Raw genomic sequence first — 118,502 nt, 5'->3', positions numbered from 1 at the left:
CTATGCCCTTCTCCAGGGGATCTTCCCAACCCAGGGATCAAACCCAGGTTTGCATTGCAGGCAAATTCTTTACCATCTGAACCACCAGGGAAGCCCAAGAATACTGGAGTGGGTAGCCTATCCCTTCTTCAGGGGCTCTTCGTGATCCAGGAATCCTACCAGGGTCTCCTGCAATGCAGACAGATTCTTTACCATCTGAGCCACCAAGGGTGACCAAGAGGATTAAGTTCAATTGTGTCCTTAAATGCCTGGCATATAATGAGGATTTAAGAAAACTCAGCATTAGCAAGATGTGAGGAAGCTCCCTCAGCTGTGAGGGAGTTCAGTATTGGCCTGATTCTGGTTTGAGAGGTGATAGAAGGTCAGACTGGAGTGAGTTTATGACCAGATTCCTTCCCACTGGGGAACGTGACCATCTCACCTTCTTCAGTGGAGCCTTCTAGGCAGTTATTTCTTCAGGTAAAAGTACTCCTTTCTATTCCCAAACCCCAAACCATCCTCTTCCAAACAGCACTACTGTTGACTGGAGATGATGTTTTGTATGTCTGTTTTCTTGAGTAGTTCTTAAAATTTATGCTTATAAATCTATGTTCTTTAACCACAGAACATCAGAGGTGCAGAAATCTGCTGGGAACATTACCAGGGGAAAAGAATATTTCTTCTAATGCTGTCAATTTCCTGCTAAAGAGAATACCAGAGAGCTCAGAATATTTAGGTTGTTTGAGATAGTAGGAAAAAGCGAACTATTAAATACTAAAAATAAAGAAAAACCATTGAATCTACTCAAACTGATCACTGCAGCTGGCAGCAGTTCATTGCAAGTCAGTTTCAAAATGTGATAGCTTTCAAAGAACCTTTTCATATATTTTCTGAGCTTTCCTTGAAAGGATTCCTTTCTCTGTGAGCATTGCTATTTAGGAAGGTTTCTATAAACAAAAATGAATTTGAAGGTAAGCAAGGTTTTTAAAGGAATAGAAGCCTGATTCAGAAATAAATGTTGATTGAACTGGAGAAATTCAGCTGACTTTCCCATCCAGGCATACTGATTTTTCTCATTTTCAAAGTAGATTCCATGTTTTAAAGTCCCATTTAGGAAATCTGCCAACAGTTCCTTGGGCACAGGCTCATGGCTACCTGTCTATAGTTTTCTGTGAGATTGGGCTGCTACCCAGTGGGCTGTTATGTTTTAGGCTGCACACAAAACCTCTGTCCTTTCAGATTCCAAAGTCACTTCTGATGGCTGGAGTGGTTTCTCTACCTTTGTTGTTTTTGTTTAATTCTTTGCTACCCCGTGGACTGTAGCCCACCAAGCTCCTCTGTCCAGGGGATTTCCCAGGCGAAAATACTGGAGTGGGTTGCCATTTCCTACTCCAGGGGATATTCCCCACCTGGGGATCACACCTAGGTCTCCTGCATTGGCAAGCAGATTTTTCACCACTGAGCCACCAGGGAAGCTCTTTTCTTCTTGGTTAAGCATTTGCCTTTCAGGCTAAAATGCTTTTTTTTTTTTTTGTTCCCTGTTTATTATCTTCACTGACTCTAGCTACTTGGAACTTTTACAGACGGTGAGAATCTGTTACTACAAAAGCAGTAACTCTTCCAGTAAGCCCTGGAAGATGAGACTGGATGTACAGAAGTGATGACTTTCAGTATTCCCAAATGCTTGGGAAGAGATGCTAGTTGCATATGTGCCTCGGGGATCAGGCACTTTAATGCTAAATATGGAGATTAAGTAAGGCCCCAGGGAAGTGCCTGGCTCAGAGACGGGCCACAGATGTTCTGCTTTTCCCCTCCAATTCCATTCACCCTGCAGCACCCTTTCTAAGATAGAAGCAGCTATTATGTGTGCCTGAAAACTCTTTTCTCTCAGGGCAAACACCTGGAATTTTCTTCTCAATTGCTTCTATAGATGTGAGTCGCTGTACCCTGGTAGCTCAGCTGGTAAAGAATCTGCCTGCAAAGCAGGAGACCCTGGTTGGATTCCTGGGTCAGGAAGTTCCCCTGGAGAAGGGATAGGCTATGCACTCCAGTATTTTGGGGCTTTTCTGGTGCCTCAGACAATAAAGAATCCGCCTGAAATGCAGGAAACATGGGTTAGATCCCTGGCTTTGGAAGATCCCCTGGAGGAGGGCATGGTTAAAGAATACAGTTTTGTTTTTTATGAGGGTGGGGATTTTTCTTTTTTTCATTCAAAAGACATTGAGTGCCCAGACCATGGTAAACACTCAGTAAGTGACTTTAGAATGAATGAATGAATGAATTTCTACTTCGTGAATTATTTTGGCTTCTGTTACTCCTTCAGACTGATTTTTAACATATATGTTTTCAAGTCAAACTTATGGAATTTACTTATGCAATTTACTCCCAGGTGGCATAGTGGTAAAGAATTTGCCTGCCAGTGCAGGAGACACGGGTTCAATTCCTGGATTGGGAAGATCCCCTAGAGAAGGAAATGGCAACCCACACCAGTATTCTTGCCTGGAGAATCCCGTGGACAGAGGAACCTGGCAGGCTATAGTCCAAGGGGTCACAAATTCAGACACAACAGAGCAACTGAGCATTCAGGCAACTAAAGCAGCTCTACTGTCCTCTTCTATCTCTCAGAAAATATATTTCAACTTGCTTCTCAAACATAATTGGAAGTGGCTCAGAAATCTTAAAAGCAGTTTCCCTGGAGAAACTTTATTTTGGGGATAAACTGGCTCAGAGCACCATTCCTTTTTGTCTCACAATCTCACATGTCTTAGGCGTCTGTGTCTTCTCACTATTCTACAACTTGGTCTGAAGTTCATTCTTTCAAAAAAAAGCCAAAAAACAAAATCAAACAAATTTTTGTTCCTGCTATCTCTCTCTAATTCGTTACCATTTCACTATGTGCCTTGAGAAATGGGCGTGTTTTCTCCAGTTTCTTTAACTTTGAATACTATTCATGAGACAATTATATTTTCCTTAGGTGTCTATGGTTTAAGAAACCCTGTGTGTATTTCTGCTGTTGTTACCTAGGTTGGGATGGAAAAAACTTTCCTCTACCCTTCCAGTTTCTTCTGGCTGTTCTAAGAATTAAATTGATATGAGACAGATTAACAGGAGAAAATCAAACAAAAGTTTAATAACATGCATATTGGGAGAGATCACCCCAGGGGAAAAAAAAAAAAAACCTACCAAATTTGTTTGCCAGAATGGTAAAGCCCTATAATAAATGTGTGTGTGTTAGTCACTCAGTTGTGTCCAACTCTTTGTGACCCCATGGACTGCAGCCCATCAGGCCCCTCTGTCCATAGAATTCTCCAGGTAAGAATACTGGAGTGGGTTGCCACTTCCTTCTCCAAGGGATCTTCCCGACCCAGGGATTGAACCCAGGTCTTCTGCATTATAGGTAGTTTCTTTACCATCTGAGCCACCAGGAAAGCCTTCAGCTAAGGACAAAAGAGAATACTGGGATAGTACTTGGGGGCCTTAAAGGGGAAGAAGGAAATTCCCTTGGAGATAGAGAAGTAAATGTTTGGTAAACAAATGTTTGCTGGGCCTGAAGAGACAGTGAGCCACAGAGAGAGGTTTAACAAAGAGGCTTTGCTACATCTGCCCTGTCTACCATACCTGCTTCAGACTATAGTATGTGTGGTGACAGCCCCCTTCCCGGAATAGGTCCTCTAGCTTCATTAGGCAGTTGGGGGAAAGTCGGAGTTTTTTCCTAAGTCTTTTGGGCCTTGATTGTTTTCAGCTAGAAATCATTTGCATTCCAAAGAGACATTTCGTGTACCTTCCACTAAGTGAACTGCTGAAATTTTCATAGAGAAACACAGAAGAATTTACACTATTGATGAGCTTTGTGTTTTGAGTGGTACCTACAGTGCCAAAATAAGCAAGTATTTTAAGTATTCAAAATATCTATGACTTGTAGAACATTGTTTGAAAAACAAATACAGCATTAAGTCTTTCATTTATTTTTTATCTCGAACAAAAATATTGTAATCAGTCATTCAGTCAGTCAGTCAGTTCAGTCATTCAGTTGTGTCCGACTCTTTGTAACCCCATGAACTGCAGCACGCCAGGCCTCCCTGTCCATCACCAACTCCCAGAGTTTACTCAAACTCATGTCCATCGAGTCGGTGATGCCATCTAACCATCTCATCCTCTGGCATCCCCTTCTCCTCCTGCCTTCAATCTTTCCCAGCATCAGGGTCTTTTCCAATGAGTCAGCTCTTCACATCAGGTGGCAAAAGTATTGGAGTTTCAGCTTCAACATCAGTCCTTCCAGTGAATATTCAGGGCTGTTCATTTAGGATGGACTGGTTGGATCTGCTTGCAGTCCAAGGGACTGTCAAGAGTCTTCTCCAACACCACAGTTCAAAAGTATCAATTCTTCGGTGCTCTGCTTTCTTTATAGGCCAACTCTCACAACCATACATGACTACTGGAAAAACCATAGCTTTGACTAGACGGACCTTTGTTGGCAAAGTAATGTCTCTGCTTTTTAATGTACTGTCTAGGTTGGTCATAAATTTTCTCCCAAGGAGCAAGTGTCTTTTAATTTCATGGCTGCAGTCACCATCTACGGTGATTTTGAAGCCCCCAAAAATAAAGTCTGTCACTGTTTCCCCATCTATTTGCCATGAAGTGATTTGACCAGATGCCATGATCTTAGTTTTCTGAATGTTGAGTTTTAAGCCAACTTTTTCACTCTCCTCTTTCAAGAGGCTCTCTAGTTCTTCTTCACTTTCTGCCATAAGGGTGGTATCATCTGCATATCTGAGGTTATCGATATTTTTCCCAACATTCTTGATTCCAGCTTGTGCTTCATCCATCTCAGTGTCCTCATGATGTACTCTGATAATAAGTTAAATAAGCAGGGTGACAATATACAGCCTTGACATACTCCTTTCCCTATTTGGAACCTGTTGTCTGTTGTTCAACAGACTTCTGAACAGTCTGTTTTTCCATGTCCAGTTCTAACTGTTGCTTACTGACCTGCATACAGATTTCTCAAAAGGCAGGTCAGGTGGTCTGGAATTCTCATCTCTTTAAGAATTTTCCACAGTTTGTTGTGATCCACACAGTCAAAGGCTTTGGCATAGTCAATAAAGCAGAAATATATTTTTTTTCTGGAATTCTCTTGCTTTTTAGATGGTCCAACAGATATTGGCAGTTTGATCTCTGGTTCCTCTGCCTTTTCTAAATCCATCTTAAATATCTGGGTCATTACTACACTTGTAAAACCCATGCCACACTGAGTGCTTCATGCATAATTTTTATATTGACACAATTTTTACATTATTATAGTAAGAGGAACTGAAACTTCAGAGTAAGTAGTAACTCATCTAACCAGGAAATGCAGTCAGCATTAGAACTCAGATTTGCTTCCTCAGTGCCTCCACTCTTCAACTACATGACCCTGCCTACTGACCTCCATTTATCTATTTGAAAAATATATATTGAATGTGGGTACCAGATGCCAGCACAGTTCTAAATGCTTAGGATATGCGTACTCAGTCAGTAGCATTCAACTCTTTGTGACCCTATGGACTGTAGCCCGCCAGGCTCCTCCATCCATGGGATTCTCTAGGCAAGAATACTGGAGTGAGTTGCCATGCCCTCCTGCAGGGGATCTTCCTGACCCAGGATCGAACCCATGTCTCTCCAGCTTTTGCATTGGAAGGTTCTTTACCACTGAGCTACCTGGGAAGCCCCACTCAGGATGTATCAGTGAATAAAGATAAAACTTCCTTCCCTTTTGAGTTTTAGATTCCAATGGGAGAGAGAGAGAAAAGAAACAGTATAATTTCAAATAGAACTATATACGTGTTAACAAGTGCTAAGTTCTGGGACAAAAAAAAGGAAGCAGAGTCAGAGGAATCAGGAATTCCAGGCAGTGTGGGCCAGGGCAGGTTGCCATGTAAAATAGAGAGTGAATAGAGAGTGAATCTCACTGGAAAGGTGGTATTTGAGCCAAGACTGGAAGGTGAGGGATGAGGGAGCCATGCAGCTCTCCCAGGAGAGGATTTCCAGGCAGGGGGAGCGGTGAGAGAAGAGGCACGTGTCTGGCCATCTGAGGACTGGTGAGGGGGTCAGGATGGTCAAGTGCAGGGCGTGAGGAGCAGAGCTGCAGGAGGGTAGGGCAGAGGAAGACACGGGTCCATGTAGGGTCTGAATTTAATGGGTGAGGAGGAGGCACTGGAATGTTTTAAGCAGAAGCAGGTTACATTCTGCCTTAACTTAGATCAGGCTCATTACATCATCCATATTGAGAATAGACTGTTTATGGGGAAAATGTATCAGGCAGACCATTTAGGAGATATTGCTGGATTTACTCTCACTTGTATTCTGACAGTCCGGATGTCAGCGGGATCAGTTGAGGGAATAAATGGCTGGATTCTGCATGTATTAATATTCTGAAAATAGAGGCACAGATCTGCTAAAGGGTTAGATACAAGGACTAAAGTAGAAAGAAAAGTCAAGATGATGCCAAAGTATTTGTCCCAAGCAAATGAAAGGGTAAAGTTGACATTAACTAAAACAGAAAAGGTTAGAGAGAAGACAAGGAGCCTAGTTTTGACCTTGAGTTTCAGCTGTTGATCAGACAGCTAAATGCAGTAGTCGAGTAACCCACTGGGTACTTCTCAGTCTTTATACAATCATAGCACAGTTCATTAATAAAAGTTATTTACCATATAAATGATTTGAATTGTTGGTGAACTCTGGATATCTTTTCCTTACAATCTTTATGTGTTTTTACTTATGCCATTGGTGTGATTAATTGATAATTAATTGATTAATTTCATTAGACTCTAAACTCCAGAAGGGCAGGGATCACCTCTGTTGGCGCTCATTTAGTCATGCTATTTCCATAGCTTAGCCTAGTACTTGGCAGGTGATATGTTTTGAGGCAAATTTCAACCACCCAGTAAGTATTTGTTGAATGAATTGATATTTGTTAAAAGAATGAATTTAGGAGAGGGATTTTGATCTGCAAATATTTGGAAATAAGAGAAAAAACATTTTTTAAATTTTTCAAATCTTACTACTGTGCTATTTTACAGCTGTATCCACAACTTTCATCCAAGGTTAAAAAAATAATCTTATCAGAAAATGTACATGTCCTAAATGTGAGATTGCAAACAGTTTGAGGCATTAGGCTATGTGACTATTAGTATAGCTTATAAAATAATGCATGTATATTAAATGCTTACATATCTAAGTATATAATTTAAAAAACACATGTATATGATCAAGTTGTTCTCTTCAAGTGAGATGACATGTCTGAAATGACAGAGCATTCCAAGGAAAAACATTAATAAGATTCACAGAAATTGCAAATAAGTAGTCAGAACTATTCTAGAATGTAAAAGCTTGTAAAGATTCACTTTATGTAAATATGATGGATTCAAGTAGTTGGCAATGAACTAGGAGAATAGGGAAACAGTGGGGGAGAAGTAGGTGGAGAATCCTTATGCAAAAACCATGGGAGTTTGGATACTTGGCACTCTGCGTGTTTCTGAGGGACCAGCCTGAGGAGAGTAAACAATGTGTCCTTGGATTCACCAGTGTCCTCAGGGGAGCTTTTTCTGGAGCCTCAGAGCCACTCTTCTCTCTGTTGAGGTTGCAGAAAGGAATTTCTCCTAGTTGTTCCATCTCTTGGAGACCTTTCTGGATTTCTCACTCTGAGACGAGGAAGATGCAGTTAAATCCCAGGGGAGTAGGGTTGCGTGAGCTCGAGCAGGACAACGGGGTACCTGGGAGTATCCCAGTTCATTTAGTTTATTTCCATGATTTTTCCTGGAGCACACCATTCTGACATTCTTGGTTGAAACTGGACTCAGATATGGAAAAAATGAGATAGCCTGTCTCTATTTTTACAAGGGTTTCAGGCCAATCAGTGGGGCTGTAAAATCTGAACAGGCCAAGATTTTCTACACTGTTCCTGACCTACACCCAGCTCTTAAAGGAGTATATCCCTCATCCATCAGAGATATCTATCAGGGAATAAACTAGATTATATGTCACAGATAGATCTAATGACACTAGTCTACATATTGCTTCCTAAGATTTGAGTATATTTTACTAGTTCTCCATACTTTCCTCTGCAGAGTGAGTGAAAATGTGTGCCTTTGGCAGTGACACATAGCAATACAGTGAAACTTTCTTAAACTTTTTAAGCATCCATTTTTTCATCTATAAAATAGCATAATACTAGATTATATCAGAAATTTTTAATGGAGTAATACATATAAGGAATATATACTTGTCACAGCATCTCGTAAAGAATAAGCATTCTAAATAGTTGCTTTTAATACAGAGAAATTGTATAAAATATAATTGTGATGTGATTCAGACACTGGGGACACCTAGCAGAGGATGTGAGCCAACTTCTAGAATTCATCATTGCCTCTTCCATATTCTGTGGGTCATTATCTCACCTCAGAATTCTTAGTGACGTGGCTGAAAAATGCCTCCGCCTCTGATTGTGAGCCCTCCAGTATACTTCCTCTGATCTTGAATTAATTGACTAAAAACTCCACAGCAAACAAATCCCTACCAACTTCTGCAGCCGTGCTGCTTCCTGCAACAATCATCCTCAAGTATTCTTCCTGTCCTCCTCCAAGTCTTCACTGAATCGTCACCGTCTCTGTGAGGAACTTCCTGGCCACTACGGTTAAAACTGCAGCCACATCTCTCTCCTTGCTCATCTTTATCTATAGTTCTGACCACTTACTAATATACTAGATATTGTGTATCTGCTGCCTGCCTCCCCCGTGAAACTGTAAGTGACAGGAAGGCAGGGATCTGTCTCACTTTCAGTCACTGCGACATCCCCAGTGCCAGCCATGTGGCAGGCCCCCAACATCTCTTTGTCTGATACATGGATCGGTGTCCATAAAAAAGGGTCTTGATGGTGGTGGTGATGGTAAAGTAGAGATTCGAAGAGATTCAAATAGGTAGCAAAGTAGGAAGATTGGCCATGAGGTGGGAAGCATAAGAGACTGAGATGATCTGATGGGCCTGGTGAGATTAAACACATTTCTGACCTCCGAATTCCACATTAGAAGTAGATTAGATGTCCAGTGACAACTCCTGGGCCACCTTGTCACTGATGTTAAGTAAGAGGACAGGTTTTTGAAAACAGAACCCTGAAAGCAATCCAGGAACCCAAGGGTCATGGGGTTGGAGGATGTGACGGGCTGTCAGAGTGTGGACGTGGCAACCTAGGATGGTAGGAGCGCAGAGAGGACATTAAAATGCAGCAGAGACCAGGGCAACCTGCACACTCTGGCTAAGCCAAGGCTGTGTGTGTTCTTCGAGCTTCCCCATGTGTGCACTCCCTAACACCTCCTCCAGATACGCCCGGCTACTTACATTGGAGTCTTTTGTTCCTGTTGACCAAGGGATGTTCGAAATTGCTCCACTTGCCTCATCAGATGCAGGAATTTGGTTTATCTAACTCACTAGTTTCTTCCTTTTTTTTTTAAGCCAGAGAATATCTGGATATCTAGGATAACGCTATCCTGAAGGGAGAATGCTGGCAGGGATAAGTTCAATAGAATGAGGCTTGGAAATAAATATACAGACTGATTTCAGGGTCCACAGCGCCCTCTGCGTGCACCCTCATTTGCCACAGTCATTGCGGATGCTCAGGGCCCTCATCTTCTTTTGCTTCCTTTTCTATCAGAACCAGTTCCTGAAGTGTCATAGATCTGTCTCCATTAAGATAAAACATATTCTGTTATCCTTCTCAATCATATTTTCATTTTGATAAACGAAGTATAGATACAGGTAAAGAAGGACTTCCCCGGTAGCTCAGAGTAAAGAATCCGCCTGGAATGCAGGAGACACAGGAGGTGCAAGTTCGATCCCTGGGTCAGCAAGATCCCCTGGAGGAGGGCATGGCAACACACTCCAGTATTCTTGCTTGGAAAATTCCATGGACAGAGGAGCCTCACAGGCTACCATTCATAGGGCCGCAAAGAGTTGGATATGACTTAAGCAACTATGCATGCATGCATGCACACACGTAGGTAAATAAAAGCCAGTCACAGGCATTCCTAACACAATATGTAATTTCAGCATTTCTGGTTGGTAGTGGATACTGGCACCTGGGGGCTTTGGTTTCTGAAACCAGAGTCTTGTCAGTGAACACAAAGATGAGATGCAGTCAGCCTTGCTTACACCTCTGGATCTTTGCTTCCTAAGGCTCAGGACCTGAGGGTCCTGGAAAGATTGATCCATGTACAGTAAGTATTTCCCTTTTAATTAGAGAATATAGAGACCATACAATCTTGAGATTTCACTCTTCTGGAATCACCAATGATCAAAAAGAAATGTAAATATTCAATAAATCTTAGGTATAGAAAGCTAGGCAATTCATCATTTTGGGGGCCAATTCCCATTGGTTACTCTGTGTGGTAAACTGACTTTCATCTTTATTTCTCCATAAGAAAAGGTCAAAAAAGAAAAGAAAAAATCAGCATCACAACTTGTATATGTTAACATTTCTTGATTGTTCCAGCACATGTGATTTCAACTTTGCTCATTGGTTTTCTGAGAATTACTAGTGCACTCTCCCCAGCAGAGCTGTATTCCAAGAGTTGGAGACTAACAAGCATTAATCATGAAAAATACTTTCCAGTTGTAGTAATGAAGTCTGGTTTCTTTGGTTACTTAGCGAAAAGCAATAAGCAAGCTTATACTGATAAATGTGGGCCAGGTTTCCCCTTCTCCTCCTACACCCTACTTCTCTCCAAAGAGATCGGTGTGGAGAAAATTGCTCTTCCTGGGATAACAACCTTCCCTGTCTTCAAACTCTCACCCGGAGCTCCATCAGCTCACTCTCCAGGCATACGACTCAAGCTTCATGTGTGATCCCTGGATATTGGGTTTACAGTTTCTACAGGAATGCTGACTGAGGAAGGGGAGGCTGGGAACAGACACAGGCATTTGTGCCTTGGGCTAGGGCAGTGGTGGAGGATGGATTTCTCTTTTTTGCCCTCTGGGAAGCTAGTGGTCTTGACACCTACTGTCAGTACAAATCTTAGCTCTGGCATGAGAGGCAGGCAAATTTTCACAAAGAGCAGAAAAGAGGAAAAAGTCTGGACAGCGTTCCAACATTTTAAAATTTGTGTCCCCCTTGAAAAACAAACGAACAAAGTTGTTGTTTAGTCGCTAAGTGGTCTGACTCTTTTGTGACCCCCATGGACTGTAGCCTGCCAGGCTTCTCTATACATGGGATTTCCCAGTCAAGAATACTGGGGTGCGTTGCCATTTCCTACTCCAGGGATCGAACCTGCGTCTCTTGCATTTAGTGGCAGGCAGATTCTTTAACACTGAGACACCAGGGAAACCCCTAAGTAAACAATTCTTATTGTTGTTCAGTCACTCAGTCGTGTCTGACTCTTTCAGACCCCATGGACTACAGCACACCAGGCCTCCATGTCCATCACCATCTCCTGGAGTTTGCTCAAATTCATGTCCATCGAGTCAGTGATGCCATCCAACCAACTCATCTTCTGTCATCCCTTTCTCCCCCCACCTTCAATCTTTCCCAGCATCAGGGTCTTTTCCAATGAGTCTGTTCATGTCAGGTGGCCAAACTACTGGAGCTTCAGCTTCAGCATCAGTCCTTCCAATGAATAAAATGAACAAAACATAACTTGAAATTTCAGAATAATCATTTTTATTTGATTTTCGAAGTGTAAAATTATATCTAAGTAGTCATATATAATCCAAGGAAGATTTCTGGTCTAAAGTATGGGTGATCTTGGCAGGGGTTAACCTGAGGCTTGGAGGTGGGGACTGGTGGGTAGAGACTTACTGGAATTGTCCACTTTCCTGCTTTACAGAGGGTTCAACTTTATAAAACCTCCTGACATTTTGATTCTATTAGGAGTGTGTGGGATCCATCCAAGGGAATGAATTTGGCAGTTATCCCAATGACTTGATTAAGGGGAACAGTCAACTGGAATAATTCCATTTGATAAGCATATTTTCTTTCTTCCATTCTAGTTTGCCTGCTATTTATGGAATAAAGTGGGTGGTTTCCAAGTTTGAAGCTTGTGCATAGATCGGTTCTAATACTGGTGGAAAATTTAGAAACAAGAACACTTTGCAAGCCAGGTGATTATTTTTTAATGTGCTTTATTATTTCCCGTTGTAAGCTGATTATACATGTAGGAGAATCATTTCAAAATGCTGTTTCTTTAACAGGATGATAGCTTTCAGAGACTTCTTTCTACTACTTCTTTCAGCCAAAGAATAACTGAAAGTCAGCAAAATCTTTAGGTATTCATGATAATAATATCTTTGTATTATTATGTCTAATTATATATATATATCATAAAATAATAAAATATCCTTGGAAAGAAGGCAATGGGGGATTAAGTTAGGGGAAAGAGGATTGGGGAATATCCACAGTCTTCCTTATGAAAGGATATCTGCATGTTCCTTATTACCTGAACTGCTGTCATCTTGGAATCACAGATTCAAGGGAGTAAGAATAGTCCACGATGGGTCAAAGAGAAGTAATACTAAGCAGCAAACAAGTCTTATGTGATTTCTTTAGAAGTGAAGTTCTTTATAGTTGGGGGAGAGCAGAGGAAAGGCAGGTCTATTTATCTCACCACAGACCTTATTTTTTTTTCAAAAATCACAGTGACTTTTACATTTAAACTCAAATTTTACTTTGAAATAAAAGGACATTTTTCTTGCACAGAGTTCTATATATTGAGAAATTTACTTTGGATCCTCAAACATGTCTACAAATTTACACTTTATCACCTTGGGATAGAATGTCCTTTGAAACAATTAAGAAAAACCAGTTTGCCTTCTCTGGGGTTACAACCTATAGATACGTTTTCAGAGTAAAAAAACCTGTTTTCAAACAGTCATGGTATGAAATTAGAAATGAACGTTAATCTAAAACATACAATATTTACAAGCTGTGTTTCCCAATACTAATTTAGTTTGAAACTAAAAAAGTAAAATCCTAGGAATTTTAGAGGATACAAACTGCCAACCCCAAAAAGACAAATTCACCCTTTAGGGATAAATAGTTCACCTTTGGTTTGTAACTACACCATAGTAATTACAATAGGAACAGTATCGCCAGCCCTAGAGGCCCCTTAAAATTTACAAAGTGTTTCAGGTTCAGAATCTTAATATTTCAAACAGCATTTTTTGAGATTATCAGATAGTATTATTACCCTCATTCTTAAAATGTGGAAGCCAGAACAGATAGAAGTTAAACAACTTCGCTCAGGTCATCCAGTCATTAACTGAAGAAATGAGGACTTCAACAAAGGTATTCTGATTCCAAAGCCTTTTCTCACCACGAAATGATGTTAACAACCTTTAAAAACAGCTGCAGACCCTTCAAAACTACCATATTTGAGAGCAGTCTGCTTGGGATCCATGGATATTGGGCACAACATAATCATACATGTCCCCTTCCCTCTCTCCAGACAAAAATCTTCTAATAAAATATCTGCAACTAATAGAGGAAGTTGTATGAATAAATATATTTAGGAAGCAGATTTTCCAAACAGGTTAAATCCTGAGAAACAACTAGTTTTAATAACTTTTGTGACTATTCTGGGCTCCACATAAACAGATGGACACCTAAGTACTTAGCATGTCTTTAGCACATTGTAGAAATGGTATCATGAAAAAGTATGTGAAATACTGAAGCAATAATACAGGCATGGGCTTTCCTGGGGACTCAGTGGTAAAGAATTTGCCTCCTAAAGAATGCAGGAGACCCGTGTTCAATCTCTGGGTCAGGAAGATCCCCTGGAGAAGGAAATGGCAACCCACTCTAGTATTCTTGCCTGGAAAATTCCATGGACAGAGGAGCCTGGTGGGCTGTCCATGGGTTTGCAAAATAGTTAGACAACAGCTAAGGAGACTTACCGATTAGACAACAGTACAAGCATCCTGACTCAAAAATGACTTTTCCTTCTGTCTCTTCAAAATATGATAAGTGTAGCTTCATGCTCTTCCCAGAGATGATCAGAATGATTAAATAACAATTTTTGGACATGCTATGTCTACATTCTGCTTTGGGTCCATGCCTGGCACTCCAAAAGAATTTATCTTTCTACCTTTCAAAACTACCTGTTCTCTGATGGAAAAAAAGGACTAAAGAATGATCTCACTCTTCCTTTTTTTTTTTTGCAAACCTTGGACTTTTTATTTTGCATTGGGATACAGCCAGTTAACAAAGTTGTTATAGTTTCAGGTGAATAGGGAAGGGACTCAGCCATACATATACATGAATCCATTCTCCCCCAAACCTTACGTCCATCCAGGCCGGCACAAAACATTGAGTAGAGTTCCATGTGCTATCCAGTAGGTCCTCGTTAGTTATCCATTTTAAATATAGCAGTGTGCACATGACCTTCCCAAACTCCCTATCACTTTCGCCTTACTCTTCCTTTTTAAAGGCTAGTACTCCCACCTTGAGGATGATGCTGAGGCCGGGAGAGAAAACACAAGTCCACCCCAGGAAGTCACTTCCTCTGCTATCTGCCTGCCAGATCAATAACTAGTCATGACTTGGGGACATGATATCCAGCTGGGGAGGTGCTGGACCTGCTAGGGAAGGACAGGGACTGAACAGATGAGATATAGAATCTAGTCAATGCATGCAGGCAGTCTCTAGGAGAGAACTGTTGGGAGTGTGCCAGATCAAGTGGAATGGAATATAATGCATGATATTTGATATAATAAAATATAAGTTTATCAATACAGGGATCCCCCTCTCTTGACACAGGGTTTAACGCTGGCAGGGTCCACTGAGGATGATGCTAATATATCGCTGGACAGACTTCAGAAACTTTGGGGAAATAACGGCTCACTCTTATTGAAGTAGAAACTCCATAACTCCCTGGTAAGTGGTTGAGCAGGGGGTCAAGAGGCTCACAGAAGAGGGCATGCCAGAATGGATATGCTACATAAGGCCAGAAAGCCTACCAGCTGCGGGAGAACCCAGAAGAATGCAGTTTACCAAGCCCACAATAGGTGCACTGATGAGGGGGTACCAGTGTTATTGGGGGGCTCAGTGACGTTGTCTTCTGGAGGCCAGGGCTGGAGGTTAGGAGTAGCTCTAGAGAACTAGGCTCCCTGAAAGTCATGCATGAGACAAGTGCTCGGGCCTGGTGCACTGGGAAGACCCAGAGGGATCGGGTGGAGAGGGAGGTGGGAGGGGGGACCGGGATGGGGAATACATGTAAATCCATGGCTAATTCATTTCAATGTATGACAAAAACCACTGCAATGTTGTAAAGTAATTAGCCTCCAACTAATAAAAATAAATGGAAAAAAAATAAATTAAAAAAAAAAGTCATGGAGATAACAGAAGCCAGGTGATGGAATTTAACCTTCCGAAGCGAAGGAGATGTGATTATCATAATAAAGAGCATGTAGGAGTAGCAAGTAGAAGAGCCTGAACCACCAAGAGCTGTGCAGAAGGTTAATGGAGCATGATGTTCCTAGGGCAAGATAGCTGGGCAGACAACAAGGGCATTGTCCGGTGTAACCTACAAAAAAATCAGGATAGATAATTAGGAGGGTGAGGGCCAACAGCCCGGTAAAACGTCACAATCTTTAGCCTCGTTTCCAGAACTGAGCCAGTTTTCAGACCTGCACCATACTGAGTCAAGGGCAGGCTGTGTCCCCATGAGGATGGACCACTGCCATACCACAGCAGGTGGAGGCACTGATGACTGTTTCCAGTTCTTTTCCAAAAGGCGTCTATGGCCATTTACTAGGTGATTATACTCGGGAAAAAAGGATACACCCAGACTTTCTGAGAACTGTGGAATCTAATACCTGACTTGATACTGAAGTCAAAGACCTGTGGCCTCATGCTGATCTCTCTAGTTAGATTAGGGGCGCGTGTTGGCCCGGCAGTAAACAGAGTTCTGGCTCATGTCTGGCTCGTGTGGGGCCTATGGATTGACAAAGCGCTTAGTTCCTCAGGCCCTGAAAATATAACTGGAGTGGACAGATTTGGCATTTGTCCGAATGCCCCTTTGGATTCCTTGGCCGGTTGGTAAGAGCTATCACATAGTGGGAAGGCCAAGTCCAAGCCTCTAAAAGTGCCTTTGCTGGCCAAAACAGTGAACCTAAAACAATTTCACATCGCTAGAGAAATGGCAGAAATTTGTGTGACCCTTAAAGATGTAAAGGATTCCTAGGTAGTGGTGTCTATCGTGCCTACATTTAATTTACTGACCAATTAAAAGGATGGCTCCTACATAAGCCAGAAAGAGCCTGGCAGATGACATTGGGCAACTGCAAACATAAACAAGTCATAACTATGTAACCGCAATTGCAGCTGCTGTTTATATGTGGTAGTGAGCAGTGGGGGCTGCTTTAGGAGGTCGGCAGGGAGTTGATACCCCAGAGATGTCTTCAAGTACATTGACTGATGCTAAGGATCCAGCTAAAGTTGAAGGTGGTGAACGAATGATTGTTATCTATTCTCTGATATTGTGAGCTTTAATGCTCAGAAACCTAGATATAGGGTCTAAACGGCTGTGTTTGTTTCCTGGGCTACTGTAAGAAAGTTCCACACACTAGATGGCTTGGGAGACTTCCCAGGCGGCACTGGTGGTAAAGAACACCACCTGCCAATGCAGGAGACATAAGAGATGTGGGTTCCATCCCTGGGTTGGAAGATCTGGAGAAGGGAATGGCAACCCACTCCAGTATTCTTTGCCTGGAGAATCCAATGGACAGAGGAGCCAGACAGGTTATAGTCCACGGGGTTTCAAAGAGTCGGACATGACTACTGAAGCTACTTAGCATGTAAAACAATAAGAATGTGCTCCCTTGCGGTTCTGGGAGGCTAGAAGTCTGCGATCAATGTCCATAGATCTATGCGCTCTTTGAAAGCTCTAGAGGAGGATGCTCCTTGCCTCTTCCAAGCTTCTGGTGGCTCCTGGCAATCGTTGGTGTTTTCTGGCTTCCAGGTGTGTAACCCCAACCTCCATCTTTACATGATGGTCTCCCCTCTCTGCCTTCTTCTCTGTTGTACGTTCATGTAGGAAAGCCTACACTCATCCTCCTCGGTTTTTCCTCTACACTCACACTACTCCTGCACTCACAAGACTTATGACACCAGTTGTGTATGGGGTTTTCTTGTATCATACAATTCTGTGACACCAGCTGGGTCTCCTACAATTTAACTCACTTTTGACATTATCTATTTGGAGACCATGTCAGCTCCCATAGGTTAAGGATTCAGTCCCACAAGACTCAATCCACCCCACTTTTGATGTCAATTGTAAGTGATAGGTCCCCAGGTTATCCACAAACTCTGTCTGACTTAGCTACAGACTGGAGATTCCATGATCCCCTCCTTGGGTTAGATTAATTTGCTACATCAGTTCACAGAACTTGGGAAAACATTTATTTAGGTTTTCCAGTTAATCAACAATAGGATAAAAGATACAGATAGCTAACCAGATGAAGCAATACGTAAGGTGAGGTCTGAGAGGATCCTGAGCGCTTCTGTCCCCATAGAGGTGGGGTGCCATCTGAAAAATGATGAGTTCGCTAACCTAGAAGCTCCCTAAACTTTGTACTATTGGGATTTTTATGGCAGCTTCCTCACATTAGGCATGATCAATTATTAACTTCATTTCTAGCTCTTCTCCCTTCTGAAGAAGTGAGGAGGGCAGGGCTGAAAATTTCAAGCTTCTAATCACTGTTTGGTCCTTCTGATGATAAGCTCCCATCCAGGAGCCCACTCAGAGTTAACTGTTTAGAACAAAAGATGCTCCTAGTATTCTTATCTCTTTGGAATTTACTAGGGTTTTAGGAACCGTGTCTCTGGCCCAGGGTCAAAGACCAAATATTAGAACAAGAGATACTCTTAGTGTTCTTGTCACTAGGAACTGGGAGCAGATGTGTGTGTGTGTGTGTGTGTGTGTGTGTGTGTGTGTGTGTGTGTAATGTGATTTTGACACCTTACTTCTGAGGTGGAGTCTGTGTTTCTGTTCCTTGAAACTATTTTTTTAAAATTATTATCCATTAGATTTCATTCATTCTGCTTTTGAACACTGACAGTCTTACAAAGGTCTGTTTTTGCCACTCCCGGTTTCATTTGGGGGTTATTTCCTCTAGGAATACACCTTTTGCATTAGACAGAGGGGCAAGTTTGTGTTGACTTCTTAGGCAGTACATGGAGTAGCGTTTGTGACTAACGTGGAAGTGACAGTACATGATTTAGAAGCCAGGTCATAAAATTCAGTAACTGCCGCCTGGCTTTTCCGGCAAGTTTGTTCTCAGAATTCAGCCACAAAATTCTGAAGAAGCCCAGGTCCCCAAGTGGAGAGAGTACAAACAGGCATTTTGGCCAGTAGCTCAGCTGATGTCCCAGCTAATAGCCAGCTAATAACTGATATGTGAAAGTACTTTCAGATGATTCCAGGCCCCAGCTGTCGAGTCTTTCCAGCTGAGGCCCCAAACATTATGGAGCAAAGATTAGTCTTTCTTGCTCTGACATTTCTGAATTCCTAACTTAAAGAACCTGTGAGCACAATATAGCAGCTTTTTAGTTACACTACTAATTTGGGAATGGTTTATTAAGCAGCAATGGTACCTAGAATAGGCAGGGGGGAAATGGAGTATTCAATAAATGGTTCTGGAAAAAAAGTAGGTAGACATTTGAAAAATAGAATCCATATATCATACCAAAATAAATTTCAGATGGGTCAAAAAGTGAAATGCAAAAACTTAAATGAAAACATTACTAGGATACCACTGGAGAATTTAAAAAAGAAAGGTTAGAAGGAAGATTTGTCGAAGTGTGATATAAAATTCTGAAAGATCAATAAATATAACTACACAAAATTACACATTGCTTGGGAAAAAAAATAATAATCAAGAGTCATAAGTAAAGTCAAAAGATCTTGACTATATGATGGGTCAGTAAAGAAAAGACCAACAACCCAGTAAAGAAGGGGACTAACGAACAGAACAGTCAATTCTCAGAAAAAAAGAACTGCAAACTCTTATGTAAAGAATGTCAATCTTATTCATTATCTGAGAAATGCAAACAAACAGTACAATGAGGTACCCTTTTTCACTCAACAGACAGGCATAAGTAAACCTGAATCATGAAATGTGGGAATTAAAAGTGTGGGTCCTGGAAATCAAAGCTGACTGACTGAACTTGGGCATATTTGTTAATTTTTGCCTGCCTCAGTTTCCTTATCTGTAAAGTGCTGATGATAACAATCATATTTATCACTTATGGTTTGTGAGGATTCAGTGACTTAATGTATGTAAGCCATTTATAACAGTGTCCAGAATTACAGTAGGCTATTATTACTGTTAAATTGAGAGGTCAGGGTTGGGAACTGGAACACTTATGCACTGCTTAATTCAGAGCAAATTCATTTACTCCAGGTAAAGGGCCGTTTGCCAGGATCTTTAGAAACTAAAGAGCTTCCCTGGTGTCTCAGATGGTAAAGAATCTGCCTGCAATGCAGGAGACCTGGGTTTGATCCCTGGATTGGGAAGATTCCCGGGAGAAGGGAATGGCTACCCCCTCTGGTATTCTTGCCTGGAGAATTCCGTGGACAGAGGAACCTAATGGGCTACAGTCCAGGAGATCCCAAAGAGTCAGACACAACCGAACAAATAACACTGAACTTGTATCAATGTCTATTAGAGATATCAGTGGCTTGAAGCTTTTGCTCAAAAAAAGCATCTCTTGACTGTTTGCCAGACAGGTCTGTTACCAGCAGCTGTTTCCCATCCAGTCCCAGTCATGGCTCACTGCCAGGGAGTGGGAGAGCATGCTTGAGTGAATCCTTAAAGTTCTTTTCATCTCTGCTTGCGAGTACCATCCCGTGTTTCCAGGACAGCACCTGCTAGAGGGCAGGGCCACCCATTCTGCTCACATGGCAGCCTTTGCTCCAAGCTTCCCTGTGGACAGACAGACCAAGGCTAACCTTGTGACCCACAGAGTCCCCGTACCTCGTCTTGAAAGACATAACATTTATGGACATAAAATTATGATACATTTTCTAATTTGTGACCTAAAAGGTTCAAATATCTCTACTCTGAAGAAAGTGTAAAAATAACCAGGATGAATTTTGTATGCAGTATTTTTTCATTTTGTCAACTTGCATTCTGACGAAACGTCTTTGAAGTGTAACTGTATATGACTGAGGAGAAAAGACGTGACATTCATAACCTATTATAGATCACTTGCTATTTACAGTGTCTCAGAAGTTAAAGCAAAAAATATCTTTACTGATTTCCTTCCTCAGCATCATTCTGTGATTTGCTTTCTTCTTGGCTCTCCTTTCAGATGTATTCCTTCATATATACTGGGATGTCCCTTAATTTCAAAAAATACATTTGAATCTATTTCCTAATTTACCATTTCCTATGTTCAAAATGTACATACCTGAATTACATTTCAAATGTATATTATTGTTGTTATCCCTTTTAAGCTTTTTTTTTAATATCTTGTCAATTCCAGTGCTTCCCAAAAGGTTTCTGGCAATATTGGGGGATCTTGGCTTATTCTCCTGTATAGAAGGGAATTCACAAAACTGGATGTCCAAATAGTTTCCAATTTATGACTCATAGTCAATCTATCTCATTTTTTCCTATGCACAGATCTTACACAACCAACAAAAGCCATGTTTCAAAGTCATCTGGATCTGTGGTCTCCTTTCTATTAATACCTCTTCCTTATCTTTCAAACCTTGGTGCAAGCATTTTTTCCCCAGGGAATCCTTTGCTGACCACATGCTACTACAGATTGATCCACTCCTACTACAGACTGAGTCAGACATTCCAGTTATATATTCTGCCCTCTTATACTATTTTTTTTTTTTACTGTAGTATTTATTATCACTTTTTTCTTCCAGTTCTCAGCACTAACTTGATTAATATCTATCTCCCTACTCTAGACTCAAATTCTTTGAGAAGACTGATAGTCTCTTCCCCATATACTCTGAGCCCAGAATAACTCTTGGCTCATAGAGATTCAACAAATATTCTGTGAGCAAATAAATAAATAAAGAGGTAAAAAAGTGAATGAATGACTAAAGTCCCCAGAACTGTGACCAGTATATGACAGTATTTAATAAAATGATAGTTAACATTATTACTGCTGGTTTCCATTCCAGAAAGATCTATTTGCTGATTATTTCCAGTTTGTTGCAAACTTGATTGTGACTTCAGAAACTAAAAGTTATGTGCTCCTTCAAATATGTTCCTTCTTATAGTTGAATTCTTGCCTATTGTGGTGCAATATACAAATATGTAGAGATATAAAGATACATGTATGTATGCATACATGTGAATGTGTATAAAGAAAGAATAAATCAACAAATTTTTAGATGCAAAAATATGTGAATAATCTTTCTAGTTAGTAATCATGCATATTAAACATATATTCACTTTGATTTCATTTCATTTCATTAATAAAATTTTAGTATAAATTTTACAAATTCTTATCAGGATTCCCAAAATCAAGAATATATGACTAGAAGTAAGCAAAGTTAATTATTTATACATTTTTTGGGAAAAGTTTGACTTTGTTCTTTTTAATTTGAACACTTTAGTAGAAATTACAAGTTCAAGGTTTTCATTTTTCTTTAGAATAAAGTATGATAATCTCAATAATATGGGGATCTCTGGATAATTAATTATTTTTCTGCTAGAGTAAAGTTGACTTCCATTTTGATTCTCAATTTGGTAACAGCAAGGACTCAGAATTACTTGATATTAGATTCACATAGAAAGTTTGAGATTTGTGATTGAATACCATTCCATTGTTACATTTAATTTCTTAAAATGAATTTAGACAATGAAGATTTTGAAAGCACCCTTTCCCCATTGAAATAATTTTCTAAACAGAATACTTACACACAGCAATACTTTTATAAATTTTTCTATTGGAACCATAATGTCACAGCTCATTCTGTCTTTTAATTGGCTTGTTAAACTTTTCAGTAAACTTATTTAGCTTTCTTTGAGTTGCAGAAATAAGACTTGAAGGTATGGCTGGACTCTTATTTCACCCCACCACTTTGTTTATTCAGCTCCTGGAAGCCAGCTGTACATCGCTAGTCTCTCGCTCTTTCGCTGCCTTGGGCTTCAGTGCATACTCCGGAGCGTGCATTGCAAGCACACTGTCTTGTGCCTGTGGGTTTCATGTGGACGGCCCCTTAATCCTGAAATATCATCCTTCTCATTCTTTGTCTGACTAACTCTTTCCTTGGATGTTACAGACTAATAAAAGAAGTTTCCATGATCCCTGTTCTAGTCTTTACGTACGAAAGTAGAGGAACCCACTAAAATCAGATTATATCCCAAATGAGGGGCATTCTTGAGAACAGAGCCACAGGGAAGATCCAAAGACAGCATGTAAAGTAAAGCTGGGTCACAGAGGTTGTGGGAGGGGGTGCTGAAAGTAAGGAAGTCACTTCACGGTTTTTCCTGACTCTGCTTCTTTCCAAGTGTGCACTCAATGCTTCCCTTTCTGTCTTTACCACAGGTCTCTGCTGACTCACCTTGCACAGTGTTCAGTGTGGTCGCTGTCAGCATCATGACTTTTCAGCTCTGATTGCAAAATTCTGAAGTGATAACAAACCTCAGCGCTCAAGACAGAGAAAGCCCCAGTCACAGCCATGGACAGGCTGGATTTCTGTGAGGCATCTGATCCAATCAGTTGTGACCACAAGAGCAGGGCCATGTTCCAGAATGTGTGGGGCTGTACTTTCTAGTGGCTTTCAAGTGAACAGGTTTTCTAGAGTGGATTCCAAGAGGTATAAGTGATAAGAATCATTAGGACTATAACCTTCCAGTTTGGGATTGGCACCTTTCTATGGGCTCCCAACACATTGTGCCAGCCTTTGGTAGCTCTCAACATACTATATTACAGTTACAGTTAGTGAATATTTCTGGCTTCCACACTTGGCTAGGAGCTTCTCATGAGGATGGACCATTCTTGTTTTTCTTGTTTTTCTTTTTATCCAATGCTTCTAGTACACTCCTCAGTATACATAAGTAATCAATAAATGTGTGTTCCAGGGGGTTGATGGATTAGCATTCAGTATGCACAGCTACTCCAGTACTTTGGCCACCTGATGGGAACAGCTGACTTATTGGAAAAGACCCTGATGCTGGGAAAGATCGAGAACAGAAGGACACGACAGAGGATGAGATGGTTGGATGGCACCAACTGACTCAATGAAAATGAGTTAGAGCAAACTCCGGGAGATGGTGAAGGATAGGGAGGCCTGGGATGCTGCATTCCTTGGGGTGATCAAGAGTTGGACACAACCGAGCAAGTGAACAGCAACAGCGATGCACAGTGGCGGTCTATCTTTCATACTAAATATATTTTTTGTGATTAGTAATTAACCAAATATGTTAATATGGTAATTTCAGGCCTTTTTGCTCTGGAGTCCTAGAGTCCAAAGGCTGTGTTTTATTTTCTCCACAGAATAAACCTCCGGGTTTCTGCTGACAAAGTAGAAAGAGATAGTCACCATTGCCTGAACTGGGGAGAGGATCTGGCCCTCTAACTACTCCTCAGACTTTGAACCAGTTCTTCCGTTTTTTAGTCCTACCTTCACATTCTCTAACAGAAGTACCTGGTGTAGCCCATTTTACGTATAAATCTGGTTATGCCTTGCTTTTCTTTACTTCTGGTTTAAATTTTCTTTCGTCTGTTAAAGCATTTATCAAGTGTCCATCTGTTTTTCCATCCAATTATCGTGTAATTATAGTCATGTCTTGCCAATTTTCTTTGACCCTGAGGATTTATACCTTAAAAACAAACAAACAAACAAAAAATGCCCTTTTGGCTTAGTGTGGTTTTAGGAGAAAAGTGGAAGTAAAGGTATATGTTTGACCCGTCATCTTTTTCCAGATGTCCCTGTTTGCATTATTTCTTTTTTTAAAAAAATTTTAAACATCAGCTTTATTGAGGTACACTTCATACAGTAGAACTCTTTGATTTTAGGTCTGTTACTCCAAGAGTTTTGATAGATATTTGCAGTCATGTAGCCACAAAAATCACGATGCAGAGCACTTCTATCACTCCAGAGGGTCCCTGTGTGCCTGCTTGTAGTCAGCTTCCTCCTCCCATCCTGGCAGACACAGGCCTGCTTTCTGTCACTACAGTTTAGCCCTTCTAGAATTTCCATAAAACTGTTTATAATATTCTGTCATCATTTTGATGCTTGTAGAATCTGCAGTATTCGTGTCATCTGCTTCACAATATTGGGAATTTGTGACTTTTCTCTTTTTCTTTCTGATAAGTCTAACTAGAAGTTTGTCAATTTTATTAAGCTTTTCAAAGAGACATCTTCTGGTATCATTGAGATTCTTCATTTATTTCTGTTTTTGATTTCATTAATTTCTATTCTTCACTTTGTTTCTCTTACATATAACAGTTCTTAGCTGCCTGTTATTAATATGATGAAGAAACACTTTTAATATGTTTTGTCTAATATTATTATAATGATAATATAAGATTCCTTTGATTGCCAATTCTCCTATTATTAGTCAGGGCATTGCTTTGAATGTTTCTTGGTCATATGCTTTTCCATTTCTGGTAAGTAGTTGGTAATTTTTTTTTTTAATAGAATTGAGTTGTCATTTTTTTAACTGTCTGCTGTTTCAAAATACCATTAACTTTAAATGATTATAAAGTTTCTTACAAATTAAGAAAGATCATACTTATCTCTCATTTATTCAATTTTCTAAAAAATGTTTGTTTGAGAGAACAGGAGCTATGAGGTAATTTTTTACCATCACCTTTATTTTTTCATATGCATTTATGAGGGTTTTTATACATGTGTGTATATTTACATTTTAATCTTTTAGAAGTTTATATTGGAATAAAATTAATGCCTCCTTTTTATACAGTCTTTCCAATATTTTGGTTTCAGGTATCTTAAGGTGTAAAGAGGAAAAGCTTTTCCCTCTCACTATTCTCCATACTATGAGAGTTAACAGATCTTTCCTACATCGGGCTAGACCTAAGCATCTGACAAATTGGTTGATGTCACCAGCACAGTGAGGATGAGGACATTCTTATTCTTTTGGGCCCACAGTACAACATTCCTCCTGTCTCCCAGATTTTAGCCTATCCTGCAATGGTAATATCTTTGTAGCAAATGTTCTCTCAGATGAAAGAGAAGGAAGGCCGTGTATTTGTCTCAGACTTGGTCCTCTGTTTTCCACGATCACACTTAAATAAGCAGCTTTGCTGACCACATCAACAGAAAAAATGAGATGCCCTATATTAATGAATCCAAAAAAAAAAAAGTCAGGATCTTTCCTATATACATGTTATATGTGATTACATGACTTGTAGGGGTTAAAATGGATAATAACTTTGAAAAGAATGATGAATTAAATGATCTATTTTTCCTCTGTGAAGGATCGAATACCTGGCCACTAAGATTCTCCATCTGCCTCAGAGATGGCAGAGGAAGATACGGCATGCAGCCTTGGCTTTATTATGCCTAATATACAAATATATACATATTTTATACAAGTAATATACAAATATAAAGGATTTTTTTTATCAGTTTTCAACTGCAAAAATATAGTTATAATACCTACTTCAAAGATATATATTGTAAAACCTATTTTAAAGACAGATACTCTGAAGAAAGAAAACAATTTCTAAATTTCTTAAGCTCCCACAAACAAATTAAGAATGAGGCCTGAAAGAATTGAAAGTTCAGTGTACTGTAAACCAGGGGAATATAGAACTCAGGAGATGATGCATAAGAAGTCCCTGCCACACTGCAATGAGAGAAAGTTGACTCAGATTCTGTGAAGTGTGGAAACAGAAGGAGGAGACTGAAGTGGGCAGGGAAACACCTTCATGACATTTTGACCTTTTGTGAGCTGAAATCCTGGGTGGGAAGGTAAGCATTAGGTAGGCTGAGTAGAATGCCTGAAGCAGAAATGCTTCCATCCTACTTTCTGACTGGGCGTCTGCTGGCAGAATGTTCCCTTCATCCACACGGAAAGGGCTTCTTCCAAATGAAAACCAGTTACACATTGTGGCCAGTCAGAATCTGAGGTAGCACTGAGCCGTCACTGGCTCTCCTGTGGGAAAGGAGCAATACTGAACTTCCCACATGCCTTTTGGGGACGCTGAAGTTACCTCAGCGGAGAGCCAGTAGAGTTACCCAGCGGGCGTTATAGTCAAAGATTACTTACTAGTCACTTGTGATCAGGCGTTCAGCTGTATCTGACTCTTTGCAACCCCATGGACTTTAGTCCACCAGGCTCCTCTGTTCATGAGATTTTTCAGGCAAGAATACTCCAGTGGGTTGCCATTTTCTTTTCTAGGGGATCTTCCTGACCCAGGGATTGAACCCGTGTCCTCTGTGTTGGCAGGTGGATTCGTTACCACTGAACCACCTGGGAAGCCCTAGTCAGAGATAAGAGGACCCTAACTCAGAGGGCCAACTGTTTAGACCACGTTTGGATGGAAGATGTGGCTGTACTCAGAAGTGGTTGCAGCCCTCCCATGAGCTGGGGTAGAATTTAATCAACTCTGAAGGGTTCCTGAGCCTTGTTGGAGCAAGAAGACGGGTCAGGCATTTACCAACCACACTCTGAAGCAGCGCTCTATTGTAACCACTGGAGCAACTGCGCATGCCTGCCTGCTCAGCCGCTTCAGCAGTCGTGTCCGACTCTGTGCGACCCCATGGACTGTAGGCCCCCCAGGCCCCTCTGTCCACGGGCTTCCCCAGGCAAGAAGACTGGAGTGGGTTGCCATGCCCTCCTCCAGGGGATCTTCCCCACCCAGGGATCGAACCTGCGTCTCCTGCATTGCAGGCAGATTTTTAACCCACTGAGCCACCTGGGAAGCCCCCCTAGAACAACTACCAAGAAAATAACTTTAGAAAAGCCAGAGTTCAACAGAAGAATTACCATGATATAATAAAGCACATTTAAAACAGAAGTTTAAAGAAGTGAAGAAGAAACAGACAAAAAACGATACGGGGCATAGAGAAAACAAGTAGCAGAGCGGCAGGCGTAAATTCAGATGATTTGGCAACCCCAGGTTTTGTTCAAAATGAGGTACGAAAGAGACAGTGGGGTGGGGGACAGGGGTAGCAGACAACCAGAAAGTGAAGACTGTACTGCCGTTCCCTTTAGGTGGGGCCTGCACTGGCCATTTTCCCACAGCTTCTACGACTTAATTGCATTCACTTTCAGATTTTGTTACCTGACTGACGAGGTGTTTTTCCTCCATCCCAGAGGAGTCAGTATCTCTTCCTGATACCCTAGGTTCTCCCTTCATAGATGCAAATCCAAATATCCAGTGGAGGCTCTCAAATCTCCCCAGAAATTATGCTTAGATTATATTTAAATCATTTGTACTTAAGTAGTATTTAAATATTTTAACCATGCATAATTTATGTAAAAATTAAAGCATTTAATTCTCTTACAGGGGTAGGGATTGGGTGATTTACATATGGAAAGGATCCATTTAAATTTTTGTGTAAAGTTAGAGAAATGTAAAAAATTTTATTGACATTTAGAGATAGTCTAATTTTATGTATTATTTGTAGCTCCAGTTTATAAATGAGGAAACCAAGGCACAGAGAGTTCTTATACTCTGTACAAGGTCATGTTGTCATCCAAGCTTCTTCCAGGGGGAATATTTTCACGTTTACAAAAAAAGGAAGAGAAACCAGGATGTCATACAAAGCTTTAAAAATGAATTAATGTCATGGAAAAAATTTTTTTCTACATCTCATAAAGATGAAAGAGACTTGTGGTTTTTTTTTTTCATTTTCGACTGGCCTAGATGTCTTCCGTGTTTCACTGGGGAACTGGAGGGATTTCAGCTGGAGAAGCTTTGGAGCAGCTGCTAAAATAATTACTCTATTGTATATTTCATTTTTAAAAAACTGAGAAAAGTTGTTTCTCAACTTCGAGAAGCCTTAGTTCCAAACATAGCAAGTTGGTTGCGCTTGGTGTTCTGGTCTTACTCACATCCCAGAGTTCCAGGCACCCAGGGGAGTGTTCACATATTTTTGTACAATACAACCCAAGGAATCATCAGATCTTACCCTCTCATCCTTACTGCCATCCTAGATTACAGTCTTCATTCGAGGCAGAACGGTTTAGGACTAAGGATGACATATCACTTGTTCACTTTTACACTAACTGGAGACATTCTGTTGCAGTTTTATGTCTCTTGACCTTATTACACTTTGGTGTGTGAGGCTATCCCTCAGATCATGTTGAATATAAACAAGATGGAGGCTAGACTTGCCTATTGCTCAGTTTGTGGCTAAACAACACAAGTGGCCTGCTCAATCCAGTTTTATTCTGATTTTAGAGCTTCAATTGGATTTTTTATAGTTACCCATAAAAGTCCCAGTTAGCATGAGGCAAGGCCTGAGCATAAGGCAAAGGCCACATCCTGGTGGCCTGTGTGCCAGGCCCACCCTGCAGATGTGTTACGTTTTGTTTGGCCTTGAAAGTGGTTTAAAGAAATTGTTTTTCTGAATTTCATAGACAAAATTTTGCAATCTGGAGAATTCACATAAACATCTAAATTTCCTGTTTCTCCTGAAAAATCTGACTATCTGGCCACAGTGGGCACACCAGCCTGCTGAGTAAATGCCACCACCTTTGACAGGGCACAAACTCACATTCACTCTCTGCCTCACTCTTTTATGTTTCTGCTGGTCCTGGATGTTTGAGTCCATGACCATGCAGTCCCCTCCACCAATGGGCCGAGTCTTTAAAATGATTTGTTGACTTGGGATGCAGACAATACACCTACTTCATTTGCTGTCCCGAGTTCAAAGCCATTAGGAATGTTTCTGTTGTGGTGCTGTTAGAAGATCTGACACTCATTTGACCAGTCTCCATGGCGTAAATCTTTGTCCTTGAATCTGACTTTTGGGAACACTCAAAGGAAAATTTAGAGCCAAGTTTGGGGTGAAAAATGTGTGTGACCATGTAATAGTGAAACCTGTTTCTCTTGGGTGGTTTGGTTTGTAAGCTGACTCAAAGGTAATTAAGGGGAAAAAAGGGCTCAATCATGCTCTGAGGCCTTTACTTCTTCCAGATGCCCATTACCCTTTCCACTGAGCTGTCATAATATCCTGTGTGTGTTTCTACTATGCATCTATGATTAGGGCTTTCGTTTTTTGTTTACTGCCCTCTCTCATCTTTGATCAGACTGGGAGCCACTTGGGAAAGATATACTTTTGTTCATCTTTGATCTTGTTGGAGGCCATCAGCACTGTTGAAAGCCAAGAGACTGAACTGAAGGATTCATTATTGAATGAGTGAATGAATCAAAGGACCTAAATGGAAAACGTCCCAAGATAATTATTTTAAAGGGGACAACAAACACTTTATATCGTAGGCATCCATTCTTATTAAAAAATATATTTGTATATATTCCTGAAATCAAAATGAATTGAAAAATTAATTGATATTGGATTGTATAACTTTCCTTGTTCACTCACGTCAGCTCCGGTATTGAAAGTCACTCGTGACTGCACACGTGTGGTTTTCCTAACTGATGAGCAAGGAAGTATAAAAGCTGTAGAATCAAGGTGAATAAAAATCCACCAAGAATTACAGCCTACAGCTCGTGTCCTAGTTTGAAACAAAGTATCAAAGTATTTCAGATGTTAAATTTTTTGGTAGCAGCAGCAACCTCAGGATAGCGCAGCGCCGACACTTCGAAGCTTTCGATGTAGAACGTCACTAATAAATATTTCACAAGAGCAGCAGCCCCACCCCCAACACCGAAAATCGCAGAAAATTAAACCTCATATATGTTGTTGCATTTGTAAAATCAGGTGTTTTAGGGTTGGATAGTCCCGAGCAGCGTGAAGTATTCAGGGAATTCTTGTCTGTTTCTACGTAGGAGAAAAAGAAGGGTCGCTTCCCACCCCCGCGCTGTGCCCTATCGCCTCTCTGCTTGTCCATCCCGAAACGGAGAGGTCCGTCCCGACTCCACTCTCCCGCCTTTGAGAAGCCGCACAGGCGGGCCGCATCCTCCCCGTCCACCCGCTCTATTTTGGGGCCCCATGATCTCATGCCCTCTGCAGACCACACGCTGCAGTTCCAGACCAGCCCGCGCCGCGAGGCCACGCAAGTGTCCGGACGGTGCCCGAGGCGCGAGGTAGGCAAGGCTTGGAGGGGGAGGTTAAAGACACGCCCACGTGGAGGACCCAAAATAACCGACACGCTGAGTGCCCGAAATCAGACAGGAAGCCAAATAATCCGGGGCGTTGAGTTGCTTTCCCCTCACTCGCAGCGCCGGGCGGCGGGCGCCCAGCCAAGGGTCTGGCGGCGAGGGGCGGGCGCGGCGGCGGGCGGGACGGGGCGGGGCCGGCGCGGAGCCTATTAAAGGCGCGGCGGGGCGGCGGGGCCCGAGCGCCCGGGGCCACGATGGAGCGGGACGGCTGCGCGGGGGGCGGGAGCCGCGGCGGCGAGGGCGGGCGCGGCCCCCGGGAGGGCCTGGCGGGGAACGGCCGCGACCCGGGCTCGGGCCGCGCCGCCGAAGCGTCCGGGGAGCCGCAGGCGGCCGCGTCGCTGCTGGCCCCCATGGACCTGGGGGAGGAGCCGCTGGAGAAGGCGGCGCGCGCCCGGCCGGCCAAGGACCCCAACACCTATAAAGTGCTCTCGCTGGTAGGTCCCCGTGGCCCAGCGCGCGGGAGGGCGGGGAGGGCGGCGCCCGCTCCTGCGCTGCGAGCGTGCGGTCAGCACCCGGGGCCCGGAGAGAGACAGCTGTGTGCCGCTCTTCGTCGCCTTTGACTCTCCTCTGCGGGTTTTTATCCGTGCTCATCACCACCGAGCCTTCTCTTCCTTTCGGGGAAATAGCTCACTGTCGCTGGTATTACTGATGCTTCGAAGGAACCTGTTTATGAAACCAGGCTCTTAAAAATCGTGATCTTTAGAAATCCCACCGCTTTCCCCCAGAGAGTACAAGGTCGTTCGTGGGGAAAAATGACCAACCTGAAAGTTCTCGGTTTTAGGATGATCGACAAGGTTTTTCTTTTTTTTTTTTTAATTTAAAATTTTAATGTAATTTTTTACCTCTTTGGGGATATCCTTTCTTTGTATTAACCGATTCCACTTGAAAGATGTAATAGAGTTCTTTAAGTTGTATCAGGAACTTTAGAAATTACTTTTTCTATTGGCTCTGCATAGGCATTTCCTTGCAGCTATTCAGAAACGCCGTCAATGTTCATGTTACGTGAATGTGAAGAAGTGTTTATGATTCGTCGTCCATTCTTCCAAAAGTACCCACTTGTCCTCTGCCATTTCGTTGGTACAGTCGCAGGATCCACAATCAATTTCAGGAAATGTGGGGGTGGTTTTCCCTTCCACTTCTATGGCAGGAAGAACTGGACCCAGAATCCTGGGTTCTTACTTTCATGGCCTTTATTAATTGCTGGGCCCTCCTATAACTTTCCCCAAACCTCAGTTTCTTCAATGTTAAAATGAGGACATCATCTCCATGTGCATCACATAGGGTTATTGTGAGGGTCTGGTGGAATAATGTATGTGGGGAAGTAAATTTGAAAACCACAAGGAGATGTAATCATTTTATTGTATTATATGGAAGTGACATTTCCATGTAAAGTCCACCTTAAACTATATTGTCACTTAAGGTTTTATGATTGGACAATGCAGTGTGGAGGACATCTTTTCTGATATTTGAAATCTTTCCTTTCATAAACTTTCCTTTTTCACTGTGTTTTGGGTGTCATGGAAATGATACAGTGCTTTGAGGAACCAACTTTCCTAAAGAGATGGTGTCATATAATTAGTACTTAAAAATAAGCCTAAGATTCAAAGAGTAAGTGTCCCAAACCACATAAATGTTTGTATCTCAAGATATATTTTGCATCATATCTCACTGTTTAAGAACACCTGATACTTAGGAGAACTTAGTCTTTTGAGTCACCATTTTTGTTTTTGTCAGAGGGAAACCTTAGCTTTTGCAACACTGTTACTTAATATTTTTCAGTTTGGCTCAGGCATTCAATAATTGTACATTGAATCTGTATGTAACTCCCATGTGAAATCACTTCTACCTGCAGTCTTAAAAGTTTGCTAAATTTGCCAATTGCTAAATTCAGTTTTAAAATCTTTCCTATTCATTTACGTATAAATCCACAGTAGGTATCAGCAGAGATCTACCTTTGGAGCATGAATTTCAGTCTTTGACACCTGCCATCAGCTGGTCAAACAGTATTTTGTTTTACTCTGTTGATACAACCCTGGGTTTTGACATGGAAATTTCTTTAATATTGCTACAAGTAGGACAATCATGAGAATGTTTAACACCATTAGGTGGGGTCTTTTGCTGTGACACATGTTGACTTGAAAAGAATTCTTAATTCATGTCTTTTGAGGAAATACAGTGGGCCATTAATATATACCCAAACTCTCTGCTGTGTTTTTGAAACTCTTAATTAATGGTTTCAGGTGAAAATGAAACCCCAGTGACTCAGGGTAAAGAATCCCTCTGCCAGTGCAGGAGACGGGTGTTTGATTGCTGGGTCGGGAAGATCCCCTGGAGGAGGGCATATGGCAACCCACTCCAGTATTCTTGCCTGGGAAATCCCACAGACAGGAGAGCCTGGAGGGCTACAGTTCTTAGAGTCGCAAAGAGTCAGACACGACTGAAGTTAATTGGCAGACACGCATGCATGCATCCATTCTTTCCCTTCCCTACTTCTGTATCCTTCGTCCTCTAGACTTTCCCAAGTGATGCACTTCTAATGGGAAAAGTCTCCAAAAGGAGCTTGACAGTTGTCACCCAAGAGCTCTGGGGCATGTCTTCTAGAGAGAAGCTACAATTATAGCAAGTGGAACGTCTGCATTGTTTTCATAAAGCTGAAGAAATAGGTTGACTAATTGCATCCGAAGTTGGGATTACGAGAGCCCAACCACTGAGGGTGTCTTTGGTTTTCATCTAGCAGGATTAACACAAGAGTTACCTTCCGGAGAGATAAGCAGGGGCCATGGGACTGTCTCATTTTTTCTGAAAGTGCTTCAGATACACTTGAATGCTGGAGGGAAGGGAGAGTGGACGCAGAAGGCACAGTCCTGCCCTGGCTTCTCCACATATGACCCCTAAGCAGACCACAGGTTCTGCTCTGGAGACGTTGGCCCTGGTCTGTGGATGTACTCATGCCTAGGCACTGAGCCAGGCTGGGGGAAACTCCAGGAGGTCAAACAAATATATGCTTCAGTAGATACATTAGATCGGAATGCTTTACCAGGTTCCGCATTAAGTTCTGAACTGAAATGTCCGCTTCCACTAAGGTTGTTCCTGGACATTAATTTGAAATAGCTTTCCTGTTCCCTGGCAGGGTTTTCAACCACATTGCAAACACTTTTCCATTCTTCAGTTCGCTCTTCCACAGCATCATGCTGTGTTTGTGACCTCTTGGTGTCCTTATGAATACATATACCTGTGTGCGCGCGTAGGTGGCCTTGTGTGTGGGTGGTGGTGAGTGAAGACAACTTTCACCTTTTGATGAAAGAGTTCTTTGTAAGTGGCAGAAGTTGCCCTTGTTGATCAGAAATTTTAGTGTGAAAGTTATTAATTCTGTTAGCTTCTCTCTCCCTTCTTGTAACACATCATCTTATTTCCAGACTACCACCTGGAGAATACTCAAGATAGAGCTCTGCTGTTAATCCAACTTGAAATTGACATTGCTTTTTGGTTTGTAAAATTTTATATCTGCCCAGCCATAGCTGAGCATTTTATTTCAAAAATGACCAGCACATCTTAGGGTCTCGAAATGTGTCCTGTTTTCCCTTTATGGTGTTTTGTTTCATATGTTCTAATAAAATGTACTCAAGGTTTCTAGGAACTCAGCAAGACTGTTGTGTTTACTGCTGGGCCTACGGTACCTCACTGTCAGTGTCAGCTTTTGGTTGAATGAATGCAGTACGTTTTTACTTAGACTGAGTAACACTTTGACTTGGAAGAGGTAAGCTAGGAAGACTGAATACACAACTATGTACTCATATAGTCGATTGAAAGTCAGGAATCCAAATATAAATGCACTGATTGGGCTTCCCTGGTGCTTCAGATGGTGAACGGTCTACCTGCAATCCAGGAGACCTGGGTTTGATCTCTGGGTTGGAAACATCCCCTGGAGAAGGAAATAACTACCCACTCCAGTGTTCTTGCCTAGAGAATCTCATGGACAGAGGAACCTGGCTGGCTGCAGTCTGTGGGGTTACAAAGAGTCGGACATGACTGACTGACTGCTGCTGCTGCTAAGTCGCTTCAGTCGTGTCTGACTCTGTGCGACCCCATAGATGACAGCCCGCCAGGCTCCCCCGTCCCTGGGATTCTCCAGCAAGAACACTGGAGTGGGCTACCATTTCCTTCTCCAGTGCGTGAAAGTGAAACGTGAAAGTGAAGTCGCTCAGTCATTGTCCGACTCTTAGCGACCCCATGGACTGCAGCCCACCAGGCTCCTCCGTCCATGGGATTTTCCAGGCAAGAGGACTGGAGTGGGGTGCGTTGCCTTCTCCAGACTGAGTGACTAAGTACGCTATAGAGATGACACTTGTATCAATTCAGGGATAGGATCAAAATGGGAATGTCATGTATTTAGTGCATAGCGAGATAAAAGAGGCAGTGAATGAACGACAAACAAAAGTTCCCAACTAAGGTCAGCATACCTAAGAGGCCAGAGGGCCTTCATGATAACTTGGATTCAGAATCAAGATCTAGCCACTGGCCATGCTGTTAGAAAGAAACAGCCCAGGTACGGTGCTCCCGCGGGCGCAAGTAAGGTCATCCCTCAGGTACAAATGAATCTCCTTTGCTTATGCCAAGGCCTCTTCTGTGACTTTGCTGTCACATCCCAGCTTCCATTTGTATCTGGTTCTTTTAGGGATCTATTATCTTCAGCATTGCTTTCTATGACTTCCTTTCCTTCTGGTTTGATCAGATTCTAGTCTTCTTCTCTCTCACCATTGATACTTCAGCTGTTGCTACTTCATGTGGCCTCTTAGGGACACACAGGTGCCCTTTAAGCCTGTCTGTGTTTTTCCAATCTATTCCCTCCACGTTTTCGCTACTTCTAGGCTCTCAGTTTTGCCATCTCCTGCCACATCACATCCTAATCATGACTCTGAAGAGACTCTCTGGAACCATATTGAGAGATCTCATGCATTTTCTATAATAAAGAACTGGGGACCAATAACCTTTTTGTAATATTTATGGATTTTTAAAATCAGCTTCTTATCTTCCTCCAGGTAATTCTTTTTCCTTCCTTCTCAGATTTAAGTATTAAAGGCAAAGGAAAGTAGTTTTAAATTAGGTTTTGTTTTTGAGTCTGGTAAATTTCATTGCCAACTATCTGTGTCACTGTTAAGACATAGAAAATGTATTTCATCTATATAATGGACATTTTAGAGAAGCCAAAGAACTTAATCATGATTCACGGCTTTTTGGAGTGGAGGGAAGGGGGAAAGCCACTTCAATTTTCAAACAACTTAGGGACAAAAACCTTTTGAAATACAACTTGTAATTAGAGATCTGCTTGTGGTTAACATAAACATGCCTCCATCAACCATGAAATATACCCCAAGCAACAAAAAATAAACAAGAAACCTTTTAGCAAATGACACCAAGCCTTGTTAGTCTAAGCTCTGAGCAACAAGAACTGATATTCAGAAGGCTGACCCAGTATGAAAACCCTTTGACATCAAACAAGAGGTAAGTTATGTCTTTACCAAGGAAAGAAAATATCAGTTCAGTTCATTTGCTCAGTCAGGTCTGACTCTTTGCAACCCGATGGACTGCAGCACCCCATCCCTCCCTGTCCATCACCAACTCCCGGGGTTTACTCAAACTCATGTCCATTGAGTCGGTGATGCCATTCAACTATCTCATCCTCTGTCATCCCCTTCTCCTCCTGCCCCTAATCCCTCCCAGCATCAGGGTCTTTTCCAGTGAGTCAGTTCTTTGCATCAGGTGGCCGAAGTATTGAAGTTTCAGCTTCAACATCAGTCCTTCCAATGAATATTCAGGACTGATCTCCTTTAGGATGGACTGGTTGGATTGTCCTGGAGTACAAGGAGCTCTCAAGAGTCTTCTCCAACACCACAGTTCAAAATCATCCATTCTTTGGCGCTCAGCTTTCTTTATAGTCCAACTCTTACATCCATACATGACTACTGGAAAAACCATAGCTTTGACTAGATGGATCTTTGTTGGCAAAGTAATATCTTTCCTTTTTAATATGCTGTCAAAGTTGGTCATAACTTTTCTTCCAAAGAGTAAGCATCTTTTAATTTCATGGCTGCAGTCACCATCTGCAGTGATTTTGGAGTCCAAAAAAATAAAGTCAGCCACTGTTTCCACTGTTTGCCCATCTGTTTGCCATGAAGTGATGGGACTGGATGCCATGATCTTAGTTTTCTGAATGTTGAGCTTTAAGACAACTTTTTCACTCTCCTCTTTCACTTTCATCAAGAACCTATTTAGTTCTTTTCTTTCTGCCATAAGAGTGGTGTCATCTGCTTATCTGAGGTTATTGATATTTCTCCCAGCAATCTTGATTCCAGCTTGTGCTTCATCCAGCCCAATGTTTCTCATGATGTACTCTGCCTATAAGTTAAATAAGCAGGGTGACAATATACAGCCTTGACGTACTCCTTTTCCTATTTGGAACCAGTCTGTTGTTCCATGTCCATTTACAACCTGCTTCCTGACCTGCATCCAGATTTCTCAAGAGGCAGGTCAGGTGATCTGGTATTCCCATCTCTTTCAGAATTTTCCACACTTTATTGTGATCCCCACAGTCAAAGACTTTGGCATAGTCAATAAAGCAGAAATAGATGTTTTTCTGGAACTCTCTTGCTTTTTAGATGATCCAGTGGATGTTGGCAATTTGATCTCTGGTTCCTCTGCCTTTTCTAAATCTAGCTTTAACATCAGGATGTTCACGGTTCATGTACTGTTGAAGCCTGGCTTGGAGAATTTTGAGCATTACTTTACTAGCATGTAAGATGAGTGCAATTGTGTGGTATTTAGCATTCTTTAGCCTTCCTTTGGGACTGGAATGAAAACTGACCTTTTCCAATTCTGTGGCCACTGCTGAGTTTTCCAATTTGCTGGCATGTTGAGTGCAGCACTTTCACAGCATCGTCTTTCAGGATTTGAAATAGCTCAACTGGAATTCCATCACCTCCACTAGCTTTGTTCGTAGTGATGCTTTCTAAGGCCCACTTGACTTCGCATTCCAGGATATCTGGCTCTAGGTGAGTGATCATACCATCATGATTGTCTGGGTCGTGAAGGTCTTTTTTGTATAGTTCTTCTGTGTATTCTTGCCATCTCTTCTTAATATCTTCTGCTTCTGTTAGGTCCATACCATTTCTGTCCTTTATTGAGCCCATCTTTGCAGGAAATGTTCCCTTGGTATCTCTAATTTTCTTGAAGATCTCTAGTCTTTCCCATTCTGTTGTTTTCCTCTATTTCTTTGCACTGATCACTGTGGAAGGCTTTCTTATCTCTCCTTGCTATTCTTTGTAACTCTGCATTCAAATGGGTATATCTTCCCTTTTCTCCTTTGTCTTTCACTTCTCTTCTTCTCACAGTTATTTGTAAGGCCTCCTCAGACAACCATTTTGCTTTTTTTGCTTTTTTTCCCTTGGGCATGGTCTTGATCCCTGCCTCCTGTACAATGTCATGAACCTCCATCCATAGTTCTTCAGGCACTCTATCAGATCTACCTCTTGATTCTATTTGTCACTTCCACTGTATAGTCATAAGGAATTTGATTTAGGTCATACCTGAATGGTCTAATGGTTTTCCCTAGTTTCTTCAATTTCAGTCTGAATTTGGCAATAAGGAGTTCATGATCTCAGCCACAGTCAGCTCCCGGTCTTGTTTTTGCTGACTGTATAAATCTTCTCCATATTTTATAATACTATATTTAAAAGAGCTTTTCAAAAGAATGACCAGAATGTTCTGATAAGTTTTAACTAGAACATTCTGTTTCCTGGGTATTTTAGTTATTTCAGATTTGATGACAAGAATTAAGATAGCATCAATAGTACTTTTCATTTTATCTTCCTGCTTTGGGAATAATGTTTGGTGGAAGAGTAGGTGGTAAAAGTTCAGATGATTATGTTCATATAGCACCTTGCACTTTGAGAAGCATTTTCTCATTTCTTTTTAATTGACCCTTGTCATGTCAGCCCCTCTGAAATAGGAAAGTATGGTTACAGATAAGGGAAACTGAGGCTTGCAGAAGTGAATGAGTTCTTCATTAGGGTGCATAGGTTCCAGCCGGGAGTTGTTAGGACCATAGACTCCTGGGCTCCAATCGCAGACATTGTGATTTAGAAGATATGAGATTGTTGTGGAGTGAAGGCTTTTGTCTCATCCAAATTCATATGTTGAAGCGCCCACCCAGCCACGTGTGTTTATGGAAGTGGGGCCTTTCAGAGGGAATTAGATTTACATGAGGTCATGAGGATGAATCTCTGATGATGGGATTAGTGTCCTTGTTAAAAGAGGGAGAGAAAGAGGAGATCTGAGCAAACATGCCCATCTGTAGAGGAAAGACAGTGTAAAGACAGTGAGAAGGCAGCCATCTGCAAGCCAGGAAAGTAGCCCCCACCAGGAAACACATCTGTCAGTTCCTTAATCGTGGACTTCTGAGCCTGTGCAGCTGCGAGAAGTACGTTTCTGTTACTTAAGGCACCCAATCGGTGGCACTTTGTTTTAGCAGTTTGAGCAGATTAAGATAGGAAGGGACCCAAGAAATCTTTTATACAAGTACCTCAATTTATTTAGATATAGTTGGTTCATTTACTCCACTTATAGAAACAGTGGGTTAAATTTATAGTCAAAAGTCACATCATTTGTGAGTAGAGGACTGTGATAACTCAAAGGACGTTTAACTACAGATTTTTATGCTGGACTAATGTCACACCCCTTCTCCCCCATTCATTTTCCTCTTATCAGTGGAAAATCAATAATCATGTGAGCTTCCAGTGTATACCAATTTTGGGGAAAGTGACTTTCCTCTTCTTAATTTGAATTTCCTTCTTGGTACATCTTTAGATGCACTAGAACAGGAAAGTAGAGGCATGGTAGTCATTTTGGGGTGAGTGAATTTTCGCTAGCTTATCTCATTTGTGGGTCAGTCATTTCTCACCATTTCTTAAGACTTGACATAGATTTAGGTGCAAATATCCTACCGCTGTGGTTTGAGTCCTTTAAAGATCTTTCTGTCTTGGTTTTCAGGAAGTAGTCCTCAGAAAGTAGCTTGTTCTCAAAGCCGGTATCTTCCTTTGATACACTTTTTGGCATTAACAAGCATCTGGAGCCTTTTGTCTCTCTGAAGAGAGAGGGAAAACTGAAAAAACTCAACAGTTTTTTAAATGATGCTGTGATACAATAAAATAAATTTAACCATCATTATGAGATTTTTTTCCCCCAAATAGTTTCATATTATTCCAGGTAAACTGTAAGTGATTTTGGATAAATGTATTTTGAGGCAAAAGGCAACAAAGGCAGAAGAGTTTCAGCCAAAATATTTCAAGCAACAGTTCTCAAAGTGTGGTCTGTAGGTCTCTGAGGGGTTCCTGAGAGCCTTTCAGAGGGACTTTGTGTCTAAACCATTGGAACAATGATAGACATTACTTGGATTTTCCTAGTGGCTCAAATGGTAAAAAATCTGCTTGGGATGTGGGAGACCTGGGTTTGATCCCTGGGTCGGGAAGATCCTCTGGAGGAGGGCTTGGCAACCCAAGTACTATTGCCCGGAGAATTCCCATGGACAGAGGAGCCTGGCAGGCTACAGTCCACGGGGTTGCAGAGAGTCGGACGCAACTGAGCGACCAAGCATGAAAGCTGCTTGCGCCTCAGTGGGGATGGGGGCGGTGGCGCCAACTGTACATGTCCTTCTGCGTTTGCAATCGAAACCTGAAAAGCCAGTTTCATGTACTGAAGCAGTAAAAATGTCCTCGATAGAGCAGATTTCATTATATCAACCTAAATTACCTGCCTTGTTAGTGTTCTGTGTGACACAATTGGAAGTCTGCTATTAGCACGTCTGTTGCAGACTGAAGTATCGTTGTTTCTGGAGGAAAAGCAGTCATGTTGTTATTTGAGTTGTGAGCTGAACCAGCTGCCTTTTTTTGGCAAGAGGGAAATATCATTTTTATTTGAAAGAGCAGCTGACAAACTGGTTATTCAGACTTGGTTATTTGGCCCACATTTTCTCAAAAACGAATAGTGTCAGCTTGTCACTTCCAGGGAAACTAAGGTACCTGCTACGTGAAATAAAATCCAATCTTTTAGGTAAAAATTGAAATTTTGGAGAATTTGATTCTGCCATTGTAAGTTTGACAGCATCCCAATCCTTAAAGATTTTTCTGATGAACTCAATGGAGATAATAAGGGATATGACTTTTTTCATAGGCTGTAATGATATGTGTCAACGTTTGGAAGAATACGTAGCTCAGTGGACCAATATTTTCCAAAGGACCAATGAACAGATTTACAAAAATATGTATGGGTATAAGTTCTAATCAACGTACAAGAAAGAATAATGGGTTTTAATGTAACAGTTAATACTATTGTTTCAAGTTTGATGTTGCACTTTTCCTTTAATAAATTACAGCCCATCAATAGATGAAAGGATACAGAAATTGTGGTATGTATATAAAACGGAATATTACTCAGCTATAGAAAAGAACACATTTGAGTCAGTCCTAATGAGGTGGATGAACCTAGAGCCTATTATACCGAGCGTAGTAAGTCAGAAAGAGAAAGACAAATATTGTATATTAATACATGCATATGGAATCTAGAATCTAGAACGATGGTACTGGTGAACCTGTTTGTAGGGCAGTAGTGGAGACGCAAACATGTAAGAGAGACTGTGGACACGGTGGGGGTAGGAGGGGTGAGACGAGCTGAGAGAATAGCATGGAAATGTGCATTACCACGTGTAAGATAGACAGGAGGTGGGGGTTTGTTGTGTGGCCCGGGGAGCTCAGCTCAGCACTCTGTGACAGCCTCGATGGGAAAGGGGCTCAGGAGGGAGGGGGCATATGTGTGCCTGTGGCTGATTCATGCTGATGTTTGGCAGCAACAAACACTGTATTGTAAAGCAGTTATCCTCCAATAAAAAGTACATTCAGAAACGAGAAATTACAGCCCATAAAATTTTGGTGTCATTTTAAAGAAGGATGTGTGCAATTATCTGAGAAGGCTTTTTAGGGTCCTCAGTAATTTTTACGAGTATAAAGTAATTCTGAGATCAAAAGTTTTGAGAATATGTACTTTAAGGAAGGTGTACGTTCAGTACTATTTTAAGAACTAGGGAAAGAGGGAAAGGAAATTAAGACATATAAAAAGGATCAGCTATTTACAACAATTTTATCTTTATTTAGGTAAGGTCCTTTATTGATTTCAAAATATTGATACTTTTCATCTACTACCTGGTTTGGTCCAAACCACAGCTCTGTCATTATCTTCATGTTAGAGATGAAAAAGAGCATACTTAGAGAAAGTTGGGGAGCTTTCCAAGATCACAAAACTAATAATTCTGTTAATCTCATTGCTGTAGCTTATTGACAAATGAAGTTAGACAAAATTGGATTTAAAGTATTGTTATCAGCTGTTTGAAGGTAGGGAAATAAATTTCCTGAGTATCAGCTTCAGTAATTAGGTAGACTTCATAAAACTCTGTTAGGTGTTAGGAGAATTAAGTTAGATACAGTTTACAAAGTGGCACATAGTGTGACTTGAATAAATAGTCATTTTTCTTATTATTGAAAGCTGCAGTATTACTGAATTTTTTATTTTATTTTTTCTTACTCAGAAGATACTTACATCTTTGCAACCCAAAGTGTGGTCTGCAGACTAGCATATCAGAGTCATCTCCTTGGAACTTGTACAAAATGCAGAATCTTGGGCCCCACGCTAGACCTACCATACCAGAATCTGCATTTTCACAACCCCCAGGGGTCTCTCTGCAGCCTGAAGTCTGAGGGGCTGCACTCCATAGGTATACCAACCTGAATTTCTTTTGCTGGGGGTTCCAATCAACCCTTGTCCTGCCACTGACTTCACACATAATGTTCTGATTAAAAAACAACGAAATGTTCCTTAGTGGCCTAAACTGTGTTGGCGTTGGGTGGAGGGGTGCCGCTGCTGGTCACATTTGTCGCTCTCCTTTTTGAAGTTAAGAGGCACATTGGTTAGCGCTGCCCCAGCGCCTGTCATGCGTGCAAACGTTGCACGCACAGCCTGTCACTCCTTCCTGCGTGTTTTCCCTCTCCTAGGAGTCTGCCTTTGCTCCGACGGCTTTCTTCAATTGCCTTGCCTCACTGTACCCTGGGCTTGCCCTTTAATTGTTCCTTTTTTTTCCTCCATTTATTTTTATTAGTTGGAGGCTAATGACTTTACAATATTGTAGTGGTTTTTGCCATACAGCTTCCAGTCTTCTGTCTTTGCTATGATCTGATAACATGCCCATGTTCTTTCCAGTTCAGCCATTCCATCTATCAATATCAAGTGGATTTCACTTTACATTGCTCCATCAGTAGAACTTTTCAATTCAAAGTTTCCACTGCAGTGCCTTCTCAACAATCCACCATGTACTTGACACAATACCCAAACAAAGGAATCTTAGATCAGGGCTTTTTCAGGTGGTGTTGAGTCAGGTTCAACATCCTTGGCACAGAGTTTATTCCATAATACTTCATCTTTCAAACATATATGCTTTTTATAAACTGCCACCCAACACCATTTAGATTAGAATCTTTTGGAGACCAGGAGAAACAGGTGAATGAAGCGTATTCAGGTGGAAAGGGTGTGGTTTAGGAGCATTGTAAGTAGACTATGTTGGTCTTATCTGTTTTTGGATTAACTAGAGAAATAAGTACAGAACAACTCTGCTTGTACGCTATGTATTTAAATACCTTCCTGATCGGCTCACAGGAAGTAAATGTGAAGAATGTTGAGAGAGGAAAGTGTAATTATGCCTGTGTTTCTAACTTTCAAAGAAAAAGAGAACATTGATTTTTGTGAGAAGACAGTCAAAGATCTTGAGAGACAGGGGTTACGTAAAGAGTTCTAGACTTGGAGTCACAAGAATAATTTGCTGTGTGACCTTTGAGCAGTTTTTTTTGCTTTCTCTGACCATAGCCTGAGTGTTTTGGATTAGGTAGGTTTCTTCTAGGTCTAAAAATCTTTGTATGGACAGCTTATAATATTTTCCCTTTGTTATAAGTATACTACATATTGCAGAAAGTTCAGAAAGTACAAAAAAGTATAAAGGAGAAAATAAGAATTGTGTGTGTGCTATTATCTGGTGTTAATATTTTGTTTTTTTCCCTCGGAACTTTTCTGTGTATGTATTACTTTTTTTAAAGAAAAATGGGATCATGCTGCTGCATATACTGTTCTGTATGCTATTTAAGCTTGTATTTCCCTTGTGAGATTTTCCCATTGCTAGACAGCTTTTTACTGCACCTTTCATGAACGGAATTTTGAGAATTTTATCAACTTTAGTTCATGGGGTAATCTTTGAAAGCACCTCTGCTCATACCTCAGACATAATCATTCCACAAGAATTTAAATATTTTTTAGGACAGTTTTTTCTTTTTTAATTGGAGGCTAATTACTTTACAATATTGTGGTGGTTTTTGCCATACATTGACATGAATCAGCCACGGGTGTACATGTGTTCCCCATCCTGAACCCCCTCCCACCTCCCTCTCCATCCCATCCCTCTGGGTTGTCCCAGTGCACCAGCTTTGAGTGCGCTGTTTCGTGCATCGAACTTGGACTGGTCATCTGTTTCACATATGGTAATATACATGTTTCAATGCCATTCTCTCAAATCATCCCACCTTTGCTTTCTCCCACAGAGTCCAAAAGTCTGTTCTTTATATCTGTGTCTTTTTTGCTGTCTCGCATATAGGGTCATTATAACCATCTTTCTAAATTCCATATATATGCCTTAATATACTCTATTGGTGTTTTTCTTTCTGACTTACTTCACTCTCTATAATAGGCTGCAGTTTCATCCACCTCATTAGAACTGATTCAAATGCATTCTTTTTAATAGCTGAGTAATATTCCGTTGTGTATATGTACCACAGCGTTCTTATCCATTCCTCTGCCAGTGTACATCTAGGTTGCTTCCATGTCCCGGCTATCATAAACAGTGCTGCAGTGAGCATTGGAGTACATGAGGACACAGTTTTTGTTTAATTCATCCCTCAACTCCATCTCCATTGTCTTTGTTTCTTCTTATGGTTTGATTATTAGTTTGCTGAAAATAATGACTTCCTTGAACTGTGTTTCCACTCTGAATTTCCCAGGTACTGCCACAGCACATGTGGGAAAATGTGTGCTCCTAAATGTAGTGGCCTTTTTAGCCTTATTTTTTATTATTCCAGTAACACTGTTACCACTCGAGGGTTTAGCACTTATACCTTCATGCATTCAGAGCAGTCCTACAGACCTGGGGCAAATGTAGGTAGCCATTTATCAGTCAGTATTTGTCAAGCATGCAGATCAGACTCAGCATATGGTAAGTGGTATGTGCTTGTTGGGTTTAGCACTTATACCTTCATGCATTCAGAGCAGTCCTACAGACCTGGGGCAAATGTAGGTAGCCATTTATCAGTCAGTATTTGTCAAGCATGCAGATCAGACTCAGCATATGGTAAGTGGTATGTGCTTGTTGGGTTTAGCACTTATACCTTCATGCATTCAGAGCAGTCCTACAGACCTGGGGCAAATGTAGGTAGCCATTTATCAGTCAGTATTTGTCAAGCATGCAGATCAGACTCAGCGCATGGTAAGTGGTATGTGCTTGTTGGGTTTAGCACTTATACCTTCATGCATTCAGAGCAGTCCTACAGACCTGGGACAAATGTAGGTAGCCATTTATCAGTCAGTATTTGTCAAGCATGCAGATCAGACTCAGCACATGGTAAGTGGTATGTGCTTGTTGGGTTTAGCACTTATACCTTCATGCATTCAGAGCAGTCCTACAGACCTGGGACAAATGTATGTAGCCATTTATCAGTCAGTATTTGTCAAGCATGCAGATCAGATCAGACTCAGCACATGGTAGGTGACATGTGCTTGTTGAATTCCTGCATGACTTTCCTGAGTTTACTCTTTGTCCGACCCTAGGTTCAGCCCTTTATTTCCTTACTTGGCGTAGTTATGTAAGGCAGGAGGGAGCCCACGTCTCAAGGGAGACTCTGTGTCCCGTATGTTTTAGGGGACTTGCACATCTTATATGCATAACTTGGATTTAGAGGTTCACAGGGTTCAGGTTATTTTTCAGCTTTTGCTCTGGTGGTATTTTACCAATTTTAAAGAATCATAAAGGGCCTCAAGATGCCTATCTCATAAATGTCCAGCTCTGTTGAAAAAAACCAACAAAACAAAACCCAGAAACCTACATTACAGCTCAGACTTGTCCTGTTCTCCAGATACACTTTGTAGAGATCATTTCTGTTTTGCACCCCAGGAGTGGCCTTTCACCTGCTTTTTTCTCATCCAACACCAGGCACCCCCTGGAATCCAACTCAGCTCACCTTCCCAGAGGAAACACTCCTTGGCTGCTCTTGGCCCGTGTCCCTTGTCCTTGAATGACTCAGTTTCCACTTGGTCGTTCAGAGGGCGGAGAGCTTGGTGGTTCGGATTGTTTCTCTGTCCATAACTGCTGTTTCCTTGGGCAGAGGGCTTCCCAGGTGGCGCTAGTGGTAAAGAACCTGCCTGACAGTGCAGGAGACCTAAGCAGCACGGGTTCAGTCTCTGGGTTGGGAAGGTGCCCTGGAGGAGGAAATGGCAACCCACTGCACTGTTCTTGCCTGGAGAATCCCATGGTTAGAGGATGCTGGCGGGCTACAGTCCATAGGGTCGCAAAGAGTCGGACGTGATTGAAATGACTTAGCACAGACACACGCATCCTTGGGCACAGTCCCTTAACTTCTCTGTGCTTAAGTCACCTCACCTGTACATTGGAGATACTAGAAGGAAATGGCAACCCACTCCAGTGTTCTTGCCTGGAGAATCCCAGGGACGGGGGAGCCTGGTGGGCTGCCGTCTATGGGGTCTCACAGAGTCAGACACGACTGAAGCGACTTAGCAGCAGCAGCAATGGTAGTTAACTTGCAGATTTGTCTTGAGGATGAAATGAATTAACCTATGTAAACTAGTTAGAAAATTGCCTGAAAGATAGTAGATGCTAGATTAGGGGTTATTATTATTATGGTGGTAGCTAGTAACTTATTCAACAAATATTTAGAGTTCCTGTTGTGTGAGCAGTAATGGTTAAGAGGTGAGGAGCTAATTGGTAGTGAGGGGAGAGGAGAGACTTGTTCTCATGGTCCATCCCCATAGGGCTGGATGTTTACTGAAGAATCCCCCAGGACTGTTTCTCACCACACCTGTGACTGGTGCTGCCTAGAATATAAAGGCCTGTGAGAAGAGATAGTGAGAGGGGGTCAGTTTAGTTGGAGAGATGTAAGAAGGTGTCCAGGAGGAAGTGATGGGCAAACGGCAAAGGATTCTGAGGGGCAGCGGCAGCATGTACAGAGGGCCTGGGGTAGCAAGGATGTGGTGTGACCCAGAATCGGGAGCTGACCAGGTTGCTGGTGGGCAGAAAGATACGTGGTGGGTAGAGACAGGAAGGGTAGTCAGGGGCCAGGTCCAGGCAGGGCCTTGCAAACCATCTCAGGGCTTTGGAATTTTGCTTTTAAGAGCAATTGGGAATCACCAAAATGTTTTTTTCTGTTTCGTTTTGTTTCTATTTTTGCTCATAGTAACAAAGTTTCACTTACCTTTTGGAAAGGTCATTTTAGCTTTAGTGGCAGGAACAAATCAAAGAGAGAGGGTTGCATGTAGAAAGCACTATCTTTTTTTACTTGGCTATTTCATAACTATTTACTTTCTCTTTCCTACTGGATTTTTAAGTTTTACTTGTGGCTATGCAAGTTAAAATTTGCACAAATTAAAGTTAAATAGCATAAAAAAATAATTCAGTTCCTCATCACACTGGCCACTTTTCAAGTGCTGGCAGTGATGTGCAGGCGCCACCCTGAAGGTCAGCACAGACAAAGGGAACATTTTATCATCTTAAAAAACTGTGCATAATGCTGACGATTGTAATATCATAAGAGGGTTTTTTTTTTTTTTCACTTTTATGGTCTTTTCCCAGGAAGTAATAATGAAAATGTACATAGAACAAATGTTCTTTGCTGAAGAAATGGTTGTTAGAACAAAATTAATTGCTTAAGAGGGGTAAGTTGTGAATGTTCTTACAAGTATAATTTTAAGACTCCTTATCCAATGAATGTGTGTAATTGAGTTGACTTAAGCCAGGATATACATATTAAAAGGTGACCTTTCTGAAATTATGGTTGCCTCCTAAATTATAAACCTATGTATACATTATCATATTTTAAGTTCTGTCTTTAATTTGTCACTGTCATTGTGATTGAGTGTAATTGTGATAGAGTGTTATTGTGATTTTATTGGGTCTTTATAGAAAGTAAGGGGTCATTTTTAAGCTCCCTGTTAATCCCATTCTCTGTCTTCAGGAGGAATGACCAAAAATCTTCTGGAAGTTATCTTTTTGTTGTCTGTTTCCACTGCTCATTTTTCAAGAATAAATGCAGGAATGCTAGTCATTATGTTCCAAAAAATAGTTCTGAAAAAAAAAAAAAACTAGAAATAAATCACATAAACTGAACATGATGTTCTGTCTGCTTTTTTTTTGGTTTGTCTCTGACCCACCACCTGAATAGGCAGGTACCTGCCGAGGCAAGAAAAGCAGTGTCATTTGTGTAAAGCCCACAGCACTTCACCTTGGCCCGTCTGTTCCATCCTCTGCCTGAGGGCGGGAGGGGCTGTCCTGTAGCATTAATAAGCGAGTTTGCTCTCTTTCCTGTCTCATGAACTTAACAACACTAAAATCACTTAATACTACTTTTATTTAGTGACTCATGTCTTTCTTGATTGTAGGTTCTAAAGAAACAAATCATTTTCAGGATTATTTTGACAATGCTTTCCCCCACCTCCTTGAATCCAGCTGAAGCAAGATCTAATTAAAATATGTTCTGCATCTAGGAGACTGAGAATTAAAAACAAGTGAACTCTCAAAATGGAAAGTTCTTTGCCTGTATTAACTGTAACTTCATTTATGCCTTGGGGTGTGTGTATGTGTGTAACTGATGTCTAATTATTTGCTATGCAGCCAGGGTCCAATTAGAAAAATAAAATCCATTCCTGGTAATTGAATCTAGAGAATTTAGTATAAGAAACCAGTTACAGAGGTGTTGGAAGAGCTGAAAGTCAAATGTTGGAAAAACTGAACGCTGAGTGGGATGGTGTGGCAATGAGGCGACCCATGGAAGAGTAACAGAAGGAAGCTTATACTACCTTGAAGTCAGGAAAGACAAAGGGAAAATCTGAAGAAACGTGGAGCTGGCAGCCAGGAGAGAAGCTGGAACCCTGGAGAGATGAAGCCTCTGCCGAGGGGTCCTGTCTGAGGCAAGGAGAACAGGGAAGATGTATGCTGACTGTATTTCCAGCCATCCCCTCTCCCCCCACCCCACATCTTCTGCGGGGTTTCCCTGGGGTGATGCTGGCGTCAGGGAGCCCCGCTAATGTAATTAGTTAAGAGGTCCTTTCTCTGGGGTAGAAGCACAGGAAAAAGGCAGCGTCGGAGTTTGGGTCTCTCAGAAACAGACTCAGAGATGGAGGCTGGCACGCCAGGGGTTTCATCGGCTTCGCTCTTGAGATCAGCTCCTGGGGAAGGGAAGGGACTGTGGGAAGGTGAGGTGAGCTGGGATGCGGTCTCTCCACGGAGGCCGTTCTTCCTGGCCTGAACCCTTAGAGCTTTTGAAGAGGGCGCAGTCTTTCCTGGGCCAGGGGTGTGGCCTTGGGTAAATGCTCTCTTTAGCTGGGACAGTTCTTGTCCGGTGGCGCCCCCAGCACCCGGAGGAGTAATTCCTTCTTTTTTGAAGGGGAATCCAGGCAGCTTATTGCAGTGCCCGCTACTGTTGGGGCAGATACGAAACCATGTCTGCACATGGTTTATTTTTGTTAATCATATGGTACTGAAATCACATGAAGTGTAAGTCCAGCTTTCTCATTTAACAATATCATTTATTGTTTAAATATTTCCATGTCCCAACCTATCACTCTGTTAAAAATATATATACTTTAAAGATTTATTGATAAAATAAGAAGTGCTTGTCAAATAGTATTACATGTGAAAAGAAACAAAATTGTATATAAAGTAATTTTTTAATTGAAAAAAATATATATAGAATAATTTCTCAAGTATGTAAATATATACATTTGTGTGTGTGTGTATATATAACATATGCATATATATACATGCATGTGTAAAAATGAATGTATATATATGTGCATTTTTTTAAGAAGTAAAGGAAAATAAACCAACGTTTTTAAGTAGTGGAAATTTTGTAGTGGAATAATATAGATTCTTGCCTATTTCTTTTTTCAATAAACTTTTTATTTTTAGAATACTTTTGGATTTACTGAAAAGTTGCAAAGCTAGTACAGAGTTTTCATATGTCACACACCAGTTTCCCTGTCTTTAACATCTTATATTAGTATAGTACATTTGTCACAATTACTGAACTAATGTGGATACGGTCCTGTTAACTAAAGTACAAACTTTGTTCATATGTCCTTAGTTTTTTTGTGATGTCCTTGTTTGTCGTTTCGGTGTCCTATCCAGGAATACCAGGTTATGTTTTGATGTTATGTCTAGTTGGGTTCCTTTTGGCTAGGCTTCTCAGACTTTCTTTGTTTTTGATGACCTGGACAGTTTCAAGGAGAACTAGTTGTGTATTTTGTGGAATGTCTGATGTTTATCTCATGATGAGACTGGGATTATGTGCTTTGGGGAGGCAGACCACAGGGGTGAAGTGTCATTCTCAACACATCATATCAAGATTCTGTGCTATTAATATGACCTCATCGTTGATGATGTTAACTTTGATTACCTGGCTGAGGTAGTGTCTATGAGGTTCCCACCTCAAAAATACTCTCTTGTGCCTTTCCATTTTGTACCCTTTGGAAGGAAGTCACTGTGTCCAGCCCACACTTACAGAGTAGAGTTAGATTTCACTCTCAGGGTGGAGTATTTGCATAAATTGTTTGGAATTCTTCTGTACTGGAGATTTGCTTTTTCTTCACCACATATTTATCTATTCAATCATTTATTTGCATCAGTATGAACTCCTTAGTGTTTAGTTTATACTTTGTATCGTAACCTAATAATACAGTGTTTATATTTTTGCTCAAATTGTTCCAGCTTTGGCCTTTGAGAGCTGGCTTCTGTGTCGCTTTGACACACCCACATGGTTGTGTGTGTGTGTCTTTAATACTGCCTTACTTTCTGGTGCTAAAAATGAGTCTAGAGAAGGCGAGGGTGGGATGTTTCGAAAGAACAGCATCAAAACATGTGTATTATCTAGGGTGAAACAGATCACCAGCCCGGGTTGGATGCATGAGACAAGTGCTCGGGCCTGGTGCACTGGGAAGACCCAGAGGGATCGGGTGGAGAGGGAGGTGGAAGAGGGGATCTGGATGGTGAATACATGTAAATCCATGGCTAATTCATTTCAATGTATAACAAAAACTACTGTAATGATGTAAAGTAATTAGCCTCCCAACTAATAAAAATAAATGAAAAAAAAATAAACCCTTATGTATTCATATAAAAAAAATAAATAAAATTAAAAAAAAAATAAAAATGAGTCTAAAAGTCTGTAACTTCATCACACATAGTTACAGTTCTTTTTCTTGTGATGAGAATTTTCAGGATTGACTCTCTTAGCAACTTTCAAATATACATTTTAGTATTATCAGTTATGGTCATGATACTGTACTTTTCCAGCACTTATTACTTATTTTAGAAATGGAAGTTTATACCTTTTGTCACAGCCAGTGATTGTGTGTTTGTGTGTATGTATTATGGAGCCTTCCCTTACTTTCTGGTACAAGATTCTCAGAGTTTTAGGCTCCTCTCGTCCTATTTTTTCCCCCTAAGTGTTTACTAGTCTCTTGATACTCTAAAACTAGTGAATATAACCAATGAGTCCACTTCTTCACCTGAAACTTAGAAGTGGACTTGTGTAAATGTGTATACCTGAGCTCTGTGTGCATTTACCGAAGGAAGAAAAGTATACGTCACACTACTCACATCTTATCACTCTGTGGAGTAGTTTTTAGACATTTCTCTTCCTCTGTGAAGTGATGAAGACCCAGGTCATTGCTTCTGAATGAAGCTGGCCAGTTGTGTACTTTTGGCAGAGTCAGCTCTTAGATTCCTTCACTGACCATTTTATTGTGGGAATTTAGGCATAAAATCTGGGAGGAAGAAAAGCAAGCATGTTCCTTCATATGGTCAGGAAACCATATTGGTTAGTACTACCAACTTTGATAAATTTGTCTCTGTTCAGCATCTGGTCATCAGCTCTAATAGACTCAAAAGCACCTCATGGTTTTTGATGGGTCAAGGATTCAGGAAAGGCTTGGCTTGGCTGGTGTGGCTCATAGGCATGCATTTGCTGTCAGTTGCAACAGTAAGGAATGGAGCTCCTTGATGTTGGCCAGGCATCTGTCTCCCACTTCAGGTAGTTTCAGAACCTCCCAACTGGTCTCTGTTGAGATAGTCTGGGTTTACCGCATGATAATCTCAGAGTAGAATGCTTGCATTGGGGCTGATGGCTTTAAGAGTAAGTATTTCAGAAATAAATTTACATAATTTTAAAGTAATTGGATAGGGTTTTATACTGTTTGGATTTCAGTTCAGTTCAGTTTCTCAGTTGTGTCCGACTCTTCTGACCCCATGGACTGCAGCACATCAGGCTTCCCTGTCCATCACCAACTCCTGGAGCTTGCTCAAACTCCTGTCCATCAAGTCGGTGATGCCATCCAACCGTCTCATCCTCTGTCGTCCCCTTCTCCTCCTGCCTTCAATCTTACCCAGCATCAGGGTCTTTTCAAATGAGTCAGTTCTTCACATGAGGTGGCCAAAGTATTGAAGTTTCAGCTAATGTACTTATATTAACTCAATTGTTTATTAACAGAAATTTATGTTATTTGCATATCTTTGCTATTACAAATAATGCTACAGTAAATAAATATCTATGCATATCCGTATCTGCTAATGTGAAACTTTCTATCAGATAAATTAAGAGATTTGGAATTGCAGGAGTCAGTCAGTCAGTCAGTTCAGTCGTTTAGTGGCGTCTGACTCTTTGCGACCCCATGGAATGTATAGTCCATGGAATTCTCCAGGCCAGAATACTGGAGTGGGTAGCCTTTCCCTTCTCCAGGGATCTTCCCAACCCAGGGATCAAACCCAGGACTCCTGCATAGCAGGTGGATTCTTTACTAGTTGAACCACAAGGGAAGCCCAAGAATACTGGATGGGTAGCCTGTCCCTTCTCCAGCAGATCGTCCTGACCCAAGAATCGAACTGGGGTCTCCTGCATTGCAAGCGGATTCTTTACCAGCTGAGCTATCAGGGAAGCCACTACTTAAGAAGCTACAGTAATTTTGAAGATTAAAGAGAGGCCACAAAAGTGTATTTTTCAATATTGAAAGCAGAAGACAGTTAAATAAGCCATAGACCAAAATCAGTGTTGATATTTAATAATTTTGTGATTCCATGTGGGCATTGCCCACTTTTATGTGTAAATAGAAACTCTGGTTACCTGCCAGGTTTTTAAGAGGATCCTGCCTTGTGTTGAGGTGTTTCCTGTTACTCATCTTCTTGATTAGGTGTGTCTCAGGATTCAGTGAGGGTGTAGCAGTCATGGAGAGAAGCTGGCCATCAAAGCTGAATCTCTGCTGAGAGTTACTTTATACACCAAATGGACATTTTACGCTTTGACCTTTAACTTCAGAGGGAAATAGTCTGTGAAAACTATCCCTGAAATCTGGGAGAAGTGATTTGCTCACTCAGGCAGAAGTTTAAAAATTAAGGGATGTTATTTTCCTTTGAAAGTGTTTGGTACTTTTGGAAACAAAAATAAATGATCATGTTTTTCTTTTTATTGTATCTTTATGAAAGAATGGATGTTAGCTGAGCCTATTGTGGTAATCATTTCATTGTGTATGTCAATCAAACCATCATACTGTATGGCTGAAACATATATAGTGATATATGTCAATTATTTGTTAATAAAACTGGGGAAAGAAATCAGTGAACATGATAGGAAAGGAGAATTACCAGCCTAGATAAATCAGTTCTCTGGAGACCTTTCAGGGTCCCAGGAAAAATTTCCAATATGAAGAATATGGCTCAGGTGTGTCTGGCTCGTCTTCTGCTTCACCTGGGAAAGTAAGCCTTCAGGGCTGCTGTTTCAGGTACTTCTCATGACAGGCCTAGGAGTTTATCCCAATGGTCTGCATTCAGGAAGAAATCTTAATATATGTATGGATTTGGAGTAGCAGTCCATAAGAGAGGAGGGTACGGGATGGGGTTGGGGTGATCCAAGTAAAGATAAGATCAAATGTCAGGGGAAAGTAGACTCATAGATACTATATATTTATTAGGGAGCATAGAAAATATCCAATCCAAACCAATAAAGGGACTGTCGATGATGTGATTTTCTCAATGTCACAAAACTCCCAAAGTAATACACAGCTTCATTTGGATATAAAGGCATGAGAGTTATTGATCTCTTTGAGATTAGGGCTGCAGCTTCGTTATAGTTATATGTTTAATTGAAAATGGATAGAGTTTTAAAAATAATTTCCCTACAGTTTACGGTATGGTAACATTCTAACCTTGTTTCTGTTTTCTTAAGCTAGGATTCTCATTTGATAGTTCATCTTAACATGTTCTCCTAAAAAAATTTTTTTTCAATTATCATGACTAGCTCTTGTGGGCTACTGATTTGAACTTTCCTTGAAACATTTCTTCAAATGCTTATTTTACAGGCATAATTTGTTAAAAATTAGGAAAATGATTAAATTTGCTTAAATATCAAAGGTGTAAAACCCCTTTTTAGACTATTATAGTTTAGACAAGACTGTCACATTTTTATCTGCCCAAGAGACGAGTGAAACCAAGTGTGTGCTGTGCTCATTCAAAAATAATTGTTTTGAAGTGTGCTTTCTATTATCAGTAACTCCTAACAGATTGTGGGTATCATCTTCTCTTTCTAGTATATAGTGTCATATCTGAATGTTAAAACATATCTGTCTGCTATTATCTTTCTTTCTAACTTAGGAAAACAGTTAAAAGCTCAGAGTAAACATGGATGGGGGAGCCATTAAGAGTCAGTATTTCATAATAATATAAATATTACATAAATATTTAAATATTAATTTAATATTTAATTAAATATCTATACCTTCTGACTTTATTTTTTCTTTATTCTTTTTTAAAGGGGTATGAGAAAAAAGAATCCCAAAGAAGAGTGTGTAGTTTTTTAATGTGAATATTATTTCTTTTTACTCGTGACTGGAATTCACTTTGGTAAAATCTGTTATACTCAGAATGCTACTGATTTCCCTTATTCACTAAATATGAAAAGTAGTTGGTATTTTAAGAAATGTACCAGATTTCATGGTAATATTTCTGAATAAATTAGAAGTGAGTGCTGTTGGGAATCATGGTATACATCCAGCAATTCTATTAATCATTATTGTAAAAAAAAAAAAAAGTGCGTTGATGGTAGATTCTTGGAAAGTCAACCAAAAGTCTCTGTGATATGTCATTGAAGCTTGTTTTTGTGAACTCCTATCTTAGCGTCTCTCATTTTAAAGGCAATATTTTCCCTTCTGTGTTTGTGGAAACTGCTGATATCCACAGAGCAGAGATTCTTTCTGTCCATAAAAGTAAGAATCTCTCTGAGGGGAGTGCTATGGCTGGTGATCTTAGATTGCTTGTAACTCAAACAGAGGTCTTATTGTGCTTCAGCAGCTGAGTTTGAGAAGGTAATGACATATCCTATCCACGTTCTGGGCTTGAGCAGGTGGTTACCGCACCTGTAAGGATGTGTGCAGAGTCAAAGGAGCCTACCATGGTGTTCTTTTCTGTTATACTCTCATTAGCCTTCTGATTTGTCCTGGTTATTCTTAGAAGCAGTGGTTTGGTCGCCTTGATCACCAAGATATATTTGGGGTTTTGCTGTCATTTGTGTGTGTGTGTGTATTATAGTTTACAAAATTACATGTTATTGCTTGAAACGTCATAAAATGAGTCTCCGTTATACTTTTATTTTACCACCTCTTCTCTGTCATTGTAATCTTCAGCCTATGCTAGTCATAAGCTGATAGATATTGTGATAATGACTTCCGTGACTTCTGATTGAGACTTGTCAATGAGAGAATAAATACTGTCATTGTTTCCATAATTGCCAAAGCTGGCATAATGGTGAGGGTAAAGGACATTCAGTTTAATACAGGTATCATATGAGATGTTCCCTTGTATAGTACTGGCAGACACTAATATTTCTTAAATTGATTTTGATTAGGTTGAACATGGGTCAGAGAGAGATAAAAAAGATATGTTTTTGGAAGCTATCAGAAATTGAAATACAAATTTGAAGTCATAAACTTAATTTTATAAAGAAATTCTGAAAGAACATTACAGCATACTAACACATATATATGGAATTTAGAAAGATGGTAATGATAACCCTATATGCAAAACAGAAAAAGAGACACAGATGTACAGAACAGACTTTTGGACTCTGTGGGAGAAGGCGAGGGTGGGATGTTTCGAAAGAACAGCATGTATATTATCTATAGTGAAACAGATCACCAGCCTAGGTGGGATACATGAGACAAGCGCTCGGGCCTGGTGCACTGGGAAGACCCAGAGGAATTGGGTGGAGAGGAGGTGGGAGGGGGTACCGGGATGGGGAATACATGTAACTCCATGGCTGATTCATGTCAATGTATGACAAAACCCACTGAAATGTTGTGAAGTAATTAGCCTCCAACTAATAAAAATAAATGAAAAAAAAAAAACAAAAAAAAACTTCACAATATTAAAAAAAAAGAAATTCTGACTGCTTATATATCTTTTATGCTGTGTATTATATTATAAATATATTATGTTGTATTAAAGTTAGAATATCCTCTGAAGGACCATAGCTATTGTGTAATTTGTGGTATATTTCCCATATGTAAAGATACATACAAGTAATCTCACTTGGGCTTCCCTGGTGGTTCAGCTGGTGAAGAATGTGCCTGCATTGAGGGCGACCCGGGTTTGATCCCTGGGTTGGGAAGATCCCCTTGAGAAGGGAACAGCTACCCACTCCAGTATTCTGGCCTGGAGAATTCCACGGACTGTATAGTCCGTGGGGTCACAAAGAGTTGAACATGACTGAGCGACTTTCACTTCACTTAATCTCACTTTATCCACCTTAAGTTGTGAAGATGATCTCAAACTTGATGATTCTCCGATGTTTTTGGCAGAAGCAAACATAAATGCTTTCTTGAGGGAAACACCTTCATCCTAGGCTTCAAAGAATCCTGGAAATTTTTAGCCTAAGTGAACAGAATACATTTAGAAATGATCAAGCGCACACAGGGAGCAAAAACCAGCAGAAACGTCACACAGCAGAAGACGACGAGCAACAACTTCAGATGATGATGTTATCAAACGCGGATTATAAAATTCTTGACCATTTGTTAGAGAAAATATGGGAGAAATAATAGGGAATTGAATTAGGAGAAGAATTTCTTGTGATCTCTCTTTGTGATACATACTAGTTAATGTCTTCTGAACTACCTTTCAGCTCACAAATTCTGTCTTCCACCACTCTTTCTCTCTTCTAATGTGAAGCCTAATCCCTTAATTTTGTTCATTTTATTTTTCATTTTAGTCCTAGAAATTTTATTTGGTTGTTTAAAAAACTTTGTAGGTTTATTGATTTCTGATAGTATTATCCATTTTCCTTTCATTTTGGACACTATTTGAAGAAATGATAATTTTCTCAAACTAATGAAAGACCTAATCCTTAAAAGAGCTATATACAAAAAATAAAAAATAAAAAGAATAACATGGCAGAATATAATGGTAAAAATTAAAATCACTGAAGGTATAGAAGAAAATTATCGCATTTTTTCCAGTGTGACAGGCAACTGAACTCTCAATAGCAATGATTAAAAGCATGAAATAGTACAAAGAGATGAGATCTTCACTGTACAAAAAGAAAACAGTTGCCAGGCTAGAATTGTATACCCGTCCAGAAATATCTTTTAAGAATCAGAACAAAATAAAGACATGTTTATGCAAAAATTACTGAGAGGCTCTGCCATCAGGAAAATTTTAAAAGATTTTTTTAAGCAGAAGGTAACTGATTTCCCAGATAAAAGGTGTAAAGGAAAAAAATGTATTAAAATGCATAAAGTTGTAAATATTTGGGTATGCCTGAATGAACTTATAAAATAACAAGGTCTTAGGGGTTTAAAAGTTAGAATAAAAGTTATATTAAAAGAGAAGGAAGTCTAAAAAGCTATAACCTAAACATCCATATCAACAACTTTGTAAAAGAAAATCCACTAATATATAAAAAAAGGAAAACCCAGAAAATTAGACCTGGGATATGGAAGAAAAAAAATAAGGATAAGACCAGAAGTCAGTAAAATAAAAAAATAAACTTAGTAAAGAGACTGACAAAGTAAAAGACAATTTCTTTGAAAAAGTAATATTACCCCTAGTGAACCTGCTTAAGCAAAAAAAAGGGAAGCACAAATTATATCAGGAATGAAAAAAACACAAATCCAATGCTACAGATACTGAAAAGATAACAGTTTGTTATTGTAAATCATTTATATCAATATATTTGAAAATGTAGATGAAATGAAAAATTCCAAGAAAAAAAGGCACCTTATCAAAACTGAGTCAAGAAAAATTAGAAAATCTAAATAATTCTGTAACCCATGAAGAGATTGAACTAGAAATCAATAAACTTACACAGATCTTTCTAGGTCCAGACCTCTCCATTAGTTCTATCCTCCATTAACTCTATCCAGAGTTAGTTCTAACTAACTCTGATCTTACACATCTTTACTGCTTATTTTATGAAGTTGGCATGGCCTTTTACTTTAGGATCTTTTTATTGTTAGTGTCCTGGTATTTTACAGTGATGTAATTAAGTATGAGCCTTCGATTGATTATTCTGGATGCTTGATATTAGGACCTTTTGATTTCAGGATTTGTTCATATCTTCTTAAATGCCATTAACAATACTATTGTTAATGGGTTTGTTTTAAATATTTTTTTCCTCTTCCTTTTTTTCCTTTGTTGTTTATCTTAGATCTTTTCTTTTTGTTCATTTTGTATTCTAAGTTTACCTCAAATGATGGGTGAATTATGGTGGTTCATTGATGTTTAGCATTGAGGGATTAGGTAGGTTGAATGGAGGCAGAATTTGTTGATTAGAGTTTACTTAGAGTAAGTCGGCAGGGAGGAGCTTCCTGTTATGCTGAAGATCCCTAAAATGCCAGAATGAGGTAAACTTTACTCTGGATCACTAATATCCATGCTAGCTTCTGGGTTCTCCAGTATACTGATCCTAAATGTATATGGGTTTGTTGTGGAAGCTTTGAGCCCTTGCCATTTTGAAACCGAACCCCTTTCTGCCAGGCAGATGTCAGCTTCTTCAGAGCTTTAGGTTTCACGAGAGGTCGGGTGTGAGGCTTGCCTCTAAGTGATGTGCTTGCCCAGGGTTATTGTCTTCTTTCCCCATTTTCATCTGACCTGTTATATATAAGATCTCACTGCCATTTGGGGGAATCTTCATTGAGGTCAAATGTAACTGAAATGATGCTGTGTGTAAGAGGCTGTATAAGAGTTAGAACTTTGTCTTTAGAAAGCTCCTCCATCCACTCAAGCAGTTGTTCTAACTTTTGTACTGAACTTTGTAACACTCCAGAGTTCTATAAGAACAAGACATTATCTTTGGGCCTGTCATATCTTTGAGTCTCCAGTGGATATTTCTTGGCACCAGACTTTTTGCATTAAGATCTAATCCTCGTCCTCTAGGAAAGGAGATCCCCTGAAGACTCCAGCAGTGTCTTGGTCTGAGTTCTTTCAGAGTGGTTTCCAGAAGTATGCAGCTTTGGTCAAAGGTCAGAAGACTGATAGGTAATATGGTCAGATAATTAATTCATCTTCAAGTTGGAGGGGGAGTCTGTCACATTTGAATACCAAATCCAGCCATCTTCCATCTCCTTAAAAAAATTGCTTTCTGCCTTTATTCATTATAGGTGCCCTATATATAAAGCAGACACAAAGGCACTTAACGAACTTATTGACTTTGTCAATTCACATGAAGAGAAGGGGGGAGGTTTATAGTTTTCCTCCAAGTTGTGTTTAATTAGTGTACTGATTTTTCAGGTCAGCAGTTACTGAACGCCTGTGTGTTCGGCCCTGTGCTTGGCCTGGAAAATACCAAGATGAGTAAATAAATCCATGCCTCCCTGGAGCTCACAGTCCAGTCAGAGGCAGACAGATAAACAGATCTCTCAGAGCACGGTCAGGCTGCAGTAACTGGGAGTGAGGAAGGGACCGGAGGACAGAGCGTCTCCTGAGAGAAAGCAGGCACAAGAGTGACATCGCAGACTTCCACAGTGTCGCCAGAAGATCTTTCTAGAATTTATAAATTCAGTCATGTTCCTTCCATGTTCAGATGCCTCAACAGCTTCTCAGTGACTGCCCCGAAGGCCACCTTTCAGCCACTCCACTGGCCCTCCCCCCACCACCGACTGCCCACTCCCTTCACAACCTGACCGCTTAAGTTCGAATCTCGCCCCTGTCACTTACGAACTGTGATCCTTGGCAAGTTGCTAACCTCTCTGTAGCTATTTCTTTAAACTCAGTAAACAATCATCTGTGTCTCAGTGTTACTGTAAGGATTAAATGATTTGATATAAAACTCATAGAATAGTGCCTAGCACATAGTAAGTATCACCGAAGGGATGGTTACTACTGTTCTGTACAAGTGATGGCTTACTGCCATCATTGTTTCCTCTTTCCCAAACCGGTATGATTTCCTTCCCTGGCATTGCACAAAGCACCGTTGCATAGATCTGTTCCTGAGTTAGACACCAGGCCCCTCTGTTGGGGCCCTAGCTGAACCAGAGCTCCCCCCAACCCCCGATTGCTCAAGGAGTTCTTTCCCACTCAGGTGTGTGCTGCTAATAACGAATCTGAGTTTGGTGCAGCAAGTCAGGCTTTTACTCAATGACCAGAGAATGGAGAAGGGGTGTTCATGCTCCCAAGGTACGTTCTCCCCGAAGGGAGGGGAGTAAGGGAATTTTAAGGGTCAGGAGGCAGACAGGACATCAGGACTCTAGGAAGGGGTGGAGACGTCTGGGGCAGCAGGGGCATACACGTCCTCCCTGCCCCTTTGCACATGGCACCAGTTGTGCCTAGCAGAGTACAAATCCCCCTCTTCCCCCAGGTAGGGATGAAGCATGGTGATGAAGCAAAGGTAACTCTTGGACATCTCCAGGTTTCATCTGCACATGCGAGATCCTGTGGTCAAGTCAGGGCCAGTTCAGGGCGGTTGACCACTGTGTGTCTCTCAAAGCACATATGTCTCTCAGTAAAACTTCAAAGCATCAGCCCAACACCAGGTGCTTTTGAAACATGGAGATGAGTCAGGGCCAGTGTCCAGCTCTTAAGGGTTGGTATGGAAACACAGAGATAAATCAAGGCATGGAAAGTGGTGACATTTATCCTACTTTATCTGCCATCTTGGAGCTGGCTGGTTCAGTCTAGTTTTGCTGCAGGACTTTGTGGCATCATGTTGATGAGCCACAACTAGCCTGTATAGTTAAAAAACAGTTTCTGCACCTTTGCATGGGTGACACATTGGCACTACCTACGTTAATTCTTAGGTTGCTTCTCACCATCTCATATCTTTATCATCAACAAATTCTAGAGTTGTTGTCCTGAGTAGATTATCAACTCAGATTAGAGATTTCATCACAAATTCTTTTTTGCTTTAATTTTGTACTCCACAGAATTGAAACCCCATGCATATTGCAGGCACTCAGACATTGTTTGTTGATTAAAGGGGAAATCCAGCTCTCTCTTCATGATGTCTTTTTATAACCATTCTCTCCTTTTCTTCTCTCCACTATACAGTTAGCATGTTAACACTTCTTTACGTATTTCTACTGCAGCTCTCGTCCAGTTCTATTGTAATCATTCATTTTAATGTCCACATGCTTTGTTTCTCTGGCAGGATAGGAATTGCTTTCATTTGCATCTCTGGCCTTTAGCAAAAGGGTTTCACACAATAGCCACATATTTAGATGAGTACTTGACAAGGAGAATAATATGCATTATGTTAGTGAAGTGAAGTCGCTCAGTCACGTCCAACTCTTTGCGACCCCACGGACTGTAGCCTACCAGGCTCCTCTGTCCATGGGATTTTCCAGGCAAGAGTACTGGAGTGGGTTGCCATTTCCTTTTGAGGGAATCTGTGAGAACAAAAAAAAAGATTGAGTGATTTCTTTGTACCTATTTTGTTTCAATAAATATCCAAGAAATAATTCAGATCCTCTAAACAAGCAGGAAACTCCAAGTAAATATTCTTCTAACATAGAGGCAAAACATGCCAACAACTTTTCTTATATGCCTCCAAGCTTCATGATTTTTAAGGTAAAATGTAGATACAGCATTGTTCAAACTATTCTAGACAGGTTTATTACAAAGAAATAAACTTTAATTTTCATGGTTTAAGTTGTTATTGTTTAGTCGCCAAGCTATGTCTGGCTCTTTTGCAACCCCATGAACTATAGCCCTCCAGGCTCTTCTGTCCATGGGATTTTATTACAGAATGCTAAATACAGATTAGTTTGACTATTTTTTCATTTCCTTATATATTTACAGTTGACAATAAGAGAGTTTTTGTTGCTTTTGATAGATCCTTTAGAATCACCCTTCTATAAGTTTGTGTCACTTTATACCATCAAGGCTTAAGAAAACTTATTAGTATTCTCTTTTGATACCTTGTTCTGCTTGCTGTTCTTTACTTGTTTGTTCAGGCTCTTCTGAATGGCTGTTTATTTTAATGGACATATATACATTTAGGTTTTTGATTTCCCAAAAAGAAAACTGACCTAGACCCTGTTGCATTTTAGGCCTGCTATTCTTTTACTCTTCTTTCGTTTCCCCTCATTTTCCTTTGAGATGAGTCAGACTTGCTTCCTTAGTTTTCTTGCCACTCTGTTTCTCTTTAGTTCTGCAGGCCCTTGACAGTAGGCATCCTGAGGACAGAGGTCATGTCTCCTTTTTACCAAGTACCCAGTACTTAGTCTGCAGACCAGCATATGGTCAAGATGCAGTATATATTATTTGAGGGAATGAGTTCAGAAAACTTAAAAGCCTTTACCCACCATCCACCCAGGGCCATTCACCCATTCCTCCTGGCTCTGTTCTCTCTTCATTTTGGTTTTCAGGAAATGCCACACCACCTTCCTATACTACATCTCTTCCCCTTGTCAAATTCTTGTTCCTGCAAAAGGAGGCTGCTCATCCCTCATCTGCTGCCTCCCATATCCCATCCTGAAGGCCTTGCCTTATGCTGGCTTTCCTCTGCTTGTCCTCTCTTCCCGTCCATCAGCTCTGCCTGGCAGTGACACCATCATGTCTCCCTTTCAGAGCCCAGCTGAGAGGCTTCTTTGGTGAAAGCTTTTCTGATCTCCTTCTCACTAAACACCTTAGCCTTTCTTCTTTAAACACTAGAATTCTGTAACCAAATATGCGCCGTTTGTGACTTTGCTTTTTCCCAAAAACAGCAAAGCTCCCTGGTGTATCTCTTATACTTTGTTTTGGTGCATGATGTAATCTTTACATGTACTTGGTGCTCAGTGCAGATTTTGCTGGATTGTCCAGAAATGTGACATTCCAGAGAACTGCCGCGGGAGCTCCATTCCACTGAGAAATATTGAAGACAATTTTGTAGATTTTTCTGCTCCTTTTTTTTTTTTTTTCTAACTCACAAGCTTCTGTCATTGTTCTTGGGAGTTATATGGTGTAACCATTTATATTAAAATGTCAAAGTCCAGAGTATTGGAGAATGAGAAGGTGGCAAAATATTAGAACTGGAAAGATTTTTAGGGATCCAGGGAGTCCAGCCCTTTAATTTTATGAGAGAATAAATTGGCGTCTGGAATGTTAAAGCGACCTGCCTCAAATCTATCCATAGTTAGTTTATGGTAACATTTGGGTCTTGGTTGTAATCTTTCAACCCTGTCTGTTGCTCATTCCCACAAGCTGTCACAGGGCACATGAGGATACTGTTTAGGTTTGTGTAACAAAACTGTTAAAAGAGGCCTCTGATGTTATCATATTACCTTTTATGGACTAAAAAGTAGAAAATTGAGTCTCTTATTAGGTTTCCCTTTCCTCTTCTTTAATTATAAGTTTTTGGACTGGATTCACTTGCATCAACTGGGAAATTTCTGACTACATTAACCTAGGAGGGCATTGATTTGTTTGCTAATCTTTAAGTAAGATCTTCAGTCCTTTGGTTGAAGTCGAACATACATACAGAAAAGTACATGAAACGTAAATGTGCAGTTTCAGTTTTTACACAGTGTACACATTGTGTGACCAGCACCCAGATCAGGAAACAGAGCAGGACTGACATGTTTGGAAGCATTCAAAGAAATAAAAATTTGAAGAAATAAAAGGGCTTTGAAACGACATCATTTTCTTTTTTCTCCTGACAGGTATTGTCAGTCTGTGTGTTAACAACAATCCTTGGTTGTATATTTGGGTTGAAACCAAGCTGTGCCAAAGAAAGTAAGTAGTATACTCATTCACGTGTGCATGGGTGTATGTATGTGCCCCACGCGGGTGGGGGTAATAGCCTTCTTGAGAATATGATTGAGACAGTAGTTATGTCCTCATTCCTTGAGTACTTCATGCATATGTGTGCATACTCAGTTGTGTCCAACTCTTTGGCGATCCCATGGACTGTAGCCCACCAGGCTCCTCTGTCCGTGGGATTTTCCTGGCAAGAATACTAGAGTGGGTTGCCATTTCTACCTCTAGAGGTGAGTACTCTATAGATATTGCACATTTGATGCTAGTTTGAGCATTCTTCTTGAAGATCTTTTATTATTTTAGCTGTATACTATCTACTTCCAAAACTTCATCCCAAAACAACAAAGAAGGATTATGACTACCCCCCCCCAAAAAAAAACGTGAAAGACCTCAAAACAACAAAAAAGAAAAAAGATACAAACAAGCAGACATGGATGACAGGTTCTTATGCAGGGCTTTGTGAGCCTCTCTCCCTGACTTCCTCCAGGGACTCCCACTTTTACTCTCTAAGGCGTTAGGTGCTGGAGCAGCCCTGAGGTTACTAGGTAAACAGCATGCCTGGGCAGCTGGAAACATCCTTACATGCTTGTAAGTCTTTTAGAAGTGCAGTCATTTCAAAACAGTAGTGATATTTTTAAGCTGTTACTTATATTTTTCTTTTTATGAAGTTTGGTAATCATGCCAACATGGAAAGATCACTATAAATAATAAAACTGAGTTACAGTACATTGTAGTAGTCATTATTTTGGATTTGAAGTAGTTTTTTATTTTTACTCCTTTTAAATCATTGATGAATTCCTAAGGAATTCAGTTTTGAAAACTGAACAAATCCTTCTATTCAACTATTCCATAATTGTACTATTAGTCATTTTTTAAAAAAAATAGTGATTGTTAAGGTGTCATTTATTTTTAAAATGAATGAAATGTAGTAATTTTACATATTTAGTCAGCAACAATTCAGAGCAAACATATCAACATTTAGTAAAATTAAGAAGCTACATATTTTAGTGTTCACCTATGCAGCCTTTAAGCACTAAGTAATTCACCTTGAGTTTAGTTTGGCACATAAAAATAGAACTGGGTGACTGAAAACACAAATTTTAATCTAAACTCAAGGTGAAATACATATTATTTTTTAAGTTAATGGAAGCATACTGATGATCTGTAAGTAATAGCTATTATTATGATAGTTTTCCCCCTTGGATCAGGAAAGTTAGTATTTTTGACCCTAGAAATTATTATTGTCATTTCATGTCCTTAAAGTTGCCTCATTTCCTGGTATCAAATGAGAGTTAAATTCTGTGACAGTGTCTTCTTGGGTCAGGGGACCATGACAACCATGAGCAAGGATTATTCCTCTTTTTTTTTTCTTTTGGACTTCCATTATTCTACAAGTGGGTTGTTTTTCTTACCACCCTGATTTATTTGTCATTAAATCTAGATCATTGCTGATAACTAGTAAAGAGTCACAGTGTGAATTGTTCAGATTAGTTGTTATTAGAGTGCAGTTGCTTTGCAGGGCTGCATTAGTTTCCCCTGCACAACAAAGTGAGTCAGCTCGACACACTCCCCTCTTTCTTGGATTTCCTTTCCACTGAGTCACCACCTGGCACTCAGTAGCATTCCCTGAGCTGTGCAGTAGGTTCTCATAAGTTATCTCTTTTATTCGTAGTTCAATAGTATATATATGTCAATCCCAATCTCCCAATTCACCTCACCCCTCCTCCCGTCTTGGTGTCCATCCGTTTGTTCTTGTCTTGTAAAGTTGTTTTCAATGCAAAGTGTTCTCCTTCCACGTCTGGCATTTGTCCATTTAACAAAAACTCACTAGTACCAACTGTAGTCACGGCTTTTGCTGGATTCCCAGGGTACAGTGTGCTGGGCAGCGTCCAGATGTGGTCTTTGCTCCTAAGAAATTTGTGGTCCAGGTTGAGCTGGGTTAGTAACCAAATGATCTAGGTACAAATGAAACTCAGTGACTGAAAGGGAGGATAAGGTTTCGTATAAACTTTAAAAATTGGAAAAAGCATCTGGACAGGGGAGTTTGGGAAGGCTTCTCAGAGGGAGCCAGGCTGAATCTGAAGGTGCAGTGGACACATCAGGTGTGGTGGGAGATGAGTCCAGCAGAACGTGTTCTGCACAAACACATTACTTCTTTACACCAGACTGAGGGTGTCGTAAGTCAGGTACTCTTTGTCTTCATGAAGTTTTCAGAGATTATCAGTTTTTAAAGAACCGTACATAAAATATTCAGAACAAGCTCTTCTTATTTTTCCCTTATTTAATATTCTACATGTATTTAAGTTTCATTAGCTCCTTAGTTATACTATATAAAAGAAAAAAATTATCTTTTGTTTCTATGGCAAGAGATAAAATTGCAAACTTGATACATAAGGTTACTGCCTCCTGTCTGTGTCACTTTCTATAGGTATTTGTGAAAAGATTCTTGGTTAGCTTTTTGCCCATCCCATCTGTGTTTTCTAAAAGAGTATTTAAACCAACTCAATACCGAACTTAGGGTACATTAGTTGCTGTTTGCTTTGTATTTATGTAATGATTAGAAACATCTAACTCATTCGATATTTTCAGTTAAGAGTTGCAAGGGTCGCTGTTTTGAGAGAACATTTGGAAACTGCCGCTGTGACGTTGCTTGTGTTGACCTTGGAAACTGCTGTCTAGATTACCAGGAGACATGTATAGAACCAGGTAAGAATGTGCAGGGGAAAAGATGGGGTAAAAGAGCAAAGGAAAGTTCTGCATCTTTTAGGTATGTGATTTACCTAACCCATTTGAGATTTTAAAAAATTTGTCCTTTATATTTCCCGACACAAACAAAATTTGCATATCTTGCCTTTGTTAAAAATTTTATGGATGGCAGCACTGTGCTGATTTCGGTGTTTGCTGACAGACTATATGGTCTAATTTACATTTTACCTAAGTTCAAAAAGACTGATTAAAAATATATGACTCTTTCTGTTATGGGCTTATTAAAGCGAGAGTTCTTAAGACATCCACCTAAACTTTAAAATAAAGCTATCAGACTGTGAAAAGTTTGATTTGATCTTCTTTACCAATGAAAGTGGAAGTATTCATCACTCAGTCATGTCCAGTTGTTTGCGACCCCATGGACTTTAACCTGCCAGGCTTCTCAGTCCATGGAATTTTCCAGGCAAGAATACTGGAGTGGGTTGCCATTCCCTTCTCCAGGGGATCTTCCTGACCCAGGGATCAAACCCAGGTTTCCTGCATTGCAGGCAGATTCTTTACTGTCTGAACCACCAGGGAAGCCCATATATGAATAATAACATTTAAATGATAGTGAGCTAGATTTGGAGAAATTTGGAGAACTCTGGCAATGACTGGTGGTGGAATAAGCCAAGATTGACATGGGAGTTGTATAAAAAAAGTTACGTCTGTTTACATTTTATTTTCTTAATTAATTTTTATTGGAGTATAGTTGCTTAACAAGTTTTGTTAGTTTGTACCTTACAGCAGAATGATCAGCCATACGTATATTAATGTGTATATTCCCTCTCTTTTGGACTTGCTTCTCATTCAGCGTTTACATTTTAAAATGATGAGATTCTGGCTTTTAGTGAAATGATAATTGTTGCCTGCGTATTTTCTGTTGGTTCAGATTGATCACTGTGGTGAAAAGTTCTATGAGTCACTGAGGATGAAGAAATGGTCCATCATCTCTCATAGATCACGTTCTAGAAGACAATTCTGTGTTCATTTTGGACATGTTGAATTTGGACCATAAAATGTGTTATGTTGACATTTATTTCTAGAGCGGATATGGACTTGCAGCAAATTCAGGTGTGGTGAGAAAAGGTTGTCCCGAAGCCTCTGCTCCTGTTCAGATGACTGCAAGGACAAGGGAGACTGTTGTGTCAACCACGGATCCGTGTGCCGAGGTCAGGAGGTTGTACCTCACCAGGCTCAGACACAGGCTGACATCTTCCTAGGTCTCAGAGGGGGTTGGCATGGGTGTGTTTTTTACAGCCAAAGTCATAGTTATTGACAAACCATATTGGCTGAAAAAATATCTTAAAGCATTTTTTTAAAAGAAAGTTTCAAGCATATATACCTGAATAGAGAGAATATGTAATAAAGTTTGCATCACCCAGCCTAATAATCATGATTGTCTACACACGGCTAATCTTTCTTATCTATAGTCATACACTGCTGCTGCTCCACCCTCAGGTTATTTTGATATTAGCTGCATATTTAATGCTGTATTTGTGGAACAATCACTTCACAGTCTTGGCTGACGATGTAACAGGTTCTTTCATCGTAAACGAGGACAGTGTCTGCCTGATGTTGAGAGAAGTTAGTGTCTAAGACTCTGTGTAAGCTGGTGTTACGCTGATGTCTTGCCTAGGTGTTGCAGGGTTCTTTGAAATTCTTTGACAGAACTTGACTCTGTATGAGAGGAACTAAGGCAGAAGATTCTGTTGGGTGGATAGAAGTAGGGTTATAAATTTTGGCTGAAAATATTATTAATGACAATTTGAAAATGGAAAAGGTGCCTTCAAGTTCTCACAAATACAGCAATATGTTTTAGTCTTGCAATTATATATTCATTCTTTAATTCCTGATATCAACTAACTCTTACTTTGAAATAGAATAACTCTCTATTTGTTCTATTCCCTGAGAAGCACACCCCACATGATCTATGTATCTCTTAATTTTTCTTTTTTTTGGAATGTGTCCTAATGTGTCTCACAAACATCACGACTATTGTTTCTGTTGAATGTGTTCAACTCACTGTACTTCTTGAAAATATTTTAGGGGAGAAAAGCTGGGCAGAAGAAGAATGTGACAGCATTGATGAGCCACAGTGTCCAGCAGGGTAAGATTATACTCTGAGATACTAATGTTTTCTTTTATAGAAGTACCACTCTTTCTCTTTCCAAATTGAAAAAATAAAAATAATAATAATTATTCATTGGTTCAATGAATATTATTTTTAGTTAGACCTTCTTTTGGCATTGGTGATATAGAAGTGATTATGGCATGACCCTCTCCCCCAGCCCCCCAACCCTCATCTCCCACTTCCCACTTCTGGTCTGGAAACTGGAAAAAAAAAAGAGAGGTTATGAATATTTAATGTTCATGAGTGCTGGGTGGAAGAATTTGTGTCCTCCTTCTTAGGAAAAAAGGATCTTTACTTTCATTTGAAGTTTTTCAAGTTGAACTTATAACAAATTACAACTTTAAAAAAAATTTTTTTGATTCACTTGTATGTTTTCAGGATAACATGTCTATGAGAAGATGTTACATAATTTTTATAATTTGTATTTTCCATTTTTTGTCTAAAGTATTTTATACAATACCTTATGTTTATAAGGTCATCAGGAAAGGTTTGTGTAGAATTTGAAAAGTGGAAATTTGGTGACAGTGTTAGATATGTTTATCTTTGTTCTACTTGAGATCTATATAATTTGAATTATTAATCTTCAGAAATATATTATGTGTTTAAAATAATGATTTTTCCAAACTGTTAAACATTATAAAGCTGCCCTAGTAGAAACAAGAGCACAATTTAGAATATGCTGTTTGTTAATATTTATTCTCTTGCAAATTGGATAAATATTATTGCATTTTGGTTGTGTTTCGTCTGTCTTTTAGAATAGCAGGGACCGTAAATGATGGTCTCTGTATGGTGCCTCAAAATGGGATGAGTGCTCAATCAGTAATATTTGATAATGTACATGATGAAATACAAAATCATATATGTGAATATAGACACTTGTAAAATATTCTTTATAAAGATGCTTGTTGAGCTTGTTAGTTTACCTTAGATTATATCCCGACCTCAGTGGAAAATGTTCACTGGATCTGTGTCTTCTTTCTTCTTTACACATTTTTTTTCTTTCTTTCTCATTACCCAGGTTTGAAACACCTCCTACCCTCTTATTTTCTTTGGATGGTTTCAGGGCAGAATATTTACACACTTGGGGCGGACTTCTTCCTGTTATTAGCAAGCTGAGTGAGTAACAGAGTATACTATTGGAGTGCCACAGTGTCAGTAGACTGAGGAGGCAGTCTCTTTTTGGAAAAATACGGCAGAATCTGTGTTACTAAACTTCTCTGTTGTAAAAGAGTTAAACCCTAGTTATAAGGACCTAGTCTTTAATATTATAATTGTTCTAAAACTGCCTTTTAAACAACTCTAAGATAATAATGATTATCTCGGAGTTTTTATTCCTTGGTTACAGATGTTAAGGATGAGACATACTTTTTTTTTTCCTTAGACTTCTGGTTTCATTTTGTGGACAAACTATTTATATATTTATTTATCTAATATGACTACATCTTAAAGTAGAATTTCAAAGACTGAAGGTATTTCTTGTATGAATCTAGTAGTGCAGACATAGAATATTTACTTGTTATTTATCCTTTAGTATCATGAGGCATCCTTCCAATTTCTTAATTAAAAGTTAGTAATGCAGTAGTAGAATAGTCTTTTCTTAGTATAAATGCAAAAGTTTTAAATCACATTAACCACCAGTAATATGGGTATCACTCGTTATCATCGTTATTGAAAAAATAAAAAATTAAATATGGGTATAAAAGCTGAAGAACATTACTTGTTATCAGTGATCAGTATTTAAATAGCCACAGTGTAATACTGGACTGAAATGGAAATAAGTAAATTCACTATTTTGGTGTTCTTCTGGAGTTCTGAGACATTATTTACTGGACTTGAATATTTAAATGTCACAATCACTCTCCATAATCACATAGGTACATTTATTGTACTTCTTTTGTAAGAAACTATTTGGAGAACTAAAAATTTCAGTTTTTAATTTCTACTGGGAAGAAAGTAGTTTTTATAAATAATCATTTGACATTAAAGTCTTTAGGAAAGAGCTTACATGGACAAGAAAGACTCCGTTTTATCAGCCAGGCTCACGGGCTTTGAGGCTTGCATCTGGCCTTTTGTTATCATCGGGAGGAAAGTTTGTTTCCATAGCATCAAATACAATATCCTGAGTTCATAAGTAAGGAGCCATAGGTACCTATATGTGAAGTTGGAAGGAACTCAATACATAGTTAACTAAAGTCCTTGCTTTGGGTAATTAGGAAGTGTAGCCTATAATTCTGAACTGTTTGGAATGTAAGGAGATAGATGTACATGTACCAGCCTGAGGAACATTTTGAGGAATGAGGTATTGAAATGCTAGAATCATTAGTGATGTGTTCCCTGCTCAGTGGTAGAGGCAGAAGAGGAATGTGACTCTAGGGCTAAGTCAGGAACAGTTTGACTTCTGTCCTTTTCGTATTAATACTTGAAGCCAGAAGATGCCTTTTATCATTAAAGCAGTGTTTAATTTGTCTAGAGTTAACTGGTTTGGACTTTGGGGTGGGACACTGTCCTCCTAGCTACTGCTTCATTCTTGTTTTCATTTTGCTGAGTTAGCAACTAGGGAAGTTTGTAGTTTTGGCTGTTTGTTTTTTTTAAAACGACATCTTGTATTTAGATATGTTACCACCAAGTAATAGCAAAGATCTAACAAGCATCATTATGGTCCATCTGGAACTTAATGTTATTAGTAAGTACGGGATAAATATTTCATTGGCTTAATTATTTTAATTTTTTTTTTAACTAAGAGGAAAAACTAGCTCTCAACATTGAGTTTGAATCCACAATGTTGCTTCGTAATTCACCCTGAATTTTTAAATGGTTGTAAATCCCTTCTGGGTTCATGTTTTAGTACTACTCAGAAGTCTGTGGTACCAACGCTAAATGAAGGAAACAGATTGTCAGTTGTATTTAATAACAATCTTTTTTTCCCCTTGTAGAAACCTGTGGGACATATACTAAAAACATGAGACCAGTATATCCAACAAAAACTTTCCCCAATCACTACAGCATTGTCACAGTAAGCTCTGGATTTCAACTTTTTTATGTTCACAAAAGTGAGATGTAAATATAACATTTTTCAAGAGAATAGTCAGATTTCCGATCAGAAAAAAAATAACTTCTTTTTCATTGTGTAGTTAAGCAGGGAAACTGAGGTTCTGGTCCTTGCTCTTCTACTAACCTGTTGTGACCTTGGGAAAGTCACTTTACTTTCTGGGTCTCCATTTCCCATCTGTGAAAAGAGGTGATTGAAGACCCCAAGAAATGACTTCTTAATTCCCTTTCAGTTTAAGATTCTTAGGTTCTGTTCTTTCTGATTAGTTTTTAGCTTACTTTATTTGAGCCCCAGATTGTCTGCACTCACAGGTCCTCAACCGTCTTTCCAATCATTTCAATGTGTGAGTCTAAGCAAACCACTTTGCCTGACTCTAGATGTAATTACAGCTCTCTTTTTGTTTCACTTTCAGATTTAATTTGGATCCAGGAAAAAAAAAATGTAGAATTCATTAGGTCTCAGGGTTGAAGCCAGAGAATTAATACTTTGACTTATATTGGGACAAGCTATTCTTGGACCCCAATCAAAAAGGATTTTGTTATGCAGAAATTTTTCACTGAGCAATCCAAAAGGACATCTCAGTAATTTTTTCCAAATTAAGAGGCTGCTACCATTCCTAATTTATTTTCTCCTATTACATAAATTAAAGCACAATACTACATAAAACCTTAAGCGGTTGGTTGTATTTTGATAATACGCAGTGTTTTGTTCTTCTCTCCTTAATTAAGCTAGGTTAAGTTCCTTGTAGCTTCAGTTGTGTATTTCTCTCTGATGATTTTGTTCTGTAACCTTAACATTAAAAACTCATAATGTGCATAAAACTTGCATTTTATGTTTTTTAGGGACTTTATCCAGAATCCCATGGCATCATTGACAATAAAATGTATGATCCCCAAATGAATGCTCACTTTGCACTTAAAAGCAAAGAGAAATTTAACCCTGAGTGGTACAAAGGAGAACCAGTGAGTTGTTTATTTAATTTAGCTATTAAAATTATTTTTTATTATTCTCATCTGTTTTTAGCAGAGTAAAATAACAGATCCCCTGGAGTTTTTAAGAACCTACTTAATCTACTGTGTTTGTGCAATCCTTATGCAAATAGAGATAAATGCAGATAACTCTAAATATAACATATCTTTGTATATTTTATTTCAGAGTAGGGTTCAGGTTATTCTGAGCCAGGTTTCTTTTCTGCTTAATGCTACCTTTTTGTCCTAGTAGCAAGAGCAGTAATCTGGGGGTAATATTTTGATTTACACAAAGCTAATTGTTTCTGCAGGAGTAAACTATGACTTTGTTTGCATTTGCTGACTTAGAAGATTCTCTCTGATTGTGATTTAGATGTATTCTCCTTTTTAATTTTTAAAAATTGCCACAACAATTCTATAAGGTCTATTTGAATAGTCTTGATATCCCTCTTAGATGGAAAAGAGCATGATGTTAATTTGCAAGTTATAATTTCAGATTTTTAGCTCTGACATTTAAAACTGTGATTTTGGGGCAAATTATTCTTTCTGTGCCCCAGTTTACTGTACTGTAAATAATTCTGTTAACTACCTCATAGAGTTATTGTGATGATTATTTAAATGAATAATCTAAGTTGCTTATAGGAGTACCATTTAGAACTGTAACTGGCAATAATAAGTGCTCAATAAATGTTAAGTTACATAAGCAAAATATGTCAATAAGTTAAAGGTATATATATTTGTGAATTTTTCTTTTTTTCATGCTTTTTTTTTCTTTTCACAGAAGCCTATTAAGTAGAAGCAAGTCTATAAAAGTTGCAGGAGTTACCAATTGTTTATATTCTTTAAGTTAATTTACTTTCTGATTATTTAATTTCTTTTTGCTGCTGTGCAAAGTCTCATTACATGGTTGTTTTGTAGTCTAACTCCTGGAGCTTATTGCCATCAAAACTTTCTAGCATTGAGAGGAAAGTGTTGGCAGTTGCATGAACACAGTTTCTTAAGAAATCGGTGCTTCCATAATTTCCTAATTTTCCTTCCCTGTCTTCTCCAGATTTGGCTCACAGCTAAACATCAAGGACTGAAGACAGGCACATTTTTCTGGCCAGGATCAGATGTGAAAATTAATGGAATTTTCCCAGACATCTATAAAATCTATAATGGGTATGTATAACTGTACTTTTTCTAGGACCTATAACATAGAACAGTTTATTTTCTTATCACAGCCTGAGTTCTCGCATTTGAATGATATGTTATCTGAAAAATGAGACCTATCAAAATAAGAACTCTATTTCAAAGAGTTTTAAATGGATGGATGGTAGATGGAGAGTAAAACTAGATGAGGTGGGTTTTTTTTTGGAGGTTTTCTAGAAAGCACTGGTGGTAACATGTTGGAGTTTGTGTTCAGATCTTTGGATAGGATTAAGAATTGAAGTCCTGGTGAAAGTAGGGGTCCTAAACATTTTCACTCCAGGAAGAAAGAACTAGAAGAAGGAGCTGAAAGTATTAAAGGGACACAGGTAGGAGTGACCCTGTGGTGTCCAAAAATACTATTTGAAAGAAGATATTAATGGCACCTCTAGATTTGCATTTTCAAATTACTTTTTAAAATATTCCATCTATAGTGGAACTGATTAGAGTAACCTCCCTTTGATATTCCAAATCCATGAGGTACTATGGGAAAAAAAACAAAAACATGCAACTTTTTTTCTGGAAGACTCACTTTGGATCATTTTAGTGAGACTAGCAAAATAATTTGGCTTATACTTGGGGACTTTATGTCATAAAACCAATACAATAGTGTATTTGAGGGACAAAAGGGAAAGTTCATAAATTCCAAATAAGAAATGCATATTTTCTTTGGTAACCTTATGCTATTGTTTATTCTTTGTGGTTCATGTAAGCACCTTGTTATTTGCCATTAATTTCATTCCCTGGATGGTAATTGAGATTCTATGCACCAAGCACTGTCTTAGACTTGGAGAATTTTGCAGAGTAGTGATACACGTTGTCTGGCCTCTCAAGTTCTGATAGAGACCTTCTCAAGGAACAACCTAGTGTACTTGGGGTTGGGCAAGCACTGTGATGGAGACCCGGAAACAAAATTCTGTGCCCAGAGGAAGATGTCATTAATTCTGCCCAGAAACTGTTGCCTGGAGAACTGTCTGCCCATCAAGTGTCCGTTTCCCAGTGTTACTGAGAGTCATCAATGAGTGGGTTCATCTTCATGAAGTCTTCATGAGGAAAGAGTGTGTTGACACATGGGTTATTCATGACATGGCAGTTCCGACTCTCAGGTACAGGAATAAAATGGGAAGCAGATTTTTAGACCCGACTACAACTTTCATTTTTTTACAGACTTCCTGTTTGTTTAACCTATATTCTGAGCATATCATGAGAAATGCCGGGCTAGATGAGTTACAAGCCAGAATCAAAATACATGGAAAAAACAACATCAGATATGCAGATGATGCCACTCCAGTGGCAGAAAGTGAACAGGAACTAAAGAGCCTCATGATGAGGGTGAAGGAGAAGAGTGAAAGAGCCAGCTTAAAACTAAATATTAAAAAAAAAACAAACTAAGATCATGGCATCGAGCCCCATTACTTCATGGCAAATAGAAGGAGTGAGGGGGGGAAATAGTGACAAATTTCCTCTTCTTGGGCTCTAAAAATCACTGCAGATGGTGACTGCAGCCATGAAATCAGAAGATGATTGCTTCTTGGCAGGAAAGCTGTGACAAATCTAGACAGTGTGTTGAAAAGCAGAGACATCACTCTGCTGAAAAAAAGTCCAATATAGTCAAGGCTATGGTCCTCCCAGTGGTCATGTACGGTTGTGAGACCATGAAGAAGGCAGAATGCCAAAGAATTGATGCCTTCAGACTGTGGTACTGCAAGACTCCTGAGAGTCCCTTGAACAGCAAGGAGATCAAACCAGTCAATCTTAAGAGAAATCAACCCTGAATACTTATTGGAAGGATTGATGCTGAAGCTGAAGCTCCAGTATTTTGGTCATATGATGCAAACAGCTGACTCATTGAAGTCCTTGATGCTGGGAAAAATTGAGGGCAGAAGGAGAAGAGGACATCAGAGGATGAGGTGGCTTGATGGCATCACTGATGCAGTGGACATGAACTTGGGCAATTTTGGGAGATGGTGAGGGGCAGGGAGGCTTGGCGTGCTGTAGTCCACGGTGTTGCAAAGAGTCAGACACAACTGCGTAACTGAATAATAATGAACAGCAACAACTTTCAAATGTGTAAAAACTTAATGTTTGTTCCTAGGTCGGGAAAACAATTTTAAGTTTTCAGATGAGACTCTAACATTGCTTCAAATACATTTGATGTCTTGAACTGTTTTAATCTCTCCGAATGCAGTTTTCAGTAAGATACGCATTGATATTTTATAACTGAGATTTTATTGGTTGTTTTGAGGATCACTACACAGACATTTCAATTTGTACACAATTCTCACATACGTACCAGAAATCTAAAATATCATGTAGTTGTGATTCTTAACAGTTATTCCAGTGACTTTCCAGCTTAAAATTTGGAGCAAACTTTCTTATCAGGATATCAAGTACCAGTATCTTCAAATATTGATATGTTGTTACATCATAAGTCCCACTGATTCACAATTTAATATCATATATACTACATACCCAAACTGTCAATCTTTCACAAACGCATTGATATTTTAAACCCTAACACTTGTCACATATTTGTTTCATTTTATCTTTCATTTTAGTTCAGTACCATTTGAAGAAAGAATTTTAGCCGTTCTTAAGTGGCTACAGCTTCCTAAAGATGAAAGGTATGTAGATGATTAATTTCTACTATAACATACTGCTTTGTTTTATAAAAATGTCTGAATATTTTAAATAGATGACAGAAAACTTTGCTATTGGCTATGATGTTTTATATCCAAATGAACTTTTTAGTGACTGTTACAGCTGCGTTTTGAAGAATTCTAAACATGTAAATTATTTCTCAGCACTTTTAGAAATGTTACTCCAGTGCTGTAAACTTGTATTCACTATCACTTGTTGAATTATTCTTTCTATTCTGTTTTACAATGTGTTCGTAAAATATTACATTTTGATGCTGTTTGATTTAGACCACACTTTTACACTCTGTATTTAGAAGAACCAGATTCTTCGGGTCACTCTTATGGACCAGTCAGCAGTGAAGTAAGTACGTTTTTATCACTGGTTATTTCATTAAACGTGGTAGCATCTCACTGAACCTTGCTTTGAAGCAGATTTCTTGATCATTCTATAAGAATCCATGATTTCTAGAAACAGTATTAAGGACATTTCTATTAAACTAAAAAGATGCACTTTAATCAAAACGAACTGGGAGCATTGTTTGATTTTACACTATCTACAGTGCTGAACTGAACAAATGATGAGTTAAATTCTGTATTTTTAATTTCAAATGAGACCTGTCACTCTCCACCCTCTGTCCTCTTTCTAGCAAAACCTGTCTCCAGTGATTTCAGTGTGGTATGACCCTATGTGCTCTTGCTCTGATTCTGTCCATCAGCTCAGCAGAGATGCTCTTTCTGAGAGGTGCGAGACACGTGGCCGACAGCGCGGTCGTGTCATCACTAGACTGAGGAAGCTTTCCCATACCTCTTATGTTAGTCTAAACAATTAGCCATATGCTAATATAATTTTTATTCTTTCACTATCAAGATCCATCTCTAGGTCAGTTCGGCTACAAGTAAGTCTGAGGGTCATTTTGTAATGGATTATCAGATCATATAAATTTTAAGACCAAAAAAAAAAATTTTTTTTAAGACCAGTATTACTTTTGTGTTCACTAAAGATTTCCCTCTTGAGAAACCTGTATGCAGGTCAGGAAGCAACAGTTTGAACTGGACATGGAACAACAGACTGGTTCCAAATAGGAAAAGGAGTACATCAAGGCTGTATATTGTCACCCTGCTTATTTAACTTATATGCAGAGTACATCATGAGAAACGCTGGGCTGGAAGAAGCACAAGCTGGAATCAAGATTGCCAGGAGAATATCAATAACCTCAGATATGCAGATGACACCACCCTTATGGCAGAAAGTGAAGAGGAACTAAAAAGCCTCTTGATGAAAGTGAAAGAGGAGAGTGAAAAAGTTGGCTTAAAGCTCCACATTCAGAAAACTAAGATCATGGCATCTGGTCCCATCACTTCATGGGAAATAGATGGGGAAACAGTGGCAACAGTGGCTGACTTTATTTTTTGGGGCTCCAAAATCACTGCAGATGGTGATTGCAGCCATGAAATTAAAAGACGCTTACTCCTTGGAAGAAAAGTTACGACCAACCTAGACAGCATATTAAAAAGTAGAGATATTACTTTGCCAACAAAGGTCCATCTAGTCAAGGCTATGGTTTTTCCAGTAATCATGTATGGATGTGAGATTTGGACTGTATAGAAAGCTGAGCACAGAAGAATTGATGCTTTTGAACTGTGGTGTTGGAGAAGACTCTTGAGAGTCTCTTGGACTGCAAGGAGATCCAAACCAGTCCATCCTAAAGGAAATTAGTCCTGGGTGTTCATTGGAAGGACTAATGTTGAAGCTGAAACTCCAGTACTTTGCCACCTGATGCGAAGAGCTGACTCATTGGAAAAGACCCTGATGCTGGGAAAGATTGAGGGCAGGAGGAGAAGGGGACGACAGAGGATGAGATGTTTGGATGGCATCACTGACTCAATGGACATGAGTTTGGATGAACTGTGGGAGTTGGTGATGGACAGGGAGGCCTGGCATGCTGCGGTTCATGGGGTTGCAGGGAGTTTGACACGACTGAGCGACTGAACTGAACTGAATTGAAAGATTTCCCAATATAACTGCTTTTCTGATTCATCTTCATTCAGTGTCCAGTCCATTGCTTTTCAAATCATATTCATCAATTTATAAATTCTGTTAAATGCTAGTATTATTGGCTCATCAAAACCTACTTTATTTTAATACTTAAAAATTCCAGTCCATGTTACTTGGATATCTTTCAGTCAATGAGAGATCATGTTGAAAGAGCGTGTTTCATAATACAGTAAAATACACAGACTATAAGTAAAGATTAGACTGGTTTGCTATAGGCAAAGCTGCACAAGAATTTCCCTTGGGTGATTTTGCTGGAAGAGAGGAGCAGAAAAATACCAAAGGCAGTTTGCCAAAACCATATGCCATTCTGTGTCCTTGTTATAATCATGCAAAATAATGCAGTTTGTTTGGAAATAATGGGTTTTATTCCTAGAAGTTCTAGTTTTAAAAAATTAAGTACACAGAACTCCAAGAAGCATTCCGTGAATACTTTTAACTGCATGACATGAGATTGTTTCCCTTTCTTAGGTCATCAGAGCTTTGCAGAGGGTTGACAACATGGTTGGCATGCTGATGGATGGTCTGAAGGAGCTGAACTTGCATAGATGCTTGAACCTCATCCTCATTTCAGATCATGGTAACCTGAGTTTACATCATTTATCCTTCAGGTTAAATGGAGCTTCCAGAAGTTTACTTGATTGATTAATGTTTTATTGTTTCCTCTGACTTTTATAGCCAATGATTTCTTGAGGAGAACCTTTAGAAAATACTACATTATATATAACGTACAAGTGAAACAGAGAACTCACAGACACCTAAGAGCTTGTTAACCACAATGCATTCATCTCCTGATTTGGGGAAGGCTTACATCAGGAACTTGGGTTTTTTTTCAATATTAGATTTTGGTAAATCTACTCTAAACATTTTAGGCATACTTTGAACAGATTATTATGTGCTTCTTCTATTTTCTCTAGAATGATAAATCTGACTTTAAAAACGAGTATGTGTTAATTTTGGCAGTATTTTGATCTAACTGTTGCTTACTGTGACCTTTGGAACATTTTGTATGTGAGACTTGGGACTGTAAAAGCGATGTGTATACAAGAAAATCAGAAAAAGCTTCTTTTTCTTTGTTCTTGTTGTTATTATTGTTTGCTTCAGAAATAATTATTGAAAACTATATTCTAGAAACAGTCCTAAGAAGATGTATTCTAAAGAAGCCTCCAGTCTGAAAATGAGATGAGTGTTTTATACTCCTAGTTAATATACTAGTTGATTCTGAGAAAATAACTGTGCTTTCATATTCAGGCTAAAACTGTGATATTCTTCCCCATTCACATAAAAATATTGTAATACATAAATAAGAAACACTAAACTAATTTTGGATGAAGAGAAGGGAAAATATTTTTTTTAAAGTGAAGTGGTAAATATATGTGAAACTCTGTGTCTTACCTGTTAGATGTTCAACTATCACAAGTGCTGCATGCGTGTGTGCTAAGTCACTTCAGTCATGTCTGCTCTTTGTGACCCCATGGACTGTAGCCCACCAGGCTCCTCTGTCCATGGGATTCTCCAGGCAAGAATACTGGAGCGAGTTGCCATGCCCTCCTCCTTGGAATCTTCCTGACCCAGGGATCGAACCTACGTCTTTTAAGTCTTCTGTACTGGCAGGCAGGTTCTTTACCACTAGCGCCACCTAGGAAGCCCATCATGAATGCTGACCTCATGTTTATTGATTTTAAATCTGGAAGTGAAAGAAATTCTGTCCTACATGTTAAAGATTTTTTATTAAATTTGCAACATGTTTGGGGATTTTTTTTTTCTCCTAGGCATGGAACAAGGCAGTTGTAAGAAATACGTATATCTGAACAAATACTTGGGAGATATTAAAGATGTTAAAGTTGTATATGGACCTGCAGCTCGCCTGAGACCCTCTGATGTTCCAGATAAATACTATTCATGTAAGTCTATCTCTGTGCTAATTTTAATATGATTATATTTACAGTTAGTGTGTGCGTGCTCAGTCGTGCCTAACTCCTTGTAACCTCATGGACTGTAGCCTGCCAGCTCCTTTGTCTATAGGATTCTTCAGGCAGGAATACTGGAGTGGGTTGCCATTTCCTACTGTAGGGGATCTTCCTTGCAGGCGATCCCCAGTAGGGGATCCCTGACCCAGGTATCGAACCTGGATCTCTTGCGTCTCCTGCATTAGCAGATGAATTCTTTACCGCCTGGGAAGGCTCTATATTTACAATCATTCCTCTGAATCATATCTTTAAATTAAAGGTGATCAATTAATTTCTTTTTCATGATTAAATATCCAGGACTGGCCTTCTGCACCCAAAGGGATTTTACAGGACTGGATGTGAGGGCTCAAGTCTAACCGCTAATCTGTTATTCATGACTAAGAATGTTATTTGATGAGCTTGGTACAGTTTTATGTTATCATGTGTATTTTTCTTGGGCTTCCCTGGTGGTTCAGATGGTAAAGCATCTGCCTGCAATGCAGCAGACCTGGGTTCGATTCCTGGGTTGGGAAGATCTCCTGCAGAAGGGAATGGCAACCCACTCCAGTATTCTTTCCTGGAGAATTCCATGGACAGAGGAGCCTGGTGGGCTACAGTCCATGGATGGTATCGCAAAGAGTCTCAGAGACACGACTGAGCAAGTAACACTTTCACTTTCATATTTTGCTTGTGTTGGATTCAAGATTACTTATAGGGAAAAAAGCTCGAAATTTCAGCTACATTTATTCAACTTTAATTAATATTATTTCATTAAAATTACTTGCAGATGTTATAGGATAATATTCCATTATGAGGAAGAATGCTGGCTGAAATGTTTAATTCTATAAGCAACTAATTTCTCTCCCCAGAAATGACTTTCTTAAACTATTCCAAAAAGCAATGAGAATGTGTTTTGTGAGCAGAGAAGAAGAAATTTCACATTCTCTCTTGACCACATGTCATACCCAAACTGCCAGGAAATTTTAAACATTCATTCTTTTGAAAATTAAGCCTGTTTAAGAACTGATTGTTATACCCTTCTTTTCAATTACCATCCTTGGTAAATGTAAAATACTAAGAGTAGTTTTGTTTATCATTCTGTTATAATTACCTTTGAAATGGAAAGAGAAAAGAGATTTTTCTCACAGTCATCAGCATTGGATTAGGTTTGAGTATATGCAGTGCTATATGTTTCAGTAGATATGGTTGAATATTCATGAGGAGATGTGGATTTCCCTCCAGGAAAATTGTTATGCAAGTATATTGACATAGTAACCCAAAGCATAGATTCTAACTTGTACAATGACAAGTTTTAATTAGTACTTAAGAAAAATTATTAAAGTAGTATGTGATTGTTTTAAATGGATTTGTGTCTGACGTGCTGTATTTTTGTATTATTTTTAATGGTAGCATAGCATTCAACTATTCTTGTCTTTATCTCTCTTCAGTTGATTATGAAGACATTGCCAAAAATCTTTCTGTGAGTATCTTTTTTCCCCCATTACCATTTTGTTGCTAGTTTTGTATAAAATATATTTAGAAGAAAGTTTTGGTATTTGACTGGGAGATTGTAGGACTTTAACCTTAATCTATTTTTTTTTTTTTTTTGAGTATCTGGGCCAACATTTAAATGCCCTGTATTTTTTAAAAGCCTTTAAGGACATATCTCAATAATGTAGGTTTTTAAAATTTTAAGAATTTATTTATTGACATTATTAAATTTATGTGACAGTACAAGAAATAATTGAAAACAATAGGAGGGGAAACCCTGTAGCCATACTACCATAAACACTTAGCATTATGATATATTTCCTACAAGTTTTTCTTGTGTTGATTTCTTAAACTTTTGTCCTAGTGCTAATTTACCTATATTCCATTTTTTTTACTTGACAAAATTCTTACAATTTTAAAGAAAGTTCTTAAATTATTATAAGAGTATTTGAAAGTAGATTATCAGTAGTAGCACAAATATAAACTGGTGGCTCAATCTAAACATCCTAGGGCTCTTATGCAATAATTAGAATTTCCTATAAAATAAGAATATATAATAGTTGGGAATATGCAACTTTTACATTATATAAGTAGTGAAAACTCAGTTATTTTTGTATCTATGACTTATTGGGCATACTGATTAAACGTTTGGGAGAAAAAATTCATATGGACTTAGGAAGCAATTTCAAGAGCAGTTTACACTTAAGAAAATATGGAAATAATGGTTTTTCTTTGCCTTTTACAATTTCAGTGCCAGGAACCAAACCAGCACTTCAAACCTTACCTGAAACAATTCTTACCCAAGCGTTTGCATTTTGCCAAAAGTGACAGAATTGAGCCCTTGACATTCTATTTGGATCCTCAGTGGCAACTTGCATTGTAAGTTCTGACAGTCTCCCAGGTAAACCTAGTCATCCAAGGTAACCATTGGGTCCTTTCCAATGATGTTGTAATATGAAGACTTCAAATATGATTCTCTTTTTGTCCCCAGTTTCTCTCAGCCTTGGACTATTGACATTTGGGATCAGATAATTCTTTGTGGTGGGGAGCTGTCGTGTGTTGTGGGATATTTGGAAACATCCCTGGCTTCTACTCACTAGATAAAAAAGTACTTTTGATAGTTGTGACAACAAAAAATATCTGCATGCATTGCTGCAAATTCCCTGGTGAGAGGGGTCACTTCCAGCTAAGAACCACTGCTCTGTCCCCTCACGTCCATCTTGATTATTTCTTATGTTCCACTTGACATTGTGCCTCTTCTATATGTTATAGTTATGCCTAATAATACCTTCAAAGTCTAACAAATGATTGGCAAAAGCTCTTTATAATAGTGAGCAATTACTATCTTCATTAGAGATGATTTTTTCATTCTCGTTATACTAAATCTATCAATAAACCTCAGTTTATTGGTATGTTCAGCAAATTATTTGGATCCTGCATACTGTCAATATCTCAAACTTGATCATTAACTTTTGGAAACCAGAAAGCCAGAGATGATAAATACATACCCTATCCAGCAAAACCTAAGCAGTAAAACAGAATTCAGTCAACAGAATTCCACTGTCTCTCCCTTATTAGAGAACTGTGCTTTCAGTGTTTAGAAAAAGAATATGAAAGAAGAAAAGGTCCTTATTCTCATGAGAGAACTAATATTTAGTTCTCTGATATGTTGAGAGAACTAAATTTAGAACTAATATTTAGTTCTCTAATAATAACATATCTACTATGTTCCAAGCATTTCTTTAGGTATAATTTTTACAAATAAATTGTTAAATACAAAGAATAGTTACTCTTTATTAATGGAAATAATGTCATGAGTGTCAATTTTGCTTTATGAGTGGACTTTGCATTATTAATTTGTATTATGTGACAATTAGGAATCCTTCAGAAAGGAAATATTGTGGAAGTGGATTCCATGGCTCTGATAATGCATTTTCAAATATGCAAGTGAGTAAACCTATTCTACTTTAAAAATTATAGTTTATATCTAAAGAAAAAACTGATATATAAAGTTTTAAACTTAAAGACATAGACTGTCATTATGTGTCTTTAAAGAGAATTAATGAGGCATGTACTTTCATATAGCTATTTTACTTTGAACATTAATAGAATTTAAAAAAAAATTTATGTTTCATGAATGTGTGACTTACACTCTGTGTGTGTGTATGTGTGCGTGCGCGCGCACGTGCGCACGCACATGCGCACGCTCAGTCGTGTCCAACTCTTTGTGACCCTATGGACTGTAGCCCACTAGGCTCCTCTCTCCATGGGATTTTCCAGGCAAGAACTCTGGAGTGGGCTGCCATTTCCTCCTCCAGGAGATCTTCCCAACCCAGGGATCAAACCTGTGTCTGCTGCATTGGCAGGCAGATTCTTTCCTACTGAGACACCTGGAAATATGGAAGCCCATATTTCATACTATATTTCTAATAATTGTTCTTTCATCTATTTGTAATTCATTGAGAATGTTGCTTCACAGTAAATGAAAGGCAGTAATTAATAGGTGGAAAGATAACATACTTATGTTCTAAATAAAGATAATCCCCTCCATTTGCCTAGAACTTTAAAAATTTCAAAATACACAGCATGATCTAATTTGATCCCTACAGCATGGTGTATGATGAGCAGAGTAAGATTTAGATCCCATTTCACAGCTGAAAAAAGATTTCATCATCATTTTGTTCTGGTTGTCAGGTTAGGAGTTGTAATAAAGTTAAGAGAGATATCCTAGATGTCTTTAGATTAAATGTGCAACAGGGATTAAAATAATATCCTAGAAGGTCCACTGGGCACAGTATTTTTCCACTTATCTTAATATAACCAGTTTGTATATGTACAATGGGCAAAGATATAAAATACCTTTTTAGTGACCAACTCTTTAGTGACCAGTTTCTTTTCTGGCCAACGTAGGCTCTCTTTATTGGCTACGGACCTGGATTCAAGCACAGCACTGAAGTTGACTCCTTTGAAAATGTTGAAGTCTATAACTTAATGTGTGGTAAGTGTGAACAGGTAGCTCTTCTCCCTTCTGAACACAGAGCTGGCATAGACTATTGAAAGTAGGTCACATGCCAGGCACCTTTCAGGAAATAATGACAAGGCAAGATCCTCATATTTCCACCTTTCTTCCTGACCCAGAGTCATTGAAAAAAATATGCAAAACATAGCTATCTGTTTCCACTAGGCTGCACAGTGGTGAGATACAACAGTCAGAGCAGACGATCTGTAAATGCCAAGTGCCTGGGACTTTGCTAGGCCCTAGACTTAATGAGATGACAATTGAACCAGATCAGGGTGGAAGCCAGAAAAAAGAGTTTGGAGGTTGTGAAAGGTAGAAAAAACAGGTGGATCCTCTAGTAGCAGTAATAGTTGAATGGACGGCAGTGTCAAGGTTGCAGAAATGGAGGAGAACACTCTGGCTATATTCTTAGTTTACTCCATACCTTCTAAACGAGAGCTTTTATGGTTGAGTATTGCATTTAAAATATTGCTTCCTTTTTCTGATAACAGTACTGGAATTTATAAAACCTTGAATGTGTCCTAAGTATTGACATAATTCTTTTAGTGGGAGCCTGAATACTTAAGTGAGTTAATATATCCTAAAGCATCTAAACAGTGCCTGGCATATAATAAGTACTTTACTGTGTAAGTGTTTGCTGTTGTTATTATTAACAGCATGAGTCTTAGACTTGGACTGAGCTGATTTTGAAACCTAGGTCTACTGTATTAGTAGCTTGAGACCTTTAGCTGAGTAAGCATGCTGATTCCAGGTGTGCATGTGTACCAAGTTGCTTCAGTCCAGTCCAACTCTTTGCGACACTGCAGACTGAAGCCCAACAGGCCCCTCTATCCATGGGATTTTCCAGGCAAGAATACTGGAGTGGGTTGCCATTTCCTCCCAGGAAATCTTCCTGACCCAGGGATTGAACCCACATCTCCTAATTCTCCTGCATTGGCAGGTAGGTTCTTTACCATTAGCACCACCTGGGAAGCCCACCTTGGAGAAATTGAAATTCAGTTCTAGACTATTGCAATAAAGTAAATACTCTAATAAAGCAAGTACATGAGTTTTTTTGATTTTCAGTGCATATAAAAGCTATTTTTACACAGTAGCGTAGTCTATTAAGTGTGCAATAGCTTATGTTTACAAAAATATACAGACTTTAATTAAAAAGTACTTTATCGCTAAAACATGCTAAGCATCATCTCACAATGTGGGACTGTCACAGACCTTCAACTATAAAAAAATCTCTGGAGTGTAATAAAATGAAGTACAATGAAATGCTTGCTCCTCGGATGAAAAGCTATGGCAAACCTAGACAGCGTATTGAAAAGCAGAGATATGACTTTGCCAACAAAGTTCCGTCAAGTCAAAGCTATGGTTTTTCCAGTAGTCATGTACAGATGTGAGAGTTAGACCATAAAGAAGGTTGAGTGCTGAAGAATTGATTCTTTCAAACTGTGGTGTTATAGAAGACTCTTGAGAATCCCTTGGATAGCAAGCAGATCAAACTAGTCAATCCTAAAGGAAATCAACCCTGAATATTCACTGGAAGGACTGATGCTAAAGCTCCAATACTTTGGCCAGCTGATGCAAAGAGCCAACTCATTGGAAAAGACCCTGATGCTGGGGAAGATTGAGGGCAAAAGGAGAAGAGATGACAGGATGAAATGGTTGGATGGCATCATCGACTCAATGGACATGAGTTTGAGCAAACTGGGAGATAGTGAAGGATAGGGAAGCCTGGCATTTTGCAGTCCATGGGGTTGCGAAGAGTCAGACGTGACTTAATGACTGAATAACAATGAAATGATGTCTGCCTGTATTCATCTACCAAATGTTGACAACTTAAATATATTTAGCACGATTGGCATATAATAAGCATTCAATAGGGGATAACTATAGTTATTGTTTACACTAAAATTTAGAAATTTTTATAGAGAAGCACAGCATGCATATCAATATTTCCATCAAGAATAACCTGATCATAAATATTCTACAACATGAGAGAGAGATTTTTAGTTTTATTTTAGGTAAAGAGTTAAGGACTCTTATATATATTTAGATTTAAAAAATAAAATTCATAGAGCAAAACTACTATTTAATTTTGAAATTTCTTAAGTAAATCTTTATTTACCACTCTTGGAATTGTGCAGATTTACTGAATTTGACCCCAGCTCCTAATAATGGGACTCATGGAAGCCTTAATCACCTTCTAAGCAATCCTGTCTACACTCCAAAGCATCCCAAAGAAGTCCGCTCCCTGGTCCAGTGCCCCTTCCCAAGAGCGCCCAGGGAGAGCCTCGACTGCTCATGTGATCCCTCAGTAAGTATTCCGAAGATATTTAGCCCAGTGGCTATGACTTTATAGCACCTTCTGCATAGCGTATGCTGCAGAAATATATGATGATTGAATTAAAATCTGTGAGTGGAAGCGAATGTACATATTTTAAACTCTAGTGACATGTGCCGACCTTTTTATTTTTTATTTTTCCCCCTCTTAGTTGTTACACTCTTGCTGTATTTTTTTTTTCATTTATTTTTATTAGTTGGAGGCTAATTACTTCACAACATTTCAGTGGGTTTTGTCATACATTGACATGAATCAGCCATGGAGTTACATGTATTCCCCATCCCGATCCCCCCTCCCGCCTCTCTCTCCACCCGATTCCTCTGGGTCTTCCCAGTGCACCAGGCCCGAGCACTGGTCTCATGCATCCAACCTGGGCTGGTGATCTGTTACACTATAGATAATATACATGCTGTTCTTTCAAAACATCCCACCCTCGCCTTCTCCCACAGAGTCCAAAAGTCTGTTCTGTACATCTGTGTCTCTTTTTTCTGTTTTGCATATAGGGTTATCGTTACTATCTTTCTAAATTCCATATATATGCGTTAGTATATTGTATTGGTGTTTATCTTTCTGGCTTACTTCACTCTGTATAATGGGCTCCAGTTTCATCCATCTCCTTAGAACTGATTCAAATGAATTCTTTTTAATGGCTGAGTAATATTCCATGGTGTATATGTACCACAGCTTCCTTATCCATTCATCTGCTGATGGGCATCTAGGTTGCTTCCATGTCCTAGCTATTATAAACAGTGCTGTGATGAACATTGGGGTGCACGTGTCTCTTTCAGATCTGGTTTCCTCAGTGTGTATGCCCAGGAGTGGGATTGCTGGGTCATATGGCAGTTCTATTCCCAGTTTTTTAAGAAATCTCCACACTGTTTTCCATAGTGGCTGTACTAGTTTGCATTCCCACCAACAGTGTGAGAGGGTTCCCTTTTCTCCACACCCTCTCCAGCATTTATTGCTTGTAGACTTTTGGATAGCAGCCATCCTGACTGGCGTGTAATGGTACCTCATTGTGGTTTTGATGTGCCTTTCTCTGATAATGAGTGATGTTGAGCATCTTTTCATGTGTTTGTTAGCCATCTGTATGTCTTCGTTGGAGAAATGTCTGTTTAGTTCTTTGGCCCATTTTTTGATTGAGTCATTTATTTTTCTGGAATTGAGCTGCAGGAGTTGCTTGTATATTTTTGAGATTAATCCTTTGTCTGTTGCTTCATTTGCTATTATTTTCTCCCAATCTGAGGGCTGTCTTTTCACCTTGCTTATAGTTTCCTTTGTTGTGCAAAAGCTTTTAAGTTTCATTAGGTCCCATTTGTTTATTTTTGCTTTTTTAATCCCCTGGTATTGAGACTTGATTTGGCTGCAGGCTGCGAGGAGGCTAGCTGAATTCTGAAATATACTCAATCCCAGAATCCGGGCTGCCCTCCTAAGCAGTGAGGTCTTTTATGAACCAATCTTAGTATTCCCTCTCTAAAATGCATCCCAACCTATTTTAAATTTAGAAGGAAAATATTTTGGGGGATGAAATGAATTTATGACACTTCATTTTTACTCCTATCTTAATATGTAATTGTTGTAAGGAGATGACAATATATGACAAATTATAAACAAAATTGCTTGTGTCCATAAAAGCAGACATTTGAGTAGCTCATCTTATGCTCTGTCTTTTATTTTAGGCTTAATTTATGCTTGTAAAAGACCATAAGAATAGAGATGAGGATTATAAACAGTAGTTATATTCTTATTTTTAATGACTTGTGTTCTGCTGTGTTAATAATTTTGTCTTTTTGCAACTATTATCCCTATGTTTTTATCCTCTTCTTCAAAAAAATAATTTCACTTGTACAGAATGGTTATAATTTTATCTTTGTTCTCTGGTGGAATACTTAAGCTGTAAAAGTCATTTGTTACAAAATTAAAGCACATTTTTCAATCCTCAAAAATTGTATCATTAATTTTTTAGATTTTGCCAATTGTGGATTTTCAGACACAGTTGAATCTGACCATGGCAGAAGGTAAGCAGGCTTTTCCTCAACAGTGTGAAGCTCAGAATTAGTTTGGGGTCATTGCTTGAGAATAACCAATAAAATAAGGTTGTAGTGGAGGACCAGCTGATGAACTGGGTGAACTTCTTAGCTTGACAATCTAAACTGTTAGTCATAAGGAAGGAAAGGGTGTTTACAGTGGAAGTGGTATGTAATGTAATTGGTGGAAGCTGAATCACTCTTTATGGACTCAGTGGAGTATTTTGAGATTTTGAAGATATTTATAGGTTTATATTATAATAATAGGTCCTCACATCCCATTTAAAATACCTAAGTTTCTGTTTCACTTAGTTCTTAATTATAAGGGAGTATGAATTGATTTATCTAAAGTTACTTTTTCATAACTCTCGAACTAAAATTAGGCATATGCAGACATCTGACGAAGTGTGGATATTTAGTATCCCTTTGATATTCCTTGACACAGTCTCAGATCCTTAAGTTACTTGGTTAACAGTTTTTTCTTGCTGGAATACAAAAGTGAATTCTGCATGGTCTTGACTTGGACTTCTCTCTATGAAATCTCTATAAATGTGCAGATTAGAGAAATTTTAGATGACCCCAAGGTGGCAAAGTGTCATGATGAAAAATGACACCTTTGGAACTGAGTAGATATGGGTTTGAATATGAGCTTAGAAACCATATGTCCACAGAAAAAGTGTTTGTTCCCTATAAGTTGCTCTTTTCTCATCTATAAAGTAAGTATATAGCCTCAATTTATAGGAGTCCATATGAATTAAATCCAGTGATATATACAGAGAATTCTATAAAGCATCTGATGCTTGAGAAAAGGGCAATAAATTGTATATGTACTCTTATTCCATTTGGTATAGTCTTATAATTTCAGTTTAAAATTTTTGCTTTCTGAGTATACACATCTTCCAGAAAACTTTCTTTTGATATTATGTCTTGGAAAATAAGTAATAAAGATGATATTAAAGAATTTTAGTAATATAAGTCCTAATTACTGAAATTCCCAGCAATCTCGTGTAGTATCTTCTTGTGATATCTTAATATCACATTGATATTTCAGGATCTACATAGGCACACACTGTTGTGAACCCCTTTTTTTTTTTTAATTGTTTATGGTTCTGTTATTTGTAAGTAGTTTTGTTTTATAGTTACAAATAATTTTTCAATAGCATTAAGTAGAGAAAAGAATCAGATGAGTGTGTATCATTATATCTTACCATGGAAAGCATACTAAGTGTGTTTGAACAGTGGTTTCACGTTCCCCCTATGACCCAAGAGAAGACCATTAAGCGTGGCGCTCTACCCTATGGAAGACCCAGAGTTCTCCAGAACAGCACTGTCTGTCTGCTTTATCAGCACCAGTTTGTGAGTGGCTATAGCCATGACATCCTGATGCCCCTTTGGACATCCTACACCATCGACAGAAATGCAAGTATTTGTCACCTCTTTGCCTCTGTGTGGTTATTTTATATTATTACTAAGCAAAACTTTGACAGCATCATTTCTCACTGTCAATCTCGGCTCTGTAACCAGCTCCCAAATTAGAAGATCACTGAACTGAAAGTCAGAAAAATTAGGTCCTGGTTCTAGCTTGGCCACTGACTAGCTCCGTGACTTTGACATTCAGAGCAAACCTTTGTGAAATGAGGGTATGCAGTAAAGGTTTCTCCCAGGCTTTGGTTTTTATTTTTTTCTTGGTTTTAATATTTGATGATGTTAATTTCTAATTTCATGAGATCACTTTTACAATCAATTACAGTTAAGTACACAGCTGTGTAAGTACAAGGATTTCCCTCAGCTGCCCAAATCTTGGGCCCTCGAGGATGGAGGAGGACATGGAAGCTCAGTAACCTCACTGCGTCTCCCACCTACAGGGAGACCTCCCAGAGCAAATCAGGGAGAGGCCTGGGGTCCTGTCCCCCACCCAGACTAGAGGAGCTCAGCCTCGAAAGGAGCCAGGATGTTCCAGAATAAGACCACCATTCTCCCTCACGCTCACCCCCTGGATGCTGTGGTAGCAAGATAAATGAGGAAAGAAATAGAGCTTGAGAGAGAGAATGAGGGCAGGAGATGAGGCTTACATCTTATCTAGAAATAAAGTTTTAACTAGTTCTTCACTCCCTAAGTCATGTCCGACTGTCTGCGACCCCATGGACTGCAGCACGCCAGGCTTCCCTGTCCTTCACTGTCTCTTGGAGTTTGTTCACACTCAACTCCGTTGAGTCAGTGATGCCATCCAACCATCTCATCCTCTGTCGCCCTCTTCCCCTCCTGCCCTCATTCTTTCCCAGCATCAGGGTCTAAACCAGACTGACCAGATTTTCAGAAACTGAAAATGGCTGGTAAGATATACGATAGATATAAGGGATATCTTATCTTAAGGGATAGGAAGGGGATTTGAGAGAGCTTAGTTGACTATAGCAGTTAGATTTTAAAAACACAGTTATTGTTTCTACTCACTAAGATTGTTCACGTATATGTCATTTTTGTATCTGTGTGTAGAGAGAATACATACACATATGTACGGAAAGTTTCTACCTTAGTTTGATTTTTAATTTTTGAAGAACATCTTCAAACATTTCAAACACTTTTTAATTGACTTTGTAATATTGAGTTCGCCAAAAACTTGATTTGTGGTTTTCCATAACATCTTCAAAACACCCAAATGAACTTTTTGGAAAACTCAGTATATAGCTTTTTACCCAGTGTTTTGTAGGTCCCCATCCTATTTATTATAGTTTAATGTCTTAATTATAATGTCCTTGGACTCTGTTTGAATTTTCAGTTTTCTTATATAATGAAAGCTGCAAAAATTGAGTCATCACTACTCATGAGGTTTTCATATCAAATTACTGTTCAGTGGCTTTCCCCCACTGCCCTCGCCCCGCCCCCCCAAGTTTTGGCTATGTTGTGTTATGAAAGAGTCTGATCTCTAAAAATCAGCAATTCACTGCACAAAAGTTAGAAACTGAATAGACAAAAATATTATAAACAAAAGTAGCACAACATGGTAGGAAAAATTTGCACATATATGACAACTGATTAATATCCTTAATATTATAAAGAGTTTTTACACTTTGGTTAGAAACAAGATGAATACACTAACAGAAAACTGAAAAGTGGAGCAGGGCATGAACAGACAACCAGAACTCCATAATTTTATGATGTGGTTTACCTTTGATTTATTATAAAGCTCTAGTGTTTTGTTCTGTTCTGTATGCCTCATCCCTCATTGTCCTTTTCATTTTGTTCTTCAGGACAGTTTCTTTACAGAAGACTTTTCCAACTGTCTTTACCAGGATCTCCGAATTCCTCTTAGTCCTGTCCATAAATGTTCATTTTATAAAAATAACGCTAAACTGAGCTATGGGTTCCTCTCCCCACCACGTAAGTCTCTGCCTCTCTGCTGTTCCCTTTCCCTTATGTTTTTTCTTTCTTCCATTTCCTTTTCTTTCTTATGGGGAAGTGTACATCTTGTTTATTTATTGGTGAAAACTGTGAATGGGGAATAGAACTATGAGGGACATTTTTCAAGTATCTAAAACTTGAGTTTTGGAAACCTGTTTACTTTTGTTTGGAGGGTGATGGATTTAGGGTAACCACTGTAGATAGAACATTCTTCACTTTTCTACATTTCTTTTAAACAGAATTTGAGAAACTCAGTTCAAAAGGATGCATCAGGGTTCTTAGGAAGGAGATAACCATTTTGTTGTTTAAAAAGAAAACTCTAATTTGTCAAAGAATGAGGTAAAGGGAGAACCCAAGTTTCCTTGCTCTTTCACTGATACAGGCCCCTGAGAAATGGCTTTTTTTTTTTAAATCGTGTTCTATTTTTTCAAGTGGCAGATCTGTATGTTAATGAGAAGACATTTTGAGGCCAGCCTAAAAAGGAAAAAGTCAGAGGACTCCAGTCAATACGCTCAATATCCAGTCCAGTCCCCAGAGCAAGCTTCTGAAGTCAGAACTTGGCTTTTGCGTTATAAAAATAGGTCCAAGCCAGAAGTCCATACAAAGAAGCCTTGTATAGCATTTCAAGGCAGACATCCCTTGTGATGTTTTTTTCTGGTTAGTAGGTGTTTTGAAGCCAGATGTTCTCTTTTTTCTTTTTTCTGTGAAAGAGTTCAAGGAAAGATTGTTGACACAATATACTTTAGTTGAAAATAAGGAAAATGAGGTAAAATTTGAATGTTTCATTTGGGCCCTTCATATTAAAGATTTCGTTTCTTTGATAAATTCATTTTGAAGAAGAAAAGATCCAGTTTTTTTTTAAGGGACCTGATCACATTGCATTTCCCGCCTTGATCTAGTACCTGGGAAAGTTTTACGAGTTTAAGATGATAACCCATTTTTTTAAGTACCTCCATGAGAAAGTATAGTTCTTACTGTGATTTGTAAAGATTGAAATAGTTGTTCTTGTTATTTTCTTTGTAGAATTACATAAAGGTTCAAGTCAAGTATATTCTGAAGCATTACTTACTACTAATATAGTGCCTATGTACCAGAGTTTTCAAGGTAAAATTTTTAATCTTATATCTCATAGTTTCAAATGAATTTCCCAAAATTATAGGTATGATTTATATGTAAATGACTGATCCTCCAAATTAAATGACTAAACATCAAAGATGTTCTTATAGGTTTGTTTAACTTAGAAAATACCAGTACACAAAAAAATCCTACAAGTATTGAATTATGATATAGTCCCATATTTATTATTATGCTTTATATTTACAAACACTTTTATATTTATATTTTATATATATATTTATATTACAAACACTTGTGGGAAAAGAATGTAATGTTCTTCCTAACTTATCTAGCTAATGTAATCTACTAATATATATTAAATTTCAGTCTGTTGCCTTATTTAACTATTTAGAAGTTCTTGATAATTGTTTTTAATTTAAAATGAATGGATTTTACATCATTATTAATTGTTGCAGCTATTGGCTTTTTTAAGAATAATACACATTTATACTTTAAGTAACTTACAGAGCATACAAGGAAAATTTTACTGTAGTTTACCTCTGGAATGCTTTTGAATAGTTCAAAATTCTCTAGAATATTTCCAAAAAAATACAGATGTTAACAATAAATTTGAATAGCTTGCCTTGTTTGTGTTCTTATATTTTTTATGCTTAGTGATATGTGATCTCAGCTTCGTGATAATACATATGTTTAGGGATGCCTGAAGTAGAATTGAATTCAGCGTTTGCTGGTTAGTCTTTGCAAGAGCAAAAGCTGAACAATGGATTTTTGGCCAGACTTCACTTTATCCCTACTTATGACAAATGCTAAATTTGATTCATAATTTGACCCATAGTTGATTTATGCCATCTTGTTCTTTTGACACTGTAGCATCTTCCTTCTTGTTTCAGTTATATGGCGCTACTTGCATGGCACCTTACTGCAGAAGTATGCTGAAGAAAGAAATGGTCTCAATGTTGTCAGCGGTCCTGTGTTCGATTCTGATTATGACGGACGTTATGATTCCTTGGAGACTCTGAAGCAGTAAGAACATATTTCATTTACTCTTAAATACAGCTCTCAAATGGGACTACCATCCAGTTGAGTCAGCAGAACCTCTTCTATCTAACTATTCATATTTGTGTAGCTGACATTTCTGATTATGCAGGAAGCACCTTGAAATAGCTGATTAATTTTGATGTTTTGATATTCAGTAAAATATTTTTTAGATGAAAGTAGTGTTTATCCCCCACTCAGCTTAGGTGAATTATTCTATAGCTCATATTAAATACTGAACTCTGCCTTTTGTTAAGAAGATAACAACAGTGTTTAAAATCTCTTTCTGTGGCTATTGTGAAGATGCCTTTTTAACTAGCAAACTGCCAGTTTCAAGATAAATAATGAAGCCATAGTGCCGCAGTGTTGCCGTAGGTTGAATGTCGCAGCTTTCCATTTTATCCAACTCTGCTGCGAGGGGAATTTGTTGCAGGAACGAAAGTGGGGTGGAAGAGGATGGCATGTCCCAGATCCTTCTGAGTCCCTGGGATGGCCACCAAGTGTGGGTTGCTGGCTCCACACAGGAAGGACTTCCAAGAGCGAGCCCTAGTAAAGAGAAATGAGGTTTATTCAGGGAGATACACACTCCATAGACAGAATGTGGGCCATCTCAGAAGGCAGGAGGCCCCAGGGTATGGAGTGTCAGTTTTTATAGGGGTGGGTAATTTCACAGGCTAATGAGTGGGAGGGGGTATTCCAGCTCCTTAGACGAAGGGGTGGGTATTTCCAGAAATTGGGCATTGCCCACTTTCTCATCTTTAGAGTCAGCCTTGGGACTGTCATGGCGCCTGTGGGCATGTCATTTGGGGTGCTGATGTGTTGCAGCAAGTGTATACTGACCCCCAAGGTCTAGTGGAATTTGAATCGTCCGCCACCTTGGACCTAGTTTGTTCTAACCAATTTATGTCACCTCCTTGGACTATGTTATGTTTTTAAAGGTTGTGCCCTGCCCCCTTCCAGTCTCAAATGATACACTGACCTTCTTGAGAAACCATCAGTGGTGCTTTCATAAAGGAAAGGGGAAGAACATTTTAGAGATTGGTTGATCTTCATTAAAACAATTGCAAAATTTTTGGAAGCAATTTTGGTTCTTCAGTCTATGAGAAAAGTGGAGTGAAACCTACACTGGGATTTACCCCCTTTCTGAGAACCACTCCCTCAGGCTGACTTAGAGGTTACTGTTTATACATGTACACCTGTGACCACATCATTTGTAAAATTATATTTTTAATATATTCTTTAAGGCATAAGGATCCTATGTAAATGCCTCAGAGGAAGCAGCAGGATAATGGGTAGAGAAGAGAACTTATTCCTTTCCCATTCACAGCTTCAGCTGGAACACATTTTAATCTGCTTTGTGTATAGTGGTTCCACATAAGATTGTGTTTGTTTGTTTTTTTAATGATACCACCACTACCTTAAATTTTGACAGATAACTAAAAAACCAAATGAATCTACTTTTTTTTCCCCCAAACAAATCTAGTCTTCAGATCTAAGGAAATAGAATTAAGATGAGGTAAAGGTGTCACTTGGGACATCTTTGAGAATATACTTTAATTAAAAACAAAAAGTAAAAACAAAGTTATAGGATAGGAAAGAAGATCCAGTTAAAACAACAGCTGCTCTGAAGGAGCTGGAATGAAAAAATCTCAAACCAGTTCTCTCTCTTTTCCTCTCTGTTCGTAACTGCCTGGAGTTTAAAAGATTCTCAGTAATGCTTTAGAGTCTTGATTGCACATTTTCAAAATTGATGATTTTTTCCCTTAGTGTCTCAGTTTCAATATGTTAAGGTAGGATTACCAAAAAAATACAAAGTTTTAATAAATTTCTATAAAAAGTCACATTATTTGGATTGTGTTTCTATGTCTTTTAATTCTTCTTTCTCCATCTGGCAGAAAATGTTGAGGTATTATGATGACTAACTTCTTACAGTATGTTTAATTATTTGAATTTCATTGGGGGATATATTGTATTAAAAATATACCTGAGTGAGATAGTCATTAAAGGGAAGATAGTTATTTTTTTCTTAAAGTGCATATTACCGTATTTTACAGAAACAGCAAAATCATCCGTAAACAGGAAGTTCTGATTCCAACTCACTTCTTCATTGTGCTAACAAGTTGTAAAAACACATCCCAGACTCCCTTACAGTGTGAAAATTTAGATCCCTTGGCTTTCATTTTGCCTCACAGGACTGATAATAGTGAAAGCTGTGCGGTAAGTGGCCTTTGTAATTTATCTTTAAGCATTGATATATAAATATATTTGTGCATGTCTTACATCTGACATGCACATTACTGTGGGAAAAGAAGACATAAGTAGAACATACATGTTTCAGACTATAGAATGGTTTTAAACTTGATCCTCTTAGTTTATTCAAAGAAGATCATTCTTGTCTGTTAAAAGCACTAACAGTAAGATCAAAATGTAAAAACTTAGTTGACGTCATATGGCTTAGCCACTAAATCCATGTATAAATTCTGGGCCCTTCCCTGGAAAAAAAAGGGCTGCAATAGATTTATGCTTACATTTCACTAACCAAACTGATGTTAAGTGCCTTGAATTAGGTGTTAAGTTCCTTTTCCATCTGTACCATTCCAAAAGCTATTATACCGATAACTTAAATTTAACAAATTCTATAAAGGCAGTGTAACTAGAAGACACTGAATATTGGACTTGAACTAGAAAGTGAATCCTTTGAAGGTGTATCACATATAATTGGTCTTCCCTGGTCGCTCAGACGGTAACAAATCCACCTTCAATGCGAGAGACCTGGGTTCGGTCCCTGGGTTGGGAAGATCCCCTGGAGGAGGGCATGGCAACCCACTCCTGTATGCTTGCCTAGAGAATCCCCATGGACAGAGGAGCCTGGTGGGCTACAGTCCCTGGGGTCACAGAGAGTTGGACACGACTGACCGACTAAGCATAGCACATATACTTACTGACCCCTCCTGTTTCATGTCTGATACAGTGACCAAGGATTAGCTGGAAGTTGGCCTGAGAGAACAGATGTCTTTTATTTATTCATGTAAATGCTGGAACAGATGGCCAATATCTACTGGCCGAGTAGTCTACTGAGTCAGGCTCTGCCCTTGAAAGCCAGGGTGAGGGTCGCTGGAGTGGAGGAGACCGAGTGAAGCAGCTTCCCGGTAGTGGATGATTGGAAGCTGATGGGAAAATGGAAATTATTGATCTGTTCCCTTTTATGTGAAAAGTCTGTATTTATTATTTGCAACTAATAATATCATCAGGGCACATGAACCTTTATTGAAGTATGTCTTTAAAGTATAATCATAGCATACCAGCCAGTGGATATGTTCTTCATCTGACTTTCTCCAGTGGCCATTTTCAGAAAAATTTACACCAACATATGGGTGTATGATTTCCATCTCTGCTTCCATGTGCCAGAGCATAAGTCTTTAATTCTTTTTTGGTCTCATATTAGCTAGAACTTCACTACTTCACCAGAAGTGAAAGTGTGTTTTTCCATTTCCCCTAACCCTTTCTTCATTGCAACTATGTAGATAACTGATTCTGATAAGAACTAGCATTTGTATAGCTCATTTGCACACAGCATTGTGTTTGATCTTCAGAACAACCCTGTGAGGAGGGCGCAGGTAAAAGAATTAGTATTCAGATGTTAAATAACTTGCCTCAGTTTACCTGGTAGGATAATGGTAGAAGTAGAACTTGAGTCCAAGTTGTTGTTCAGCCACCCAGTCATTCTGACTGTTTGCAGCTCTATGCACTTCAGCATGCCAGGCCTCTCTGTCCCTCACCATCTCCCAAAGTTTGCCCAAGTTCATATCCATTGCATCAATGATGCCATCCAGCCATCTCATCCTCTGATGCCCTCTTCTTTTTCTGCCCTCAATCTTTCCCAGCATCAGGGACTTTTCCAACAAGTTTGCTGTTTGCATCAGATGACCAAAATACTGCAGTTTCAACTTCAGCATCAGAGCTTCTAACCAGTATTCAGGGTTGATTTCCCTTAAGATTGACTGATTTGATCTTGCTGTCCAAGGGGCTCTCAGGAGTCTTTTCCAGCACCATCATTTGAAGGCATCAGTTCTTCAGCATCAATCCAAGTTCCTTTATGCTAATTCCCATATTCTTTGTACCATGGCATGTCGCTTCTGTTTTCCAACATTTTTAAACCCATACTGTTTCTTGCACCAAGGCAATGTAGGTACATGTGTTCCACATGCACTTTCCTCAGATTTAATACATCTGTTAAACAAACATGCATGGCATGTATTGGACGGTGAACTGCTCACGAGCAGGGATTATGCCTAACAATTCTCATGGCATCTACCATTTAAGAGACAGGGTGTCATGGCTGATTGCAATGAGGGAGATGCAGAGTGTGTAGGGAAGGTGGATTGAATATTGTCCAGTGACTTTTCTTTCTTTCCCACCCTCATAGCACGGGCAGCATGAATCTTTATGGGTTGAAGAGTTGTTGAAGCTACACAGAGCTCGGATCACAGATGTTGAACACATCACCGGACTCAGCTTCTATCAAGAAAGAAAAGAGCCAATTTCAGACATTTTAAAGTTGAAAACACATTTGCCAACCTTTAACCAAGAAGACTGATACTTTTTTTTTATTCCAAAAACAGGACAGTAAATCTTTGTGAAAGAGCCTTCTGTTTTATACATCCTCTATTTACACTGTTGCATTGTTTGGAGACTGTTGACCAGAGTTAGAACTGGGAATCCTCTGTGATACACGACCTTCTCAGGGAAACTTGTGGCCTCCGCCTAACAGTAGGAAAGTGTTCCTACTGAGTCTCACACATGTTTGAATGTGTAAGAATTGTTCAGATTTGGGAATAAAGACAGATCATACCTAAAACTGCTCTTCTACTTCTCTTAAGGGCAGAAGGAGCTGTGAACATTCTCCGGACACCAGATATTTGAATCATATTATCATTAATAAATTTCTATGATGCTGACAAACACTAGACTAATGAATAGGGTTGGAGTAGACCATGTTTCATTAGTTTATTCACAGGAATTTAAAAGTGATTCTGGATTCTTTTTAACTAGGATATTCACTTATTTTCATTTTAATCAGAAAAGTATATGGGAGCAGAAATATTTGAAGCCTTATTTTTATCTCTTCTATACACCCCCTCAAAAGCTTACTATTTTTTAATTGTCACTGGGTTTCTTCAGATTTAATGATTCTTTCAGGTTAAACTTTAAGGGACCATCTGTATGGAGTGTATCTACCCTTTATAAAATTTTATTCTACATTTGTACCAAAAAATAAAAATATTCCAATCTGATCACTGATAATATAGGTTGAAGATAACTCCAATAATTGTTACTTTATACTGTTAAAAGTGTGCCTTGTCTTAGTTAAACTTCATGGGGCTTGTCAATTCATGCAAGATAGCATTTTTCATCCAAATGATAGGAATGTTTTCCTCTATAGACAAAAATCACCCTACTAGCAACAGAGCCGTCCTGTTCTGAGATGTTCATTCTGAAGTTCCATTGATTTGAAGAGAATGTATTACCATCATTTATTATCTTCTTAATACTCATGATAAATGAACTTGATTGTCTTCACTTTGTAGACTATATATACTGTTCAGCACCAACCTGTGAATGTTCAAAAGCTACATTCATTTTTTAGGCTACTTGAATCTGATTTAAGTGTTATATTAATACACCAAAAGTCTGTATTTGTCCTTCACATTCCACTTGTTCTTCAATAGCATAGGGGCCCCAAACCTTCAGATAATACAACTTGCATCTGGAAATTATTTACTAATTTAGAAAGTTTCGTTGATTTTATTTTAGTCCCACAGATCCCTGAGGTTATATACATTTTTTCCCCCAGTCTCTTTTTTCTCTTTTTCAGATTGGGCAATTTCTATTGTTCTGTCTTCAGTTTCACAGATTCTTTCCTCTAATTCATTTTGCTGTTGAGCCCATTCATTGATTTTTATATTTCAGTTATTGCAGATTTTTTGTTTCTAAAATTTCCATTTGATTCTTCTTTGTAACTTTTATTTCCTTGCTAAGAATTTTTATCTCTTTGCTGAGACTTTCCACCCTTTGCATTTGTTTCAAACATGTTCATAATTGCTTATTGAAGCATTATGTTGGATGTTGTAAAATCCTTGTCAGATAATTCCTACATGTGTTGTCTTTATGTTGGCATCTGTTATCTTTTTTCATTCAAAAATATTTTCCTGGTTCTTGTTGTAATGAATGATTTTCAACTGAAACCTGGATATTTTAGGGATTATGTTTGAGACTGTGGATCTCATTTACACTTTCTGCTTTAGCTGACTTTAGCAGGGGAATTGGGGGCACTATCCTATTAATGCCACGTGTTAGAGTCCAGGTTTTTTCACCCTCTATTGACACTTGGAGTCAGCAGAAACCCTTGTGGCTGGACAGAGTGGGAATTCAGTATCCTCCTCTGTCTCCATTGATGTCTCCCTGCCTGGGATGTGCTAGGCTCCTAATTAGTGCTTCCACGGGGTCTGCACTGATGCTGTGGACAGGGGTGGCAAGGAAAGTTTTTTTTTTTTTTAATCACTAGTGGGAATAAAATCACCAGTTTCCTACTCAGCCGTCTCTGATGTTCTCCTCGAAGAGAACTTGGGGCAACTCTTCACAGCCTGGCAAGCCCGTCTTTCCTGGCATGGTGATGTTTAATTGGAGTGGAGTGGTTATTGTTTTGTTTCTTGCTAGGCCGCTCCTCTTCTGGTCCTTTGGCTGGAGAGATAGCAGGCCTTTCTTGGGGTTTCTTTTTGTCCTTACTTGTTGGAATATCCAGGTTGCTGACTTTTTTGGCAGCAAGTCTGGGATATATGAACTAAAAGGAAGCCCAGGGGGACTCATTGCAGTGTTGCTGCTTGGGTCTTGAGGTCCCTAGCCTGTCTGCCTTCTCTCCACCTTTTAGAATCTTCCTATCTTTTATATATAATAACAAAGCTTTTTATCTGCACTTTGCAGAAGGATATCTACTTCTTTATAGAAGTATCTTACTGATTTTTATATATTCTTCAAAACACATGCAGACACAGTTGCCTCTACATAGAACATCTTAGCAGATCTTAAGTGGATAGACGCCTTTCCCCTTTGCCAGACACCAGGAATAACAGAAAAACACAAGTTACAGTCTTTTCAGTCTTGAAGAAAGGGAGGAGACATCAGAAATGGAAATGATCCCAAGAGTGTGGTAAATGTTCTAAAGGAGCCGTGGGGCAGGAAGGAGGCCCTGGTGCCCCTTGGCAGTGAGAGTGGGGGCTTACTAGAGGAGGGGACAGCTGGGCTCGGACTTGAGGGGTGAGTTAGAGCTCTTGAGGGGAATGGGTGCGGGAAGGGCATTTTAGCCTCCCTTGGATGCATACATTTTGGGCATTTTTCCATTTACTGCTACTGCAGATTATTTTCTACAAGTGTCACTGTGACCAGTTTACAATAAGCAACTATTTCATTTTTTTGTTGTTGACCTCCTGTTCTTAAAGGAAATGTCAGAATATAAATTCTGCGCTGACTCTAAAGGGAAAGGCAAGCACACCTGTTCATACTTAGTTTGCACTTGCTCTTATACAGCATTCTTTTTTTTTTTTCTTCTTGTCTGGAAAGAGACCCTTTCTTCTACTCTTTAATCAACTTAAAACATACGATTAGTCTCCAGTTTGAGTGCTAAATTCACATGATCATGTATGGAAATGTTTTTATCTTACTTTTCTCAATAAAGGCTATCCTTTCCTTTCAAATGAACAGCAAAACTTTTATTTATGCCTAATTTTACTGCCCTATCTCTAGTCAGTACTTCTTAAATGAGGTAAGTAACTCTCATGCAAAATTTCCTACTTGGTTAGTTTAGTGTGGCAGAGCAGAAAATCAGGTGAAACCTAAAAATATTTCCAGGAATCAGAGCAAAGAGGGCAAGCCTTAGGGAGAATAGGTGAATGTTCAGGTTCCAGCGGGATAAGGAGATCCATAGGACAGCTGGGCTGATTGGTCCTGTTTAAGGAGATAAGACAGACCAGGCGGAGAGAGCCGAACCAGCGGGTCTTGCAGGAGGCTCTGACCCCCTCGTGATTGTTTTCTGCCGTTAGCTGCAATAACTGTCCCGCCCAGATCTGTGGGTACGTGTTTATCTATGATTGAAACTGTTGAACTTTGAAACTAAGTGTGATCACACTTCCTACTGAAGCCTAGCACAGGAATTAGATATGTGGGTGCTTTGATAAGCACCAAGTAAATTTTTTTATGACTATAGTTCAAGGACATTTTCCCTGATTTTTTGGCCAGTCTAAATATTGTAAGATAGAAAAAACTTCTATAGAATAAGTATCTCTAAGCTAAGAAATGTGGATTTGCAAATAAAAGTTGTGTATCCAGAAGACTGCTGCTTTCCTGCGAGGATGTGTGTGTGTGTGTGTGTTTGTGTGTGTGTTTGGGGAGGGCGGGGGCAGGGAATGGGTGGGGCTGCATCTCTTTGGACTGCTAAGAGTACAAGGGTTGTAGACAATTATCCACAGCTGTGTTGTCCGAAGGAGAGACAAGATCCAAAGTTCATTTCAGGTTCACAAAGTGAACAGCCATTTCTGATGTGTGACTGACTATTCTTGTTTTTTGGTATTTTAATTACATTTAGCTATATTTCAAAGTAAAAACAAGTAACATATATAAATGCAAGGCATATAGAAATATCTTTCCAGTATTTAAAATGATCTGAAACCAGAAGGAAAGACTCCAACTTATAACTTATATAAATTTTTTCAACATGAAATTTTCCTATTTATCTTCTCTATAATATATAGTGACTGGAAAAAAAAAAAAAGATGCTTACTAGAAACCATATGTATACCAGGAACCATAGATGTATAAAATACAGTTAGTATACTAGAAATGAGTATTACACCTATGGGATGGTAAAAGGAAGCAATATAATCCTACCCAATGCGATTGTTTTAAATTTAACTTCATACTTGCCCCCAAGCCCTCAATTCAAGGGACAATTTGAGGGTTTTAATAAAAATATCTAATATATTATTTTTAAAACTCATATCCAATTTCACTATAAATCAGAAATTCACAACTCAGCATAGACTTCAGCTTTCACAGAACAGAGATACAAAACAATTTAATAAATATACAGGAAATGAGTTTTTTACATCTTTTGATAATTTTGTCCAATGATGTCCAGGTATTTTTCACTATCAAATATCATTTCTGCCTACACTTAAATGCAGTGGTTTGGGGTTTAAACAAAGGAAGAAAAACAGGGGTCTCAGTGGAAAGTTTATAAGCTAATGAAAGCTTGAAATGATTTTAAATGAAAACAAAATATTCTCAGTCCAATGAATAGATCTCACAATTAAAAAAAAACTCAGATAAAACCTACAATTCTGAGTTCTCGCTCATAAACTATTATACACCTTGACACAATTTCACTGTCTTGAGTTACTCAGTTTTGTTAAGGTCCAAGCAGAAACAAGCTGGTAAATCTATGAGGCTTTTATTTGTGTACTATCTTGTTTTTAAGGTAACACCACTGATTAACTAAGTACCATACTTTAAGACCGCAACTAGATTAGATTCAATTAGAACAAAACTGACAGTAAGTTTCAAAGCTGGGCTTCCTCTGTTAAGGAGTTAGGCATTAGGGATAAACTGGGGAACAGGGCAGATGGGATGCCTGTCCCCTTCGATGGTACTTACTTAAGTTCTAGCCCAAGGCACCTTGGGGCTTCCGCTCTGCAACGCAGGAGACCTGGGTTCGACCCCTAGGTCAGGAAGATCCTCTGGAGAAAGGAATGGCTACCCACACTCCTGGTATTCTTGCCTGGATAATTCCATGGACAGAGGCTACAATTCTTGGGGTCACAAAGAATCAGACACGACTGAGCTACTAACCCTTCACTTCCAAGGCAGATGTCCTTAGGAGTTCTCTTCTCCATTTCCCTAAGGGACTGGACATGTGCTCATACCCTCCTAGACCTTGGAGACTGTAGACAGGACCTCCCCTCAAGACTAGACATTCCTGTGCAGTCGTCCCAACTGCCTGTGTTCCCTGACCTGGGCACAGTGTTGCTAGATGGCGTTGAGACCTAAGAGACTGTCCCCAAACTCCTTAACCCACTCCCATGCTAGGTCTAAGTACCTGGCTTGCTAAACGCAGTCTGCAACCATAGAAGATAATAAAATAGTTTCAGGGTAATGTGGTTATAGGTATAAGAGGATTTTTAGCTTCCAGCTGGGGTTTCCAGGGAAAGACCTGGCAAGATCGTCTCCTTACCATAAACTGTGTAAGGAAAATGAGAAGTCCCAAGGAGCTGCTTCATCTATACTTCTGTCAGCCTGTGATCTTCTGTTAACTTTGCTGACTGTATCCTTTGAGCTTATTTCAGAATACTGTAACTTTGATAAGATGTGTGTTGAGTGCAGTTGAGTTTGCTGTTTCACCAGGAGTACAACTCAATACTGTGGGATATTACCCCCTCTCCCCCTCCCCTGCCCCTGTGGTTTGAATTGTCAACAAAAAATTAATCAATCAAAGAAAGAATTGGGAAATTTTAACTGAGTCAAATTCGAGGATTATAACCCGGGAAAGAGCATCTCAGAAAGCTCTAAGAACGCTTCTGCCCATTAGAAGTCAAGGCACAGTTTACATAAGTTTTTTGAGGCAGAGTGCAAGTTGCTCAGTCATGTCTGACTCTTTGCAACCCCATGGACTATGGAATTCTCCAGGCCAGAATACTGGAGTGGGTAGCTTTTCCCTTCTCCAGGGGATCTTCCCAATGCAGGGATCAAACCCAGGTCCCCCACATTGCAGGTGGATTCTTTACCAGCTGAGCCACAAAGGAAGTCCTTGAGGCAGAAGGCTATATATGAAATGAAGCATTATTGATTATATAAACCAGATTTCAGCACCATGATGGTGGGTCATGTGGTCCTTTACAAAATCAAAAATATTATCTTCTAAGGAGTTATCTTGCTGGTACTAGGAGAATGTTGCTGTTTATGGTTGAATAGGTATTCCTGCTGATGGGGGAAGTTTGGTCCATTCATAATGCAGCTACACAATGCGCGGTGCAGGGAGAGAGGAGGCCAAAGAAGACTTTTTTATGTTTACAATTTTCTTATCTTGCCATAAATATGAATTCCATTTCACATAACTCTCATTTGGTATTTAGCATGTATTTCGTAAATTGATAGATGGTTTTCGTGTATTTATTGTCTTGTCTCCAAAGTTATTTCTCACTGAGGACAGAAATAATCTTTATATTCTGTTTCTAGCACAGCACCTTGCATGCAGTAGCTGTTCAATTTGAAAAATGACCAAGTGAATAAAAACCAGTGAGATGATCCTAGCAAAGCATCCATTTAAGATTGCCAAGTCATCACAGGTTACAGAACTGCAGCTGAAGGGCAATCACACCGAAATGAATAATTCTTTGCATCCCTGTTTTTAAGTTCCAGATGGAATTTTCAATAGAATATCTTTTAAAAAGAGTTCATTTATAGATGTATTTCTAGTGCACAAAGCAGAGTTTTTTTAAAATAATAGATCAAGAATGCCTTTCAAGGGCCATTCACAGTTGTTTCATTGACTGTATCCTGTGGAAAGTATGATGCCTGATGAGCTGAAAGCACAAGGGGGAACTTTTAGAGCTTTGTCAAGTGAAAACCCCTCCACAAAGCACATAGTGTTTCCCCAGTAACAAGCTGTCGTCATAAATATTCACCGGCAAAGGTGGATCTGCATCGCAGGGCCACCCAAGCGATGTAACCCACGCCCCAGGAGCGAAAACTTGTTTTTTTTTTTTTTTAACCATACAAGCTACTTGTGTTTTATCACCAGGATACCACAAAGGCCTGGAGCAAAATCAAACTGAACTGGTTTAATCCAAGACAGTGGACAAAGAAAGCTAAAGGTCACTACTTTCCATGCCTTGATTTCTCTGTTTCCATGCCAACCCCTCAAGGACGGACACTGGCCCTGACCCATTCCTGTGTTTGTTTCAAAAGTACCTGGTGTTGAGTAGAGATGCTTTGCAGCTGTGCTGGGAGAGATGCCTGCTTTGAGAGAGACACAGCAATCAGCTGCCCCCAGCTGGGCTCTTACTTGACCACAGAACCATGCCTGCACAAGTGAAACCTGGGGGAGAGTGGCGTTCCCTCTGCTTTATCACCATGCTGAGATCTCCCCGCAGGGAGGGATTTGGCACAATTGGTGCTGTGTGCAAAGGAGCTTGGAAGACTGCACGTGCCTGGGCTGCCCCTTGAAATCCCCACCCCTTTCCTGGAGCCCTGCTGACCAGTCTGCCTCTTGATCCTTAAAATTCCCTTGCTCCCTTCCCCTGGGGAAAAGTTGCTTTTGGTGCTGAAGCACCTCTTCTCTATTCTCTGGCCATTGACTTTTCATTCAATGGCTTGGTGTAAGTCTATCTAGCTTGCTCCAGCTGTTTCATTATCGACAGTGCAAACCTGAGCGAGAAAGAACCTCCTGAGTTCAGGATGGGGATGGGGGTGAAGGGAGTTCAGTTCAGGTAGGGCCCCAAGAGGGGCCCTCATATCTGATCTAGTTCTCATGTTCATCCAGTCCAGTAACACCTTCCGCAGTAGGGGAAAACAGATCAGCCTGGAAGGAAATAAGTAGGTGGTAATAACCACCCCGGAGCACCTGGAACAAATGGATTTCAGGTGACTTCCCTTTACCCAAGAGGAGAGATTTTCCTCTTTCCTAACTCTTCCTCCTATTTTTGAAATTTAGGGTGATGGAATCTAGCATTGCCTATGATGGTAGTGAAGTAAGAAGTGTTAGAGGTGGGTTAAGTCACCCCATCCCTCTCTGATGGAAGGTTAACAAATGACTAAACTTAAAATTTCAAATAACCAGTGCATCAAGAATATTATTATGACAAGAAAAGTCTTTGAAATGAGATCAAATATGATGATAATTATAATAACTACCCATTACTGGATGCTTATCTTGTTCCAGACATTGCACTAAATGGTTTACATATATTTTCTGAACAATCCTGTAATGTGAAAATACTATCTTACTGTGGCTAGTGGGTTATCCCTGGGCAGGGACTTGAACTCAGATCCTGGCAAAGTTCATATGTTTAAGGAGTATATCATGTTGCCTTCTTAATAAACACATGGAAAATGTTCAAGTCATCAAGTTCTACTCCATCAGTAATTGAACTCTAAAACAGTTCTTGAAATACATTTATTAATAGTGTAAATATTAATAATAGGACATATAACCAATTTTTCAAAAAACTTTTTAAAAACATAACCAAGATACGTTAACCCTCTATTGAAAAATGGGCAAAAGTTTGGATTAAGGCATTTGTAGGAAAAAAATGCAAAGAGCAAACCTAAGCGCATAAAAATGTTTTACTTCATTAGTTAACACTTTTGTGCTTACCCCATGGTGAAAAAATTAAAAAGATACACATCTCCACTGTTTCAAAGTTAATAGGCAGTGAGACCTTGAGAACGGCATCACAAGACAAGATACTCTGACATCTCTGACAGCAATTTGATGACTGTGTTCTGAAATCTAAAAACTGTCCATAAACACTTCACTCTGAAGTGCTCAAATCTGAAGTCTTCAAAAAGAAACCATTATCCAACTGTCAGAAGATACAAAGTAAAATTCAATCTAAATGGTTGGCTATTATTAGAGAAACAATAATAGTATAGTATATTCATATAATAGAATATGCTCTTAAAACGTGATGCTTATTTAAATTTATTAAAGTAGAAACTTCACTTTCAATTTCAATAGGAATTGAAAATGACAGCTTCTAAAATAGTATATGATAATGTATCCTTTTTCGTGAAAGGAAAAAAAAATCCCTTTTCTTCCTCTTTCCCTTTCTTTCTTTTCTTCCTTCTCTTTCTCTCTGTTGTTCCTTCTGGAGGTAAACACCTTAAAATATTCACGGTAATTGTATCTGAGTGGCGGGATTTGGAATAATCTTCATTTTCTTGTTCCTCTAGAATGCATTAATTTCATAATCTGAAAGGAAACAGTAAGATTCATTTAGGAAAAAAAATTTTAAAAATTCATAAAGTATCTGATGTAATTCCAGTTGAGCTATTTCAAATCCTAAAAGATGATGCTGTGAAAGTGCTGCACTCAATATGTCAGTAAATTTGGAAAACTCAGCAGTGGCCACAGGACTGGAAAAGGACAGTTTTCATTCCAATCCCAAAGAAAGGCAATGCCAAAGAATGCTCAAACTACTGCACAATTGCACTCATCTCACACGCTAGTAAACTAATGCTCAAAATTCTCCAAGCCAGGTTTCAACAGTACATGAGCCGTGAACATCCCGATGTTCAAGCTGGATTTAGAAAAGGCAGAAGAACCCGAGATCAAATTGCCAACATCTGTTGGATTATTGAAAAAGCAAGAGAGTTCCAGAAAAACATCTATTTCTGCTTTATTGACTATGCCAAAGCCTTTGCCTGTGTGGATCACAATAAACTGTGGAAAATTCTGAAAGAGATGGGAATATCAGACCTCCTGACCTGCCTCTTGAGAAACCTGTAAGTAGGTCAGGAAGCAAGAGCTAGAACTGGACGTGGAACAACAGACTGGTTCCAAATAGGAAAAAGGAGTACATCAAGGCTGTATATTGTCACCCTGCTTATTTAACTTATATGCAGAGTACATCATGAGAAACGATGGGCTGGAAGAAGCACAAGCTGAAATCAAGATTGCTGGGAGAAATATCAATAACCTCAGATATGCAGATGACACCACCCATATGGCAGAAAGTGAAGAAGAACTAAAGAGCCTCTTGATGAAAGTGAAAAAGGAGAGTGAAAAAGTTGTCTTAAAGCTCAACATTCAGAAAACTAAGATCATGGCATCCGGTCACATCATTTCATGGCAAATAGATGGGGTAACAGTGGAAACAGTGTCAGACTTTATTTTCCCAGGCTCCAAAATCACTGCAGATGGTGACTGCAGCCATGAAATTAAAAGACACTTACTCCTTGGAAGAAAAGTTATGACCAACCTAGATGGCATATTAAAAAGCAGAGACATTACTTTGCCAACAAAGGTCCATCTGGTCAAGGCTATGGTTTTTCCAGTGGTCATGTATGGATGTGACTGTTGGACTGTGAAGAATGCTGAGTGCCGAAGAATTGATGCTTTTGAACTGTGGTGTTGGAGAAGACTCTTGAGAGTCCCTTGGACTGCGAGTAGATCCAACCAGTCCATCCTAAAAGAGATCAGTCCTGGGTGTTCATTGGAAGGACTGATGCTGAAGCTGAAACTCCAATACTTTGGCCACCTCATGCAAAGAGCTGACTCATTTGAAAAGACCCTGATGCTGGGAAAGATTGAGGGTAGGAGGAGAAAGGGACGACAGAGGATGAGATGGCTGGATGGCATCACCGACTCGATGGACATGAGTTTAAGTAAACTCCAGGAATTGGAGATGGACAGGGAGGCCTGGTGTGCTGCGGTTCATGGTGTCGCAAAGAGTCAGACACGACTGAGTGACTGAACTGAACTCAAAACTGAAACTGGAAGCATCTGAATTGTCTGTCCCCACATCTATATAGGTGGTAAAAAGTCCAAAGAGCACAAAGTACCCAGGACCGAGGGATATTGACTAGATACAGATTAAGAACTTATATGTGCCATTCACTCATTACACTGCTGGTTGCCATGGCAATGCTAACACAATTCCAAAAGGCACATTCTGACTTGAATTCTGCCATGCTGCACAGGACATGTCTTTTATCATCTTCCTTTCCATTTTCTGCGTGCACACACACCTGATCCTCCTTCCTTCTGATCCTCCTTCCTTCTAATACATCAGAGAGGAAGTGTGGTTCTTTTCTTCCCCAGACCTGACTCCTCACTGCCTGGAGGACTTTGTTTTTGTTTGACTCTTCTTTCTCACTCACACGTCTCTGATTCCTATCTCTGAATGATTCCATGCCTCTGCTTTGACTATGCGTGTGTCCTTCTATTTACATAAAGTATTTACCCTGTTGTGTTTGCCCCCTCTGACTCCCTCACAATCTTCTCTCACTATGGGAGAGAACAAAAAAGTGACTGGTGTTTACTTCCTGACTTTATTTCTTCCCCAATCTTCCCCCTTTGTTTGGAGCTCCGGTTTCAGATCACCTCCCCAAACATCCTTACTTCCTGTAACCTCTCTTAAAAATGTCATAATTCCTGGGACTCCCTGGTGATTCAGTAGTTAACACTTCACCTTCCAATGCAGGGGGTGTGGGTTCAGTCCCTGATGGGGGAGTTAAGACACCTCACATGTCATGGCCAAAAAACCAAAACATAAAGCAGAACCAATACTGTAACAAATTCAATGAAGAATTTTAAAATGGTCTGTATCAAAAAAATTTTTTTAATAAATTTTCCTAATTGATAGATTTTATTTTTATTTTGGAAATTTAAAAATATATTGTAAAATATAAGGAAGAAAATAGCACTCATCAATGCAGGCTCCCAGTGATAACATTCTTTCTAGCTTATTAACTTCATGATTGTTGCATTAATCTTTTTGTTTTGTATTTTCAAACATTATGAGTATTTCAAGCATCTTTACATGATCCTGGTTCCATTTTTCAGCAACATTTTTCTTCTTTATTTGTAATTTATTTTTTCTATATTACTACTTCTTTGAGCCTGTTATCCTCTCTTCTAAAAATCCTTCTGTTGTTCTATGTCTTCCTTAAGTTTATTTTATTTTTTGGATTCATATTTCTATTAACCTGTTCTGTAATGTGAAACATTTCTTCCCACTTTTTTGACCTATGTGTTTTTCTTCTAGATGAAATAGATGAAATGAACCCTGCCTTCCTCCCTTTCTACAATCCTTCCTTCCTAACTCTAATCCACCCTCCCTTCCTTCATCCTTCCTCCTTTTTTATCCTGCAATAATTTGCTGAGTTTAATGCCATTTCTTTTTATATTACTCATTGCATATTATTCTGAGATGAAGCAATCATCTAGCTGCATCTGAGAAAAGTTTGTGTTTTCCTTTAAACTACTGTGTCAGGGAGGAATAATTTTGTCTGCTATTCAATTGTCAGAAGCTCAAGGGCAGGGTAGGGATGGATTGAGGTTGTCTTAGACTTTCTATGATATTTGGGATCTTTCCTTCTGCAGAGATTGTGTCTCAGAGAACTGTACACTTCATCTTCGGTTAAAAAATCCTATGTTGGATAATTTTGGACTTTGACTTATTTCCCCAATTTAGTGCAGACCAAGGAGATTTCGCATATCTGTCAACTGTATTTTCTCTTTCTGTTTCACTGGTTTTCCTCCTATTATGTCCTTATTTAACCATAGGAGTAGATTGTTGGTTTTTTTCCACTCTGAATACATCTTTTCAATATGACTTTCTGCTCAATCCTTCGAATGTGGGCTAGACTTGTGACTTATTTTGACCAACCAAAAGTGGCAGAAGTGCCTCATTTTCCCACTAATGAGGTTGTCCACTGATGTGGTCACCATGTGGCTTATGGTTTCAGCTCTGAAAATGCTCCTACCACCATGTAAGGAGGTCAGTGCTTAACAATTGAGTGATGAGAGACTGTGTAGCAGAGAGGCTCAACTCACAGCCTGTTCTAAGGGCCCAAACAAGAGTGTGAGGCCATCTGATGGTCTGACTCCAGTGGAGCTGCCAGATAACTGTAGCTGTATGGACAGACCCAAAGGAGACTAGCAAAAGAACCACCCAGCTGAGCACATCCAAGGAATCGTGAGAAAATTAAATCATTATTTAATGATTTAATTATTAATCATTATTAATCATTATATAATGATTTAATGTCTTAGGTTTTTATGCAAAAATATATCATTGGAAAACTCAGCAGTGGCCACGGACGTCAGTTTTCATTCCAGTACCAAAGAAGGACAATGCCAAAGAATGTTAAAACTACTGCACAATTGCACTCATCTCACATGCTAGCAAGGTTATGCTCAAAATAAGCTAGGATTCAGCAGTATGTGAACCAAGAACTTCCAGATGTTCGAGCTGGATTTCAAAGCAGAGGAACCGGATATTAAGTTGCCAACATTCGTTGGATCATGAAGAAAGAAAGGGAATGCCATAAAAACATCTACTTGGGCTTCATTGACTATGCTAAAGCCTTGGACCGTGTGGATCACAACAAACTGTGAAAATTCTTAAAGAGATGGGAATACCAGATCTTCTCATCTGTCTCCAGAGAAAGCTGTATGTGGTTCAAGAAGCAACAATTAGAATCGGACATAGAACAACTGACTGGTTCAACATTGGGAAAGGAGACTGACAAGGCTGTATATTGTCTCCCTACTTATTTAACTTATATGCAGAGTGTGTGTGAAAGTTGCCCAGTCATGTCCAACTCTTTGTGACCACATGGACTATACAGTCCATGGAATTCTCTAGGCCGGAATACTGGAGTAGGTAGCCTTTCCCTTCTCCAGGGAATGTTCCTAACTCAGGGATCAAATCCTGATCTCCTGCATTGCAGGTGGATTCTTTACCAACTAAGCCACAAGGGAAGCCAAAAATACTGAAGTGGGTAGCCTATCCCTTCTCCAGGGGATCTTCCCAACCCAGGAATCAAACCGGGGTCTTCTGCATTGCAGGCGGATTCTTTACCAAGTGAGTTATCAGGGAAGCATGTATGCAGAATACTTCCCGCAAAATGCCAGGCTGAATGATTTACAAGCTGGAATAAAGACTGCTGGGAGAAATATCAATAACGTCAGATATGCAGATGATATACCGCTCTAATGACAAAAAGTGAAGAAGAATTAAAGAGTCTCTTGATGACGGTGAAAGACGAAAGTGAGAAAGCTGACTTAAAACTCAACATTCAAAAGACTAAGATTCTGGCATCCAGTCCCATCACTTAATGGCAAATAGAAGGAGGGAAAGTGGAAGCAGTGACAGATTTTATATTCTTGGGCTTCTAAATCACTGCAGACAGTACCTGCAACCAAGAAATTAAAAGACGCTTGCTCCTTGAAAGAAAAGCTATGACAAACCTAGATAGTATAAGATTGAACCTAGAAAGCGGCAGCCGCTGCGCTTTAGAGTCCAACACTAAACTAAAGAGCAGTTCGCCCCCTGCTGGCCGTATTAGAATTGTTCAGTTCAGTTCAGTCACAGCCGTGTCCGACTCTCTGCGACCCCATGGTCTGCAGCACGCCAGGTTTCCCTGTCTTTCACCATCTTCCGGAGATTGCTCAAACTCATGTCCACTGAGCCGGTGATGTCATCCAACATCTCATCCTCTGTCGTCCTCTTCTCCTCCCTTCTCCTCTCTTCAGTCTTTCCCGGCATCAGGGTCTTTTCAAATGAGTCAGTTCTTTGCATCAGGAGGCCAAAATATTGGAGTTTTAGCTTCAGCATCAATCCTTCCAATGAATATTCAGGACAGATTCCTTTAGGATGGACTGGTTGGATCTCCTTGCAGTCCAAGGGACTCTCAGCAGCCTTCTCTGACACCACAGTTCACAAGCATCCATTCTTTGGCTCTCAGCTTGCTTTATAGTCCAATTCTCACATCCATACATGACTACTGGAAAAACCATAGCTTTGACTAGATGGACCTTTGTTGGCAAAGGGATGTCGTGGAATAAGCTGGTCATGGAATAAACGCGTCCCATGTAAGATCTGCTGTTGTTCAGTTGCTCAGGCCGCTCTGACTCTTTTGTGACCCCATGGACTGTAACCCACCAGGCTTCTCTGTTCATGAGATTTCCCAGCAAGAATACTGGAGTAGATTGCCATTCTCTCTTCCAGGGAATCTTCCCACCCAGGGAATGAACTTACGTCTCCTGAATTGCAGGCAGATTCTTTACTGCTGAGCCACCAGGAAAGCTCCATGTAAGATTAAGTGCTTTTATTTACCAAAATATTTTCTATAGAGACATTAAACTCCCAGAGCCACTATCTATAATCATTCACTTATCATTTTTCCATTTCTTAACATGAATATACAGTTCATTTGGGGATAGCTCACTCATCCTCCAACTTTTATTTAACCCTAACAGGTGCCAGGAACTGTGCTAAACAATTTTCAAAGATGACATTGGTGTGGATCTAAGTTTGGCATCTAATAGAGTAACATAGACATGTAAATTATTAAATGAAATTTAATATCCAGTGAGCCTAGAAAACTGCAGCCGCTGCACTTGTTAGATTCCAACACTAAACTAAAGAGAAGTTAAAGTTTACATCAAAAAGCAGTTGAGTCTACATCAGTAAAGTGTTATCAGTGTGGTGGAAGTTGTCTGTGTACTAGAGAATAAGAATGAGGACTTAAAGGAGGCAGTCAAGAGGTTCAGCAGAAGTGTAATTAGTAAATTGGATTCCTATCCTTAGAATTCTCTAAGATGAAGTGATATGATCACACAGTTACATTAGTTATATATTTTAATATATTCTCCATTTTGTCTCTAGTTGGATTTTTTAAGAACAGTTTTTATTTAGAAATAATCACAGAGTCACAGGAAGTTGCATAAATAGTATAGCTAGTCCCCTGCCTCTGTCCCGGTTTCCCCAGTGATCGGGGCTCCAAGACAGAAAGCTGATAATGATATAAGGTGTGTGCATAATTCTGTGTCAGTTATCATATGTTTAGATTTGGTAAGCACCGCTGCAATCAAAATAGGGAAGTATTCCATCACCACAGACCTCCCAGTGCAGGATAGTCTCTGAGAGTCACACCCACCTCCTCCAGCATCTCTAACGCCTGACAATTGTTAATCTGTATAAGATGGCATTGTCCCCTACATCATGTCTAATAGCAAGACACAGACATGTAAATCATGGAAATCAAATGAAGGAAATATACTAAGGTATTTTGTCATTTCAAGAATGTTATAAATGCATTCATATAGTATGTGATTTTTTGATGTTACCTTTTCTCCCCCATGCAGTAAAATATCCTTGAGATCCATCCAAGTTTTAAATTGCTGATTGGTGTTCTTATTATGAATGTTCAGATCTACTTACTCATCTATTATAGGACATTTGGTTATTTCCAGTTTTTAGCTGGTACATGTAAAACTGCTATGAAGAATCATGCGTGGGTTTTTGTTTAGACATAAGTTTTGATTTCTCTGGGATAAATGTCTAGGAAGACAATTGTTGGGTTATATTGTAAGTGTATGTTTAGTGGTTTTTTGTTTTTTTTGAGAAATTGCCAAAATATTTTCCAGGGTGGCCATATCATTTTACATCACCACCTGTGATGTATGAAAGATCCAGTTTTCCTTCATCCTTGCCAACAATCTGGGTGTTAATATTTCATTTGTCCTGTTTTGACAGATGTGCAATATCTCATAGTGATCTTAATTTGCATCCTTTATTTGCTAATATGTTTAATATATTTTAATGTCCTTATTTGCCACCTGTAAGTCCTCTAGTGCAATATAGTTCATGGCTTTTGCTTATCTTTTGATTGAATGGTTTATTTATTTTTTTTTTTTACTATTGTATTTTGAGAATTCTTTTAAAATTCTGGATATGAATTCTTCATCAGATATGTAGGTTTGGAAATATTTTCTCTCAGTCTGTAGATTGTCTTTTCCACCTTAACAGGGATTTGTTAAGAACTTTTGATGCATTTACTTAGCAAAATTAAAATGCTTTTAATTTCAATCAAATCTGATTTATCCTTTTTAATGAATCATGCTTTTGGTGTCAAGTCGAAGACCTCTTCACTAAACATTTAGGTCCTGAAGATTTTCTCCTGTGATTTCTTCGAAAAAGCATTACCATTTCATGTTCTACATATAAACCTATGATCCAAAACTTTGAATTAATTTTTGTACAAAATGTGAGTTTAGGTTAAGGTTAATATTTTTGCCTACAAGTATTCAGCTTCTCCAGCATTATATGTTGAAAAGTGTGTCCTTCTTCCATTGCATTCCTTTCATACCTTTGTCAAAAACCAATCCGGTGGATCTTTATGGCTTTATTTCTGGGTTCTCTGTTCTCTCCCATTGATCTAGGTGTCTAGCACTCCATCAACACAGCGCAGTCTGTTTACTGTACCTATACAGTAAGACTTAAAATCAGGTAGGGTGAGTCCTCCCATGTGATTATATTTTTTCTTCAAAATTGTTTTAACTACCCTAATTACTTTACTTTTCCAAATAATTTAAAAATAACCTTGACCTTACTAATAAAATATCTTCTGGAACTTTTACAGAAATTGCAATGAACGTATGGTAGCACTAGTGGTAAAGAACCTGTCTGCCAATGCAGGAGACATAAGAGATGCGGGTTCGATTCCTGAGTCAGGATGATCCTCTGGAGTAGGAAATGGCCATCTGCTCCAACATTCTTGCCTGGAAAATTCTATAGACAGAGGAGCCTGGTGGATTACAGTGTGTGGGGTTACAGAGAGTAGGAGGCTGGTGAACACACACACACACACACACACACACACACACACACACAATCAATCTGGAGAGAACTGACATATTTTCCAATCCATGACCACGATATGCCTCTTCATTTATTTATATCTTCTGGGTTTTTTTTAAACTTATATTTTAGTTTTCATCATGTCCTTTGTAGCTCATTCGGTAAAGAATCTTCCTGCAGTGCAGGAGACCTCAGTTCAATCTCCGGGTTGAGAAGATCCCCTGGAGAAGGAAATGGCAACCCACTTCAGTATCCTTGCCTGGAAAAATCTCATGAACAGAGGAGCCTGGTAGGCTGCAGTCCATGGGGTCGCAAAGAGTCGGGCATGACTGAGCGACTAACACTTACTTACTTACTTGTTAGATTTACACTCAGATTTTTTCCACCATCTGTAAATAGAATTGTGTTTAAGATTTTGATCTACAAATGTTCATTGCTAATGTATAGAAATACAATTCGTTTTTGTATATTGATCTTGTATCATGCAATTTTTCTGAACTTTTAAACTAGTACTAGGATTTTTTCAGATAGATTTCTTGGAATTTTTTATGTAGATAATCATACCATCTATAAATGAGAACAGTTATATTTCTTCCTTTCCAACCTGTACTCCTTTTAATTTCCTTTTTTGCTTTATGTCTCTGACTAGAACTTAACAGTATTATGTTGAATAGCAGTGGTGAATGGGTATCCTTACCGTGTTCCCAATTCTAACAAGGGAACATTACTTTTTCACCCTTAAAAATAATGCTAACTGCAGGTTTTTTGACAAATATTGATTGATAGAAATGCCATTTTGTTTGATTTTTCTCAGTCAAATTAAATCTGAACCTTAGTTGCTATGTTTATGATGAGGATCTATTTTGTGTGTGTGTAAAAACAGTAGGTTTATATAAAACAATTAGAAAAATAATAAATAATACTGTTATGAAGAATTTTCCTTTACTCTTCAAAGTTTCTTTCAGCTCATCTAGTAGTCAAATTAACATGAAAAACAGGATAAACAGGAGAAAAAGTGGAGTGTGAAGTAGCTCAGTCATGTCTGACTATTGGTTGACCCCATGGACTGTAGCCTACCAGGTTCTTCCATCCATGGGATTT

The 118,502-nt window shown here is 39.2% G+C and overlaps 1 protein-coding gene across 1 annotated transcript; it reads left to right on the top strand.

Moving 5' to 3' along the window:
• The first annotated feature begins 30,422 nt into the window (after positions 1–30,422).
• Positions 30,423–103,364, top strand: ENPP1 (ectonucleotide pyrophosphatase/phosphodiesterase 1). Its single transcript, XM_020882482.2, has 25 exons — positions 30,423–30,666; positions 63,776–63,848; positions 66,462–66,578; positions 67,664–67,789; positions 68,667–68,727; positions 69,770–69,867; positions 71,685–71,764; positions 72,643–72,762; positions 73,820–73,929; positions 76,515–76,580; positions 76,884–76,956; positions 79,120–79,228; positions 80,421–80,552; positions 82,046–82,077; positions 82,840–82,967; positions 83,966–84,035; positions 84,999–85,086; positions 87,246–87,415; positions 89,409–89,460; positions 90,737–90,888; positions 92,718–92,847; positions 93,892–93,972; positions 94,836–94,968; positions 97,035–97,197; positions 99,407–103,364. Exons 1-25 carry the CDS (start codon positions 30,427–30,429, stop codon positions 99,575–99,577), a joined length of 2,775 nt encoding a protein of 924 aa, XP_020738141.2. The 5' UTR covers positions 30,423–30,426; the 3' UTR covers positions 99,578–103,364.
• Positions 103,365–118,502: the final 15,138 nt, after the last annotated feature.

This window comes from Odocoileus virginianus, chromosome 34, assembly GCF_023699985.2.
Source record: "Odocoileus virginianus isolate 20LAN1187 ecotype Illinois chromosome 34, Ovbor_1.2, whole genome shotgun sequence".
NCBI classification, from domain to species: Eukaryota; Metazoa; Chordata; class Mammalia; order Artiodactyla; family Cervidae; genus Odocoileus; species Odocoileus virginianus.
The sequence above is the reverse complement of the archived record's forward strand: the minus strand, read 5'-3'. Positions and strand labels throughout refer to the sequence as shown.

Bases quoted from the DNA above. Each gene is read 5' to 3' on its own strand.
- ENPP1 (XM_020882482.2), top strand. From the start codon at position 30,427: ATGGAGCGGGACGGCTGCGCGGGGGGCGGGAGCCGCGGCGGCGAGGGC. The intron at 82,078-82,839 runs GTGAGTATCTTT...TTACAATTTCAG, and splicing joins ACATTGCCAAAAATCTTTCT to TGCCAGGAACCAAACCAGCA. The intron at 84,036-84,998 runs GTGAGTAAACCT...TGGCCAACGTAG, and splicing joins ATGCATTTTCAAATATGCAA to GCTCTCTTTATTGGCTACGG.